Here is a 144179-nt window from a genome sequence, read left to right as displayed (position 1 = left end):
TTTCTATGTCTTCAAGTTCATTGATCTTTTCTCCTTAAGTATTTATTATGATGTTAAGCTAATCCAGAGAAATTTTCATTTCAGATACTTTATTTTTTAGTTTTAAACATGCTTTCTTATATCTTCCATATTTCTTACTATTATCTTAATTTTCTTTAATTCTTTGAACATATTCATGGTTACTGTGTTAAAGATCTTGCTGCTAATTCAGTTGTCTTTGTGATTTCTGAGTCTGTTTCTCTTAAATAAATTGTTTTCTAGTAATAAGTCACATTTATTCTGCTTCTCCACATGTCTACTAATTTTCATTTGATGCTAGACATTTTGAATATCCCATTGTTGATTGTCTGCATTTTGTTTTCCTTTAGAGTACATTGATATTTTTTCTGGATGCAGTTACTTGTAGATGAGCTCGATCCTTCTGAGACTTGTTTTTAATATCTTTAGAGCAAGTATAGAGTAGCCTTTAACCTAGGGCTTATTTAGCTCTATTAATAAGATCCTCTGGGGTCTTCCTTGAGTGTCATGGGTATTCAACAGTCTTTTCACTCTGGCAGACCGGAACTTGAAAGTCTCCCATCTCTGTGTGAATTCTAGGAATTTTTCATTTGCCCACCCCCTGGTAGTTACACGCTAGGCCTTATGGAGTTTCACCTTATGCATTTTCTTCTTTGTATTTAACAACAGACTCCTGAGGACCTCATTGCGGATTTCTGTAGTTCTTTTTTTAACATGGCTCCCTCCTCTCCTGTACTGAACAAGACTAATTACATCCTCCCTCCACTCCTGTACTGAACAAGACTAATTACAACTTACAACAAGTCTCCCCAAGCGCCAATCTCTCTTTTCTTGACTTAGTGGGACTGCAAAGCTTTGTTTGTTTGTATTCCCCCTCCTTGCACCACCATATGGAAAGTACCTCCAGGCAGAAAGCAGGTGCAATCTCAGGGTTCACTTCATTTGTCATCCTTCTCTCAGAGATCACAGTCCTGCACTGCTGGTTGTTCAATGTTTCATATATTTTGTCCAGTTTTCTAGCTGTTTATGATGAAAGTACAAGTCTGGTATCAGTTCCTCTGGCATGATGGAAGCAGAGATCTACCTTGCTGATGACTTTTGAGTGAGTAAATCCAGCCAGTTTTCACTCAAAGTCTGGCCCCTCATCTCTAATTACCTAGATGACATTTCCTGCCCTGCCATTATCTCTGAGTTACCATATTCCAAAGAGACTTTCTTACCTTTCCCTCCCCATCAGCAATCTCTCCCAGCTCCCCATGTCTTTCAAACTCAGAATCTTGGTCATCTTTAAACATTAACTTAATTGTCCATCTCTTATTTATAATCAATTCTAGTTCTAAAGCATACCAATTATTTCTTGCAGGTCTTTTTAATCTACTCCCTTCTTTCTATTTCTACTGCAATCTTCCTGCGACAAGCCCTAATCAAACCAATAATAGCTTTCTAAATGGGAGATCGTGGAGGGAGGCTGAGTGATATTAAATATACAAAGGTTCAGGAAAACCCCTTAATGATCGACAGGGCTCTTCTGAGCTTGTCTCTGAGCATTCCCTGTCCTGTGTGCTGGAACTTAAAGGAGAGATATTAATCCTCTCTACCAGTCTCTGTCTCACCTCTGAATCTTCCTATATCCTATTCCTACTTCTTGGGTCACTCTTCTTTCCATCCCTTCTCTACATGCATTTTGTCTCCAAATTTCTATTCACCCTTCAGATATCAACTTAAATATACCTTCTTTCAGGAAATCTTCCCTTTCCTCCTCTTCCACAGATGGGGTTAGATAATCTTCCTCTGGGTTTTTCTCCCATCAGAGCATCACTATTATCACGCAGTTTTATAATTTTCTACACCCTCTGTTGTATTCTAAGGTAAGGGTCAGATATCCCATATATTCGTGTTGCTGCTTCAATCACTACCCTATTCCCAATGCATAGCAGAGGATCTGGCACATTCAGGATGATCAATAAATATTTGTTAAATAAATGGATGACTGGATGAAGATATAGGGGCGTTGTATGTATTGTATATTATTGATTGCATCAGCAGATTCAAAATAGAATCAGAGACTTACAGGGAGTTGAAGTTAGAAAGAACTTAGGAGGAATTTATTCTAATCTTTGGCCAAATGCACACATCCTCTTGCCACTCTCTCGTCCATGATCAGTGAGAACGCACTCCTTGACATGGAAGCCTGTTCCATTTCTGAACTATTTGATTGTTAGAAATTGCACCAGAATTTTCAACATAACTCCAATCCACTGGCTTCAGTCTTTCTTCTGAAGCTGTGTAGACAAGTGTTGCTCTTTATCCCAGTGATAGCTCTTAATATCTGAAAACTTCCTGCTGCTCCCAAGTCTTCTTAATAATGATCGCAATTGTTGTTACATCAGCTAACATTTATCAGGTGTTTATCTGCTCATTTGGATCTTACAACAATCCTGTGAGATCACTAATATCACCATTATCATTTTAGAGAAGAGGAAATGGATCAGGTAGAGATAGAGAGAGATCCCTGAAGAGCTCTCGCTGTTTGAGTCTCCCTGTCTCAGGCTCTAGAAACATGAATGAGTGAGCCTTTAGCAGATTCCAGCCCCACCTGACTGCAACCACATGAAGGATTTCAAAGGAGAATTGCCCAGCTGAGTTCAGTCAACCCCAAGAAGAGTTAGAGATGAAAATAAAATGGTTGTTTTTGTTTGGGATAGTTTCTTATGAAGCAATGAAGAGCCAGACCACTAACCTCACTTCACACTGCCCATTCAGCCTAGAGTCAGGGAAGACTGCACCAGGTATGCACAGGTAAATGATCAATGAGTGTTACATGTTGCCACTGCTACCACTGCTCCCATTACTGCTATTATAGTGATGGGCACTGTCCTACAGACACAACCAAACCTTGTGGGTCAGGGGGCAGGGCTTGACTAACCCTGAAGGTCAGAGCATGTATTAGAATAATAGGAGTTAGTGATAAGAGTATTATGAATGGAGGAGAAATGAGAATTGAGCTGTACCTTGAAGGGTGTTTTAGTCATCTACTGCTGCTATAATAGAAATACCACAAGTTGATAGCTTTAACAAACAAAAATTTATTCTTTCACAATCCAGGAGACTAGAAGTCCAAATTCAGGGCATCAGTTCCAGGGGAAGGCTTTCTCTCTCTGTCGGCTCTGGAGAAAGATCCTTGTCATCAATCTTCCCCTGGTCTGGGAGCTTCTCAGCTCGGGGACCCTGGGCCCAAAGGATGCACTCTTATTTCTTGATGGCAGGACATTCCCCTCCCCTCTGCTCCCTTCTCCCTTTTGTATCTCAAACTAGATTGACTCAAGATACAACCTGATCTTTTAGACTGAGTCCTGCCTCATTAACATCATAAAGGTAGGATTTACAACACATGGGAAATTCACAGGATGATAAAATGGTGGACAATCACACAATACGGGAAATTGTAGCCTAACCAAGTTGACACACATTTTGGGGGGATACAATTAAATCCATAACAAAGGATATGACATACTTTTCATGGAAGAGGACAATTTACGCTGAGCAAATACCTTAAGCATGGGTCTTCAAGTATAAATCATATATCCTATTTGGGGACCAGTGTTTTGGTGCCTGGGGTTGAAACATGGGATGAGTGGGAAACAGGGAAGAAAAGGCTGAGAAGGTGGATGAAGGAGTCCAATCAATCTAGTGCCTTTTGAAGGACGAGTGCAGCCTCCCATTGGTAGGAAATTTCCGGGTTCTGGAGACTTATGTTTTGATTCTCCTCCACTGTCCCAGTCTGTACAGGTTATCTTACCCAGGTATCAAAAAGAAAAGTAATGGCTCTTACTACCTTATCTCAAGAGAAAAAAAGGAGATTTATTAGATGGTAATAGAAGAGCTACAGCAGTAAAAGATATGATCCTGATTTGGCCATCGCCCCACCATATTTCAAAAAGTCAAGGTTGTAAGGTCTTGAGCAGATGCTCCTTCTGGCCCCTTTCATACACAGCCCAGCATCCCTGACTGCAGGCAGAGAGCTGCAGAATTCATGCCTGTACTTCCAGAACGCAGCAAAGAAAGGGTAGAGCAAAAGGCGGGCTACCTCATCCAGGGGGACTTAGGCCTCTAGGACCAAGCAAAAGGGCTTCCAAATGCGTCAGGTGGTTCAATCTGTACACTTTCTATGATGTTTCATATTCTTAAGCCCATCACAAGCCAGAATCTGAACTTTCGTAAAAGGAAAAGAGCCCCTTTTTGTTGTGGGTTTCACCTTGGTCACCTCTCAAAGGAGCATAAATGACAGAAGACACCTAAAGTATAGCTGTAAGAGAAAACAACTGGACTACCCATAACTAAGGTAAGTCAGAAAGCTAGGAGGCAACAGCAAAGTGAGATTAAGCCATTAGGAGGAAAACAGAAAACACCCTGGGCTTTACTTTTCAATGAGTAATATAAACCTTTCTCTGGCTGTCAGTTTCTAGGGAACTGCTCTTTTCTACTGGAAAAGTCAAGCGAATTCAAGGGTGTCCACTCCGCAGGTGAGCAAATGAAATGAAATCCCAGCCTTTTCTCAAAAAAACTAAAAACAAAACAAGCAAAAAACCCAAAGGAGGCCCTCAGTGGTGCAAGTGGTTAAAGGCTCTGCTGCTAACCTAAAGGTTGGAGGTTTGAATCCACTCAAAAGTACCTCAGAAGAAAGGCCTTGTGATCTACTTTCAAAAACTCAGCCATTGAAAACTCTGTGGATCACAGCTCTACTCTGACACATGTGGGGTCACCACGAGTTGGAATCAACTCAATGGAAACTGGTTTGGGTGTTATTGTTTTGTTTTGTTAAGGCATCTGGGTCAATGGGAGCCATTGTTGGTTTTTGTGCAAAATGTGTTTAAGGTCAGATCTGTGATGGGCAGTGCAAAGAGTAGGCAAGAAGGCAGAGCAATAAGAAAGTGATGGTATGGACCAAATAAAAGGCAGAGAGACTTGCTCAGAACACTGCAGTGGGATGAAGAGAGGGAAAGGGACAAGAGCTATTTCTGAAGAAGAAACTTACCACCCCAGTATTGATAGCTTGACTCCTGATGGGTCAACCTTGCCTCCCTCAGTACTGGGCAGCCCCTGCTCCTCTGCTGTGGTCCCCTATCTCCATTAACTGGGCCAAAAACCCTTCTTAATCCATTAGCATGCATGCCCACACTTCCTCTCTGGCTACCTTCTTTCTAGGCCAAGGCAGGAGGAACTGTTGGCTGGCTTCCCAGTGGGCAATGGGGCTGATGGGCCATCTGGGAGCAAGCCCGGGAAACAGCGTTCTCTCTTGGCTGGGTTACTCTTTGCTCAGTCTGTCTTCTCCCTAGAGTACACTGGAAGATCACCCAGTCCCACTCAGCCCACCATCTTGGAGCCTCATGCATGTCACTGCCAGACCACAGTCATGTGTGTGGCCATTTTCCAGCACAGACATCTGGCCTCCTGGCCAGCTCTCCAGATGGCCGTGGAAGCAGCTCCACATTCTGCTCCTCCTGCCACCCTCCCCTGGTTGCATGACTGCCTTGGGCGGCCTCCTCCTTGGGCTGGCTGTTCTCATGTATCCTCTCCTGACTGTTAGTCCTGGTCAGGCTTTCCCTCCAACTCAGTATGAGCATCCTCTTCCTCAGACTCTTCTTATGTCAACCCTCTGCTCAAAAGCATCTATGGCTCCTCATTGCCTGCAGAAGTGAGACTACACCAGCAGGTGTATCCAATTCACCTGGGATGTACTTTAAAACCAGATCCACTTAATCTAAGCTTGAGCCCCTTGTCCAGGTGCCCCAGTGTGTGATGAATGAATGTGTTCCTGCTAGTCTGCACACCTAAGTCTGAATGTCTGAACCCATTCACTCATGGCCTCAACCTATCTCTACCTCCTTATGGAAATCATTAACCAGTAACCAACTGCTGTCTAGTCAACTCTGACTCATGGCAACCCCCTGTGTGTCAGAGTAGAACAGTGCTCCATGGGGTTTTCAATGGTTGATTTCTCAAAAGTAGTTCTCCAGACCTTTCCTCTGAGGCACCCCTGGATAGGCTCAAACCTCCAATCTCTCAGTTAGCAGCTGAGCACATTAAATGTTTGTACTACCCAGGGACTCCATAGAGATTATGTCCTGGTTGAAGACTTTGTATCCGGACCCATCTCCTCCAAGGTATTCAACATTTCTGCCATACTATCATTTCCTGGGATATTTTTCCTCCAAGTCCACAAACAAAAGTCATGGTTTCCCAACAAGACCCAGCTCTGGCTTAGTTTGGGTTTCTACGACCCAGAACCTGAGGCAAAACATCTGTGTTAATGATTTATTGAAGGAGTGCAACATTGGGAAAACAAATTTAGGAGAAAAGGAAAGTGAGTGGGGAAGGAGGTGAGTCAGGATGTTGGCCACAGCCTTACCTGAGCACACAGTGGGTGCTTGGCCACAAGGAGTTTTCCAAGGAAGCTGCACAGAAATGCTCTCCTGGGAGTGGTCCATGCAGGCGGGGGGTGGGGAGAGGGGGGAATGAGAAGAATTTACCCACTGGCTCCTTCTTTTCCTCTTCTGTCCAAATTTACCCCACGGGTTGTTAACTCCTTCATATGCCCAGGTTTTGTTACCTGGTCTATGGTGGTAACCTCAGAAGAAGCAGATTACACATGATCAGTAGGAGCACCTGTGGCTTGGTGAGCAAGATGAGCCAGGGACATGGCTGTGAGAAAAGGGCACCTAACTGGGTCTTGTGGCATCACACACCTCTATAGGGACAAGATAAGAGTTGTGCAGTGCCCTGAATTACATGGGGTGTGAGCACAGCTGTTACGGTAGATGGACTAATTGCCCAGGTGGACAACTTGTTCAATGGCCTGGATTATACCCTGGGGACATTGATGGTGCCCACAGAAAATCTATGCAACCAAGAGCCATACTTCTCTCTGGTCTACAAGGACATGTCTGGTACCAGGTGATCTTCCTGGAGGGTCACTGATGGCAGTGGGCACAGAGCCTTGGCCATCTTGGCTAACACAACCTATAGAGGACCATAGACTGAGTACGGAGCATACTCACTCCCATGGAGCCCCAGCATGTTAATTACCATTCTTGCTCCCTCTTGGGTCTCCTGGGCTCTTTCATCTCTAACTATTACGTGTATGAAGCCTACACCAACTTGGACTCTATATTTTTTTACATCTGACTCAGTCCCACCCCCACCTCCCCACCACGACTCTTCTTCCTGGAACTTACAAGTCATCAGGAAGTGTAGGTTGAAGACACCCCTTTCTCCAGAGGGCTGTGCCAGGATGGACTCAGCCATCCCCAGCATGTGGCATTTCACCACGGCCATTCTGGCAGGTCATGTAGCCAAGGGGTGAAGCCTGTTGGCTCTGGAGTGAGACTGCTAGGATTGAAGTCAGGCTGTGTGATCTTGGGCAAGTTACTCCACCTGTTCCTTCCTCCAGTTCCATGTCTGCAAAGCTGGGATGATATGTAACACTTACCTTATAATGTCAAAATAACCCATTGCCGTTGAGTCAATTGTGACTCATAGCAACCTTACAGGACAGAGTAGAAGTGCCCCATAGGGTTTCCAAGCAGCAGCTGGTGGATATAAACTGCTGACCTTTTGGTTAGCAGCCAAGATCTTAACCACTGTGCCACTGTGGGTGTGAGGAATAATGAGGCAGTGCTGGTTGGTTATGTGCTTGGCATCTGGTCTGTGGTCAAGAAGGGCTAAGGCTCTGAGGTCATGGTACAATGGGGAAGAAGAGGAGGCTCATGTCTCCCTGGAAGGCTGCAGGCTCTTTGGCTTCAAGGCATTCTTTCTTCCCTCATCACCTCCAGCAAGTTGCCCTGCTGGGTACATTTTGACATCTAGGCAAATCCCAGCAGGGAAGGAAGGAGCTTAAGCCCAATGAGGGATTAGGAATCCTCCTTCTTAAGCTCGAAAAGGCAAACTCCAGACACACCAGGGAGGTAGTGGCAGCTGAGTGGTAGAATTTTCACCTTCCATGTGAGAGACCCAGGTTCGATTCCCAGCCAATGCACCTCAAGCACAGCCACTACCCATCTACCAGTGGAGACTTGCATGTTGCTGTGATGCTGAACAGGTTTCAGCAGAGCTTCCAGACTAAGTTGGACTAGGAAGAAAGAGCTGGTGATCTACTTCCAAAAATCAGCCAATGAAAACCAGATGGATCACAGCAGGCCAATCGTGTCATGCACGGGGTCACTAATCATCAGCAGTTAACAGATAAACCAGAGAAGGTGATGCTCTGGTGGGTGGGGGCAGTGGGGGAAAGGGGGAGAGGGAATAGAGAAAGGGTGTCCAGGAAGAGGGGTGTGTGGAAGAACTCCAGCTCCTGGGTTTGAGATGTAAATGGTGTATGGAAGGGTACACCCCTCTGTCCTCCCTTGTGTTCCAGCCGAATAGCGCTGAATGGAGCGTGCACCTGCACCGCCAGCCCTTCCGATCTGCGGTTTCTGCTGCACAACAGGAGCTCAACTATTAGCTCCCGTCATGTGCCAATTCAACCCAGCTATGTTGCTAATCAATATTTATGTCCAGAGAAGTTAAAAATAATCATGGAAACTGGGTTAGAACAAACCTCTCTTAGCCACCTCTCCAAAAAGTTCTATGCTGAAGCCCCTGGGACAGACTATGAAACATGGGCAAAGGATGGGTGGGGTGTAAGTAAGCTTTTATATATGATGACATCATGCTGAAATCTAACAAGAACCATTGAAAGAAGCTGTTCACATTGGGATCAATGCTCTTGGGAGTGTTGGTGGAAACCTGACTGTCCACAAAGAATCTCTGATAGAGAGGACTAAAACAACATAATCTTTGACCTCTTCTGCAGGAGAACAAGGGGAAGATTCTGTTTTGGAGAGTGAAGAACCAAACAGACAGGAAGAGGAGAGCTGGGATGTCAACAGTACTAGGATACTCTGGGGGTCAATGGGACCCACCTGGAAAGTTGAGGCCTCAGTTGGGCTGGTCTCACTCACATCTCCCTGCCTGGTTCATCTCTGCCCCTCTGTCCCTGGCCATGTGCCTCCTTCTACAAGATCAGTGGAGACCAGTGAGTCTTCAATGCTGCCTCAGCCTCCTAATGCTGTCGTAGCAGAAATACCACAAGTAGGTGGCTTTAATAAGCAGAAATTTATTTCCTCACAGTTCAGAAGGCTAGAAGTCCAAATTCAGGGCTCTGGCTCTAGGGGAAGTCTCTCTCTCTGGCAGCTCTGGGGGAAGATCTGGGGTCTCTTTCCCTCCTCCCATCTCTCCAGTCTGCCTTGAACTGGGGTTTAAGCATAGAAGAAAGCAAAACTCTGTGTCTCTTCCTGCACTCTTATCCAGTGCCAGCTCCTTCCAAGTCAGCTTCCTGTATTGTTGATTCCAGAATGAGATGTTCATTTGCTCTTTGAAAATAACACTCAGAACCATCCCAAACAAGCCTCTACCACTCAGTTAAGTCACAGGGGATGGACTGGGGAGCTCTGGGTTCTATTTCACTTAGAGGAGCCCTGCTCCTGGAGAGCACCCAGGAGGCCCCATTGAAATATAGCTTCCTCCTTAATTTCATTCCACTAGCCCCTGCCCACTGTCAGTTTGATTTAAGTGGTAATCCAATACTAAAGTAAGCAGCATCTTTCAATGGTTCTCATTATTTTTCTGCATAATGTTATCATATATACAGGCTTGGCTGAGATATGCTCACAACCCAACGGTACTTCACCTACACTGTTGTATTCTCTCACCCCAGTGAAGGTCTCCTTTAGGGAATTGGGCATCTACCATATTCTTGGAGCAATTGTGGAGCAATGGTTCTTTTCTCAAGGGAAGAACAAAATCCAGCATGATGCCCACATGGATGCTTCATTATTATTTGTCCTCCATGATTCAAAGCAATCTAGCCTAACGGAGGGTTCCTTGCCTGACCCAAGCAATGGTGTTTTCAATAGCTTTGTATGTATGTGAAAGCTGGACAGTGAAAAAGGAAAGCTGAAGAAGAATTGACACATTTGAATTATAGTGTTGGTGAAGAATATTGAATATACCATGGACTGCCAGAAGAATGAACAAATCTGTCTTGGAGAAAGTATAGCCAAAATGCTTCTTAGAAGCCAAGGATGTCTTGCTTACTTTAGACATATCAGGAGGGACCAATCCCTGGAGAGAGACTTCATGCTTGGTAAAGTAGGTCAGCAAAAAAGAGGAAGACACTCAATGAGATGACTTGACAGAGTGGCTATAACAGTGGGCTCTAACATACCTACTATTGTGAGGAGGGTGAGGGAATGGGCAATGTTTAATTCTGTTATACATAAGGTTACAATGGGTTGGAGCTGTCTCACTGGCAGCTAACAACAACCTTGTTGACTTGGAGAGGATACGCAATGACCCAGGTCATAGACTGCCTTGATGAATGACTTTAACAAAATTAACAGGAAGGGTCCTCTTAACCATGGTGTACTCTCTGACTCAGCTGCCTTTGGTGATGACAAGCCCCAGGAAGCCTGTTGGTATTACTGGGAACAGTCAGTCAGAGGTGGTTTGGGATCTGAGGAAGTTCTACCCAGTGTCCATAGTGACATTATCAAAACTCATTTTTCTGCAGTTTTCCAGAAGCTTTTTCTTGTGTAGAACTGTTCTCAGAGACCACACTCTGTGTGATAGTCTATAAAACTATCAACTGATATCCACAAGTTGTTCTTTTCAAAATGTGCTTTCAAAGCAAAGGGAGTAGAGGGCTGACGCTACCTTCTTCAGCACCAGGAAGGGCTCTGGGAATCTACAGACTTTTGGATACTTCTTTGGGCAGAGCTCCAAGTGGCCAGGGAGTCCCTGGGTAGTGCAGTTAATGCTCTATGCTGCTAACCAAAAGGGTGGCAGTTCGAGTCCACCCATAGGTGCCTTGGAAGAAAAGTTGGTGATCGACTTCTGGAAATTCAGCCATTGAAGACCCAATGGAACACGGTTGTCCTTTGGCATACATGAGGTTGCCAAGAGTCAGTTGACTTGATGGCAACTGGTGGTGTTGGTACAAGCAGCCAGAATAGAACAAGTGCAGGCTCACTCTGCATCACCGTGAAGGCCTGGCTACCTCTGCACTGATCTCACCTTGCCTCCTGCTTCAGTGCCTTCAGCTTCACCCCAGAGATGTTGCAAGTCTGGAGAACCATGGCCTTGAAGGCCAAAAGTTTGGCTGTATCACTTCTCCCAAGTCCAAAGCCTAATAGTTAAGAAATGCAGAGAGACTTGTGGAGAAAAGGAAGGGTAAGGAACTGGGTCTGGACAGATAAGAGGATTACTTTCAAGCCTAGATTCTCTTGTCAAAGCTGAGTGAGTGGAGAAATGCTGGGAGGAGCCTAGCAGAGCACCAGACAAAGTTGCCAAAAGAAACTTGTCTCTGGCCAGTAACAGCAGCCTCAATCCGTTTAGCAATGCAGCAGATCCTAAGTGGGGGAGTCTCCATGATGCTGCAGCACAAAGTGTGCAAATGCTAGATAGGATGCTTGAAAATTCAGAAAAAAATGAAACAGAAATGTGGAACCACAGATGCAAATAAGGGAAAAAAATGAGGCAAATCTTTGCATTTGCAGCTGCTGTCTGTGCAAGGAATTATGTATTCAGTTTCACCCTTTTATTCTGAGTTTTATTACAGAATATAACCATGCCAGCTGCTTCACCTTTATCTGGCAACCTGAGACCAAAGCAAAAAATACCATTCTGGGTACAAGCATTTAAAAAGGAAACTGCTCCCCCTTTGGCAACCCAGCTGGGCGTCCAACAAGAAACCCAGTTGCCTTTGAACGCAAAGGCAGTGCCTCCAAGGACCCTGTCTGCTCCTGGAGGAGCCTTCTGCCTTCAATGGGAGGAGGAGAAGAAACGTGAATCTCACTTCTGGATATTCTAGCTCTGCCCTGCCCCTCACTTTTTCTTAGGATAGATACAGAATGAAGCAAAGTGGGGCAGGTTTCATCCTAGTAATGATGGTATTTCACTTTGGTTCTCCAGGTTAAAACAAGCCAACAAAACAGGGAAACGAGAGCTTTTCCTCTGCTTCCTGGGACAGTGCTACTATCTCCCCCCGTGGAGTTGCTGTTTTCTGGAGGGCTGGATGCTCATTCCAGGGAGCCAACCAGTGGCAGACCTGAATATCCTTGAGAATAAGCATCCAACCAGCCCATGAACAATTACCCTCTGCAGAAAGAAGGCAAAATGTAACTCCCCCCCTAAAGAAGGATTTCTCAGTGTCTGCATTGTCAACACTTGGGGCAGGATAACTGTTATGGGGACTGTCCTGTGCATTGTAGGATGTTCAGAAGCATGCCCAGCTTGACCTGCTAGATGTCAGTAGTACTCCTCTCTCTTCAGTTGTGGCCACCGACAATGTCTCCGGCCATTGCAAAGTGTCTCCTGGAAGCAGGGGTGCAGAACTCACCCCTGGTTAAGAACCACTGTCCTAAAGGAACCTATCGTCCTTTCTTCGAACCCATGCTCCTGGCTCCAAAGCTCATACCCAGCAGGAAAGCACAGAAGACGCGTCTATCTGAAAAAGTGTTTATTACAAAACAAATGGCTACCATACAGAGAGCATCTGTAGTCTAGTAGGATCTAGAATCGTTTATAGTCTCACCCAGCTTGGCACCAGCCTAGGGTTGTTTCCATTGGTTTTTGTACCAGACCCAGCGTGCACCTTTGACTGCCAGCCTATTGAATTGACTTTGTCTTGAGGGGAGGGATGTTGGGACTTCCTAGCTCCCTGCCTCCTTTGCCCTCCCTGTAGTTGGTGGGGACATTTGCTAAAGAGATCCTGTGTCATTGTGTAATATGCCAATCCCTCTGAATGCTCATCCCATCTATACTGCGGCTGGAAAGGAGCCTCCACAGCCATTGTCCTGTGCCAAAAGGCTTCTGCTGCGTCTGCGTGTTTGGAAACCTATCCCGGTCCATGTTGCCAAATTTCTTTAGCCATATTGGGACCCCATACTTATTTTCTTGGCTTCCTTTCAAAGACAAGAGCTCTATACACTTGCAAATGGATACTAGAATTCCAATTTCCCCCTCTCACTGGTGAGCAATTGAGTTTATTTTAATGGTATCCAGGCTGTTGATTTGTGTAAATCAGTTAAATGGCCAAAGAAGGATTGTTTTTTTCTGCTTGTTAAAGACAGTTATGTATCCCATTCATCAATATGCCTCAGGGCATTAAGCCCCTCACTGATTCAGGAGAGGTTTTCCCCAGGGAGTGAGTGGTCACTTCAGCCATCTGCCAGCCTACGGCTTCTGAAATAAATGGAGGCTTCTGGAGAGCCTGTAAGAAGTAAAGACAATAGCTCCACTCAAGGCTAGAGACAACCGGAATGGAGGCTTGTACATCCCAGTGTGCCTGATGCTGAACAAGGCAACGTGTGAATCGCTTATTGATTCTACTGGGGGTGCGGAGCAAAGTTTCACCTGCTTTTTGAGCTAATTAGGGGGAAATAATGTTTGATCAAGAGGGCAGTGGTGATTCAGTGGTAGAATTCTCACCTTCCATGAGGAGACCCAGGCTCAATTCCCAACCAACACACCTCATTCACTGCCACCACTTGTCTGTCAAGTGAAGGCTTCAATGTTGCTGAACAGGTTTCATTGGAGCTTTCACACTCAGACTAGGAAGAAGGTTCTGAAAATCAGCCAAAAATCAGACAATGAATGAAAACGCTATGGATTAGAACAATCCAATCTGCAACTGATCATGGGGATGGCGTGGGACTGGGCAGTGCTTTGTTCCATTGTGCATGGGGTCACCATGAGTTGGGGGCCAACTCGAGGGCACCTAACAACAATGACGATCATTCCAAGTTTGGAAAGAATACTCTACACCCTGCTTCCAAGAAAGGTGATGAAATTTCACTTGAAAGATGGCTTAGATTCCACTTCTCTAACTACACAGACACTTGGTTTGGGGTCCTTATGTGTAGATTGGCTTATCTGGGTTGGCTGATACCTATGACTGTGGCCTCTCTTCCCTATCTGTCTGCTGCTCGTCCATGGCAGTGACTTCCCTTAAGGAAGTGTGGCCAGAGGACTTAGCAGCAGTTGAATCGTGTGATGGAGACATTTCTTGAGGTGTATAAGGCTGTCTCCCACAAGCTCTGTGGTCAGAGCCGCGTGGATTACAAGTCCTGGATGGCACAAATGGTTAAGTGCTTGACTTAGCTAAAAGGTGGGTGGTTTGAATCCATCCAGAGGAGTCTCACAAGACAGGTCTGGTGATCTGCTTCTGAAAGGTGACAGGCTTGAAAATCCTATGGAGCAGTTCCACTCTGTACACATGGGGTTGCCCTAGTCAAAATGGCCTTGACAACAACTAATTACAACATCTGGGCCTAGGTGGGCCCCTCCACTCCTTGGTAAGAGGCATTGGACAATACTTGTGTCCTCTTGTGTCTGGGTCCACCATAGGAGACAATAATGCATATGGCTTCAATAGTATGCTCAATTCTGTTAAATATGGGTTTTGTGAAGAGGAAACTTTATACTCATTTCTGTAAAGGAGTGTGCTGAATACTCTGGAAAGTATCAATCTCTTAGTAGGGAAGTTTTAAAATAATTCATTAAATAGTGGTTTTTGTTATAGTATGAAGCTTTACAAACTTATCCCTGTAAAAAAAGTGTGCTTAATAGATGTGAAATGTATCAGGTAAGTTAAAAGGTATTTTGCAGAGGTCAAATTGCTCCTGGGGGTCTGGCCACACAGTTTATCGAAAATAAGACTGCTCTATCATCCTTGCTTTCTTAGACTAAGCCTTAGATCAGCTGGCCTATGGAGGCACAGCCTCAACAGCGGATGCCAAGGCTTTACCTTTGAATACACATTAAGGAGTCCTCGTGGCCCAACGGTTAAGTACTCAGCTGCTAACTGAAAGGTTCGTGGTTTCAACCTACCCAGCGGCTCCTCAAGAGAAAAACCTGGCAATCTGCTCTTGTAAAGATTACAGCCTAGAACATCCTATGGGAAAGTTCTCTCTGTCATGCGAAGTAGCTATGAGCTGGAATTGACTCAATGGTACCTAACAACCACACACACGAAGCTGAGTAAAACCCTGGCTTCTCTCCCTCTTGCTGGAAGTGGAGTTGATCCCATCATCACCTATGGTAGGCCAGAATTTCTCAGCTTCGGCACTATTGATATTCGGGACCAGACAACTCTTTGTTGTGGGGTCTATTCTGTGTGTTGTAGAATGTGTAGCAACATTCCTGGCCTTTCCCCATTAGGCGCCAGTAGCACAGCCCTTCTCAGTCGTGACAACCAAATAGGACTCCAGATGTTGCCAGATGTCCCCTGCAGAACAAAATTGCCCTGGTTGAGAAGCATTGGTCTAGATGAGTGAGTGTCTTGTTTATAACATAATTTGCCTGATCTGAGCCTATTTGGAGGAGTCCCTAGATGGCAAAGATGGTTAACATGCTGCACTACTAACTGAAGGGTTGAAGGTTCAAATCCACCCAGAGGTGTGTTAGAAAAAGGCCTGGAAACCTACTTCTGCAGAATCGGCCATTGAAAACTGGAGAACAGTTCTACTTTGACATACATGAGGTCTCCATGAGTCAGAGTCAACTCAACAGCAACTGGGTTGGTTTTCGTTTTGGAGCCTGTCTGGAAGAAGTAAGATCTCTGTCTTTTCCTCTCTGTAAATACAGTGCATGTTTAGTGCTCCCCTGGCGCTAGGAATGGAGGCCTTTTGGAATTTCCTACCTTGGACTTGGCTGGCCAAGGCTGATCCATTTCCTTAGGAGGCAGTTTCCTCTGCATGAATCTCTGCAGACATTAGCTGGACTCAGATGGCCCATCAAAGAACAAGGAGACTTTCTAGCCCTGCTCTCTGAGTACTTACCATGTCAGGTATCAGGGGTACAGCGTTATGGCACTTTCCCAGTTAACTCAAGTTCTGTTATAAACAACCCCAGGGCCCAAACACGGAGACTTGGAAATGTTATCTTCGTTGTTCAACTAGGCAAAGCACTAGCTTGGGAATAAGAAAGATCCAGGGAGGAAATAACTTAGAACCTGTGAACCGTGGTGTAGAAACATGAATGCCCATATCTATAGGTTATGTCTCGGATAATATTGTTTAAAAAAAAAAAAAACTAAACATTAAAAAAAAAAGTCCTTTGATGTCATGGCCTGAACTCAGTAATACTTTTCTTTCTTATTTCATATTATGTTTTCTTTTTTTTTTTTAATAGCAACATCAGAGTACTAAATATACACAGGAAAGTTGATATAGGTGTTGCATTTACAACGTTTTCCAAATACATAGCTTTGAAATACAGAAACAACTTAAAAAAAAAAATCTGGAATAAAAGTTCACCTGTACGGAAATCACATCCAGCCACCTGCCCCCTCCCGCCACCCAAATATATCGTGTCATTTCTGTTTTTATTAACATGGTTATGTTATGCATTTATGGAAAAACACAGCATTAAACTACAATCATTTAACTCTTTCAAAAAGATGATATAAAGAAGTGTATGGAGACAACCATGGCATAGAAATACCTGTAACATAGAAACAGGGAGGCTTTCATTTTTCTTTTGAAAAATAACAAGGGCTCCATGTAAAAGTATAAATAAACAGTTAACAGTTTTATTGTATCAGAAAATAATTTAGGAAAATCAAAATAAACCCGGTTTTGCTATACATGAGAAGGGGAAAAAAATAAAGTTCTAAAACAGTCAACAGAAAACCTTTGAAAAATAGGCCATTGTGGCCATCACTCTTTCTTTTCTTGTCCCGTGGTTTGGGTTTACCTCGTGTGAGTTTCTAGTTCCATTGGTGAGCTGGGGAGGAGCCAAAGAAGAATTGGGCTCCATCTTGAAATTTATGTCAAGGGACCTGGTAAATTCAAGTGTTACTTTACTAGGCTAGAACTTTCCAAACGGAAATGGGTCCTTGGCACCAAACATATCTTTTGTTCCTTAGATCTGTGACTTTCGTATAAACACCACTCATGAAAAATTCAGTCTGTAATTTGGATGCTTCTCTTAGAGTTTGGTTTATCCCACCCAATGTCCAGATGGGCCCACTGGTAGACACTTAATGATGTGAAGGCAAAACATTCAAATGGTCTATTTCCTTTTCCACCTAATCACAGAGCAACTCCTTAATGACCAATGATGAGTTTAATCAATGACAAGTTAAACTGACAGAGATGTATTCAAAAGTTAATTGGCCTTCCTTTTTCTAAAGCATACATTGGAGCCAGATTTGTCAAGCACACGAACTGTGGATAGATCTCTGAGACTTGTCCCCACTTGTTCAGCATGTAATGATCAGTTTCCACCAAATTAAACAATAATTGAAGGGTTTCAGATATTTCCCTTCTGTTTGGTTGTTGATATTTTCTAAATGATTTGCAGTCAACACTCATTCCTTTTGGAAAAAAAATGGCATTAAATGTATTCTCAACGAAATGGCTGGAAATAAGGAAGAGGTAATTCAGTGTCCTCCAAATTCAGTTTAACGCTTTCTGGGTGTAGCTCACATAAGATGAGACCCCTGCTCAATTGCCCGCGTTCAATTGCCCGCGTGTAACGTGATTGAATACTGATTTTAAGAAACATAATTCTTTTGTTGATCTATGTATCAATGGTAAATTAAGTAAACGTAATCAGCAAGGTCATTAGAATTCATGTGAGGTTTTGTTGTTATGTTGCTTTTCATTTAAATATTTTAACTGAATGGTAACCCACCCTGGACTCCAGCACTTGCCATCTTATATTTCTCCAGGGAGCTTAAGTGGAAAGAAGAACCCAAATAAAATGGGGCTGCCAGAAGAAGAGGAAACCATAAGCAAAAACCAAAACCTTTAGTCCTTAAGGAAACAATGATCTGGATTCCCAAGCTGGCCATAGGCTTTTCAAAAATGTCACTGTTTCATTCAGAAACTTGAAAATTCCCAAGTCTGCCTTTCACCATAGCTGAAGAGGTCAGGTGGAAGGGAACTTCCTGGATGGTTTTCTCCTCTCCTCACACTGATTAGTGTGACACAAGGTGGTTCGTGAAATGTTGGCTGAACCTCATGTCACTCCATGCCATCTCAGCTCGGGAATCGATTCTTAAGGATCAAATGTGTGGCCCACTGGCTGAGAATCAACTTCCCCAGGTCCTTTCTGACTTCAGAAGAAGCAACCCAAATGCAAGTGAAAAACAAAAAAATCAACCATTCTGTCAGCATGACGGTCCAAGAGTGTGGGGACCCAAATGCCCAATGTGTAGTGCCAGCTCACTTTTCAAAGTTAGCTGCCCCCTCCCTGTCTTCAAGGCCCTTTAACTATGAGAAAAATTGTGCTTGTATGTGGAAACGATGCAGCACCTTAGGGAATCTTCAACACATCGTAGGTGCACATTTACCTGCTGCAAACTCATCAAGAAAAAACACTCACGTTGCTTGGTAGACCTTGAGTTGTAGACGGTACCATACCTTGATATTCAAAATCCACATGCATAAGAGAGGAATCATACTGAGTAGAGTTCCCCACCCAGAAGAGACTTTGGAGGTAGAGGGAGAATGTTCCTTCAGGTGGCAGCGGCTGCAAACCTTATCAAGAACCTTATCAAGAGCAATGCTGTTGTCTTGCTAGGATACCCTTAAGTGATTTTTAGCAGCCTAAGACTTCAGCAGGGTGATTTTGGGAGAACATACCTCCTCTTACTCCAAATTTGTCCTCCAAAGGTTAGAAATTAGAGTTGGGGGTGTCACAGTAAGTTTGAAATTGTCCCTTTGACTTGGGGTGTGCAAACAGTGGAGAAGGACGGGAAGGGTCTATTGAGGAATGAGACTGTGGCCAGGGGTTGGTACCATGGTGTTTGCCTGCAGTTCCCTGCACGATGACATGAAACAATTATATAGGGTCTTCTAGCGTTTGAATGGCTGCATGTCTTCATGGTTCATGATAGTGCCAAAAATCAGAACTTAGAACCGAATAGTGTTCTTACTTCTCTTTTGGCCTACTATCTCTCATTCCCTAAAAGCAATAACTTGCTCAGTGCAGTAGGCTAGCATTATCTGAGAGTCTGCCAACCCAACAGTTACAACATCAACATTAAAGGGTTTTACTGGAGAATTTCAGAATCTAATAATGACAAAAGCTAACCAGAATGATCAGCTTGGTTATGTCCACGCAAGAATCAAGTTTCTAGATACTTGTTATTTTCTGTTGCTAATATTTTGGGGTTAAAATAACAAAGGAGCTCCATCACAGCCAGTACTGATTGACTCATGTAAATCCAGGTTTCCAGAGGATTCTATTTTAGAAGAAAGACCACCTAGGGCAAAGCTAATTAAATTTTGTAAAGGAGAATTTCATGTAATCGGATTTGCTCTGCCTCCATTCTTGCCATACGTCACTCAGCAGATATTTTACCATGGAATTCAAGATATTGCTAAGAGTTAATTAGCCCCATGAGGCTATCTTAGCAACTCCCTGAGTTTATTATAGTGATCAACTTAATACTATCCATAGTACATGTGAAGGTCCTTGGGTGGCATAAACATTTTGCTCTCCACTAAGGTTGGTGGTTTGAGCCCACCCAGCGGCACCATGAAAGAAAGACCTGGTGATCTACTTCCATGAAGATTACAGCCAAGAAAACTCTATGGAACAGTTCTTCCACCTTGTAACACATGGAGTTGCCATGAGTCGGAATCGACTTGATGGCAACAAGTTTGTTTGTTTTTGTTTATGGTACATCTGCGGTCTGTTCCACCCTACACCAGAAGAGAGAACACAGCCTCCCTTACACACATGGGCATTTATATATTCACTGTGCCCTTCCCTCATGACTCACTGGTGGTTTAAACTATCCCCATCCCAAGTGCTTATAAACTTCTGTGTCTCAGATGGGCAAGAACGGCCCAGTTTATATCATGCCTCTTATGCTGAGCCTTTCCATATATGACTTAGATTTATGAGTTCATTCAAAACTACTCTCTCGATTCTATGCACAGTAACTCTTAGAACATTTAGCAGGGAATCCATCAAGTGAGAAATGCAACAGAGCTGCTGAAGGATTTATTTTAGAACCTCAACTCCAAAGCAGACACAGACAATACGTTATAACCAAGTTCGCCGCTCTCTTCTGTTCTCTTTACTCTTGGATTTGGACTATGCATTTATAGGTGTGGAGTGCAGACTGATGGTTGGAGAAGGCTGCCACCCCCGCCCTGTTGCTGTCCATGCACTATGGCCTTAAAGAACCCATGATAAGCACCTTGATCCTATCCCATTCTATATTCTGGGTGCTATTGTGCTCATAGCTTTCTCAGTCACCAGCAGCCTATGTGTTTAATCTCCCAGACCCAAGTGAAATAGAATCAAAGGGGGCAAGTAAGTACATGTCTGGCTGTCTCTCCTCTGGTGGTCAAGGACGGTGAGGTCACTCTTCTGATGAAGTTCAAGTGCTACTATCGACCCTTCGGCATAATGGGAAGTTGTGCATAGAGATAAATTCCCTAGCTAGGGATTGCATGGTAACTTGCTGACTCATTTAAACTTTGGAGATGGGCTATGGTGTTCTTACTAGCTGAGATCTTTCTCAAACCATCTTAAGTCAGAAAAAGTTCATTCTTTCTGCTTGTTTGATGGTTGGTGGGACCTGTAAGATGCCAATTCTCTTCCTAGACATCCTTTTAGACAAAAAGTCCGAAAGTCCATTGCTTACATCCCTCAAATGCAAGCTCTAAACCCAGAAATGTGAAAGTAGGCATAAACCACACTTGACACTTTCTGGAAGGAAGACCGGTATACATTTCAAAATGTCAAATAATCATTTAAGAATTGGCTGGAAACCCCACCAAGAATGGTCAGAGTAACTAACACTCAATGCTTGGCTTCGCTTTCATAGTACACCTGCATAGGACACATGTCAGTGTAAAATAAGGAAACAATGATCAAAGACTCACAGATGGTGAGAGTTTGACTCCTTTATGCGAGCTGTGTTATTTCCACTGGTTGAAAACAAACAAACAAACCAGTATGGCATAGCAAATGGACAAACCGCACCAAAGAAACCGCTCCAGAATTACAGGCATCGCGGCATATTTTCGAATAACTGCTCTGCTAAAAACAGATGTTGTTTAGGAAGTGCACTGCCAAGTGAGATCTGTGTTGAGAGAGAACTTTTGAAGAGGCAGCTGCTTTCCTCATCAGAAGGGAGGACACTCCTTGGGGGCCCCAGTGCCCTGTGGGTTACATCCCTGTCATTGAACCCTCGTGTCCTCCTTGAGACCTTGGTGACCTAATGTTGACTTAACTACATAGGTATGGCACAGGGAGGGCCCCAGGAGCACAGACAGAACTCAGGGGTAGGGAAGGGGGCAAGTTCGTCATCAGGAATAATATCCCTCATTTTGGCTTCACTTCTCTACTTCCCTGAGGGATTGCCCCCATTGGAATGACAGGGGTGTTTGGTGGAGAGCCAGGTAGAGCAGTTGGTAATGATTGCAGAATCTTGTGACTGGGAGTGCAATGCATTTTTACCCAGGAACTAGGAGTAAGGCTTTCTCGTGTGCTACTACCTAAGAGCAACCCTTGGTTAGCAAGTGACAATTTGATTTCCTAGTTGGAAATAATGGCAGGACTAAGAGACACAGACAACTCCCACGTCTCTTCCATCACTCTGCTCCCTTGTCTTCCCACCACTCATCCCTCTCTCTGGATATTATTTTGTTTGCCTCTGTGTTAATTATCTGCCTCCTCCCCCAGTAGAATGTCAAGCTCACTAAGGCAGGACTATGCCCATCTTGCTCCCTGCGGCATTGCCAACATGGTAGAAGCTCAACAAGTATTTGTTGAATAAGTGGATGACTGGATGATCCTAAGCTAATTACAGTGAGCTAGGAAGAGTTGTTTCTATTCTTACTGTGTATTTGGATAATGCCTTCTTCAAGAACTCACATGGTGAAGCAAGAATGACTCTGGCATCTGGCAGAAATTAGGAGTTTCAGAATCTTTTTCCATTCGCTGACTTGAGGGGTGACTCTGTGGAGGACAGCTAGAGAGCGAGCCCAGTGGAATACAGCGACTGCCTCTGGGACACACTTGTGCTCAGATCTCTCTGATAAAAGAGGGTAGCAGTGTCAAAATGTGATAAGAACAAAGAAAACGTGTGCTGATGCCATTTCAAAATGAGAGCCTTGGGGAGACCCAGCATGAATGTAGAAGGGCTGTAGGTCCTGACCCTGAGCTTCAGCCCTGGTTCCTTGCCTTGTCTTTCAAGATATCGGGGTCAACCCAGCTTCATGAGCTAAGATGATATTCGATGTGGGTAAAGAAGAGACCCTCCAAAATAAAAATAGCGAATTCTCTGATGTATTCATTTTATAATATGACCACCGTGATTGGACACCTGTGTATAAAATTCCTCAAAACCAAAACCCATAAGGAAAGTTCTGCCTGATATTGAAATGTGGTGGTTCAAGAGTAATGCATTTTTTAGAAGACTGAGTGTAAGACTGCAAGATCACTGTAGTAATTACTGATCTGCTGGTCAAATTTCATAAGTCCAAGTTTCTAAGTAAGCTTAAAACGCTCCATAGAGGACTAGGATGAATACCTGGGAGTTGAAAGCAGCGTAAGGAGTCCACACAAAGTCAGGACTGGGAAGGATCAGAAATACTCGGGAGGAAACCTGGCTTTGTAAGTGGCCTCTCCATTCAGTAGAAGAAGGCCACTAGATCTGACTACTAGCAGCCTTCTAGCACACCTCAGGGTGTTGCTACACTTTCACAGTGCATGAGAAGACAGGAACTAAGAAAGAAGACTCAGTGGGCATGAGGCCTGGCCTTGTCTTGGACAATTACTGAAATCTGAGCCCAGTGGGAAATGATCAGGAGGATTTCCTGGTCATGAGTGGAGTAAGTTCCCCAAAGCAATTACATACATTATTTCAACCAGATAAAAGTGACATCAAACACATGAGGATTAAAAAAAAGATTGGAAGGGACTAAATCAGAAATAGAGCATTCGAACGAGGATGGAGAAACTGTCTTGCTTACTTTGGACATGTCATCGGGAAAGATCAATCACTAGAAAAGGACTTTATATTTGGTAAAGTAGAAAGTCAACAAAAAACAAGGAAAACTCTCCATGAGATGAACTGACACAATAGTCAAAACAATGGGTTCAAACATACAAACCATCACGAAGATGGTACAGGACCAGACAACGTTTCATTCTGTTATAAGGTCACCAAGAGTTGGACCTGACTTGACAACAAAAAACAACAACAAAGCCTCAAAATGGACTTGACCCCACAACAAGGAACAGATCGTTCCCTCAAGCCACTTGTTTCAGTAGCTTCAAAGTCTACAGGTGGGCAACAGACCATGGTGAGTATGAATGAGGCCCATGATTGTGGGATTTCAGAAAGTCGCTGATGGGAAAAGATGAGGGGGACAAAAATTGGGGACCTTATCAAACCATATCACCCCTCTTTCGAGTACCTTCTCTGAGGAAAAAAAAAAATGCTTAAACAAATGTAAGGGCCGGACTCTGGGCTGTTCTGCAGCAGAACATGGGGGGTGTCACTGATTAACTCAGAAATCCAGAGGTCAAGCTGAGAACAGCTGACCTTCAGCACATCTCAGGCTGCAGAAGGGGAGTCCAGCAAGACTCATCTGACACTGTTAGGAAAAATATCTGGGAATGTGGCCATATGGAAGGACCCAGAACAATCCCACACATTCCACAGCTGTGGTGCTGAATTCTCTAGGCTGCTCACTTTCATTTATTATCTCCTTTCACACAGATGGTGTTTCCCACGGAGGTGTCTGGGAAACAAGGTAACCCTTTTTAAAACCTAAGAGATTTCTACACACACTCCCTCAGCCCTCATGAAATGGCAGCCATTCTCTATGCCGGTTGAATTTGCAGACATTCAGCACAGAACTAGACTTACTGATGCAGATTCGCACGCACACGGCTTGCCTGGTGGTTGGTGCACGTGGGGTTCTTCTGGCCCTGCCCCAGACGGGTGTCCAAAGGGTTGTGTGGGGGACTTTTGTCAATGTACACTCCCTTAGAAGGTTCAACATCTGATGGCATTCCAGAGAGTTCAAGGCATCCAGGGGACAGCCTCTGGTCTGGGAAAGAGGCTGAGCTGCCATTGCAAGTGACACCAAGTCGCGCCCTGTTGGGAAGCATGGGTGCCCTGCCAGCCAATGAACAGCATGTCTCTGCCATCACCTCCTTCCCAGCTGGGTTCGCTCTGGAGCTGAGAATGTCATGGATCACAGCAGCAGCCCCCACGGCCCTGACTGATGACGAAGACCCTCTGTGCCCATCTTAAGTCAGGAAGGCACAATGCCCGCAGGGATTTGAGGGTGATGGGATGGAGGTGGCTGGATGAAGGACAAGAGAGAGAAGCACAGTCGAGATGATGCAGGTGAGTCCCAGGAACCTGGAGGTGATCAAATGCCAGCAGTGATGTTTGCAGTGTCTCAATGGGTAGCAAAGCTTTGGGAGAAAACGACAAAAAAAGAAAAACAAAAACCGACTTTTCTACTTCAGGAGCAATACTAGAACACTGATCTCAATGTTATTGTGTTATGAAAACAATGTTTTCCTCCTCTGCTGGTATCTCTTTACTTTCACACATTCCAAGAGGTACAAACATTTGTTTTAGAGGGAGACTGAGCCCAACTGAAGAATCAAGTTCAACAGCCCAACCTGAAAGTGGGGAGGAAGGGCAGTGTCTGCTGGACCTTTCATCTGGTCTCAGACTGAACATTCCATTTGTTCATGGACCCTACTGGTGAAAACAGTCACGCATGGGCCATTCCTAAAAGAAATCTTGGGAAACAGCCCACTCATCCCTGATCTGGAGTTACCCCACAAGCAGGGCTCATCTTCTGTCTAACTGGGATCTTAGATTACTTACGGTGCCCCCCTACTGGCAGCAATTCTGGAGTACTGGGTGCCATTAAGGACCCTTGGTGGCCTAATGGTTAAAGGATTCCACTGCTAACATAAAAGTCAGTGGTTCGAACCCACCAGCTGATCCACAGGAGAAAGGTGTGGCAGTCGGCTTCCTTAAAGATTATAGTGTTGGAAACCCTATAGGGCAGTTCTACTCTGTCTTATAGGGTCACTGTGCGTCAGAATCTACTCAAAGGCAATGGGTTTGGTTTGGTTTTAGGTGCCTTTACTTGGAGTCCCCCGGTGGTACAAACGGTTAATGCACTTGGCTGCTAAGGGAAAGGTTGGCAGTTCGAATCCACCTAGAGGAGCCTGGGAGTAAAGGCCTGGCAGTCTACTTTCAAAAAATCACTCACTGAAAACCCTGTGGAGCATAGTTCTACTCTGACGCTTATGACAACAGCTGTTCTTTTTTGGGGGGGGGGAGGGACGCCTTTACTAAGATGTGGGTTGGGAGGGAGTGGTCCCGCCCCTTGGGGATGGCAGTATTTTTGAAAATAGTGTGTGCGGTCAGGGCTCTATATAACAAGGCTTTTACCTGGGCCCCTATTTCCACTGGGAAGCTATATACTAGGGTTCTTGGGCAAAACACAAAAGTTGGCCGATAGGAGCTGACAAGAGAGTAGCATCTTTGCCACAGTCTCCACCAAGATCTAAAGTCACCCTTGTGACCACGACAGAGCAGGTGACATCTGTCCACCTATCTGTGGGAAAGACATGTAGAACATTCAAGGGAGAATTGGCTGGGGAGTATACACATAGAATCCCTTCTCATTTTCAAACAACCTAGAGCCCTCATATATTTCTGAGTTCTGCCCTGACATACGCAAACACATGGATAAGGATATATTCCTTTAATTTTTGGAACTGGAAAAAAAAAAAAAAAAAAGGCTTCAATTCAGTCTATGCTTGTATAACACAAAGATGTCCAGTAATCCACCACCCACCCAACCTCACGCTCAGGCCCATGTACAAGCAGCCAGCGACATCGACGTACACACGGCTGTTAGGTAGCATCTTCAAATAAATGAACAAAAGGTAATATTTATATATGTATATATATATATATAAAACCATGACATTCTTAACTCTGGCCCAAGATGAAATCCCATGTCCGGTGCCATTCACCAAATGTCACTTAAGGGCCCCGTAGTCTGGGTTGAGGCTGTCCTCTGGGGTGAATGGTGATGGGATACCAGGTCACCAGAAAGAATATGCTCACCCGTGGAATTGCATTTCCAATATATGCGATTATATGCGTGTGTGTGTGCGTGTGTATGTGCATGTGTGCGATACGTGTGTGCAGCGAGTTGCCAAAGTAGAAAACACCAATTTATTCTGTTCATACTAAGCATGTTAAATACATCAGTTTTTGTAACCGAGAACATTTTTTTTTTAAAAAGGAACATTTAAGATCTCCAAAAATTGCTACAATACAAAAAAAAGTGTGTGTGTGTCTGTGTGTATTTATATATTTATATACGTATATTAACCAGAAATAGTGACTCTCGGTCTCGATTCCACCCCTGTTTTTTTTTTTCAGTAAGATTTCTATGTGTGATTTGCTTGGCTTCCTACTTTGTAACCGAGTCTTCCAGGTCAGTACATGGCACATAATGGTATTATTGGCACAGGTTCAGAATCAGAGTACAAATCCCAGACTCCAGGTGCTTCCTCCTCTCCTTGTCTCTCAGTCTCCAGCTCCTTCCTTGTATCGCTTCTGTCTGTCCTCCAAAGAAAACTCTGGGAGATGGCAGTCCCCCATAGGCATCTTTATAAAAATATATTTGGCCTATAGTGTCCTGCTCTGCGAGGTCCCCACTGGCAAACAGGAGTGGTAGGTGTGGGGACCCTCTCCCTTATAGATTTTAGTTTTAGGATTTGTATTTTTTTTTTTTTTTTTAACAGTTTCACCAACGGGATCCTGTGTGGAGAGAAAACAAGAAGAGGTTAAATGGCAGCAGGTCAAGGGCAGGGCAAGGGCGTAATGAGTTGCTGGTGGTGCAGCGTTTCTCCCTGTTTGAGCCTCTGCACCACGAAGCCCCAATCTTTCTCCTTCTCGGCTAACAGACACCAGCCCCTCTGCAGGACATCTTCTAGAAAATGTCTTCTAGAACTAGTCACTGGGACTTGGTATAAACGCTAGGGATGCCAAGGACATGAGGCTGGACCATGTGCTAATAGTAGGCACCCCAGCTGTGGAGGGGGCATTTCCACTGGGACGCCCCCTCCATGGACACAAGCATGCATGGCAGTCTGCCCACCACCCCCACCGCAATGCTCCTTCCCTTTCCAGCCTCCGGACCATGTCCCGTGAAGGGCAGACCTGCCACCTGCTCCAGCGCCTGCACTGCAGGAAGAAATGGAGTCCATTTCAATCTACTGCTCAGCTGGAGGCTTCCTGAAGCTCCTCAAGGGGTGATCTTGCTGAAGACAGCAAAAACGGGAATCACCGATGCGTGCGGCCAGGCAGTGGCAGAAATCACTAGGTTCAGTAGGCTGGCCAGAAAGCTGGCAGCTCTTGCCTTGTCTGGGTGCATCTCGGAAAATGGGAGACCCAGGCTTCCTAGCTCAGGGAAGAACTCCCTCCAGCACTCCCATAGCTACAGAGAACTTCTTGTTGTTTTCTGCTGTGGGGTTTGCCCCGTGTGACAGTGACCCCATGCACAAGGAAAGGAAATGCTGCCTGGTTCTGCACCATCCCCGTGATCAGTTGTAGACTGGACCACTGTGACCCATAGGGTTTACACTGGCTGATTTTTGGGAGATCACCAGGTCTTTCTTCCTTGTCTTAGTCCAGAAGCTCTGCTGAAACCTGTTCAGCATCATAGCAACATGCAAGCTTCCACTGACAGACAGGTGGGGGCTATGCATGAGGTGCATTGGCCAGGAATCAACCCGGGCCTCCCTCTCAAAAAATAAAAAGGTGGGTGCCATTGCACCCTTTTTGATGTACAAGGCACAGATTAGGAAGCAGGGGAAGGAAAACTCCATGATCCCAAAATGAATTTGGACAAACTCCTCGGCTGGAGGGCAGGCATGTCCACAGTGGTTCCAGGATGCAGGGGCCAGACTGGTGCCACCAGGATCCCCTCAGAGCATATTGAAAACACAGATTCCTGGCCCTGGGAATCTGGATTGTTAAAGCTCCCCAGGTATCCTGATGATTTGCCGGGCCAGGGGCCGGGGGCAGCAGTCCTCAACAAGCTAAGGGGGGACATCCTTTCTCCTGAATCTCAAAAGCCAGCCACAGCGATGCTCAGACAGACCTCAGCCGAAGGGCTGCCCAGGCTCACAACTGCAAGAAGAACAGTGTCTTGAGTCGGGGGCAAAGCTGGCCCCAGGATTACCCCTCCTGCTCAGCACTGTCTTCTTAATCTTTGCCAAGCATCTTAGCATGTAAATGTCTATTCAATCTGGGGTTAGGGTGTGGACACTAATCCCCGCCCCAGGACGTTTCCTAGTCTGGAAAATGCAGGCCTGGTGCCTCACCTTACCTTCTACCTCCAAGACACCAGCCTGGGGACTCTATGGGGCCTAAATTGAGGGTCCACTCACCCCTGATGCAAATGCCCCCTTGCGCAGGGGTGTCACCATGGGTAAGCAAAAGGGATATGGCCTCTCTTCACAGCGTTATTCCAACTGGGCTTCCCAAAACCAAACAAGCTGCTAAGGAGTTGACTGATTCATGGTGATCCCCTGTGTGTCAGAGGAGAACTGTGCTCCATAGGGTTTTCAATGGCTGATTTTCCGGAAGTAGGTCACCAGGCCTCTCTTCAAAGGCTCCACTTGGTAAACTCAAGCCACCAAGGTTTTTGGGTTAGTAGCCAGTGTGTTAATCTCTTGCACCACCCAGAGGTCCCACTGGGCACCCCACCTCCTCGATACTGCTAGGATCTTAAGGGAAGTAGGAGGCAATTAAAAAAAAAATTAAAACTGAGAGAAATGGCCCTCTTGGATGTCTATCTTTATCCTAATATTCTGAAAGTTAAAAACTATGGGGGCATTAAGTCTGGGTCCAGTGGCCTGGCATGGTCTCCATTTTATGCTGCTGTTTCTGCTGCCCCACGTCATTATTGAGAGGGCCCCCCTTTCACTCCTGGTGGGTGCATCCAGGGTTGGGTCATAAGACCTCCGCCTTGCTAAGAGGGTTTCCTTTGCTAACCTGCTGCCCAGGTGCTGCTTTCCAGCCCCGGTCTGACTTTAGATGGAGACACTCGGGATAGGCAGTGGAAACAGAGGCCAGGGCACGGGGATGGTGTCCCGGTGTCCCAGCATCCCATCAACACAGCATCATGCCTTCCCTCCGGGCAGCTGCTCTCCTGGAGATGGTACCAAATAGACGCTACCATGTGCTTTTCTTTTAAAAGTCTTCCAGTTCATTGGATCCTTCCAGACTTGGGGTGCCTCCTCTCCACCTCATCCTTCACCCTTCCTCTTCCTCTCTGCTTTCTAGGTGGCCACCTGTCCTCAAACAGCAAGTGCATTCTGTCTTGAGATTTTGCCTCGTAGAGCAGTGGTTAACTGCAGCCACTGACAGAAAGGTCAGCGGTTGGAACCCACCAGCCGCTCTGCGGGAGAAGGATGTGGCAATCTGTTTCTATAAAAATTACAGCCTTGAAAGCCCAAAGGGGCAGTTCTTCTCTGTCCTACAGGCTCAGTATGAGTTGGAATCGACTTGACGGCAATGGGTTTGGGAGCTCCCTACCCTGACCCCCCGGCTGCTCCTTCCGACCTTCAGGTTTCAGCTGCAGAGGTTGCCGCTCTGGGTACCCCCTCCCTTTTTAAATATGTTCTTCATTTTATTTCTATCAGCATGTCCTGTCCTATTACTTCTTAAGGTACAAGACGAGCTGCACTTATTCCATCTGTACATGTGCGTATTACTCCTCATCCATTTATCAGCTCTCTAAGAGCAGGGTTGGTTGGTGTCTGTCTGCCTCCCCTTGGCAGCTGGGGTCCCAGCTCTGTGCCCAAAAACACCACAGTGGGTCACTGGTTTAATGATCCATGTCTGCTTTGGCAAAACAAAATCAAAAGTGAATGAAGCTAAGTGAAGAGGGGTTTGTGTGGAAGCAGCCTTGTCTTCCATCCCGCAACTCGTCCTTAACAGCCCTGAGATGGCCTTTATGGGGTGCTTCACATGCGAGTGGCAGGGAGAGCCACCTCGGGACCAGCGTCTGGGGCTGCGCTCCTGCCCTGGAATGCCAGGCAGTCTCCTGCCTCTCAAGAGGGACACCTTTTCCTGACCTCCGGGCATCTGTTGTGGGATATGAGAGAGAGAGTCGGACCCAGCCCTGAACTTCATGTGGCCATTTGAAGAGCAGAGCTACCTTCTGGCAGAGGGCAGCCAGGGTCCCCACAAAGGTTTCCCCCAAGGGCAGTCTCTCCATCAGGCACAGGAGTAGGGATCTGAGGTTAACTGTGGTCACCTTCCAGACAGACCCTGATCAGTTGCCGTCAAGTCAATTCTGACTCATGGTGACCCCTTGTGTTGTCAGAGTGGAACTATTGAGCTCTATAAGGCTTTTCATGGCTGATTTTTGAGAAGTTGATTGCCAGGTCTTTCTTCCAAGGCACCTCTGGGTGGACTGAAATCGCCAACCTTTACGTTAGCAGCCGAGTGTGTTAACCATTTGCACTACCCGGTGATGCCTGGCTGACCCTAAGTTCTTGCCAAAACTCTCCTGCTTCAATTTCAGCTGATGGGGAAGTGTTCATATTTTTCTCTGCTGGACACTGACCACGAGCGCACCCAAAGAGCCCAGCACAGTTGGGAAAGTCAGAACAGTCAGCCTTGATGCCTTGGCTGCAAAACAACTCAGGCGAAGGCATTCACGTGTGGTTCCTGATGAAGGGTGATGTCTAGCCAGAAGGGAAGCTAGCTGTCTGCTGCGAAGTAATTGGTGAGATTGGAACCTGGATAACTCCGACTTTGAGCAAACTGGTGCCCTCTGGTGCCCGGAACACAGTCGAAGTACCAGAAGCCCAAGAGGGGATTCTCAGCTTGCAAACACCAACCAGTGTCTACTTTTGCCAAACAAAGAAAACAAACAGACTACAGAAACTTGACCTGGAGCACAGCAGCTACTAGGTTGTTTTTCTACACCCTGAAGCTGGTGCTTCTCACAATGGTTTGGTCGGGCTGTTTTCCAGCTTGGGGAGCACAGCTTCCAAAAAAGTCTGGATGGTGCTTTGAAAAAAGCGTTCCTTTGAGTGACAAAAGCTTGATAATCCATTAATGTATTTTTTTTTAGAACAAAGTGGGAAGGCTCAGCTGCGTTTCTTACTTTTTTATTAGCTATGTCCTCAATGCGGTTTTGAAAATAATAATAATGGATGATTTATTTCTCACTGGCTTCAAATTCAAGAGCTTTTATTATTTTCCCAAGCTCTGTTCGGAATGAAGTGGCCTCGGCAAATGGAGAGATCTGAGCACTAATGAGGTTTTCTGAAGTTTACCTGTTTTATGAAAAATGACAGGAAATTTGCCCAAGAACCAATGGCAGGAGGGCGCCTGAGGTCTCCTTCTTCCAGAAACTTCTGTGTTATGTTGTCATTGTCCAGAGCAATCAAATTCCACAATGGAGGGGGTTGGAGGCAAGAATTTGCTGGAATCTATTGTACAGGCTGAACCTCAGGAAGCAGGGTGAGGTCAGCCACTCCGGGGACTGCAGGCTCCCGTGGCCCATAGGTATTGTGGGAGGGGGAACCCTCCTGGTGGGATCATCTCACTGTACTTCCCAAGAGTTTGGGCCCCAAATGTGCATACAGGTTAGACCAATACGACAAGACGGTGTGATAACAAACTGCTTTATCATCATTAAAAAGGCATTCGGAGAGGCTTAACAGCTATGCAAGAGATAAATATCTCTGTTGGCTCTTAAACCCTAATTAAATGTTTTAGTATTAATTCCTATTTATTTAAGGGACAATAAGTACCCTGGTAAATCTGAAAGATCTTTCTGGCTATTCTCCGCTCTATGTTCATGTCCAGGCATTAATTGCCAGAATCAGGGGATACTTAGAATCCAAACGCTTTAGCCCAGTGAGTGATAAATGGTCCATGTGATGCACCAAGACCAAATCTTTAAGCATTTATCAAGGGCTAACGAGGCCGTCTGTGTAGCCCTCCTGCTCTGTGTCCATAGAAGAAAGGAGATGGCTGGAGTGGGTCACCGCTCTGTGTCAATAATATATGGAGACTGGGTTGGGTGCAGGTGTGGCGTGGGCCTGGGTATGGAAAAAGCCATGTGGATTCTCCCTCCTCCACCGGCAGGGAGCCCAGAGCTCTTTGCAAACACAGTGGTCCCCTTCTGTGAGCAGGGCGGTCCTGAAATAGCACCTCAAGCAGAGTGGGGAAATCATCATGGGGAGAGCACGTTACCTTAAGAAGAACACGGGCCCATGTGGGAGCACCCACATCACCCCGGCCTCACCCAGGGGCAGCGCATGGGGAAAGCCAACCAACAAGTTTGGAGGGGAGTCCTCATTGCCCCGTGTTGCTAGAAAGAACTGGGTGGGTGAGACAGGAAAGTTGTTTTTTTTTTTTTTTTTTCTGGAGTAGAAAACCAACAGTTGCCATTGAGTCAATGCTGACTCGTGGTGACCTCATGTGTGTCAGAGTAGAGCTATGTTCCACAGGGTTTTCAAGGCTAATTTTTCAAAAGCAGATCACCAGGCCTTTCCTCTGAGGAGTTTCTGGGTGGACTCAACCTTCCGAACTTTTGGTTAGCAGCCAAGTGTGTTAACCCTTTGCACCACACTGGGACCCCCATTCTGGTCCAAGTTTCTTTAATCTGGCCCCAGAGAAGTAGAGGCACTTCCTTCCCCCTAACAATAGCACATTAGAAAAGAATATTCCAAAAGAATACTGCATCGGACATATCAGACAGGAAAGTTTCTCTGGAGCAGAGAAGTAAATAAAAGCATTCTTCTTGCAATTTTATTTCATTTTTTTAAAGTTGATGCTGTGGGTCCCCATCCCAACAGAATGAGCAGTCCCAGTCTTAGCCTTTGGAGGCTTTGGAGCTGGCCTTGCTCCTTCCTGCAGAGTCTGGCCAAATGTCCTTGAGAAGCAAATTGGGTTGGCTTGCCTGGTACCCTCATCTCCTCTCACCCAACTCTGCTCCCACTTGGAGCTGGGAATTTCTGGTGCTGAGCTGGTGACTGGAATGAGAAACTGAGGCACTACGGAGGAAGGTGCAGTCTAGGGCATTGCGAGGGGACTTCTGGGAGAGGCTTCTTACTCATGGGCAAAAGAGCAGCCCTGGAGTCAGGCTGCCTGGAGGTAGTCATCTGGCCTCATTGTTAGATGACAGACCTTGGAAAGTCACTCAGCCTCCTTGAGCCTCAGTTTCCTCATCTGTAAGATGGGAGTGCTGGGAGGACTGAATGAGTTTCTAGATGTAAAGGAGACTTTGAGCAGTACTAGGAAAGGAGTGAGGGGTGCTCTGATGAGCCTTTGTTGAATGCACTCATTGGGGAACTGTCCCCCCTTGGTGGAGGTCACCTGCAGCAGGTGTATTTGACTGCAGGCTCTTGGAGGAAGGGAATGGAGGTCTTTGTATGTAGGTCACTTATTATATTTTCATGCATTTTTTATGTTAAACTGTAACAGAGACGCTGGAGACCACTTGGCCCTGGCCTGAACAACTCCCCAGGAAAGCTGCAGATTCCACTGCTAAGAAGCAAGGTCCCTGGAGTTGGCTTGGCTGAAGCTCCAAAGCAAACTCAGACTGTAGCCTGGATGAGTGCCCTTGGGGCAGATAAGGGTGTGGTTCTAAGGAGTGGGCCATGCCTGGCACCTGGGCCGCAGAGCGGTTTGGGAAGAATGTGACCCCACCTGTCTGGCCCACATGGATTCCGTGGGGACCTTTATAGGGAGCCTCATTTCCATTCAATCTAATTACATCCTCTGCCTATTGGCTGAACATGATGTTCAGCGGGTCATGCTGGCTTCAAGACTGGGAGTGAGGGCTGAAAACCTGAGGTGGGGAAAACATTAGCGCTGGGATTAGGGGCTGACAACTGACCCCCACTTCTCATGCAGCTGGCGACTCCGGCCCTAGCTAAGTGCCTCAAGCTGGATCCTCGGAGGATCACTTGTGCTTCTAAAGGAAACATGCTTCTACCTCCAGGCACTTTACCTCCTCTGGCAGGAATATAGAGGAGCCCTGGTGGCGCAGCTGTTAAATGCTCAGCTGCTAACCTTAAGGTCAGTGGTTCAAACCCACCAGCTGCTCCACGTGAGAAAGATGTGGCAGTCTGCTTCTGTTAAGATTTACAGCCTTGGAAACCCTATGGAGCAGCTCTACCCTGTCCTACAGGGTCACTTAGAATTGGAATCAACTCGACAGCAGTGGGTGTGTGTATGACATGAACATATTCCGTTTAATTGCCCACATCAGAAGGTAAGTGAAATGTAAGACATAGTTTTCAAATGGGGGCACTGGTGGTTCAGTGGTAGAATTCTGGCCTACCATGCAGGAGACCTGGGTTTGATTTCCAGCCATAGAACCTCAAGCGCAGCTACCACCCGCCATGTTTCCGTGAAGCTTCCAGACTAAGAAGGACTAGGAAGAAAGGCCTGGTAATCAATGTCCAAAAACCAGACAATGAAACCCCTACAGATCACAAAGGTCTGATCCACAACTGATCGTGGGGATGGTGCAAGACCGGACAGTGTCTCATTCCATTGTGCACGGGGTCGCCGTGAGTTAGGGGCAGACTGGATGGCAGCTAACAACAACGGTTTTCAAATATTGATATCCCATCCTAGAAACTGGGTTCCCTACTCAAGAAAGAGATCCCATGTCATGTTTGGAAGGAATATTTTGGGGGAAAACAAAAAGACCATCTCTGTGGGTGAATGAGATAAGCAAACTGTGACTCTTCAGAAAACCTCCCATTGAAAGAAAAAAAAAAACAAATAACAAACAAAAGACAAATTCCACCCTTGGGTGGGGCTACGTCTATAGACTGTGCACATAGAATTGTAGTCACCAAGGCAAAATGTACTTTCCAGCCAGCAGCCGGAACGTTCAGAAGATTCGGCACAGAAGAAAGCAATTTAACGTTAGCATTAAAGTTAATATCACTGAAAGCAAACCAAATGTTCTTATCCAGCAGAGCGTGGAAAATTCATCCTGTTTGGGTACCGGTCCCCGGCTTCAAATTAGTAGATGTCTCAACTCTTCACTTTCTTTATCATTTTCTTTCTTATCTCTTATTTTTCTATTTCAGAATTGTATTTTAATTCTGCTTGGCACCCTCCTCCCAGTGTCAGACATGTGATGGAGACGTGATTCCTGCCCACTTAGCTGCTGCTCTAATCTCTTCCTGTTGAGGGAAATGAGAACTGTAACTGTAGCTTGTTTCAAGGAATGATTTTCCCTGCCATCCAGGCCAAGCTCATAGTAGCCTGCCTTAGGGATTGGAAAGACATTGTCAGTAACAGTTGCGAGGCTGAAATCGAGGCTCATGGGCATCTGCAATTGCCCTCAACTGGGAAGTGGGGACACTCCTAACAAATGCAACATAAAGACCCAAAGCCCTTCTCCCTGGTTTGCATTCCAAAAGAGAATACTATCAGAAATCCTCCCGCTGTGCCAAGACGGGCTCCCAGTTATCCCAAAGTGGAGGCAAGGGTAGGGAAGTTGAGGAAAAGGAAAAAAAAAAAAATCAATGAACAAAGAGAAGTACGTACCATGATATAGACACATGGCGTCTGCCCTGCCCCCAGGAGGTAAAAAAGACTTCGGCCAGTCAGCAGGAGATTTCAAACCATTTCTCAGACACAAAGGCCACAGGAATAAGATGTCGATCAGAAGAAGAGGGTCTGCAGCGAGCAGAAAAATTGGCTTGCGCGTGCTGGTACATAACACACAACAAGCAAGCCAGTCAGGCCTGCCGCAGGGAACTGGATTTTGAGAAGAAAAGGCTTGCAGGAAGGTAATGCTCTCTGGTGGCCTGCTGGCCTCCCGAAGGAAGGGACTGCCCTGTGCATAGAGGCCTTCTCTCCTCAATGCCTCCCTTCCACCCTCAAAGGCTTTGAGTGCCCAGAACCAGCTGGGTCCATGCATCCATGGGGTCTGGCATGAAGGTCAGAAGGCTGGCTTTCCAGCATGGTTGTGCAATCCCTGGATTTTTGTTTTAGAATCTGTAGGACACGCCCAGAGCCCAGGGTCTCTGCATCTAAGGGCATATGTACAAAGCACTTTATTTCACAAGAAGGGGAGGACAAGAGCCTGGCTCACATAATGGCTGCCCTATGTTTGGTCAACACGGACACCGAGCCACCATTTTCCCAAGGCCATTGGGACCCAAGAGAGCACTACCTTAGGACAAAAAGCAAGAACCCTTTCCAACCAATGCTTCCTCGCCCGGGCATAAGGTCTCCCGCTGGGTCCGCCCATGACATGGACAGGGCACTCCACACAACACAAGGGAAAGAGAGTGTGGCAAAGTGAGACAGAAACACCAACTGACAACCCACCCCTTCCCTCCCCTCAAAGGCCCAGCACTGGTTGGCCAGGATTCATATCCAAACCAACATACACACATATTCAGTGAAATGGTTTGAAAATCCTTTTGCCAATTCTTTGTGAACTCAGCCTTCTGGAAGGCTGGGATGCAACAAACAAGCTTTCCAAACATGGAGTGTGAAACCAAAGTTGTTTGGAATAACAACAGTTCTGAGGCTTCTCCTCTTTATTTTCTTCCGCTGAAGAGATTATTCTAGAATCCAACATGGAGGTACAAGAAGAGGTTTGCAGGAAGGCATTTAAGGACCATCCATTCATTCTAACTGACAGAACAAGGACACATTAACTATGAGACACTAGAGCAGGCCCCAGCATCCCCCGCCTCTGAACAAATTAACCAACACAACAGAAGCAAGCAGGCAGCTTGCTTCCTTTCTAGAAGTTATTCCCCATTGTCCTTTCACCCTTAGTTCCAGAAGGAACCCTTTTTCAGAAACCTTGGGCAGTAATGCTCAGCACTAATTCTGCAGCTAACAGGGGCCCTTCAGACTGACATCTTACTCATTTCTTCCTAAGATTTCTAAGTTGTTGGAGATTTTTTTTTTTTTTAATTTACAAAATGATGCATGAGGGCTTGCTCACTTTAAAAAAGAGCTTATTGATATTTTAATTTAATTCTGGATAAACCTCCGGAAGCTGACTCAAGAGTTTCTTAAATATTCTGGGGGATAGTTCTAGGTACATGTCTTCTTTGAGGGATTACGCATGAATAATGAAAAAGAACATTTAATAACAAAATGTCTGGTCAAGGAGTCTGCTTGGTATTTGATATTTCTGCTAGATTTGCTGTTGACATTTTATTGATGGCAGTCCAGAGATACTGGCTCAGGAAGGGACCAACCATTATTTGTTGACATTTGGAAGGCCAACAGCTGCAAAGCTGGCGTTTATGCTCTGGGGGAGGATGGCAGCTCTGCCTGCAGCCATGGAGTTGGACTGAGGGCGGGTGGATGCATTTCCATCAGCTATCCATTAGGGCTCTGGAAGTAGATTTTGGCTGGTGCCTTCTCTCTGGGGAGCAAAGCACCTGTTTGCATCAGCCCTACCCCTCTTGTTCCGCCATATGGGCTGTTGGCATTTGTTAAAGGATAGCTTCAACAGATCACTGGCCCCTACCCCACTGCACCCCAGCTCCAGGGCCTGTGATGGGCTGCACTGCTTCGCAGCTTCCAGGGCTGCCCGAGCCTGAGCTTACCGGTTTCCATTAAATGTGGATTTGTACTCGCCCGCCGGGAGCAGCGTCTCGTCGGTGTAGACAGGCACAGACGCCCTGACACACTCGTGCGAACACTGCAGGGTCTCATTATAGGCCGTGAAGATGTCCAGGTTGCTGGGCACCCGGGCGGGCGTGAAGTCTGTCAGGTTTTGGCAGCTCTCCTCCTGCTGGTTCATCTTCCGCTGGTGGCTGTTTCGACGCGTGTTCCCACTTTGGGCACAGCTAGAAGAGAGAGGAGTTGGGGTTGGGGGTGGGGCATGGGGAGAGTGGGAGACATCGAAACCCACAAACACAACCTCAGCACTTAAATGCACAACCTTCATTTTCAAGCATTAATTATACCTCATTTAATATTAAATGGTAATTCCCAGCCTTTTTGGAAAGATCAACCACAATCAAGCAATCAGCTCTTTTTCAAGAAAATTTGAATTCTAAATGTAGGTCATTATTGCAGGGAGAATTGTGAGATAAGCCATTGAGCTGTGTTATTGGGGAGTCAGGCCTCGTTTGCTCAAAGAATGTCAGCCAAATGAAGGTGCTGACTTGGTTCCCCCGCAGGTGCACCAACTGGGTGAAAACCTGTGACAGGTACCAGCCACAGAAGTGGAATAGGTTGGTGCGGGGGCCTTCGTTGCAGGGTCATTAATTCTTTCCAGACTGTAATTATCTTTGGGGGACAATTGGTAAGCTGGGAACCACTTATCTTCAGCCCTTCCCTGGCCAATGCTGACAGGTTGGCAATGAGACTGGTTGGGCCTTCATCTTGATGTCCCATGGATGTTGTTGTTGGAAGGTGTCATTGACTTGATTACAACTCATAGCAATCCCATGTGACACAGTGGAACTGCTTCAGAGGATTTTCTAGGCTGTAGTCTTTACAGAAGCAGATGGCCAGGTCTTTCTCCTGTGGAGCCACAAGGATCGAATCCTTGACCTTTCAGTTAGCAGCTGAGAGCCATCAGGGCTCCTTGCTCCATGGATACCTGTCTATTTTCTCAGTCCTCTGGACTGTGGGGGCTACAATTTAGGACAGGTATGGGACTCCCATCCCCCTCACTCAAGAGGTAAAGGAAGGCAACCTGTGACCCCACGGACTTGACTTCTGATGACAAGGTCCCCGAGAACAATGAGGGGCCAGCCCTCCTCTCACACCTACCCAGGACAAGGCATGCAGGGGGTGGCTGGGAGGAACACGCCCCTGTGCCTCGGAGATCTAATGACACCTTGTCCCCCTCATGGGTCACTGCTTCCCTCACCCTTTATCCTCAGAGTCTATATGGAATGAGGGGCTGTGAGGTGGGGGGCTCATGACACCCATCTCCCTCTGGGTCCTGATTATTCCCTGCCTTCATCTTCCCAATGGAAGAATCACAATTCCTGGAGTAGGAGCCTTGCCCCATTCATAAAGGTGAGAAGGTAAATGCCACACCCACCTGGAAAGCTTTCTGCAGAGGGAGCTCATACCTCCATGGCCCCTACACCATGACCCTCCCCTGGGCTGTGCTCCCCGTGAGGCTCTTTGAGGGTTTGCTGCAAATCCCAGTGTACTGAGAAACCTAGAAGAAGGCCTGCCCACCCATCACTCAATGGGTGACAAAGTCAGCCATCTCCTTTGGGGATAGTGGTTTTCCTTCATCAAGATGAGCACAGTCCTTCTGTCCATGGGATTTACTGCTATACAGCCATACCACTGAGGGGTCCAAAGGCCCTTCTCTGGCCAGCCCCTGGCCAAGAAGCCCCACTGTGACCTGCTGCGCTGTCCTCATTACATGCACCCAGAAAACACTCTGGCCCTGAGTCCATTAGCCATCAGGGGGTGGCTTCCAGGCCTCGGGATGCGGTGCATGTGAGGTTTGCCCTGCAGTAGGGCCACCCTAGCCCCTGCCCTGGGCTCTTGTGGCCTCCTCCCATCCCATAGACCTGCCTTGCCCTCCCTGAGCTCCCTTGCCTTTTGAAGGCTCAGGTGCTGTTTCTAACCTTAGCCCTCCCTGAATCCCTATTGCTGTCTGTAGCCAGCTGGGGGACCCTGGGTCCCTCACTCCACACAGGAGTGTAAGCTTCGCAGTTCAAAGGAGACATGCGTTCTGGAGGAGTCTCTTCGGGCAGACAAGGGCCTCTGGGGCGCCTGGTGAGCAGCAGGTCTGCCCAGCATCCCCAACTTTCCCAGGGGAGCAGCAGGTGTGCACACCCGCAAGGCCAGCCTCAAAGTAGGCCAGCTTTCAGGAGGAAGTAGGCGAGGGTGGCTGCCTGCAGCAAGCCATAACCTATTTCCATGAACACAGAGCGGCTGCCAGAGGAAGGCAGGCTTGGAGTGAGGGAAGCAGGCAGCAGGCAGCCCAGTGGCAATGATGGGCGGGCACACTCCTGCCTGGGCGCTGGGAGAGAGGGCACTGTCACAGCCTTTCCAGGGAAGGCCAAGAGAGAAACAAACAAAGGCTTGTGCCTCAGTGGGCTCCATCCAGGAGGTAGACTTGGATCAAAGGAAACGGATTTAGGGGCAGGCGTAGCTTGCTGTCTGAGAAACTATTTCAAGGAGGCTGGGATAATCCCACTCTACTGAGAAAACCAGGGGACAAGGCCACACCCAAAGAGCAGGGTCAGGGAGTGCCCCTGGCTTGGCCAAATTGCCTAAGTCTGCAGGCAGCAGAGCTCAGCACAGCAAATGGAGCTGCACAGGCTTCCTGGACCAAAACAGGGACACCAACACCCTCTTCATGCAGCTTGGGGCCAGATGGGAAAAGCAGGGACCTTCGTGTGCCCACTGTCCAGGAACTCCCATTGTTGTTGATTTTGACTCCTAGTGACCCTATAGGACCGGGTGGAACTGCCCCATAGCATTTTCCAGGCTGTAATGTTTACAAGAGTAGATTACAAGAGTAGATCACTAGGTCTCCTCTGAAGCAGCTAGTGGTTTTGAACAGCCGGCCTTTCAGTTAGCAGCCATGTGCTTAACTGCTGTGCCACCAGGGCTCCTTAGGACCCCCATAGCTACCCCTCCCCCATTTTCAGGCCAGAGGTGTCAAGGATCCTTACCAATTTTTTAAGACAAGAGTTGTAATCAGGGCAGCTATGACCATGATGAGGGAGACGGTGATGGTGATGATCTGATGGACAGCCAAACCTGTAAGGGAGAAAGGGACAGAGTGGAGACAAAGTGAGCCAGGAGCCGTAAGGCCGGTGTGTACAAGGACAGGAGTCCTACAGACCCCCTGCAAGGCTCGTGGCACTGCATGAGGCACGGGGAAGTGACAGACACCAGCCCCTCCCTTTCCATCTGCGTGGAGGCTCTGGTCTGAGGTTCCACCGGTGCAGAGGCCAGGAAGGGAGGCTCTGGCCCCAGCCTCTCTCCTTACCACTGCCCTTGCAGGCCCAGAGCTATACCCTTCCTACTAGGCTGTGTCTTTTCTTCCCATGCCACCTTTACCCAGCTGCTGTGCGCTCCAAGATATTCCCTGGGAGCTGCCACCCCCGCCTTCCTCTCCTCATGCCCTGGGTATGTCTGCTCCTCATTTCCAGAACCACGAGCACCAGGGTTCTGGCCTGCATGTGGAAGCAGGGTCTGAACTGGCCTAGAACTCACCAGGGAGGTGGGGAAAGAAGGTCACATCGGCCCACACCCTTGGGGCACTAGATGGATCATGCCCCAAGGGGAGCCTTTCCCCCAAGCTCCCTCCGAGAAGTTCATTGTCTGATGAACTTCCCAGAATAAACAGTCCCAGTCCAGCAGCTGATGGTTCACAAAGTCCCAGAATAAGGTCCGAGGACTGGCCTCATGGCTCAGTACTCCCTCCACAAGGAGGGGATGCAATTAAATCGGCATGACAGGAACAGCAGAACTGGCCACCGCAAAAGGGGGCTGGCCAGGTGCCACTAAGATGTTCTCCCAGCCCCTGTCTCCCCCAGCCCTCCAGCAGCGGTGCTGCCAACCTCAGGAGTGAGGGGAGGATAGGTGTGCAGGGCCTCTGGGCCCTGCACGATCCTTCGGGTACAAGCCTTCCCAGTGACACATCTATTGCATCCTTCCTGGGACCTGTACTCTGGGACATCCCCTGCCAACTCCACTGGTCAGTCAGGACCACCAGGGAAGGTCCAAGCTCTGGCCTGGTTCTTCTGCTCCTCGCCAGAACTGTGCCCAAGGGACAATAAAGGCAAGGCAGGAATTAGAGGAGCCCTGCGGGGGGCAGTCCCTTACCCACAAAGAGATAGTTCCCCCACATTCTTTCATCCAAGATGTTTGAACACCTATCCTTTCACCAGCCCTGGGGCCCCAATATCAGTGTCCACTTTGCCAAATCCCCTCCTCACACCTGACACAACTGGACGATGGCTGAGCCTGGGGAGGCCAATGCACACCCACTGCAGTGTGGTCAGTCCCATAGGATAAAGATTCTTCTGGCCACCTTCCAAGGACACAGTTTCACAGACAGATGTTACCTCTTCGCTGACTATTATCCTCATGGGGGAAATTGGAAATAAATGATTAGAAGTTGGCGTGACCAGAAAACAATCTTCCCTATTTCCCCCTCTTGCAGGGCTATTGCTGTCTGTCAGGAGGGATAAGCTCCACACGAAAAACAGTGGAGCAAGTACATGAACGGCGTGGGCTTCCCTTCATGCCTTTACTGAGTACCAGCTGTGTGCTGGGCAGTACCAGTGAGGACCAGCTCAGTGGCAATGCCCATTCTTCCAGTTTCCAAAGTTGCAGCACTGACTGTTGGTTCAGACAAGGGCATCCCATATTGTTGTTGTTAGTTGCTGTTGAGTCGGCTCCGACTTACGACCACCTTATGTATAATAGACAAAACAATGCCCTGTCCTGCACCATCTTCATAATTGTTGGTATGGTTGAGTCCATTATTGAAACTACTGTGTCAATCCATCTCACTGAGGGTTTCCCTTTTTTTTGATGACCCCATGTCTTTTTCTAGCAATTGGTTTTTCCTAATGACCTGTACAAAGTAACCAAGCCAAAGTACCATATCTCCCCCCAAAAACCCAAACCCGTTCCCATCAAGTTGATTCTGACTCACAGCGACCCCATAGGACAGGGTAGAACTGCCTCAAAGGGCTTCCAAGGCTGTAAATCTTTACAGAAGCAGACGGCCACGTCTTTCTCCTGCAGACTGGTTGCTGGGTTCAAACCGCCGGCCTTTCAGTTAACAGTCAAGCGTTTTAACCACTGTACCACCAGGTCTCCACAGTCCCATATTCCTGGCCCAATTTCTGGACATCTGCTGAAAACCATTGGGACAGTTTGCCTTCTCCTTGAGGACCACCAAATCGGCTTGCCTAAGGGCTGAAAGCTGAGCTATGCTTTAGGGCCATCCTCAATCTCGCCAGCAATGGGATGCCCACCAGCCTCAGTAAGCTCTGTATTCACCAAGGTCCTGAGACCCAACGGAGACCTTGACGGCAGAGAAGAGTTGGAAAGGATGCCCAGTGTAGAGGACAGCTGTGCAGGACAGCTGCTTGCATCGGCTCCCTTGCCCTCCCACTGCGTGCTCCCCCGGTCTGATCCAGAGGCCACCATGTTGTCAGAAGTGGATGTGTTCCTGCCTGTGCTTGGGCTTTCTGTGGTGATGACGAGGCCAACTGTGCTAGTGATGAACACACTCAGTAGGGGTAGCAAGCATTAGATGTCATACTGCGTGCTTGGCACGCATCATCTCACGTATTCTTGGCAACACCTCTGAAAGGTAGATACTGTCCTCACCAATTACTGAAGTGAAAACTGCATCTGGAGGACTTGTGTAAATTTCTGGGGTTACAGAGGGTCTGCTGGCTCCCCAGCCCACACCAATAGCATTTGTACCACATGACTTCGCTCCTAACCTCAAACCTAGGTCATCTCAGTGCTGGCTTAGACTTGACCGCCTCATCCTTCCAGGGGCAGAGGCTAGGCCCTTCCCTCTCTGTGTTACTGGGAAAGAAACTAACCAAAAACAAATCCATTGCTGTTGAGTCGATTCTGACTCATAGTGACCCTACAGGATAGAGTAGAACTACCCCATAGAGTTTCCAAGGCTGTAATCTTTACAGAATCAGGCTGCTACATTCTTCTCCTGCAGAGTGGCTGGTGGGTTTGAACTGCTGACCTTATAGTTAGCAGCTGAGTGCTTAAGCACTGAGCCATCAGGGCTCCTCACTGGGAAAGAATAGGTTCTAAAATCTCTTCCTCCATGGACAAGCCCCACAGGAAGTGTTCTGGGCCCACACCAAGATCTTCTCAGCCCTTCCTTGGCACGTCCTTCCAGGCATGTCCTAAACCCCATGGCAAGAACGGACTCTGTTTCTTTGCTAAACCTGCCACGTCCTAGGCCAAGGCACGTGAACACAAGGCCTATGGAGATGGGGTGGATGCCATAAAAGAGAGCAAAAGGAGCCACAGTAAGACAACGGGGAGTGGTGAGGACTGGATCAGCCTGTGGTCAGGCCCAGCTGCGGACCCTGAAAACATCCTGACATAAGAAAAGCACTCCGTTGTCCATTCTCAAACTGTAGTGTGACCAGGGGAGGCCCAGGAAGCTGCCAGATTTGACCTCTCGTTCTGCTTTGAAAAGGTCACAGCTTTGTAAACCCTGTGGAGCTATTCTACTCGGCACATGTGGGGTCACCATGAGTCAGACTCAACTCAACAGTAACCAAAAGCAACAAAATCCCATACAAAGGGAGTACTTTTGGACTGAATACTTGCAATGACCAAAGTCCTTGGAAAGGAAAAGTCCTGTGACCAACTATCTTCTCCATGTTTAATTTCCTCCTAATTTAATTTCCTGCAAATAAGGAAAAGAATGATTTTCCTCTTTCAACAGGTGGATACTACTGTGGTCTAGAGAGGAGACAGTTGGCTCAGGGGACCCACCTCTCTGATGACACTGAGAAGCCCAGACCTTGACCTGAGGACCTCGTAAGAAAGGGACCCCATCTTCATTACCTGTATACCCCACCTGACATACACACATAGCTTCTTGAAGTGCTAGCTCTGTGATATAGAGTTTGACTCATAACTGAGAAGAAGAAAATAAACCAGGGGAAGACGAAGAAAGGCAGAGACATATTTCCAATGTTTGTCTTGTTCCAAAGGCCCTTCTCCCACCTGCGTGAACTTTCTTCATAGGACTTCCCAAATTAAAATTTGGAGGAAGTAATATGCGACTGAGCCAGAATCAACTCGATGCCACTGGGTTAATATGCGATTAATTATCAGCTAAGGTCATGTGGGGAGAAATACAATAATATAAGGACTACCCTTTCTCCAGACATTTCTCTATGCCAGGCATCTTGCTAAGTCTTCACACACATGATAGGATTTAACCTGTCACCAATCCTGTGAGGGGGCATCTTGATGCACCTGTTGGTCCAACCAGGAGTCTGATACTCTAAGAAGTTAAAACGCTTTTCCCCTGGACTCTTGGCAGAGCCGGGACAGGAAGCCAATACTCTGCTTGGGAGCCCCAGAGAACATCAAACATGCTAACTCCCAACTGTAGCCATATTCTAGTCATAAACTTGGTTAGAGGTCAACATCCTACTAATATTTTTGCCTGCAAAGCAGAGAGCTTGTGTACGAACACCTGACCCAGGAGTTTCAGATGGACTATTGGGCTCAGGAATGAGGAAGATCCAGTTGCCATTGAGTCGACTCCAACTCATAGTGACCTCATGTGTGTCAGAGTAAAACAGTGCTCCATGGGGTTTTCAATGGCTGATTTTTTTAAAGTAGATCTCCAGGCCTTTCTTCCAAGGCATCTCTGGGTGAACTTGAACCCCTAACCTTTTTGTTAGCAGTCAAGCATATTTACCATGTGCACCATCCAGCCCAGGCTAAAAGAAGACAACAAAATCATGATGGTTGACCAAGGACCAGATCTTCTTGCATGTGGTCAAAAATGATACTTGTTGGAAACAGGTTGTAGGATAGAAAATTCATGAGATGCCTCATCATGTTACCTCTTTCAGAGGTCTGCTATTAAGGAAGGGGAAAGAACAACCAGCGAGAAGTTGTATTGTGCAGAGTTCTAAAGCCTCCCGTCATATCACTTAGTTCTCCCCAAACACCAGGAACTGTTTCCTCATCTGCATAAGTCAATAAGTCTTGGAGTAGTTCCAGGGTCGGCAAACCTCTTCATATAGGTTTGCAGCCATATAGTCTGTATGGCAGCTACTTAACTCTGGCTATAGTGCCAAAGCAGCCACGGGTAATAGGCAAACAAATGAGTATGGCTGTGTTCCAATAAAACTTTATTTATAAAAATAGGTGGTGGGTGGGATTTGGCCCATGGCCCATTATTTGCAGACCCCCGATTTAGGGGAAGAGCCTAAGGTGGCTCAGTTTATAAATTAAATAGAAACATCTATTTTGAATGGTTTGTTAAAGCGAGCCCCAAACTGCAATCTTTTGGGTCTAACAACAAGAACCTTCATACTCCATCACCAAAGGTTTACTGTCTTTTGGAATTATCACTGGTCAGTGTCAAGGCTATTCCAAAGACAGCCACAGACTCTAGCTTATCATCAGGCTGCAACAATCTATAACATTGCAGCATTGCCCTATTGGGTTCCTCCATCAAAAACCAGCTTGAGAAGAGGTCATTTGGTGTTAGATTCCCTTGGGAACTCAATTAGATAGCATCCTTGATTTCTGGACATTGAAACTCAGGGGGAATTTCAGCATTTTAACCCCTCCAATGACACTCACCACCACCCGTCTGTCAGTTCGCAGTCCTGTGGTTGCTGCATGTGGCTGGAAGCCATGCTACTGGTATTTCGAATACTAGCTGGGTCACCCATGGTGGACAGGTTTCAGTGGTGCTTCCAGACTAAGACAGACTAGGAAGAAAGGCCTGGCAATCTATTTTGAAAATTTAGTCAATGAAAACCCCATGGATCGCAACAGAATATTGTCTGATACAGTGCTGGAAGATGAGCCCCCTAGGTTTGAAGGCACTCAAAATACACAGTGGCTGCAAGAGTGAACTCAAGCATACCAGTGATGAAGATGGCATGGAACCAGCCAATGTTCCATTCTACTGTGTATGCAGTGGTCATGAGTTGGAGCTGGCTCAACAGCAACTGACAACAACAATAAATTGCACTCAAACATTTCAACCATCTGTCTGTCTCAATTTGCTCCATTGATGTTGAAAGAAAAGTGCGTCTTGCACAAGACAAGAGTGTTCAGTTCATAGAACCCTTGTGTCGAGAGAGACCTCACCTCATTGGTCTCTGGACTGGACTACATCTGCCCCACCCAAATGGTGACGTTCTTAGGAGGACATCTTCCCACCTTCTCTCCTTGCTAAATCCCCACAGCACTCACACCTTAAATGATGTTTCCCCAGGCAAGTCTCTAGTGGCCATTAAATAAAGCGAGCAGGAACATCTGCAGCATAAACCCTACGGACCCTGGACAAGGCCATCCTTGGAGCAGCTTCTACACTAGCTGTTGTGTGGGCTGTGATTGGGTTGGCAATGATGTCACCTTAAGGGAATATACACTCCAGGCCCCAAAGAAAGCTAAAAACAAAACAGCTTTCTTCTCTCCACTTCCAAGGTCAATATTGAATCCCATCTTCAAATTCTTTGCAATTCAGACATGGTCCCAGAGCTTGGATGCATGCTGCATGGGGATTCTTGCTTCCTTTTCCTGACAGGTGTTATTGTTCCTGCTAATTTAGGGGCTCTTTCTGCTCCTCATAATTGCCACTGTATACTAATGTGCTAGGAATCAGCAGCTGCCCAGATAATGAAAAATTATACCTGGATGGAGACAGATGGATTACCAAGCTCTGCATCAATCAATAGGGCTTTTATGGTTGTATTTGTGGTGGTTTGTAATAAGATCAGGCCCTGAAGATGGATGTGGAAATTGGTAATCCATCTTTTACCATTTCCATGTCTGGATTGAGCCTTGTTAAACGAAGCCAAATCAAACAAGGGGCATTGTCCACCGTGAAAGCAAACACTTGGGGACCTTCTTTTCTAGCACAAGACACGGTGCTGGCACATTTGGCTGGCACATTTGGATGAAGGCAGGAGCAACGGCCCTGGAATTTGCAGAGGCAAATGGATGACATTTCTGTGTTTACAGCAGCTCATTGTGTAATGCATTATAAATATAATGCCTGCATTTATGCAGACAAAGATCCACTGACCACAGGTTATGAAGATATCTGTCTTGAAGGGGTGAGTTTGATAAGCGAGGGGTAACAGTGGGTTCCCAAAGTGCCAATTCCATTGCAAACAGGCCATTCCTTTTCCACAAAGACCTGCAAAATGTTGACTCCCTTCTAGTTGGTCCTTGAAAAGATAGTGTCTGGGAGCACACAGGCCTGAACACAGCAAAGCTCACAGCATCCATGGGAAGCTGGCGAGGGGCCAAGGCCAGCCTGACTTCATGAGGGGTGGGACCTCAAGGTCTAGAGCTCATTCAGAGGCAGTTGGCCATCTCCTGTGAACAGGCTAGTGAGGGAAAATGCACTTTCTAAAATCGGAATGTGCACAGAAAAAGAAGTCTGCCGGCTTTGGAGCAGGGACTCAAAGGAGCGAGCTGTTTTCTGAGTAACCCAGCAGAGCCTTCCAAGGAATGAGTGACAGTGAGTTTAGAGAGGTGCTTCCCACACCTGACAGGTTACGCTAATGAGGTGGCTAAGGTGACAGCAGACCATGCCAGAAAGACCCATCTCATGATATTGTAACCTGAGCTTACTAATGCCAGTAAATTTCCATTAGTCCTTAAACTAGCCCAAATCAGATTTGGCCTGACCCGCATGCGCAGAAGGGCCAGCTGGGACCTCTAATTGACCGCAACAGAAGACACAGAAGCAGGAGGAATGAATCAGAAGGCAAATCATCACCCAGACCCTATTTCAAAGCAAGAGGTCTGACAAGAACTACGTCACCTCCTGTTTCCTGGCTGCCTTCTTGGGTTTTCCCTCCCCAGAACACCTGTGTGGCTGTCATCTTGCTGCCCAAATCACATATAAGCCCTGCTTCCTATGCCTTGGGGAGCTGGATCTGGGGAACTTCCTCCCCGCTTCTTGCTTTGTGCATTGCCATAAAGTTACTTTCTCTTTCTCAAAGACTGAGGTCCAGTTAATTGGCAAATCTGAGCTCGCCGGGCAAGGACCCATCTTTTCAGGTTAAGTAAAAGTATCAGCCAACCTCAGGCGAGAGGCCTATGTAATAAGGACCCAGTAAAGGTTCTGGACACAGAAGCTACATGGGATTCCTGGTTGAATGAAGATATCAATGCATGTGGGAGGGTGGCACGTCCCTTCTGGGGACATGGAAGCTCTGTGTTGGGAACCTTCTCAGACCTTCCCTCAACCAGGGTAAAGTCTCTTCTCATCAGAAGGGAAAGTGGAAGGCCCTCTAGCTTAGAGCACAAGCATGGACTGAAGAGAACAGTGACACCTCGCTCCAAAGAGATGGCTGCCCCTGACATTTCACAGGACTTACTTCATCACAACCACACAGTGGGAGTGAGTCCTCCAGGAATCATCCCCACAAGAACCTGTAGGGGTAGGCAGGTTTGAGTAGTGGTTCTCCATCAGGGACATGGGCAATGTCTGGAGACGGTTCTGGCTATCACAACAGGGAGGGGCATTGCTCCTGGTATCTAGTAGACAGAAACAAGAGATGCTGCTCAATACCCTACAACACTCAAGGCAGCCCCATAAAAAAACACCCTGGCCCAAAATGTCAACGGTGCTGAGGCTGAGAAGCCCTGGGCTAGAAAGTCAGAAATGTCTACCACCCACCTCAAAGGGTGGGATGTGAGCCTTGCTCTGGTTCCTTTTGCCTTCACATCCCCTCTTCTCCCTCCAGACCCTTCCTTATTAATAACACAGGCGGTGCTGGGGGAGGATGCAGAACTGACTTCCACAGCCTCTGGAGTGTCAATCCACCTAATGAACAAGCCTAGTTTTATTGGCCGTGTGTGCCAAGCATTGCTGAAAGTACACTATGTGTATTAGCTTATGCAGCACCTACTATGACACTGTGAGCTGGGCACAAAGATTGTCCCCATTTATGCAGGGAGGGTGAGAAATTTTCTCAACGTCACTCAGTGCAATTCAGGAGGTCCCCAAGACCACCCTCAGGTTCAACAATTCACCAGAAGGTCTCAGAGAAATTAGCAAAGCTGTTATGCTGGTGGATTTGAAACACTGACCTTTCGGTTAGCAGCCAAGTGCTTAACCACTGTGCACACACAGCCAGGGCATGGCAAACAGGTTTCAAATCCAAGCAGGCTTGCTCCAGGGCCCATGCCCCACCCAGTCCCCAGAACTTCTTTTAGAATGAGAGTCCTTTCTCCACACAGGTGGCCAATGGCCAAGGTGTCATGGACTAAAAAGGACCCTGCCAGCCATGGTTTCCAGACCCCCAGCAAGCATCTGAGGCTGCACGGTACCCCTAACACTACTAGACCCATGAAATAAATGCTGCTTCCCTTGGTTGGCCATATCAAGGAGCAAGTTATACCCGGGCCAGGAGGACTCTCTTTTCATTTGGAGATTCCTCTGAACTTGAGACAGCACAGCACACAAATGGGAAGGCAGAGAACCTGGGGGAAAGCAACAAGTCTTGGCTGAAAGGTTGCACATCAGTCAATTCCAAGCCTGAATGGAAGCATGGATCCGCCTTCACTCCTCAACACCATTTTCTCGGCTAACCCTGGCATGCTCTGCTACTTAGCCTGAGGGGCGAGCAAGCACCGCCCTTTCAAACCCGGGGTCTGCAGGGAGAGTGGGGCGTGGTGGTGGAGAGGTTGGGGGCTGTCATTCGCTCAGCCCACCCTCACTAGCAGCAGGTTTGCCCTCTGAGTTTAGGTGGTACTTGAAGGGTCAGGCACCTTGGGGAATTAAGAATTGGGGAAGCCCAGGCCTCTCACCCTAAGTTTGGAAAATTATGACCCACCCAACAGCAGACTTCAGAGCCATGTCCCCTGAGACAGCACATACCAAGACCTGGGCATCGAGCCCCTGGACAAGTGACTCAGCCTTGTTCTAGTGGGTTGAATAGTATCCCCCCAAAATCCATGTCCACCCAGAACCCCAGAACATGGCCTCGTTGGAAGTAGTGTCTTTGGAGATGTAATCAGTTAATATGGGGTCGTACTGGAGTAGGGAGGATCCTAATCTTTTTATGACTGGTGTCATTATAAAAGAGGAGAAGACACACAGAGACAGAGGAGAGGCCATGCAATGATGGAGAGACTAGAGTGATGTGGCCACAAGCCAAGGAATGCCTGGAGCCATCAGGAGCTGGAAGAGGCAAGGAAGGGTCCTCCCCTATAGGCCTCAGAGGGAGCATGGCTCTGCTGATACCTTGATTTCAGACTTCTGGCCTCCGGAACTATGAGAGAATAAAGTTCAGTTGGTTTAAGTCACAAAGCTTGTGGTACTTTGTTACAACAGCTCTTGCAAAATGATGTGGGAAGGATGTGTTCAGAGGATAGAGGAAAGTCATCGGCAGCACACCTGGCATGTAGGAGGGCCTCAGTAAACACAGTCCATGACTGTGTTCCTCCACATGCTGCTATGATGTGGTAACACTAGACCAGGGCTTCGCAAACCACAATGTGCACACAGATCCTCTGGGGATGTCATGGATTGAACTGTGTTCCTCAAAAATAAGTGTGTCAACTTGGCTAGTCTGTGATTCCCAGTATTGCATGACATCCCATTTTGTCATCTGATGCGATTTTCCTGTGTGTTGTGAATCCTACCTCTACGATGTTAATGAGGTGGGATTAGTGGCAGTTATGTTAATGAGGTAGGACTCAATATACAAGATCAGGTTGTATCTTAAACCAATCTCTTTGGGAATATAAAAAAGAGAATCGAGCACAGAGACATGGGGACCTCATGCCACCAAGAAAGAAGCACAGGGAGCATACAGCATCCTTTGGACCCAGAGTCACTGTGCTGAGAAGCTCCTCAACCAGGGAGAGAAAGTCTCCCCTGGGAGGTGGAGCCCTGAATTTGGACTTCTAGCCTACTAGACTGTGAGACAATAAATTTCTCTTTGTTAAGGCCATCCACTTGTGGTATTTCTGTTATAGCAGCCCTAGATGACTAAGACAGGGAAGCTTATTAAGATGCAGACGCTGATTCATTCTGCAGGCCTTAAGTGGGCCTGGGACTCTGAATTTCTAATCTGCTCTGGAGACACTGACTGTGTTGGTCCCTGGACCATACTTTGAGGAATGAGGCCTTAAAGTAGAGGTCATCAAACTACAGCCCCAGGGCCAAATCCCTATTCTGCCTGACTTTGTCGCTATGAGTTGGAATCGACTCGATGGCACTGGGTTTTTTGGGTTTGGGCCTGACTTTATAAATAAAGTTTTATTGGCACGCAGCCATGCCCATTCATTGTGTACTGTCCAAGGCTGCCCTTTTGCTTCAATGGCAGAGTTGAGTGGTTGCCATAGAGACCTCGCAGTTCACAAACCCAGAACACTTACTATCTGGTTCTTTAGAAGTGTGTTGACCCCTGCCCCAGAGGGGTAACTGGAGGCAGGGCAGTGATGATCCTGTGATCCTCTCTGGCCCCTCCCTACTGGACGGCCACATGATTGGAGGAGGTTTCACCTGCACGTCAGCTCTGTGGAAACAGCAAAGCTCAACAAGCTTTTCTGAACTGAATTCAATGGCTACAAAAATGGGTTACAAGCGGGAACCAGGCCTCGTCCACCTGGTCCCTCTGACTCGCAGTCAGAGGACGGGCCCTTGGACAGCAGTGACCAGATGCTGCTGTGTCAGGGCTGAGGAAACGGGATTCTGGCTCCCCAGCTGGGGGGACCTGGATCTGCTCATTCTCAGGAAATTTCTTTCCTAAGAAGAAAGACTAGCCTTGAGGGAAACACAAGCCCAACCACAAAAAAAAAAAAAAAAATTTTTTTTTTTTTACACAAGCCCAATCACAGCAAAGGTTAATTCCAAACTTCCAGAGCGGTCCGCAAGGCATGAGCATCGGGGCATCTTAAGTTGTCACTGTCTCACCTCTGCCCTGTGTGGTTTCCTCCAAGAATGCACACACACACACACACACACACACACACGCAGACACCACACGCACAAGCAGATGTACACAGAGACACACCCACATGCACGTGCAGACACACACAAGCTCACACGTGCACATGCATGTGCATATATATATACACGCACGTGTACACACGTGCATAAACTTCAACTCACACACGTACAATATAGCGGTGCATATGCATGCACACACAGACACACATGCACACACACACACACACACACATGCAAACTGAATTTATTTCTCATCTCATTTAAAAATAGAAGCAGCTGATACTCTGCTTTGAGCTCAGTAGCTGGTATGGAAATGACCCACTTCTCTCACTAAACTCCCGATAGTATTTTAGTATTTCAACAAAAGGATGAAGAGACTTGGCTGGACCGTGCTGGGGGAAGTCAGCAACGTTTGGTGCTAAGGAGAGATCAGGGGTCTGGAACGGAACCTGCTTGACAAGGTGGCTTTTTAGGGAGCAGAGGGTTCTCGGCTGTCCACACAGCACGTGGCCAGGCTGAGCCTGGCCGAGGCGCACCGAAAGCCACACGTCAGCTAGAAAGTTGGTTACCAGATGACTCCTCAGCAACACCAGCCCCCACCTTGGGACAAGGTCTATATTTAGCCAACAAAACAGTGCACAGATCAAAGCGTGGAGCAAACAGGGTCCAACCCTTCACAAAGCCGGCCCTCCTGCTCTTGCCTAGACCTGCCTGTTCCCCTGTTCCAGAATACAAATCAGCCTTGCTTCGATGTGACATTAGAGACGATGACTGGAAAGCGCCCACACCAGGACCTGGCTCCCAGCAGATGCTCAGAAGATGGCAGCTCTTGTCGTAGCTGTCATGACAGTGGAGTCTGCACAGAAGTCCTGGATCCTTCCTGGACCAGGAGCACTGGGCCGGGTGGGCCTGCTGAGTGGCTTGGTTGCTTCGTGACTTGCAGCAAACGCTCCAGAAACTCAGGAAACAAGTGAAGAGACATGTGCCTCACTGATTCCAGAAAGCTCAGGGTGCTTAGATCTAACCACTCACTTGCTTCCCACCCAGTTTCCACCCCAGGGGTTTTAATCCTGCTCATCTCTTTATTTAGGGATCTTTTTAAAAATACATGGAGTCCCTGGGTGGCATAAACGGCTAACGCACTCAGCTGCTAACTGAAAGGTTGTCAATTCAAGTCCACCCAGAGAAGCCTTGGAAGAAAGGCTTGGCGATCTACTTCTGAAAGATCGGCCACTGAAAACCCTATGGAGCCCAGTTGGACACACATGGGGGCGCCATGAGTCAGCATCAACTCTAGGGCAACTGGTCATCACCATACCCCAAGGAGGAGGGAGATGACATAAGGCTAACCCCTGGCTGCTAACTGAAAGGGTGGAGGTTCAAGTCTACCCAGAAATGCCTTGGGAGAGAGGCCTACTGATCTAATTGGAAACTCTGTGGAGCACAGTTCTACTCTGACACACATGGGGTCACCATGACTCGGAGTCAACTTAACAGCAACCGGTGTTTTTTTGTTTTTCTTTTGGTTTTTAAAGATAGATGTCCTGCCCTCTATTCAGATATTAATACACATTAAAAAAAAAAAACTCAAACCCATTGCCATCAAGTCAATTCCAACTCATAGCAACCTTATGGGCCAGAATGGAAGTGTCCCATAGAGTTTCCAAGGAGCGCCTGGTGAATTTGAACTGCTGACTTTTTGGTTAGCAGCCGTAGCACTTAATCACTACGCCACCAGAGTTTCCCCCAATGCACATTAAGTATCTGGGAAGCCAAACAACAGGCCCTTTGCTTACTGGGGTTCAAGTCCTCATCACCTACTTACTTTCAAAACCATTGACATCGAGTCAATTCTGACTCACAGCAACCCTATAGGACACAGTAGAACTGCCCCATAGAGTTTCCAAGGACCACCTGGTATATTTGAACTGCTGACCTTTTGGTTAGCAGCCGTAGCTCTTAACCACTACACCACCAGAGTTATGTTTAAACAAGCCGCTTCCAGGCCCAGGGCAGAAACAAGAGAAGAGGACCAAGCAGGACCCTTGGAGTTAACAAGCAAAGAGATGGCCTGAAGGAAGGAGGAAGTGGTTCTAGGAAGGTTGGCAGCACCCTGGAGAGGGACCCTGAGCAATTCCAATGAGAAGAACTCTTCTGTTGGTCTATTATGTAACCAGAGAGTCAGAGGGGATGAGGAATGGAAACACGAACTTGGCGCATTGGGGGTCAGCTCCACCTGTGCTCTGCCCCAGCTCTGTCCTTCTGAGCTCCTGGGCTTTGAGATTGTAGGGAAGACTGCAGACAACGCATGCATGGCCTTGAGCCCAGTACAAAGTGGATGCTCAGTCACCACCATTGTCCTGGTATCTCAGGGAGAGGAAGGAACGGTGTGTGGGACTTGGCCCTGGCAACCTGACTTTCCTGACAGGAACTGCCCCTGACCCCATATCTGCAAGGGTCACTTCTGGAAACACTGCTCTTCCCCGAGGCCTTCCCGGGACAGCCTCACCATCAGAGAGAGAACACTATGTGTGCAACACACCCCTCACTGAGCGTCAGGCTGAGTGGGAGCTCTCCCCGTGCTGGGCTGCAGGGCCTCGGGGAGCCCTCCAATTCCTCTCCCCACCTCTGTGCAGGCTGACAGTCTACAGTGAGAGAGGGCTTAGAGTGACACACTTGTCCCAGAGGGTGCTGTGTGTTCACTCAACAGTTATTTTTGAGGGCCTGCTTACTTTGGACATGTCATCAGAAAAAACCAATCCCTAAACAAGGACATCGCTGCTGGTAATGTAGACGGCCCAAGGAAACAGGGGAAACCCTCCATGGGATGGATTAATACAGTGACTGCAATGATGGGCTCAAACATGCCAACAATGATGAAGATGGCACAAGACAGGGCAACATTTCATTCTGTTATACGCTGAGTTGCCATGAGTCAGAGTCAACTCGATGGCAACTAACAGCACTGATACTAACAACAACTATGTGCAGGCACAGGACTCCAAACGAAGGCTACAGAAGGCAGCCCCTGCCTGGAGCTGCTGTAGTCTAGGGTATGAAGAGGCACACGTGAACCCATCTTAGAAACGCACACAGTACCATGTCTGGGACAAGAGGTACTGTGAGCAGCTGTAATGGGGACCCATCTAGGAGATCCAGGAGGCGGGGCCTCCCTGAGGGATGGAGCCTGGACCCTGGGTGAGATGTGCTGCCTGAAGGACCCAGTCTTCACACCTCCTGCACCATACTTTGTGCTGTGTCACTTTGCAGTGCCTCCCCCAGGTATGGGACCTGCCCCAACCCTTGTCTCTGGGCTGGGTCCGCTGCGTGGAGCATAGGCCTTGGGTGAGTGTATGCATGGCACAGATATGTGCATGGGCTGACACTTGTGCACCTCCACCATTGCCAGAAGAACCTGCCCTGGTGGACTGTGCTGGGGAATGAGATGCACGTGGAGCTGGGCTGGTGGCTTCAGTTCCCTCAAGGGCACTGGTCTGGATCAGCTAGAGACAGCAGCCCCATACATGTGAGAGAACCTGCCAAGATCAACAGAGCCGATGACCTACTCCCACACAGCCCCAGATGAGGGGGCAATATACCCTCACTGCTGTGTGCCCTGAGGCTTGGGGCTTGTTTGTTACATGGCATTCTTGTGGCCACAGTGAACTGCCACCTGAGGTGAAGAGGGAGTCCCTGGGTAGTGTAAGCAGTTAACAGCTCAGCTGCTAACTGAAAGATTAGGGGTTCAAGTCCATCCAAAAGTGCCTTGGAAGAAAGGCCTGGTGAGCTATTTTGGGAAAATCAGCCACTGAATACCCTGTGGGGCACAGTTCTACTTAGACACACATGGGGTCACCATGAATTTGAGTCAACTCAATGACAACTGGTTTGATTTAGATGAGGAAGGGAAGGAACAGAATTCAAGGCAAAGGGAAGGAAGTCATGAAGCAAGGCCCAGAGGCAGGGCTGCCTGGGTGGCCTCTCTGCAGGAGGTGACACCCACACAGCCCTCCAGGTGAGCTTTTCCTCCCAGAGGGACTACCCACTTATCTGGAGAGCTCACAGGGTCAGACACCTGGGACTCCTCTCTGGACTCTCAGCCCCATCTGGCTCTCTGTATCACACTCCCAAATTAACTACTCATACCTACGCCTTTGTCCCAGGATCCCCCTCCAGGGACCCCAAGTTAGGGCTCATGGCATGAGCGACTGCACATGGGATAGATGGGTTTTGCTTTCCAGAAGAGAGAAGGGGCAGTCCAAAGTGGGCATGGCTCAAGGGACTAAGAGGGGATGCAGAACCTGGCTTCCCAAAAGACTGCTCCTTCTCAATGCTCTAGAAAAGCAGGAGCTGCATGCTCCAATCAGAACAGAGGGTCTTGTGATGAAGCTGAGTTTCCGCCTGGAGATTCGTGAAGCACAATGGCAAATGGGCAGGTCTGAGAGCCCCCAGAAAAGATACCCATTTCAGAACGTTGGTGTAACCCAGCATCCCCAAACAGTTTGATGCCTGCATCTTTCTCCTTCAGAGCACGTGTGTCTAGACCCCAGGCAAAAGCAAACCCCCATGGACACCCAGAACGTTAGCTCTTGAGAGGGTGGGGGCTCTCTGTCTTTCAGTCCTTCTCAGGGCTGGTCCTCCACATCCAGCAAGGTTTCTGTGGCACCCCAGACCCTCAGTACAAACCCATGGGCTAGACAGAAAGAACGAAGCACTGGTGGCAACATGGTTAAGTGCTCAGCTGCTAAAAGAAAGGTCAGTGGTTCAAACCCATCAGCTGCTCACTGGGAGAAAGCCCCTGGTGACCTGCTTTGGTAAAGATTACAGACTAGGAAACTATAGGGCAGTTCTACTTTGTCACATGGCATCATTATGAATCAGAATCAACTCGATGGCATCCAGCAACAACAACAGGTGGGAAGAACTCAACTTGGGAAATGCTGATCCAGGAGGAATATTGTTTATTGCCCAGTCTTCGTGCATTAGGGGCTGCTGCTTCCTGTAACAAAGTTCCACAAACTGAGTGGCTATAACAACAGAACTTTATTCTCTCAGAGTTTTGGAGGCCAGAAGTCCAAAATCAAAGTGTTGGCAGGACTGTGCTCCCTCTGAAAGCTCTAGGGGTGGATTCTTTCTTATCTCCCCAGGTTCTGGTGGCCCATGGTCTTCCTTGGCTTGTGGCAGCATCACTCCAGTCTCTGCCTCTGTCTTCACATGGCCTTCTTCCCTTGTGTCTTTTCTGTGTCCTTCTCTTTAAGTATGCCAGTCATTGGATTGTTGTTGTTGTTAGCTGCCACTGAGTAGACTGACTCATGGAAACAGCACGTACAACAGAATGAAATGCTGTCTGGTCCTGTATCATCCTCACAACCGCCAGCAAGTTCGAGTCCATCTTTGTGGCTACTGTGCCAATCCAGCTCACCGAGGATCTCCCGCTCCATTGCTGGCCCTCTCCTTCATCAAATATGATGTCCTCCTCCAACGATTGATCCCTCCTGCTGACATATCCAAAGCAAGTGAGTCTAAGAACACTTTGCTATGAGCCATAAGGTTGTCGCTGGCTGTTTTTCAAAGGTAGACAGCCAGGCCTTTCTTCTTTGTCTGTCCTAGTTTGGAAGCTCTGCTGAAAACTCTCACTGCGGGTTGCCCCGCTAGTTTGTGAAATACCAGTGGCATAGCGTCCAGCATCACAGTAACATGCAAGCCACTACAGTACAACAAATCAACACATGAGTGATGGAGTCATCGGGTTAGGGCCCAGCCTAATCCAGTATGACCTTATCTTAACTAATTACACCTGTAAGATTACATTCTGAGGTTCCAGGTGGATGTGAATTTGGAGGGACACAATTCAACACTACACTTGGCTTGAACAAGCTCCTGCTTTGGGGTTTAGAAGGTCAGGGCTACCCACGACGACATCACCACAGTTTCCCAACTGCCAGTCCTGGCTCCACACCAATGACCCAACAGTGCCAAGACTCTTGCCTCCAGACCTTTGAGCTGCTCTCTGCAGGCTGAATCCATTGCCTCCACTAGCTTCTGGTTTGGGGCCCATAGTGGCTGCCCCTCTCCTTCAGGGGTGACAGACACTTGCTCACTGATGTAGCTACTGAAATCGAGAGCAAGCATCCGCAACATACCTTCCAGTGCATTCTGAGTCAAACTTCTGGGGTTAAACACAGTCAGAGAGGCAGGGGGAGAGTCCAGCTCCATCTCCTGGAGCAAAGCCCAAAGTTTGCAGAGGTTGGTGTCCCCTTGGCGGTTGACTCTACCTTCAAAATCCACTGATGGTGTCAACTGAGCCAGTAGGAGGGAGGTGCTACACCTGAGCTTCATGAAAATCTCTGTGCAACCAGAAATTTGGGGGAAATTGCAACACAATTCTGTTTGGGAGGCAGGGAGGGAAAGAAAGGGGAAGGCAGGAGCTGCCAGCACTGGCCTCCCACAGGGGCCCACTGAGCACTTTCTAGACTTCCTGGCAGGAATGTCATTAAATACAATAACAGCCGCTGTCATAATGCTGCCAACTGCCATTTTATTAAAAACAATAAACAGATATATATAATTGTCTTGGAGGCGGGGCCAAGATGGCGGACTAGGTAGACGCTACCTCGGATCCCTCTTGCAACAAAGACTTGGAAAAACAAGTGAATCGATCACATACATAACAATCTACGAACCCTGAACAACAAACACAGATTTAGAGATGGAAAACGAACAAATACGGGGAAGCAGCGACTGTTTTCGGAGCCTGGAGCCAGTGTCCCAGTCAGCGGATTTTCTGGAAAAACAAGTTTCCCAGTGATGGCTCGGAGACAGCAGTCCATATCAAACCACATAAAGAAGCAGACCATGACGGCTTCTCCAACCCCGCCAAACAAAAGAATCAAAATCTTTCCCAAATGAATATACAATCCTGGAATTATCAGATACAGAATATAAAAAACTAATTTACAGAATGCTTCAAGACATCAGAAACGAAATAAGGCAAACTGCAGAAAAATCCAAGGAACACACTGATAAAACAGTTGAAGAACTCAAAAAAGATTATTCAAGAACATAGTGGAAAAATTAATAAGTTGTAAGAATCCATAGAGAGACAGCATGTAGAAATCCAAAACATAATAAAATCACAGAATTAGACAACGCAATAGGAAGACAGAGGAGCAGACTCGAGCAATTAGAATGCAGACTGGGAAATCTGGAGGACCAGGGAATTAACACCAACACAGCTGAAAAAAAATCAGATAAAAGAATTAAAAAAAATGAAGAAACCCTAAGAATCATGTGGGACTCTATCAAGAAGGATAACTTGCATGTGATTGGAGTCCCAGAACAGGGAGGGAGGACAGAAAACACAGAGAAAATAGTTGAAGATCTGCTGACAGAAAACTTCCCTGACATCATGAAAGACGAAAGGATATCTATCCAAGATGCTCATCGAACCCCATCTAAGATTGATCCAAAAAGAAAAACACCAAGACATATTATCATCAAACTTGCCAAAACCAAAGATAAAGAGAAAATTTTAAAAGCAGCCAGGGAGAAAAGAAAGGTCTCCTTCAAGGGAGAATCAATAAGAATAAGTTCAGACTACTCAGCAGAAACCATGCAGGCAAGAAGGGAATGGGACGACATATACAGAGCACTGAAGGAGAAAAACTGCCAGCCAAAGATCATATATCCAGCAAAACTCTCTCTGAAATATGAAGGGGAAATTAAGATATTTGCAGACAAACACAAGTTTAGAGAATTTGCAAAAACCAAACCAAAGCTACAAGAAATACTAAAGGATATTGTTTGGTCAGAAAACCAATAATATCAGATACCAGCACAACACAAGGTCACAAAACAGATCATCCTGATATCAACTCAAATAGGGAAATCACAAAAACAAATTAAGATTAATTAAAAATAAATGCTCAAAACAGGGAATCACTGAAGTCAATATGTAAAAGATCACAATAATCAAAAAGAGGGACTAAATACAGGTGGCATAGAACTGTCATATGGAGAGTGATACAAGGCAATATAGAACAATACAAGTTAGGTTTTTACTTAGAAAAATAGGGGTAAATATTAAGGTAACCACAAAGAGGTATAACAATTCTATAACTCAAGATAAAAGCCAAGAAAAATGTAACGACTCAACAAACATAAAGTCAAACACTACGAAAATGAGGATCTCACAATTTACTAAGAAAAACGTCTCAGCACAAAAAAGTATGTGGAAAAATGAAATTGTCAACAACACACATAAAAAGGCATCAAAATGACAACACTAAACAGTTATTTATCTATAATTACGATGAATGTAAATGGACTAAATGCACCAATAAAGAGACAGAGAGTCTCAGACTGGATAAAGAAACAGGATCCGTCTATATGCTGCCTACAAGAGACACACCTTAGACTTAGAGACACAAAGAAACTAAAACTCAAAGGATGGAAAAAAATATATTAAGCAAACAATAAGCAAAAAAGAAGAGGAGTAGCAATATTAATTTCTGACAAAATAGACTTTAGACTTAAATCCACCACAAAGGATAAAGAAGGACACTACAAAATGATAAAAGGGACAATTGATCAGGAAGACATAATCATATTAAATATTTATGCACCCAATGACAGGGCTGCAAGATACATAAATCAAATTTTAACAGAACTGAAAAGTGAGATAGACACCTCCACAATTATAGTAGGAGACTTCAACACACCACTTTCGGAGAAGGACAGGACATCCAGTAAGAAGCTCAATAGAGACACGGAAGATCTAATTACAACAATCAACCAACTTGACCTCCTTGACTTATATAGAACTCTCCACCCAACTGCTGCAAAGTATACTTTTTTTTCTAGCGCATATGGAACATTCTCTAGAATAGACCACATATTAGGTCATAAAACAAACCTTTGCAGAATCCAAAACATCGAAATATTACAAAGCATCTTCTCAGACCACAAGGCAATAAAACTAGAAATCAATAACAGAAAAACTAGGGAAAAGAAATCAAATACTTGGAAAATGAACAATACCCTCCTGAAAAAAGACTGGGTTATAGAAGACATCAAGGAGGGAATAAGGAAATTCATAGAATGCAACGAGAATGAAAATACTTCCTATCAAAAACTCTGGGACACAGCAAAAGCAGTGCTCAGAGGCCAATTTATATCGATAAATGCACACATACAAAAAGAAGAAAGAGCCAAAATCAGAGAACTGTCCCTACAACTTGAACAAATAGAAAGTGAGCAACAAAAGAATCCATCAGGCACCAGAAGAAAACAAATAATAAAAATTAGAGCTGAACTAAATGAAGTAGAGAACAGAAAAACAATTGAAAGAATTAACAAAGCCAAAAGCTGGTTCTTTGAAAAATTAACAAAATCGATAAACCATTGGCTAGACTGACTAAAGAAATACAGGAAAGGAAACAAATAACCCGAATAAGAAACGAGATGGGCCATATCACAACAGACCCAACTGAAATTAAAAGAATCATATCAGATTATTACAAAAAATTGTACTCCATGAAATTTGCAAACCTAGAAGAAATGGATGAATTCCTGGAAAAACACTACCTACCTAAACTAACACATTCAGAAGTAGAACTACTAAATAGACCCATAACAAAAAAAGAGATTGAAACGGTAATCAAAAAACTCCCAACAAAAAAAAGCCCTGGCCCCGACGGCTTCACTGCAGAGTTCTACCAAACTTTCAGAGAAGAGTTAACCCCACTACTACTGAAGGTATTTCAAAGCATAGAAAATGACGGAATACTACCCAACTCATTCTATGAAGCCACCATCTCCCTGATACCAAAACCAGGTAAAGACATTACAAAAAAAGAAAATTACAGACCTATATCCCTGATGAACATAGATGCAAAAATCCTCAACAAAATTCTAGCCAATAGAATTCAACAACATGTCAAAAAAATAATTCACCACGATCAAGTGGGATTTATACCAGGTATGCAAGGTTGGTTTAATATCAGAAAAACCATTAATGTAATCTACCGCATAAATAAAACAAAAGACAAAAACCACATGATCTTATCAATTGATGCAGAAAAGGCATTTCACAAAGTCCAACACCCTTTTATGATAAAAACTCTCACCAAAATAGGAGTTGAAGGAAAATTCCTCAACATAATAAAGGGCATCTATGCAAAGCCAACAGCCAATATCACTCTAAATGGAGAGAACCTGAAAGCACTTCCCTTGAGAACGGGAACCAGACAAGGATGCCCTTTATCACCGCTCTTATTCAACATCGTGCTAGAAGTCCTAGCCAGGGCAATTAGGCTAGACAAAAAAATAAAGGGCATCCGGATTGGCAAGGAGGAAGTAAAATTATCTCTATTTGCAGATGACATGATCTTATACACAGAAAACCCTAAGGAATCCTCCAGAAAACTACTGAAACTAATAGAAGAGTTTGGCAGAGTCTCAGGTTATAAGATAAACATACAAAAATCACTTGGATTCCTCTACATCAATAAAAAGAACATCGAAGAGGAAATAACCAAATCAATACCATTCACAGTAGCCCCCAAGAAGATAAAATACTTAGGAATAAATCTTACCAAGGATGTAAAAGACCTATACAAAGAAAACTACAAAGCTCTACTACAAGAAATTCAAAAGGACATACTTAAGTGGAAAAACATACCTTGCTCATGGATAGGAAGACTTAACATAGTAAAAATGTCTATTCTACCAAAAGCCATCTATACATACAATGCACTTCCGATCCAAATTCCAATGTCATTTTTTAAGGGGATAGAGAAACAAATCACCAACTTCATATGGAAGGGAAAGAAGCCTTGGATAAGCAAAGCATTACTGAAAAAGAAGGAGAAAGTGGGAGGCCTCACTCTACCCAATTTCAGAAGCAATTATACAGACACAGTAGTCAAAACAGCCTGGTATTGGTACAACAACAGGCACATAGACCAGTGGAACAGAATTGAGAACCCAGATATAAATCCATCCACATATCAGCAGCTGATATTTGACAAAGGCCCAGTGTCAGTTAATTGGGGAAAAGATAGTCTTTTTAACAAATGGTGCTGGCATAACTGGATATCCATTTGCAAAAAAATGAAACAGGACCCATACCTCACACCAAGCACAAAAACTAACTCCAAGTGGATCAAAGACCTAAACATAAAGACTAAAACGATAAAGATCATGGAAGAAAAAATAGGGACAACCCTAGGAGCCCTAATACAAGGCATAAACAGAATACAAAACATTACCAAAAATGATGAAAAGAAACCAGGTAACTGGGAGCTCCTAAAAATCAAACACCTATGCTCATCTAAAGACTTCACCAAAAGAGTAAAAAGACCACCTACAGACTGGGAAAGAATTTTCAGCTACGACATCTCCAACCAGCGCCTGATTGCTAAAATCTACATGATTCTGTCAAAACTCAACCACAAAAAGACAAACAACCCAATCAAGAAGTGGGCAAAGGATATGAACACACATTTCACTAAAGAAGATATTCAGGCAGCTAACAGATACATGAGAAAATGCTCTTGATCATTAGCCATTAGAGAAATGCAAATTAAAACTACGATGAGATTCCATCTCACTCCAACAAGGCTGGCATTAATCCAAAAAACACAAAATAATAAATGTTGGAGAGGCTGCGGAGAGATTGGAACTCTTATACACTGCTGGTGGGAACGTAAAATGGTACAACCACTTTGGAAATCTATCTGGCGTTATCTTAAACAGTTAGAAATAGAACTACCATACAACCCAGAAATCCCACTCCTCGGAATATACCCTAGAGAAACAAGAGCCTTCACACAAACAGATATATGCACACCCATGTTTATTGCAGCTCTGTTTACGATAGCAAAAAGCTGGAAGCAACCAAGGTGTCCATCAACGGATGAATGGGTAAATAAATTGTGGTATATTCACACAATGGAATACTACACATCGATAAAGAACAGTGACGAATCTGTGAAACATTTCATAACATGGAGGAACCTGGAAGGCATTATGCTGAGCGAAATGAGTCAGAAGCAAAAGGACAAATATTGTATAAGACCACTATTATAAGATCTTGAGAAATAGTAAAAACTGAGAAGAACACATACTTTTGTGGTTATGAGGGGGGGAGGGAGGGAGGGAGGGAGAGGGTTTTTTACTGATTAATTAGTAGAGAAGAACTGCTTTAGATGAAGGGAAAGACAACACTCAATACATGGAAGGTCAGCTCAACTGGACTGGACCAAAAGCAAAGAAGTTTCCAGGATAAAATGAATGCTTCAAAGGTCAGCGGAGCAAGGGCGGGGGTTTGGGAACCATGGTTTAAGGGGACTTCTAAGTCAATTGGCAAAATGATTCTATTATGAAAACATTCTGCATCCCACTTTGAAATGTGGCATCTGGGGTCTTAAATGCTAACAAGCGGCCATCTAAGATGCATCAATTGGTCTCAACCCACCTGGAGCAAAGGAGAATGACGAACACCAAGGTCACACGACAACGAAGAGCCCAAGAGACAGAGAGGGCCGCATGAACCAGAGACCTACATCATCCTGAGACCAGAAGAACTAGTTGGTGCCCGCCCACAATCGATGACTGCCCTGATAGGGAGCACAATACAGAACCCATGAGGGAGCAGGAGATCAGTGGGATGCAGACCCCAAATTCTCATAAAAAGGCCATACTTAATGGTCTGACTGTGACTAGAGGAATCCCGGCGGTCATGGTCCCCAAACCTTCTGTTGGCACAGGACAGGAACCATCTCCGAAGACAACTCATCAGACATGAAAGGGACTGGACAGTGGGTAGGAGAGAGATGCTGATGAAGAGTGAGCTAATTATATCAGGTGGACACTTGAGACTGTGTTGGCAACTCCTGTCCGGAGGGGGGATGGGAGGATAGAGAGAATTGGAAGCTGGCAAAATTGTCACGAAAGGAGAGACTGGAAGGGCTGACTCATTAGGGGGAGAGCAAGTGGGAGTATGGAGTAAGATGTATATAAACTCATATGTAACAGACTGACTTGATTTGTAAACGTTCACTTGAAGCTTAATAAAAGTTAATAAAAAAAAAAAACAATAAACAGAAAAATAGATGCATTTCAAAAGCACCAGGTACCCCCGCCCCCGCAGCCGGCATCCCTGACATGGCCTTGGCTACCCAGGCAGTCATATCCCAATCACCCTTCTCCTATCAGGATGGGAGGAGGTGTGGCATTCCATGGTTCCTACCCTGCAAGGAGGGACCAGGGTGAGGATCACAGCTGCCCCACCAAGCCCACCAGCCCCAGCTCCAGGCAAAGCCACCTGCCAGGCCAGTTTGGGAAGTCCCTGCCCAGGTAGGGCAGTGCCTCTCCCTGGGCATCTTTTCACCTGGGACACTCCATGATCAAGACTCAAGAGGCCCAGGCAGAGGTGGCGTTGGGCACTGCCCCAGGATGCCAGGCCCCAAGCTGAGATGGGAGAGCAGGAAGCGGGGTCTGTGTGGTGGGAGGCACAAGGGGTCTGTGGTTGTGCCACCTAGGGTCCAGCAACCCCACTCTCTGTTCATAGGGTGTTGTCTCTGCCTTAGCTCCCTAGTGCTACTGTTAACAGAAATACCACACTAGGCGGGGCGGGGGGGTGCTTTAAAGAACAGGCTTGTATTTTCTCATAGTGCTGGAGACCAGAAGTCTGAGTTCAGGGTGCCAGCTCTAGGGGAAGGGTCTCTCTGCTGGCTCAGGGGGAAAATTTTTATCTCTTTCAGTTTCTGTTTCTCAACTCTTTGGTGATCTCCATGTGGCATCTCTCTTTCCCCATTGGTGCTTGCTTCTGTGCCTAATCTGCTCTTTTTATATATCTCCAAAGAGATTGATTTAAGACACAACCTACACAGATATAGGGTCGCTACAAGGTCGCTTTGAGTCGGTATCCATTTGAGGGCAACAGGTTTGGCTTTTTGGTTTTACACTGATACGGTCTCATGAACGTAACAAAGAAAACTCTATTCCCAAATGGGATCACATCCACCAGGATAGGCGTTAGGATTTACATATTCTAGGGGGACACAATTCAATCCATAACACATCCTTTTACCCTATTTTGCATCCTGGGGATGAAAGTTAGATTTAGCTGAAAAGATCTCTGAAAAACTTTGGACTGATGAGTATACATGGACCCTTCCAGTAACAACTACATAAGCAGGTGACTCAAGTTGGCAGGAGGAAGCAGACAGGAGAACAGCTGCCCTATCCTGTGCTGCGGGGTCCCTGCCACATTCTAACACGTTTCCATGAAGGCCTTTCACGGAACAAGACTGAGACTCTGGCAACAAAAACAAATGGAAACAAACAAGAAATGTTCAAGTTCAGGCTGGGAGTTCAGAACCCTGAATTCCCTGTGAATTTGGAGGAGAGAAAATGTATTGTTCCCCATCCCCAAATGGATGCTACTCAGAGCCACGATGCCCCGTGAGCTACATGGGATGGATGACCACCAAGGAGGAAAGGCCTCCAGAAAGATTGAAATCCAGCTTCTAACCAACATAATCCCAGCCTAGCTGCCTCCAGAAGAAATTTCTCCGTGGAGGAAGGTATCATCATTTAGAGCAGGAGTTGGCAAACTTTTCCTTCAAAGGGCTGGATAATAAAGCGTTTAGGCTTTATGGGTTATATGGTTTGTATTGAAACTACTCAACCTTGCCTTTTTAGCTCATTAGCAGCCATAAAAACCATTGCCATTAAGTCCATTTCCACTCACGTTGACTCCGCGTGTCTCAGAGTAAACTGTGCTCCACAGGGTTTTCAATGGCTAATTTTTCAGAAGTAGATCTCCAGGTCTTTCTTCCAAGGTACCTCTGGGTAGAATCAAACCTTCCACTTTTCAGTTAGCCGCTGAGGGCATTAACTGTTCACATCATCCAGGGACTCCAAAAGCAGCCACAAACAAAAGTACGTAAATGAGCATGCTGTTTCAATAAAACTTTGTTTATGGACACTGACATTTAATTTTTAAATAATTTCTTGTGTCATGAAATATTATCCTCTTGTCTTTTCCAACCATCCTTAGCTCACAGAACATACAAAAACAGGAGGAAGCTGGACTTTGTCTGTGGGCCATAGTTTGTCAGCCTCTGATTCAGAGCCTCCAGTTACATCTATTATTTCTCCTATACAATGTCCAGCAGTCAATACAAGATTATCAGGCATACCAGGGGACAGGACCAAATGACCAAATACTAGCAGAGGGGAGGAAAAAAAAAAAAAAAAAGCAGACAAAAGAAATAGTCTAACAGAATAGATATTGGTGTTATCAGACACAAACTAATCACAAAATAATGGTGATTACTATATTCAAGAAAATAGATTATATGATAGAGAACTTCAAGAGAGAACTAAGACATATATAAAGACTAAGATATAAGGAGCCCTGGCAGTGCAATGGTTAAGCATTCAGCTGCTAATCAAAAGGTTGGCGGTTTGAACCCACCCAGCAGCTCCACAAGACAAAGACTTGGTTGGCAATCTCCTTCTGTAAAGATTAAAAAAAATAAATAAATTTTATTTTATTTTTTTAGAAAATCCCATGAGACAGTTCTATTCTGTCACATTGCTATGAGTTGGAATTGACTCAGCAGCAACCAACAACAACATCTTGTATATAAATAATGTATAGGAATAATTTATATATAAAATGAAGGAACCCTGGTGGTACAATAGTTAAGCACTCAGCTGCTAATCAAAAGGTTGGAGGTTCGAATCCACCTAGCAGCTCTGCAGGAGAAAGACCTAATGATCTGCTTCCGTAAAGATTACCACCTAGCAAATCCTACAGAGCAGTTCTACTCTATCATGTGGGGTGACAAGTTATTTCTATGAATCGAAATCAACTCAATGGCACCTAACAACAACAATATATAAGATATGTTGTTGTTCTTAGTTGTTGTCAAGTCAGCTCCAACTCATGCAACCCCACGGACAACAGAACCAAACATTGCCAGGTCCTGCGTCATCTTCATGATCATTGGTACGTTTCAGTCCATTGTGACAATCCATTTTATTGAAGGTTTCATGTAAGTTTTTTTTTTACACACACACACACCCACACCCACATATGAATATTTTTGAAGGGAACAGAATCCCTCTCTGCTAATTCCTATGTGGCTGGCCCAGGGCAATCCTTGCTTTCCTTTTATGGCCTGGTTCCCCATCTGTATAGTAGGGACTGAGCCTAGACCATTGTTCCTCAAACTGTCTGCCTGAGCCTTAGGTTCTATGGTTATACCTTCTAGGTTCCAGGAGCACCACTGTCTCTCCATATTGTGTCATCCCCCTTCAATTTATTTTGCATACTGGAGATGCAAATAAGATTTAGCTAAATGGAACTTTGAAAACCTTTGGACTGATTAGTGTACAAAGCACTTCCAACAGCCTCTATGTAAGATTCTGTAAAAGGAGACAGACATCCAATACAGGCTCTAGACAGCATCTTCCAAGGCAGGGGTAGACTGATCAGAAGAGGCCCATGGAAGGAGATCTGCTGGATGGTCCACTGCAAAGGCCCTGTGGCCAAGTGTTCCCCAGGCCATGGTTGGCAGGAAGTCTGTGAAGAGGAGGCCTGAGCAGAACAGGGTTACACCACAGCTTCTGTACCAGGAGACAACCTTGTGGGCTCAGCAAGGTCTCCCTTTACCCAGAGGACCCAGTCTTTATTTCATGTCTTAAGCTCTACCAACATAGCTGTCTTTGTAGAAGCAAATTTTCCTTGGAAGAATAAATCATTCATGTGACTGTGTAATTGGGGGTGTAGGGGTGCAAGAGTTGACCCTTTCAATTTATTTTGCACAAATCATGCTCTTGGTGACAGAAGGAATTCAGGGAAGCAAGAAAACCCCAGATCCTGATGCAAATGGTGGTACCGAGAAGCAAGGGAAGGATGATGGCTGACTTTCATTGAGAACTTCATGCCAGAAACTGCTGGGCTTCTCCTACTTATCTAACTTAAACTCTACAATATAATGCTGCTATTTTTCCAGCCCCTATGATGTGCCAGGTGGACCGTCCAGGGAAGATGGGACTTGAAGAAATCGCATGTGCTCACTCCCTGGGCAATCTGATTATATCACTACTGACCAGACTGGTATTCTCTCTTGCCCAGATCTCTGTCTATGTTCTTCTGTCCACCAGATATCTCCTCTGTGGCAATTCTGAGCCCCTCAGCACAAAAACTAACCTGCTTCCTTCCTGGCCCCTCTTTCTCAGTGGACACCAGTAGTATCTTCCCAGTTGCCCAAGATGGAATCTGGAGGACACAAGGATGTTCTACCTCCAATGTCACGTTTAAATCTGAATACTTTTCTCTACCTCCATGGCCATTATCCTAGTTCAGAGGAGAAAGTCTCACTCCTAGTTGAGCTTCTTCTCTGGAATTTTAAGCCTTCTCATCCTTTCCCAGCATGGCAGCCAGAGAAGCCCACCTAAAAGGCTTCTCTAATCAAGAAGTTCTCCTGCTTAAAGCTATTTACTGGCCCTGAACTGAGCTTAAGGTCAAGTCCAACTCCCAAAGCATGACCTACAGGCCCCTTTACCTGCCCACCTACTACTCCTATTTTATGTTCCAACTTGACATGTCATTAGCTGCCACTGAGTCACCCCCTGCCTCATGGCAACTCCATGCACAAAGGAACGAAATGTTGCCCCGGCCTTCGCCTTCCCACGATCAATTGGGGATTGAGCCATTGTGATCCATAGGGTTTTCACTGGCTAATTTTTGGAAGCAGATCACCAGGCCTCTCTTCCTAGTCCATCTTAGTCCGGAAACTCCACTGAAACCTGTTCAGCATCATAGCAACACGAAAGCCCCTAGTGACGGATGGGTGGTGGCTGTGTGTGAGGTGCAATAACTGGGGATCGAACCCAGGTCTCCTGCATGAGGCTGGAAGTCTACCACTAAACCATCAATGTCCCCTGTCTCAGCCACTGAAATTATCAGAGCAGGGTTCTACTCTAACACACATGGGGTTGCCACGAGTCGGAATCAACTTGACGGCAACTGGTTTAGTCCCTAAGTGGTGCAAACAGTGAGTTCACTCGACTGCTAATTGAAATGTTCCAGTTACCCTGAGGCATCTCAGAAGAAAGGCCTGGTGAAAAATTAGTTGAAAACTCTATGGAGTACAGTTTTACTTTGACGTACATGAGGTCGCCATGAGTCGAAATTGACTCAACGGCAACTGATGTCTCAACTTAGTCGTTGTTTATTTTAGTATACCCATATTTATTAAAAATCTGTCATTTGCCAGGTTCTCCTCCTGCTTATGGGGATTGTATGCTGAGAAAGACAGATTCTCTAACCTTGTGGAGCGTGTGTGTGTCACAAAGAGACAGATAATTAACAGATCAAACCAGTAAGCGAGATGATTTCAGGTATGACTATGACTAATAAGGAAAGAGCAGTCATGGACATTTCTGAGAAGAAGACACTTGAGCTGAAACCTGAAGGAAGATTAAGTGTCGGTGATGCCAGAAGCCCAGGGCACGATCATCGCCATGCAGAGGGACTAGAAAAGCAAGAGTCCTGAAACTGAGCAGGGCCCATGGGGATGGGGGCATAATGGCCCCTGAGGACAGTGGTAGAAGAAGACCTTGGGAAGAGAAGGGAGCTGGTTAAAGATTTGAGTCAGTAGGGATCCACTGTAGGGTTTCACACAGGGCAGCAAGAAGAGCCAAACTTTGCTTTAAACAGGTTTCTCTGGCTCCTCTGAGGGCAACTTCTGAAAGGAGGTAATGGGAGAAAATATTGACGTTGTCAAGGCTTTCACTTTACTTGGGTCTGCAATCAATGTCCGGGAAAGAGCAGTGCATTGGACAAATCTGCTGCAAAAGGCCTCTTTAAAGTGTTAAAGAGCAAAGATGTCACTTTGAGTACTAAGGTGAGCCTGACCCAAGCCATGGTATTTTCAGCCGCCTCATATGCATGTGAAAGCTGGACAGTGAATAAGGAAGACTGAAGAAGAGTTGATGCCTTTGAATTATGGTGTTGGTGAAGAATACTGAACGTACCATGAACTTCCAGAAGAATGAACAAATCTGTCTTGGAAGAATACTCCTTAGATGCAAGGATGGCGAGACTTCATCTCACATATTATCAGGAGGGACCTGTCCCTGGAGAAGGACACCGTGCTTGGTAAAGTAGAGAGCCAGTGAAAAAGAGGAAGACCCTCAATGAGACGAACTGATACAGTGGCTGCAATAATGAGTTCAAAGGGCTCAAACATCACAACGATTGTGAGGATGGTGCAGGGCTGGGTATGTTTTGTTCTGTTGTACACTGGGGTTGTTATGAGTCGGAACTGACTCGAAGGCACCGAACAACAACAATAGCAACAAGCAGAGATGAAAAGGATGTCGTGTCTGGTAAAACAGAGGGCCAGCAAGACGAGGGAAACCTTCAATGAGATGTTTTGATTCAGCAGCTGCAATAATGGACTCAAACGTACCAATATCTAATTATGGAGATGGCACAGGATTGGGCAGCAGTTTTGTTGTTATAAAGATGCAGGCACCACAAGTTGGAGCTGACTTGGTTGCAACTAACAACAATAAGAAGAAATGCAAGGAGGTTAGAGTGTATGCAAACTACTGAAGTGGCCCAGGTGCGAGGGAGTGGGGCTGGACAGGTGGATGCAAGTGGATACATTCAGAATATGTTTTGGAGCTAGAGTTGATGAGGCCAGCTGGTGACCAGCATGCTGGGAGAAAGGAAAAAAGATTTTGGCACAAGCCTCTAGCCGTATGAAAGATAACAAGGGTGGAAAGCTGGCATTGATGAGCAGTCACCGAATGCCCTGCATCCTCAGTTCTTAATAAGGAAATACGTTAAACCCCTTAGGTAGGTACTAATGTCACCCCAATTTACAGGGGAGGAAATTGAGAGACTCCAAGGCTTTCAGTCACTCAGTCAAGGCCATGGCTAGGGAGTAGCAGTGGTGGACTACAATCCCACCCTCTGTACTCAGCCCCTCATTGCTCTTCCTAGTACTCCATGTGAGGGTGGGGTCTTTGAGGGTAGTGGGGAAGCCAGAGGAGGATCAGGCGGAGGGGGGAGTATGGGAAATCAAGAGTGGGCCTATCGAGTTAGAAAATGAGGGAGATGTCAAGTGGGCACTTGGAAATAGAGTCTGGGGCTTGGAGCAGGTGAAGGCAACAGGGGCCAGACTGGGGTCATAGGCAGATGGAGGACATTTAAAGGTCTGGACTTTGGCATCTTACCTGGAGAGACTGTAAGTAGAGAAAAGTGAGACCCTGGAACACTCCAAAGTGTGAAGGTAGGACAAAAGGAGAAACACCTCCGAAGGAGACAGAGCAAATGGCCAGAACACACAGCGAGAGAGACAAGGAAGTAAGTCATCACCAGAGTGACCTGAAAAAAGTGTTTCAAAAAGAAGTGGCCAACAGGTGCAACTTTCTGAGGTTGGGCAAAAAGAGGACGAAGAGGCGTTCACCGGCTTTGCCTGGTACTGGCCTTAAGCTCTAGGAGTTTAGCTTCTGGGAGCCCACCCAGGTTCCCCCTGGGCTAGCCTGGGTGATCTTCCTTTATGCATTCAGCATTTATTATAACTGCTTCAAATTCTGTCTCCCCTGGTCCGCGAGTCCCTGGAGGGCAGGAGCTCATCCCTGGAGCTCTCCCTTTATCTCCATGCTCCACACATACTGAGCATCCAAGAGGTGCTCGGTACGTCCTTGTCAGTTAAATTGTTGAATAAATTAATAATAACAGCTCTACTAATGACAATAATTACAACAGCACCAGTTAATGACTCCCACCTTTGGATGTCTTCTAACTCCAGGTACCATGCTAGGTGCACGCCACATCTCCTATCCCCACAAAGACCCTGATTAAGTAGATGCACGGAGGGGTGAAGAAGCTCCTGGACGCGCCCAGAAAGGGCCTGAAGCCCATCCTATTTGCATCCCAACCCCTGCCCTGCTGCTCAGAAAGAAAGAGGGAGACAAATGTGGCCTCTTCATGGTCCTGCCAAGAGCAGATGGGAGACAAGGTGGGTGGGAAGAGCCGTGGGCAGGGCTCATGGAGACTTCACGACTTTGCAAATCTCAGACAAGATTTCACAGCCACATCTCTGCAAACTAGCTGCCATGCAATCTGAGGGAACTGTTGGGCCATCGTGGACTAGTACTTGTAGAAATGTCCCTTCCCCATTTCTCCTTTCTGGGGTTTATTAACAGTGACATTGTGTAGATATCATTGCTAGAGCTTACGTGTTTTAGCATTTTAAAAATCATCTAAATGAGATGAGTCTAGTTGGACATGGAGTCCTTCCAACGTCCCAGCCGGACCACTCAGAGTCACAACTTCCACCAGCCATCCGGTGCCTCGGGCAGTGAGGATGTGAGGATGGTGAGGCCTCTGGCCAACCCCGATTGACCAAAGGGGAGTATCACTGGCTTGGCAGGTACCACTGGTATGAGAAGCTCCCAGGAGGTAATGAAGGCCCATCAGCCTTGGAGCCTCCGAACTGGGTCCAGAGAAGGCTCTGTCACCACTGGAAGGTGACCCTGTGCAAGAAGACTGTCTAACCGTTTGGGGTCTTAGTGTCTATACAACCGGGGTAAACAAAAGCCAGGCCCAACCTCTCCACTTCACACCCTAGCCCAGCCCAGGGCAGTGGGGTAGGCTGTCCCTGCCTCTGCGTAGCCCCACCCAATATCACCCCACTGCCTGGGACAATAGGCAGTGTTGCTGGAGACTAGGATGACCATGCCACTCCACCCCGATTTCTCTGTCTCTGTGTTTTTCTGCCAGTCTATTTGTCTCACAGAAGATCGATCTCTTCTTTTTGGGGCTATGTCCTCTTTCCCCATGGTGACAGTACAGTCTTTTCATGGATGGGGAAGGAGAGGGCTTCCCAGATTTTTTGCAGCTGGAAATCCCCTACACATACACATCACCATGGTGGCATGTACCCCATTCACCTCCACTCCACTCCCTGGAAATGGCTCTTCCTAGCATGGAGGACAGCCTGTCCACCAGGGCACGAGCTGCCCCATGCATCCTCCACTCTGAGCTCTTACAAAGAGTTTGAGGATAACGGGGTCGATAGTGGGTCCCTTCAGTCTCCTTGTCTCACTCTTGTTTTAGCAAAAGGTCTCAAGGGCAGGGAGGCAGGCAAGTTTTTCCTTCTAGACGGCATGAAGTGTCTTCATGTCACCTCCTCCTTAGAGCATGCATGGACACACACTCACACACATGCACACACTCACACACACACATACATACACGAAGAAGACACACTAGATACTTTTTCTTCTATCTTCACTTGGTCCTCCTCTTACTCCCAGCCTTGTGTTGAGCATGTCTTCTTCCCACGTCTGTGGAAGGGTGACTCTGTTGCCTGGGGCTCACAGTTAAAAAGGACTGATACCAGTGCATAGAAGCCACCGCAGGCCATGCCTGGTACTTGCGTGTCTGGGATTTGGACTCCACCTTTTAATGTCTTATTTCTTTGCTCTCTGCAGAAACCTCGTGTGGTGATGGTGAGTCAGATATTATCCCAACTTTCCAATAAGACGACGAAGATTCCAGGATCAAGGTGAACTTCTCCAAGGCGACACAGTCGGCACAGAGGAAGCACCACTTGAAGCTGGTACCTGACTCCACGCCCACGTGTCCTGTCATGATGTGTGTCCTCAGTGTGTTCTGACAGGCATCTGCGAGGTCCCATGAAACTTGGGAGGGGCAGAGGGGAGAGAGGGGCCTGCCAACTGTGTAAGCTCCCTGAGGGTCCTCTATAACCCAGCAGGGAATACAGAGCTAATGAATGGAAATGATGGGAGTCAATCAGTGCTGAGCTGCAGGGGCAGACACCTGGGGTAGATGGGAGTCTAGAAGAAATGGCAAGACTGGATTCCTGGGATGCCTTCATGGATGGCGTCTTCTGTTGAAGAGTCATGGGATGGAAAAGCAGCTCTGGAAGAGGAAGATTGGCCCTACCATGTGCTAGCCTAATTTATAATCACCCCCAAGCTACCGGACCTCAGTTTTCCCATGTGTACCCAGGACCACTTATACTATGACAACTACTATGGTGGGTTTGTATGCAGTACTTGTTCTGTACAAACTAACAAAACCAAACCTGTTGCCATTGAGTAGCCATGTCAACCCCATATGTGCAAGTAGAAGTGCTCCATAGGGTTTTCAAATCTGTGACCATTTGGAAGCAGATCTCCAGGCCTTTCTTCCAAGGTGCCTCTGGGTAGACTCAAACCTCCAACCTTTCAGTTAGTAGTGGAGCTCTTAACCATTTGTACCACCCAGGGAGCCAATGAACAATAATAATAAAATGCAGGTTTTATGTTTATATAAATACATAAGCCACATGTTTAAATGAGATCATGCATATCATGTGTCTGGAACAGCCAGGGTCAGCTAAAAGGGGACCAAGGTCAAGGAGGTGTCTTGAGGGCGAGTGTCTCTACACTGTCTGGAATAACACTGGAGAGGGATTGATTGACAAGGAGGTGAGGGGAGCTGTAGGAACAACCATGCATTCAGGGCTCTGAGCTTTTGGTAAGGGGACAATAGGGAGAAACCACCTAGGTATGTATTTCTCAATAAAGTCTGAGGTGAGCGTTAGGAAGGCAGGGAAGTTCTATGGGGAGAGGTTTTGAGCAGAAAAGATGTGGGAGTGAGAAAGTGAGCTCATTAACAAAATACACAGAGCGGGTTGAGTGCCCATGGGAGACCAGAGGACGAGGACTCCGAGCCAGCTTGGCCGTGGGTGTTTTGCCCCACTCACGTGCAGACGTGTGATGGCTGATGGCTGTACTCATTCGAGATTGGGTTTTGCAATCTGAGTAAAATGTCAGGGAAGGAGAGGAGGCAAGGTGATGGTGCTTGGAACAATGTGATTAGGATAATGGACCATGGCTCTGGTCCAGGCAAGGGAGAAAATGAATGGTAGGTATGCATTGAGTCATTAGGAAGTTCCAGAATGGGCACATTGAAAGTCATGTTGTGGCTGAAGAGAGAGAGCCAGAGAGCTGGAAAGGAAGAGGGTGTGGTCTACCAGCTATCTGTCAGTCTGTTGTACCATGGTGGTTTGCTGTTGCTGTGATGCTGGAAGCTATGCCACTGGTATTTCAAATACCAGCAGGGTCATCCGTGGTGGACAGGTTTCAGCAGAACTTCCAGACTATGACAGACTAGGAAGAAAGGCCTGGTGATCTACTTCCTAAAATCAACTAATGAAAATTCTATGGTTTACAACAGAATATTATCTGATACAGTGATAGAAGATGAGCCTTCTAGCTTGGAAGGCACTCGAAATACACAGTGACCACAACAACGGACTCGAGCATACCAACAATCGTGTAGATGGCACAGGACCAGGCAACATTCTGATCTGCTGTACATGGATGGGGTCACCATGAGCAGATTCCATGGCAGCTAACAACGAACACATGGTCAGAAAGGAGAATGGAGGACTGGAGATGATGGGATTGGTGGCCAAGACAGGCTGGAGGAAAAGTCCACAGAAAACGAAGCAGTTAAACAACTGAGAGGCCAAGGGGTCAATGAGCCATGTGGGTGACATTGAAGGTGACAGCGGTGGGGATAGGAGCAAGATTCAGCCAGGAGTGAAAGTGTTCAATGAAGGTAGAAATGTGACTGGGCAGTCAGTGCCCATGAGGGGAGGGGTGGTACAGCCAGGTGACACAAGCATTGGAGGGCTGGATGTTCTGCAAGAAGAGTGATTATCTTTAAGCCCAAGGAAGACATGTCCTCCCTGGCCACCGCGGCCCTGAAGAATGCAGGGAAGAGAAAGAACCACCACAACATGAGAGCATCAAGGGAGGGACAACCAGGGCCCAGGTGAGGTGAGGAAGTAGAGGGTGCATTCTGGGAGGGAGGATAAGAGCCTAGGATTTCCAGAGGACATAGTGGAGGGGTGGCAGGATGAGAAGGGGTGGGGCTCAGGTCCCACTGGGAAATACATGGAGCCACTGCTGGTGGTGACAGCCAAGCCGATGATGGGCCCAAGGACAGCTCTGGAGTCCTCTTGAGATTGTACTGCAATGGCCACTCTTACCTCAAGGATGTGGTGTCCTTTTCTCCCCTCACATCTCCATGGACACCTGAATACTTCACATCTGTCCCCTTATGTCTCTGGCTGATATGCAGCTTTGGCTCAACTTGGAAGGCTCAATTACTTGACCACCTCTGTGACTGGTTAAACTGTGTCTCCCAAAAAAGACACATCGAAGTTTTCAACCCATACCTGTGAATGTGACCTTGTTTGGAAATAAAGTCTTTACAGATGTTATCAGTTAACATAAGGTCATACTGCAGTAGGTTGTGCCCTAATCCAATATGACTGGGGTCCTTATAAAAAGAGAAGAGACAAAGAGGCAGAGGAAGACACAGAGAAGACAGTCATGTGAACACAGAAGCAGAGACTGGAGTGATGCATCTTCAAGCCAACGAATGCCCGAGACCACCAGAAGCTAGGGAGAGGCAAGAAAGGATCTTCTTGCAGAGCCTTCAGAGGAAGCACGTCCCTGCCAACACCCTGAATTCAGGCTTCTGGCCTCTACAACTGAGAGAACAACCTTCTGTGGTTTTAAGCCACCCAGTGTGTGGCACTTTGTTATGGCAGACCTAGGGTATGAATACAACCTCATTTCCTCTGAAATCTCTAAAAGTTGACATGAACGTGATCTTGGACTGCCAGCCAAGGTCTCTTCTTTGGAGACTTACTGGGCGCTCTTCCCCTTGGCCCCACACCCAGACCCACCAACCCCAGAGTGCAGGGGCCACAGGGATGAAGCATCTTCCCAACGCCATAGCGGCTGAGCAGATCCTGTGACACATTTTCCATCTGGGACTTGAAGGGTCCACCAGCTGCCTTGTCACATAAAATCATGATGATTGGGAGGCCAGCTCTCTGACTTGGTGGCCAATCTGTGAGCACCCAAAGGAACAGGCAAAACACAAAGCCTAAAGATAGGCTCCACTCCTCCACCACCCAAGCTGCTACCTGCTGAGCAGTAGAAGGATGGAACTCAATGGAAACAGTTTTTACTAAGTATGACTTTCTCAATCTAAGACATAGAATATATTTTCAGTCTTGGTGTGATATTACCCTTAGAATAAATATGGAAGGTCAACAGTGGGACAGTTTGTGTCCTTCTACAGATGAAAATGAGTTTCCGTTAGTTGGGGCATCGCTACTACGCCAGGCGCTGTGCTAAGCCCATTACATGCATGATTGTTTGCCCTTAGAGTAAGGAGAGCTTTGCTCCTTCCATTTTACAAAGAGGAAAGTGAGGCTCAGAAAGGCTGAGAAACTTGTCCAGGCTACCTGTGGTCTGGTAAGTGGCAGAGGCCAGCATCCAGGTTACCTGCAGTCAGGTAAGCGGCAGAACCCAGCATTCAGACTCAGTTCAGCGTGACTCTAAAACCCACACTCTCTCCACCTGAGGCAGAGATTGGAGTGATTCCCAAGGAACGCTTGGGTCCCAGCCCTGGTCAAACACCAGTGCAGCAGGCTCGCCCTGCAATGGAGGCATGTGAAGGTGAGGACGCTGGAGAAGGCATGTCCCAGGACCTGGTAGCCTTCACTGCCTGACTCCACCCACAATTCTCGAACTATCCACCTTCTCTGGACTTAGAGCCAAAAGTATATTTCACAAAGTTCTTTCATCTCCCATCCTCTGTGCTCCATCAGTGTTCTTCAGGGGCTCCAAGACATGCATAAACCATTCCTGAGGCCCAGTCACTCTGAGCAGCACCTGTTGGATGGGGCAGAGCATAGAGCAAGGGACATGCAGGCCCGGAGGACACTATCCCCAGACCTTGATTCTCAAGGCTGGTTGAGTTTTTTTAAATCATAGCATCCCAGAAGTCTAAGTACATCAAAGTTGGAAGGGGCGCACTGCCACCAAGGGGTGTGGAGAGGCAGACTCTGAAACCAAAGACTCATATCAAGAGAAGGCACATGGAGCCACCTGGACACCTGTTCCTTCCGTCAGCGGAAAGAGCAGCATGTCTCTGCTCCTGGCATACCTCACTCAGCTCACCTGAGCCTGCATGGCCCATGATTGCAGCATCTCAGAGCAAGCTGAGGCAGGAGGGCCCCAGAACAATTAATTTAGGAAATTGTTATCCAACACTGTCCAACAAATTCCAAGCCTTTGAGGGTGTCTCCAACGACCATTTGTTATCATTACACTTTGTTATTTAGCATGATTGCATATGATTATTTTGATTATTCCAATTCTAGCTGTGGAAGGGAAAGGCAGCTGGAAATTCCACGGTGATTGGCTCATTCATTACTTCCAAGGAGTCTTTGTCTAACATGCTCTCTCTCCCAGGTACGGGGACACAAACACCAGCTTGTGAGTGGAGGTGAAGTGGGAAGGGTCCCCCAAGTGCTGCCCAGCCTAGGATTCAAATGCTGCTAAGCCTACCTCTCTCTGGAACCTCCAGAACCCAAGTGAATCCTGCTTACTCTGCTTTCTTCAGTCTTACAGATTGAACTGTGTCCCTCCAAAATATGTTGGAACCCTGACCCCCTGTACCTGCGAATGTCATCTAATCTAATGTAATGTACTCATCTTCTATAATGCAACCAATCAATCAGTTGAGGTCATACCAGTATAGGGCGGGTCTTAAACCTAATCACTTCGGAGTTAAATAAAGAGTAGTACAGATACAGAGACTAGCATGCACAAATGGGGAGTGGGGAGCAGATGACAGTCAAGGATCGTCTACAAGCCAGGCCAAGGAACCAAAAAACGCTGGCCTACTGACAAGGAGGGAATCGACCCTGGTATGGACTTCTAGCCTCCAGAAGTGTGAAAAAATGAATTTCTGTTCTTTAAAGCTGCCTACTTGTGATATTTCTGTTACAGCAGCACAAGAAACTAAGACAGCACCATACTTAATGGTGGTATTGCTTGACCTTGACTGCAAGCCATCATGATTGACCTTTCCCTGTCATTTGTCCTTTGTGTGCACATGGAGTAAGGAGCATGGTGGCACAAACACTTAAGTTCTCAGTTGCTAACCCAAAGGTTGGTGGTTCAAACCCACCCAGCATCTCCTCAGGAGAAAGACCTGGTGATCTGCTTCCATAAAGATTAAAGCCTAGGAAACCCCATGGGGTTGTTCTACTCTGTCACACGGGGTCACTATGAGTGGAAATCGACTGAAAAACACCCAACAATAGTAACAACAAGCACATGGTGTGTGTGCATATTCCTGGGTATGTGTGCATCCACCTGCATGTGTTCTGTATGCAGATGTGGGTGTGTGCAAGGCTGTGTGTGCCTGTGTGTTTGTGGACATATGGGTGGGCATAGGGTATGCATGCATGGGTGTGCACAAGCACCTGTATGTGTGTGTACGAGTACCTTCGTCTGCATCGAGGTCAACACCTTCCCGCTCGGGCTCTGATTTCCTCCATGGCCTCTTCCCGAGGTACACAGGACAAGACTCTATAATAGAGCTCAATAATTGCTCGTTGATTGATTCACTGACCTTGGACAAATCACTTGAATCCTCAGCCTACTCATCCACCAGAGTTAAAAATACGTGAGAGTGCTTTAAAAGTTATGAAGCACTATATAAATGTAAGGATTATGTTTCAGCTTCCTGAGCAGGGGGAAGGAACCAAGTAGGTCCAAAGAGGAACACGTGACATCAACTAGGAGCAAAGGCTCCTTCTGGGGCTACACCCTACATCAGTGGCTGCTGTGGTCCACTTCTCCATCCTTGACAAAATAACACAGGCCCTCAAAGGCTGATTAGAACAGCACACTCAGATGCCCCTGGAAGACTCTGTGGCAGTGACCCTTTTCTTCCTATAATCCCTTTCACTCCCCCACCCCTCCACACAGATTCCAGCTCTTCCCAAATAAAAAAACCTGATCACTTCATCTTGCCATCCTGAAGTGCAATTGAAGTCTCGAGAGTTCCTGCTTTAAGAGTCCAGGGCAGGCAGCTGCCGCACCTCCTCCCATAATTATGTCATCAGGGCTGAATCAGCATGCGAGCATTATCCAAGTTGGGAGGCCAATTATCTCCCAATCAATGGTGAGTAGGTAAGTCAGTCAGGACTTGCACTTGGCAAGACCTCCTGTGGATGGGGTTGAGCCAGTCTGACCTTCACTTTGCAAATGCACCTCAACACACAGAGGACTTAAGAGTTCGGGTCAAAATGGAAGAGGCAAGCTTTACGGGGTGGGGGTGGGGGGATGAGAAACCATTCTTGTCCACCTGGTGGTAAGCTCTGAGCAAAGTCCCAGTATTTATTTGCTGGCCTGTGTGAAATGAATGACGGAATCAGTCTATCAATGCATACCTGACTGGATGAGTACCTGGATGAGAATGCATGAGGAACAGGCAGAGATAATATCTCGGCATCCCTGGGCACAAATGGTTATGCACTCAACTACTAAACAAAAGCTTGGCATACTTAAGCACATACCCAGAGGTGCCTCAGAAAAAAGGCCTGGAAATCTGCTTCCAAAAAACCAGCTTCTGAAAACCCTATGGGGCACAGTTTTACTCTAACACATGTGAGATCTCCACAAGTTGTTGTTGACTTGACAGCCATTGGTTTTTGGGCCAGTTATCAGTGATCAATCTCCTCATTTTTCTTCTATCAAGTTGCAGCTGCTAAAGAAAACAAAATATATCCTATCTCTGTGGCACTGACTTTTGAAAACCAGAGCTTCTGGAAAACAGTAACAAGTAAAAGTATTATCCCTGAACTATTTTTTAATTGGGAGAGGAAAGCATGGGAGGGGACAATGTCCACATCATGGTTTATATTGCTTCCCAAAGACCGTGTGCTTTCCTCTTGTGTATTTAAGTGTGTATGTGTGTGGGGAGGTACTTACAGAGGAAATAAACAATGTGATTGTTGTTGTTAGTTGCCATCCTGTGGGCTCTCACTCATGGCAACCCCATGTACAACAGGATACAATGTTACCCGGTCCTGGGCCGTCTTCATGATTGTTGATATGCATAAGTCCGTTGTTGTGGTTATTGAGCATTTTGGGTGCCTTCCAACCTAGGGGGCTCATCTTCCAACACTATATTAGACAATATTTTGTGTGATCCACGAGGTTGTTATTGGTTTATTGTCAAGAAAAATAGATTGTCAGGTCTTTCTTTCTAGTTTTAATCTGGGAGCTCTGCTGAAACCTGTCTACCACGGGTGACCATGCTGGTATTTGAAATACCAGTGGCATAATTTTCAGCATCAGAGCAACACACAAGCCACCACAGTACAACAAATTGACAGACAGGTGGTAAAAACAATGTGATAGGCTTTTACATTTATTTATTTTACGTTCTATCTGAAAATGATTTCAGACTTAAAGTTGCAAGGATGGGACAGAGATCCCTGTGGCCCATTCCTCAGAGCCCACTATGGTTCTGCCAATGGTCTCCAACTTATCCCTTGTAGCCAAAGGGTCTGATCCCAGATCGCATGTTGCACTTAGTTGTCATTGTTGTTGTCACTTACCTTTTTCAATTGGGAATAATTTTTCAGTTCTCCTGGACTCCCATGACCTTGACATTTTTGAATATTATAGACCAGTCATTTTGTAGAATGTCCCTCAATTTTGGTTTGTCCAATGTCTCCTTATAAGTAGACCAGGTTATGAGTTTTGGGCAGGAAAATCACAGACTGATGCTGTGCTCTCAGGGCCTTAGGTCAGGGGACATGAGGTCAATGTGTCCCCATGAATGGGGGTGGCAACATCATCAGGTTAGGATGGTGCCCGCCAAGCATCTTCACTGTAAAGTTACTTCTCTCTCTGTGTGATTAATAAGTATTTGGTGGGAGAAAATTTGAGCAGCTAAAAATTAGAGTAACTAAAGTAAATGGAACAAATGATGAAGTAAGAGCTGAACAAAAGATTTCAAAGGGTGGCTCAAGAAGACAAAGTATTATAATGAAATTGCAAAGACCTGGAGTTAGAAAACCAAAAATGAAGAACATACTCAGCTTTCTCAAGTTGAAAGAAGAAAAAATTCAAGCTTTGAGTTGCAATACTGAAGGATTCTATGAGAAAAATATCGAATGACACAAGAAATACCAAAAGAAGATGGAAAGGAGGTGGGACCAAGATGGTCCCTCTTACAACAAAGACCCCCCCCCAAAAAAAAAAAAAAACAAGTGAATCGATTATATATGACAATCTAGGAACGCCGATCATCAAAGGCAAAGTTGAGGAATTGGACTGAGTGGCAGGGGGAGGGAGAGGCGGTTCAGAAGCAGCGAGGAGTTGCCAGACCTGACCTGGCAAGAACTGGCAATCTGCAGGCCGTGAGACAAGCAGTGGCTTTCGGGATGCGTTTTCCACATCAAGAGATGCCACACAGTGGAGAATCCACTCACACCTCCAGAATTAGCGAAAAGTGGTGCTCTTGGCAAAAGATAAGTACATGCATCTAATCTACTGCATGAACCAAAAACACCCCTTTGGGAAAAAAAACTCTCTCCCATTTACCTGACCCCTCTGCACTCTGCACTGAGCTCCAAGCTGGCTTCAGTGATGGCCTCTTTCCCTAGGCTAGAAGTAGGACCTGTCACACGCTCTGAGCTATTCACCCGACCTTGGAAAAGGAACGAATTCAACAAACAGGGAAAAAAATAATCTGCCAGCTCCCCTTGGCCAGGAACTCAGGGCAGAAACAGCCCCTTTGCCTAGGCACAGGCATAAGCGGTTCACAGACTTTGAATGACTTTCACCCCTGCATAGACCCGTGTGAGCCCATTTCAACAGCGCAGGCCCTAATGAGCACAGTACAAGAGGGTATGTACCTGAAATCTAACCTCAACTCTTTCAGCTATACAGTGGACAGGTAGGTTTGTGATCTCTGACACCACTCTACCTGTTAAGCAAGGTCCTCACCTATCCACATCAGGGGCCTGAGGACTGGTGGCTCCACCCATGTCGCCAAGCCACACGCACCAGGGGTCCAAGGATAAGTGCTGCCTCCCAGTCCTTACAGCCAACAGCACTGGGTGCCCATAGTCCAGCAGCAAAACACACCCACCTATGTGCTCTAGGGAACAGGGACATACTTTTCTCACACTCAGGAACAATTGTCAGCCCCTTGCCTTGCCCAGCATGTGACCACCTACTGCAGCCAGATACATGTGCCGACACCAATCACCCCTGCTTGTATAAGACTGTAGGTGTGAGCCTGCAGCACACATTGGTTACCAACTATCTGGACACCTAAGCTGAATCCATACAAGAAAAGTAAATGGACTCTTGGGCTCATATACCTAGTAAAAGCTTTAACCACCTGGTGAGAGGACGTTACAGCTTCAAAGGCACCAATAATCAAACTAGGTCACACGAGCAGCCTATTTGGGCATATCAAAACAAAATAAAACAAGAAGCTAGGACACAGTAAGCAAACATAAACCAAATAAATACAATAAGTGATTGATGCCTTGGATACAATAGTCAATATCAAATTACCTAAAGAGGCAGACCATGATGGCTTCAACAAGCCCCCAAAACAAGGAATCAAGAAATCTTCCAGATGAAGAGGAATTCCTGGAATTACCAGAGGTAGAATACAAAAGATTAGTACACGAAACTCTTCAAGAGATCAGGAAAGAATCAGACAAAACCCAGAAGAAGCCAAGCTGCACACAGACAAAGCATTCGAGGAGCTTAAGAAGATTAGAGAAGAGCATAATAACAAATTTAATAAAAACCCATTAATAGGCTGCAAGAATCCACAGGGAGACAGCAAACAGAAACCCAGAAGATTATCAATAAAATTTCAGAATTAAACAACTCAATAGAAAGTCTTAGGAGCAGAATTGAGGAAATGGAAGTCAGAATTAGTGAGATTGAAGACAAAGCACTTGACACCAGCACTTGACACCAACATATTTGAGGAAAAATCAGATAAAAGAATTAAAAAAAAATGAAGAAACCCTAAAAATTATGTGGGACTCTATTAAGAGGAACAACCTACAAGTGATTGGAGTATCAGAACGGGGGGGATAACAAGAAATACAGAGAGAATTGTTGAAGATTTGTTGGTAGAAAAATTTCCCTGATATCGTGAAAGATGAGAAGATATCTATCCAAGATGCTCACTGAACTCACACAAGGTAGATCCCAAAAGACAGTCACCAAGACATATTATAATCGAACGTGCCAAAACCAAAGATAAAGAGAGAATTTTAAGAGTGCTAAGGATAAATGAAAAGTCACCTACGAAGAAGAGTCAGTAAGACTAAACTTGGACTACTCAGCAGAAGCCATGCAGGCAAGAAGTCAATGGGATGACATACATAAAGCCTTGAAGGAAAAAAACTGCCAGCCAAGAGTTATATATCCAGCAAAACTGTCTCTCATATATGAAGGCAAAATTAGGACATGTCCAGATAAGCAAAGGTTTACAGAATTTGCAAAAACAAAACCAAAATTACAAGAAATACTAAAGAGAGTCCTCCAGTTAGAAAATCAGTAACATCAGACAACAATCCAAGACTAGAACACAGGACAGAGCAACCAGATACCCACCCAGATAGGGAAATCGCAAAAACAAATAAAAGCCAAAATGCTCAAAACAGAAACAGAGACTTCATTATATAAAAGATGACAACATTAAATTAAAAAAAGGGACAATAAAATGTAGTCATAGAACTTCCACATGGAGAGGAAGTCAAGGCGATACAAAGAAATAAAAGATTGGTTTAAACTCAGAAAAATAGGAGTAAATATTAAGGTAACCACAAAGGAAACTCACGATCCTACATAACAAAATAAAAAACAAGAAAAACATAAAGACTCAGCAAATACAAAAACAACAACAATGAAAAAGAGGAAAAGACAATATATAAAGAAAAACAACTCAGCACAGATAAAAGAAAATAAACAACGCAAAAAAAAAAAAAGAGATAAAAATGACACCACTAAAGTCATACCTATCCATAATTACGCTGAATGTAAATGGACTAAATGCACCAATAAAGAGACAGAGAGTGGCAGAATGGATTAAAAACCATGATCCATCTATATGCTGCCTACAAGAGACACACTTTAGACATAAAGACACAAACAAACTAAAACACAAAGGATGGAAAAAAAATATATCAAGCAAACAACAATCAAAAAAGAGCAGGAGTGGCAATACTAATTTCAGACAAAATAGGCTTTAAAGTAAAATCCACCACAAAGGATGAGGAAGGACACTATATAATGATTAAAGGGTCAATACACCAGGAGGACATAACCATAATAAATATTTATGCACCCAATGACAGGGCTCCAAAATACATAAAACAAACTCTAATAGCATTGAAAAGAGAGATAGACAACGCCACAATAATAGTAGGAGATTTGAACACACCACTTTTGGCGAAGGACAGAACATCCAGGAAGAAGCTTAGTAAAGACACGGGAGATCTAAATGCCACAATCAACCAACTTGACCTCACAGACATTTTATAGAACACTCTACTCAATGGCAGCCAAATATACTTTCTTTTCCAACACACATGGAACATTCTCCAGAATAGACCATATATATTAGGCCACAAAGCAAGCCTTAACAGAATCCAAAATGTTGAAATATTATGAAACACCTTTTCTGACCATAAAGCCATAAAAGTAGAAATCAATAACAGAAAAAGCAAGGAAAAAAAGGAAACAGATGGAAAATGAACAAAAACTACTGGGTTATAGAAGAAACTAAGAATGGAATAATGAAATTCATAGAATCAAATGAGAATGAAAACACTGCTTACCAGGAACTTTGGGACACAGCAAAAGCAGTGCTCAGAGGTCAATTTATAGCAATAAGTGGACACATCCAAAGAGAAGAAAGGGCCAAAATCAAAGAATTATCCCTACAACTTGAACAAACAGAAAAAGAGCAACAAAAGAAGCCCTCAGGCATTGGAAGAAAGTAAATATTAAAAATTAGAGGAGAATTAATTGAAATAGAGAACAGAAAAACAATTGAAAGTGTTAACAAGACCAAAAGCTGATTCTTTGAAAAGATCAACAAAATCAATAAACCACAGGCCAAAATGACAAAAGAAAAACAGGACAGGAAGCAAATAAACCAAATAAGAAATGAGATGGGTGATATCACAACAGACCCAACTGAAATTAAAAGAATCAGAATACTATGAAAAATTGTACTCTAACAAATTGAAAACCAAGCGGAAATGAACAAATTTCTAGAAACACACTACTCACCTAAACGAACACAGAAGTAGAACTAAATAAACGTATAACAAAAGAAGAGATTGAAAAGGTAATTTAAAAACAAAACAAACAAAAAACTCCCAACAACAACAACAAAAAAGCCCTGGCCCTGAAAGCTTCAGTACAGGGTTCTACTAAACTTTCAGGAAAGAGTTAACACCACTACTACTAAAGGTATTTCAGAGCATAGAAAAGGATGGAATACTCCCAAACTCATTCTATGAAGCCAGCATATCCCTGATACCAAAACCAGGTAAAGACACCACAAGAAAAGAAAATTACAGACTGATACCCCTCCTGAACTTAGATGCAAAAGTCCTCAACAAAATTCTAGCCAATAGAATTCAACAACATATCAAAAAAATAATTCACCACAATCAAGTGGGATTCATACCAGGTATGCAGGGATGCTTTAACATTAGAAAAACAATCAATGTAATCCATCACATAAATAAAACAAAAGACAAGAACCATGTGATCTTATCAATTATACAGAAAAGGCATTTGACAAAGTCCAACACCCATTCATGATAAAAACTCTCAGCAAAATAGGAATAGAAGGGAAATTTCTCAGCATAAAAAAGGGCATTTATACAAAGCCAACAGCCAACAGCATCCTAAATGGACAGAGTCTGAAAACATTACCCTTGAGAATGGGAACCAGACAAGGATGCCCTTTATCACCACTCTTATTCAACATTGTGCTAGAGGTCCTAGCCAGAGCAATCAGGCTAGACAAAGACATAAAGAGCATCCAAATTGGTAAGAAAGAAGTAAAAGTATCTCCATTTGCAGATGTTATGATCTTATACACAGAAAACCCCAAAGAGTTCACAAGAAAACTACTGGAATAGAAGATTTCGGCAAAGTTCAGGATACAAGATAAACATACAAAAATCAGTTGGATTCCTCTACACCACCAAAGAGGACATCGAAGAGGAAATCACCAAATTGATACCATTTACAACAGACCCCAAGAAGATAAATTACATAGGAATAAATCTAACCAGAGATGTAGAAGACCCATACAAAGAAAACTACAAGACACTATTGCAAGAAACCAAAAGAGACCTACGTAAGTGGAAAAACATACCTTGCTCATAGATAGGAAGACTCAACATTGTGAAAATGTCTATTCTACCAAAAGTGATCTATAGATACAATTTCAATCCAAATTCCAATGGCATTTTTTAATGAGAGGGAGAAACAAATTACCAACTTCATATGGAAAGGGAAGAGTCCCCAAATAAGTAAAGCATTACTGAAAAGAACAAAGTGGGAGGCCTCACACTACCTGATTTTAGAACCTATTATACCACCACAGTAGTCAAAACAGATTGGTACTGGTACAACAATAAATAGATAGACCAATGGAACAGAATTGAGAATCCAGACTTCAATTCATCCACCTATGAGCAGCTGATATTTGACAAAGGCCCAAAGTATGTTAAATGAGGAAATGACAGTCTCTTTAGCAAATGGTGCTGGCATAACTGGATATCCACCTGCAAAAAAATGAAACAAGACCCATACCTCACACCATGCACAAAAACTAACTCAAAACGGATCAAGGGCCTAAATATAAAATATAAAACGATAAAGATCATGGAAGAAAAACAGGGACAATGCTAGGAGCCTTAATACTTGGCATAAATAGTATACGAAACATTACCAACAATGCACAAACACCAGAAGAGAAACTAGATAACTGGGAGCTCCTAAAAATCAAATATTCATGCTCATCCAAAGACTTCACCAAAAGAGTAAAAAGATTACCTACAGACTGGGAAAAAAATTTTGGCTATGACAAATCTGATCAGCTTCTAATTTCTAAAATCTACAAGATACTGCAAAAACTCAACAACAAAAAGACAACTCAATTAAAAAATGGGCAAAGGATATGAACAGACACTTCACCAAAGAAGACGTTCAGGCTGGTAACAGATGCATGAGGAAATGCTCATGATCATTAGCCATCAGAGAAATGCAAATCAAAATTACAATGAGATACCATCTCACTCCAACAAGGTTAGCATTAATCCAAAAAACACAAAATATTAAATGTTAGAAAGGCTGTGGAGAGACTGGAACACTTATACGCTGCTGGTGGGAATGTAAAACGGTCCAACGACTTTGGAAATCTATTTGGCACTTCCTTAAAAATGTAGAAATAGAACTGCCACACGATCCATCAATCTCACTCCTCGGAATATATCCTAGAGAAATAAGAGCCTGCACACGAATAGATATATGTACACCCATGTTCACTGCATCACTGTTTACAACTGCAAAAAAAGATGGAAACAATCAAGGTGCCCATCAATGGATGAATGGGTAAATGAATTATGGCATATTCACGCAATGGAATACTACACAATGATAAAGAATGACAATGAATCCGTGAAACATCTCATAACTTGGATGAATCTGGAAGGCATTATGCTGAGTGAAGTTAGTCAGTTACAAAAGGGCACATATTGTATGAGACCACTATTATAAGAAGTCAAGAAAAGGTTTAAACACTGAAGAAAACATTCTTTGATGGTTACGAGGTTGAGGAGGAAGGGAGAGGGGTATTTACTAATTAGATAGACAAGAATTATTTTAGGTGAATGAAAGGACAACACACAATATAGGGGAAGCCAGCACAACTGGACTAAACTGAAAGCTAAGGAGTTTCCTGAATACAACCAAACACATTGAGGAACAGAGTAGCAGGGGCAGAGGTCCAGGGACCATGGTTTCAGGGTACATCTAGGTCAAATGGCATAGCAAAGTGTATTAAGAAAACATGCATCACACTTTGATGAGTTGCGTCTGGGGTCTTGAAAGCTAGCAAGCAGCCATCTAAGATGCATCAATTGGTCTCAACCCACCTGGGGCACAGGAGAATGAAAAACAGCAAAGACACAATGATAATATGAGCCCAAGAGACAGAAACGGCCACATAAACCAGAGGCTCCACTAGCCTGAGACTGGAAGAACTAGATGGTGCCCGGCTACCACCAGTGACTGCCCTGACAGGGAACACAACAGAGAATCCCTGATGGAGCAGGAGAAAGGTGGGATGCAGATCTAAAATTCTAGTAATAAGAGTAGACTTAATGGTCTGACTGAGACTGGAGGGACCCCAAGGGACATGGCCCCCAGACTCTCTGTTAGCCCAAAACTAAAACCATTCTTGAACCCAACTCTTCAGACAAAGATTAGACTGGACTATAAGACATAAAATCATACTGGTGAGGAATGTGATTCTTAGCTCAAGTAGACACATGAGACTTTATGGGCAGTTCCTGTCCAGAGCCAAGATGAGAAGGCAGAGGGGGGACAGGGCTGGTTGAACGGACACGGGAAATTCAGGGTGAAGAGGAGGAGTGTTCTGTCACATTATAGGGAGAGCAACAAGGTTCACATAACAATGTGGTATTGAAGGAAGAAGTCCAAGCTGCACTGATGGAACTGGCAAAAAACAAGGCTCCAGGAATTGATGGAATACCAACTGAGATATTTCAACAAATGGATGCAACACTGGATGTGCTCACTCAATTATACCAAGAAATTTTGAAGACAGCTACCTTGCCAACTGGCTGGAAGAGATCCATATCTGTACCCATTTCGAAAAAAGATGATCCAATAGAATGCGAAAATTATTAAGCAATATCATTAATGTAACACACAAGTAAAATTTTGCTGAAGATAATTAAAAACTGGTTGCAAAAGTAGATCAAGAGGAAACTGTCAGAAATCCAAACTGGATTCAGAAGAGGACGTGGAATGAGGGATATCATTGCTGATGTCAGATGGATCTTAGCGGAAAGCAGTGAATACCAGAAAGATGTTTACCTGTTTATTACTGACTATGCAAAGGAATTCAACTGCATGGACCATAACAAATTATGGATAACACTGAGAAGAAGGGGGATTCCAGGACACTTTATTGTGCTCATGAGGAACTTCTACATAGACCAAGAGGCAGTCATTCAAATAGAACAAGGGGAGAGTGTGTGATTTAGAATCAGGTAAGTCTTTTGTCAGGGTTGTATCCTTTCACCATACTTACTTAATCTGTGTGCTGAGCAAATAATCCAAGAAGCTGGATTATATGAAGACTGTGGCATTGGGATTGAAGGAAGACTCACTAACAACCTGCAATATGCAGATGACACAACCTTGCTTGCTGAAAGTGAAGAGGACTTGAAGCACTTCCTGATGAAGATTAAAGACTACAGCCTTCAGTATGGATTACACCTCAAAATAAAGAAAAAAAAAATCCACACAACTGGACCAATAAGCAGCATCATGATAAATGGAAAAAATATTGAAGTTGTCAAGGATTTCACTTTACTTGGATCTACAATCAATGCCCACGGAAGAAGTAGTCAAGACATCAAATAACATAATGCATTGGACAGATCTGCAAAAGACCTCTTTCAAGTGTTAAAAAGCAAAGATATCACTTTGAGGACTAACGTGTGACTAACCCAAGCCACGGTGTATTCAATCACCTCATATTCATGGGAAAGCTGAACAAAGGAAGACTGAGGAAGAATTAATGCGTTTCAATTACGGTGTTGGCGAAGAATACTGAATATACCATGGGATGTCAGAAGAACGAACAAACCTGTCTTGCAAGAAGTACAGCCAGAATGCTCCTTGGAGGCAAGCATGGCAAGACGTCATCTCATGTATATTGGACATGTTATCTGGAGAGACCAGTCCCTAGAGAAAGACATTACGCTTGGTAAAGTAGAGGTCAGCAAAAAGGAGGAAGACCCTCAACAAGATGGATTACCACAGTGCCTGCAACAATGGGCTCAAGCATAACAACGATCATGAGGATGGTACAGGACTGGGCAGTGTTTTGTTCTGTTGTACTTAGGTTCCCAGTGAGTTGGAACCGACTCAACAGCAACTAACAACAACAGCAAAGACCCTGAACCCCTTTCACCCACTGTTTTTTATCATCCATTGATGTTTCTTGCCTAAATTAATTATCACTGTGAGGGCTGCAGAGTTCCTGGATGGTGAACAGGATCGACTGCTAACTGAAAGGCTGGAGGTTCACGTTCACCCAGAGGCACCTCAGAAGAAAGGCCTGGTGATCTACTTCCCCAAAACTGGCAGTGGAAACCTTATGAAGCAGTTCTACACTGACACACACGGGTTGCTATGAGCTGGGGTAGACTCAATGGCAACTGGTGAGGAAAAGTAACGATGGTTGCAATTTTTCTAATTCCGTCTTCTTTCTATATCTCCTGGTTGGCCGCCTACAAGAAGAAGAGATATCTCTTTTCATTTGTGTATTCACTTATTTACTTGTATCAGCGTGGACTTAGTGATTTCTATTTTATTCAACGAGCTGTACCATCATTAACTATTTTATAGCTGAAATTGTCTTAGCTTTGGCCAGCTGGAATCCCTTCAAGCCAGCTTCTGGCTCCTTTTGACACGTCTCCATCTTTCTTTAATTCCTTACTTTCTGGAACGAGATGTTGCAGGCTTAACTTGTCCTTTCCCTTCCTCTTCCCCGGAATCAGCCATTTCGCCAAAGAGTCATGGTTCCTTTAATGGGGAATTCTAGAAACCAAGACCTGGGTGCTAAGTGTACTCATTGCTACTAAGATGTTGCTGCTCCTACATCATCTCAGTTGGAGAGCTAGAAAATGTCTTTATGAACACTCATATTTAAAACCATAAGCTTGCACCAGTACCTCCAACTCCAGCCCAAGGCCATTGGGTTCATTCTTCCCAAAATCAAAGCTGTTGCTGTTGAGCTGACTCTGAATCATGGTGGCTCCATATGTTCAGAGCAGACCTGCACTCCTTAAGGTTTCCAAGGCTGTGGCTTTTCTAAAACAGGCTGCCAGGCCTTCCTTTCGAGGCATCTCCGGGTAGGTTCGAATAGACAACCTGTCGGTTAATAGCCAAGTGCTTAATTGTTTGTATCACCCAGGGACTCCCAGGCTTACTCTAGCTCTCCCTTTATAGAGCAGTTCCTCCCTTGTCCCATAGTAAGGAACCTGGCTCCCAATCTATGTTTGCCAGCCACTGCCCTCCTCGACGAGACATCAGCTGCCATGCTTTCCGTTGAGAGATGACCCTTGTACTTGCCGTAACACAGAGTCTGACAACTCTTCTGCTATTAGAACTTCCAGAAAATCCTCTGCTGCAGATGTTTCCTGAGGATGAAGGCCTGAACTGGGAAGCAAGACCACCAGTCCACACTCTGTGAAGATGCTCTCTGTTGGATCCATGTGACCCTCTGAGATGTGAAGATTTGGAGACTGCATGGGGGTACCCAGTGAGGGCAGAGAACTTAGGGGACAGTGGGTAAAGGCCTAGGTGGAGAGTGTGGGCAGGTGGCTCCCTGACCCTTTGCAGAGACTCAGATGCTAGAACACAAGAACAAACCATGGACCTCACAGGAAAGCAGAAAAATCAGATGTCTGACCACATACATAGTTCCATGTCAGAGATGGGGGCCACTGTAACTATGGGCAGGGACAGAAATCACAAGTACAAAAGAGAAAGGGAAAAAAAAATCCAGAATCTGCTGCCTCTTCCCCCTCTTCAGATGGCTTCCTTGTTTTAAAATATGCTCTGAGGGTCACTTCTGTGCAGGGAGAGAACATGAAAAATACCAACAACTCCTGTGAAATACCAGCCAAGATGACTAAGTAAGGAAAGATGAAATGCAAATTGATCTCTGCCTCTTGAGAGCTGATTTAAGAATCTGTTCAAAATCAAATTAACTTTTTGACTTATTTCCCCAGAAAGCTCCGAAGGCAGCAACAAGACCTCAAGTTAACACTCGGCAGGGACATGAGGGACCCGGGGGGGATTGAATCGAAAATGCGTTTCCGTCCAAAGCCTGGCTTCCTAGGGGCCCATCTTTTAGCCATTGTTTTCGACAGTGAGGAGCTATTTGTGCTTGTATGTGCCGGCCCTGCCAGCCTGCTGAGCCGGCAGACCACAGAGACCTGTGGTAAAAGAACTATCTGCTTGACAGGCACCTCAGCTCCTTCTCTGGGTCATGTAGCCCCGGCATCAGCAGGCTCATGAGGGCATGGGTAGTTCAGCGGTAGAATTCTCGCCTTCCATGTGGGAGACCCCAGTTCGATTCTCAGCCAATGCATCTCACTCACAGCCACCACCTGTCTGTCTGTGGAAGCTTGTGTGTTGCTATGATGCTGAGGAGGTTTTGGCAGAGCTTCCAGACTAAGAGGGACTAGGAAAAAGGGCCTGGTGATCTGTTTTCAAATATCAGCCAATGAAAACCCTATAGATCACAACTGTCTGATCCACAACCAATCACAGGGATGGCACAGGACGGGGCAGCATTTCGTTCTGCTGTGTGCGGGGTCTCCACGAGTTGGGGGCCAAATCCACAGCAGCTAACAGCAACAATCCAGAAGGCTCGGGTCATCCCACTGCACCGCTGATGGCAAATCCAGCCTTCTGGAGGAGGGAGAATACATTTCTGCTTTCTCCACAGTCCCACTTACGTGTCTAATAGGCCTCTGTAAAAGACTGAATTGTGCTCCCCCAAAATATGTGTTCAAATCCTAACCCCTATACCTGTGGCTGGAGGCCTGGTGGCATAGTGGTTAAGAGCTATGGCTGCTAAGCAAAGGGCGAGCAGTTTGAAACCACCAGCCCCTCACTGGAAACCCTATGGGACAGTTCTACTCTATCCTATAGGCTCTCTGTGAGTTGGAATCGACTTGATGGCAACAGGTTTTTATACCTGTGGACACAATCTAATATAATGTAATCAATTAACCAGTTGAAGTCAAATTGGTATAGAGTAGATCCTAAATTGAATCATTCCTGAGTTACATAAAAAGCTGATCAGATGCAGAGACAAGCCTGCACCAAAGGGAAAGGCTGACACCATGTGAGGGTCTTCTACAATCCAAGGAACCAAGAAGTGCCCGAGGCTACTGACGAGAAAGGAATTCACACAGCTGAGATCCTGATTTGGACCTTGAGTCCCTGGAAGTCTGAGAACATAGATGTCTGTTCTTTAAAGCCACCCACTTGTGGTATTTCTGTTATAGCAGCTCTAGGATACTGGGGCAGCCAAAAGCAGAGCTGAGCCCTACCCCTTCCGCCCTACTCCACTATCCTCCTTCTTTGTCTTGGCAAATGACCACCATCTCTCCAACTGTGTAGACCCCAGATCTTGGGGTCACCCTTTATGTTTTTCCTTCTTCTCCCAGGCCTCCTTCATCATCGGTCCAAGTCCAACCCCAGCCCCCACTTCCTCCACATGGGCCTGGCCACCTTCATCTCCCTCCTGGAGGGATCTGCAGGACACGCTTCCTGACAGGTCTCCTTGCTTCCCTAAGTCTCTTCTAACTACGGCAACCTGAGCAAACCTTTGAGCACGCAGACAGGATCTGTCCTGCTCCAAATCCAAACATTCCAATGGCGACTCTCAGTCGCAGAGTGTCCCATACAGACTCCCTGTATCCAGAAAGGCTCCACCTGATCCAGTGCAGGACTGTCCCTCAGTGCCTTTCCCAATCTGCCCCCACCCACACTGCCTGGGGCTGCTCCTCCGGTCCTGCGCATACTCCTGCCCCAGAGTGTCTCCCTGCTTCTGGAAGGCTCCTCCCTTCAGCTGCTGATCAGCCAGCTCCTGGTCACTCTTCCCTGTCTTCTGAGAGCCTCCGTCTAGTCCCCCAGTCAAATGGCGCCCCCTTATGTAAAGTTGTACGGTGTCCTGTATGTTCATTCCTGCTGGCTCACCGTGGTTTGCACATCTGCATTTGTCTGAGTGACTTTCTGGACGACCCCCTTGGTGGGCCAGAACCTCCCTGAGAAGAGGGCGGCCAGGGCCACGCGCTGGGCCAACACGGGCCTGAGCTAGAGCTCCAAGTTCTTGATTTTTTTTCCTTTTCATTTACTTATTAAATAAACACTTCTTGAGCATCTAATGTGTGCAACACATTGTAGGAGAATTAAAAAAGGGGGCATCAAGGCTCTTCCTGGAAAGAGTGTGTGGATTAACCAAGGAGTGAGGGCTTCCTTTTTATCTTATTTGGCACTTATTTATCTATATAAATACAACCAGGAAGGTGGCACGAGCATTTAAGGAAGGAAGTAATGATTTTGGCCACAGGGGATTAGAGAAGGATTTGAGTCAGGGTAAGTACTGGTGGCTGTTGGCTTTGGAGTCAGCAGGTGAAGAACACGGGTGGGTTGGAAGATGGGGGCAGGTGGAAGGATGGGGGGCAGGTCAAAGGATGGAAGGTTGGTCAAAGGATGAGAGCGAGATGAAAAGATGGGGGCAGGTTGGAGGATGGAGAGAGATGGATAGGAGGCAGGTGGAAGGATGGGGGGCAGGTGGAAGGGTGGGAGGCAGGTGGAAGAGCAGGGAGCAGGTGGAAGGTTGGATGCAGGTGTAAGGGTGGGGGCAGGTTGAAGGGTGGGGAACAAGTGTAAGGGTGGGGGCAGGTGTAAGGGTGGGGGGCAGGTAGAATGGTGGGGGCAGGTGAAAGGTGAGGAACAGGTGGAAAGATAGGGGCAGGCAGAACAGTGGGGGACAGGTGGAAGCGTAGCAGGCAGGTAGAAGGGTGAAAGGCAGGGTGAAGGGTGGGGGCAGGTGGAAGGTTGAGGAGCAGGTAGGATGGGTGCAGGTGGAAAGGTAGGGGCAGGTGGAGGGTGGGGGCAGGTGGAAGGGTGGGGGCAGGTGGAAGAATAGTGGCAGGTAGAAGCATGGGAAGCAGGTGGAAGGATGGGTGCAGGTGGATGGATGGGTGCAAGTGGAAGGGTGGGTAGAGGTGGGAGAATGGGTACAGGTGGAAGGGTGAGGGCAGGTGGAAGGATGGGTGCAGGTGGAAGGATGGGTACAAGTGGGAGAATGGATGCAGGTGGAAGGATGGGTGCAGGTAGGAGAATGTGTGCCGGTGGAAGGATGGAGGCAGCTGTAAGCATGGGGTGCAGGTGGGAAGATGGGGGGCAGGTGGGAGGATGGGGGCAGGTGGAAGAATAGCGGCAGGTGGAAGCATGGGGAGCAGGTGTAAGGATGGGGCACCATGGGCAAAGGGAAGTTGCAGGAATGAGGGCTGACCAGGGAGAAGTGGGCATTAGCAGGGTCCTGGGAGACCTTGAGTGAAGGCCATGGGCAACCTTGAACCCAGGTTAAGGAGCTTGGATTTTTTATGACAAGCAGCAGGGAGCCATTGACAATTCTAGAGCAGAGGAGAAGCAACATCAAAGCTGCCATTTAGGGACATTTATCTGGTAGCTCTGTACAATTCTTTAGAATGTATCTAGTGATAGCTCTTACTATGTGCCTGATACTATTTTAAACACTTTACAAATATCAACTCCTTTCATCCTAACAATCCTAAGAGTTAGGCACTTCTTTTTTAACTCCCATTTCAGACAAGGAAACTCAGGCACAGAGAGGTAAAGTAAATTGCCCTTATGGCAAGTAAGTGGTGGAGCAGGTGTTAGGACTCAGGAGCGTGGGGACTCAGCCCCTGCTCTTCAGCACATTGTTCTGACCCTTGGACATCATGGCTGGTGGTGGACAAGTGGACAGTCATTAAGAGACAGACATTCGGGCTGAGTGGGCAGCTGCAGTGAGGATGGGAAGGAGAGTGACCTTAGATGCTAGAGGCCTGGTGATGGGGACCCACCAGGAAGTAGCTGTTGCCCTCGGACAGAGGGGCCTGAGGATGCACAGGCTTGGGAAGAGCAGGCTGAGTCTGGGGTGAGAGCTACATGGTGTGAGGAAGAGGGGTCAGTGCTTTAGGAGAAGGCAGCGATGGATCCGTGGCCAACGGGCCTCATGTGCAGCCACCACCTGGCTGTCCGTGGAGGCTTGCTTGTTACCATGATGCTGAACAGGTTTCAGCGGAGCTTCCATACTAAGATGGGCTAGAAAGAAAGGCCTAGAGATCTCTTTCCGAAAATCAGCCAGTGAAAGCCTTATGGGGTCACAACAGTCTGATCTGCAACCAATCATGGGATGACGTAGGACCAGGCAGCATTTGGTTCTCTTGTTTATGGGGTTGCCATGAGCCAGGGGCCGACTTGGCAGAAGCTAACAACAGCATCAATGCTTTAGGACTGTAGAAAAAAGGAGCAGGGAGACGCTGGGAGACAGAAGGCAGGCAGAGAGCCTGGTGTGTGGCAAGAGGAGACCCTTGAATGAGCACAGTCCTGAACATACCGTGCAAATCAAGGACTTCTTAGACCTTCCCCCAGAACAAGGTGAGCAAATTGGCCCCAGCACTGCCAACATCTTCAGCTCCTCTTAGAGACCATGACTCCTCTTCCTTCCAAGAACACCCCAAAGCCAGTTGCTTACTGCATAAGGACCACCAGGGAAAGGCCACTCCATACACGTCACCCTGAAGGTCATCTGGCTATGATCCCATGATTTGTTCCCTGGGTGATGGCGGGCTGGGCCCCCAGGCTGCCAGGTAAAGAAGAGGCATTTTTTGGAAAGCCAGGTATAGGGCTGGCCATGCTGGGAGTGATGTCAGTGTGGGCAGCTTCCCTGCCCCTCGGCCACCATTTCCCGTCCCCTGTCCACAGATGCTCGAAGCTCTCATTCGCTGGGGCCCTCAGGCCATTGCCTCCTGGGAAAGAAGCCGGTATACACTGCAGGGTGGAACAGGTCTAAATGGAGGGTCTTCATGGGGGGGCACTCCAGGCTTTAGCCAAGGGAAGTTCCCTCCGACATAGCATGTACATCCTCGCCAAGCTGAGGCCCAGGGTGGTGGGTGTAACAGACCTCTAGGCAGCACTGTGCCCAGACTCTCCTTCAGCCGTGTACTGGCTCTGCAGCCAAAGGGTAAGGTCCCTAGGTGCTGTAAAGAGTTTGAGCTCAAATACTAACCTAAAGGTTGTAGGTTCGAACCCACCCAGCAGTGCCATGGAAGGAAGACCTGCTAATCTGTTCCAGCTAAGATTACCACCAAGAAAACCCTATGGAGCAGTTCTACTCTGTAACACACGGGTCCCCACAAGTCAGAACTGACTTGACGGCAACCAACAACAAAAACCCCTAAGGGTTGTTGAGAGGATCAAATGGGTTAAGAACAATACATCACAGCAACGTCCCTAAGGAGTGCCTGAGTGGTGCAAACAGTTAAGCGCTCGGCTGCTCACCAAAAGGTTGGAGGTTCTGAGTCCACCCAGAGGTGCCTTGGAAGAAAGACCTGGCAATCTACCTCCAAAAAATTGGCCATTGAAAACTCTATGGAGCACATTTTACTCTGACACACGTGGAATGTCCCTTGATCCTAGATTTAAATCCTGACTCCACCTCTAGTCACCTGTGACATCCTTGGCATGTTATTTAACCTCTCTGTGCTGAATAAGAATCGGGAGGGAGACAACTTCCAGAACTGCCAAGCACCTTACATGATTGAATTCAAGTCAAGTGATTAGAACCTGGCTCGTGGCAAGTACGTGGTAAATTTCAGCTAATTGTTATTATTAAGGCAGGAGTTACAACCACGACTGCCTCTTCTCTTCCCTCTCCCGGCACGGCTGAAGCACGGCTTGCTTCTGGAAACATGCTGTATCTCAGCTTGCTTCTCTCTCGCCCCACCCAGAACAAGGGCACGGGTGCGGGACATTTGCAGGTCTGCATCTGGATTTTAATTGTCATGATTGAAGGGGCATTTTGCAAACCTCTCTTATTTTTTGCCAGGCTGAGCCGAGTCAATATTCGGTATGTGATCTCTTATAAATGAAGCTAATTGGAGCTTTGGCGAGGGCCAGCTCGTGATGCACAGACCTTGAGTGAACCACTCCGCTCGCCGCTCCCTCTCCATCTCCTTTGATCCACATTTCATAAGGGCATCTTGCCCTAGAATTATGAGCACAGAAATCAGAGCAGGAATCTTCAGAGTTCTATTTCTGGCACTGACACAGACGATGGAGTGCGGGCGGATCGCAGCTCCAGAATTTTCTCTGGTCTCTGGGAAATAGTACAAGTCACAGTGACCTTTTCTTTCCCCTGCTACTCCATGCAGGAGCCAGTGGACTCACCCAGGACCACTGCAGGCACAGGCTAGGACGCACTGGACCTCCGCCACAAGCCATGCCCACTGGGAGCTTCCTGGGCTTGGCAGCAGGGTCTGATCTACTTGCCCATTCTTCCAGAACAAAGAAAACAGCCTCTCAGAACAGAATCCATCGCACTGGGTGCAAAATAGGTGTTCAATCTTGGTTGACTGGTAGAATGAATGAATGAATGAACAAATTTTGTCAGTAAAACCAACTGCCATCAAGTCAGTTTTGACTCATGGTGACCCCTATGTGTCAGAGTAGAAGTGCATCCCATAAGGTTTTCAATGGGTGATTTTTTGGGGTGTACGTTGCCAGGCCTTTCTTCCAAGGTGCTTCTGGGTAGACTCAAACTGCCGACCTTTTGTATTACCCAGGGACTCCGAATGAACTTTCGGGTTCCTAAAGGAGACCCCTCTTCGTTGGAATCTGCCTACAGACAGCCACATCAGTACTAGAACGAACGAAGGAAAGACTGAATGAACAGCAAGCAGACAGGATGCTCTCAGGCAGCTTCTCTCTGCCGTGTAAGTGCCCAGCTGCTCAGCTCCAGATCCAGGGTTAGGGAATGATGATTCTCAGGGCACTTAGGGCCTTGGGCAAGTACAGACCCACACTTCCCTCATGAAATACAAGCCTCTTGAAACACAGGCCGCCTGAAAAGAGCCTTGCATTTCTAAAAAAAATCAAGTGCAAACTCTGAGCCCAGCCCAGAGGGCTCTGCCACACATTCAGCCCCCTAATCAGTAAGAGCTGAAAGGAAGAGACTGGGGGGCTCAACCTACCCCAGGAGGCCAGAAAATCCCACGAAGATTCCCAAAGAGGTGAAAATAAGTGTTTTAGCAGCTTTTTAATTTGTCTCAATGATAACACCTTCCGAGACGCCCTGTAGGGCAGAGAAGGGTCCAAAAGTCCTATTTCAGCTCCTCTGGGGAGGAGTTCGGTCCCAAAGAGGCTGCAATGAGGAGTCTGGGCTGAGACCTGTACTTGGAAAAGGCAGTTCTCAGAAACTCCCTGGAGAGGGTCAGAGGGAGGGATGTTAAGGGCTCCAATTTGCAGAGCATATTCAATGCGCCTGAGTTCTGACACCCAGGGTCCCATTTGCCAAGTTGGGTCTGATATGGAGGGTCACATCCGTTTTACAGATAAGAACAATGTTCAAGATTACGTGACTTTCCGGAGGTCTCCCAGGAGGGCTAGACACTCAGACCCATACCTGCGCTCCTCACAACTGTGTTCCTTCTGTTAAGCTTCTCTGCACTTGGCTGTTACCTCCCCAGTGGAGCACTGCAACGTGAGAGGGTTTCCTTTAGAAACCCAAGCTGCAGCAGCATCTCCCAAGCCACAAGCCTCAAGTGGAAGCCTGGGGAGGAGGCCCAGCCAGGGGCACACCTGCGGGCAGGTAAACTCATCTCTAGCTCCTGCTTGCTGTTTTTAACTCCTCCCCCACTGGAGGTTGCCCCTGTGACACCCAGCAATGCCACATCCTAGGAGGATGCTAGCATGGACTTCCCTTGATCCTTCCCGGCTACCCAGTGTATACATCTCGAAGTGGTCCCCCACCTCGCTGCCTTCTCAGGATCTTCAGGGAAGTGGGTAAGGCAGCCATCTCTACAGGTTACACGGGGGTCCTCTGAGCAGGGGGAGGCACCCCCATCCACACTGCCAGAGACTGACCAATGGAAATGTGCTCCCTCTTCCTGGGAGGCTTCTCTTTCCAATGGCCATTCCATTACCATTCAGAGAGAAGGGCCAGAGAGACACCTGGGAACAGGCACATGCCCAGTGGCAATGGTAGGCCTGCCTCCTTCCCTCAGTCTCACCAGTAGGGGGCGTCACAGTCCCCTGGGGAGGGTGTCCTGGGGGGATAGGCAACCTCAGGAGGAGAGCTGCTGGGATAGCTCCCCAGCTCCTCACTCTGCACAGAGTTCCCCATATCAAAGGGGTGATCTGAGCTGGAGGAAGGTTGTGTTGTTAGTTGCCATCAAGTTGATTCCAACTCATGGCGACCCCATGTGTTACAGACTAGAACTGCCCCATAGGGAAGTTTCTTGGCTGTAATCTTAACAGAAGCAGAATACCAGACCGTTCTTTCTCGGTACCACTGGGTAGGTTTGAACCTCTAACCTTTAGATTAACAGTCAAGCACAAACTGTTTGCGCCAGCCAGGGGTCTTAGGAAGGTAGGAGGAAGCAGTTCTTTTGGGAGCCTCATTAGACTTTGGCCTTTCCTCTACAAATTTCCAGGTGAAAGGATCCACTCTATTATGTGTCTACAGCCTTTATTTGCGGCAGGCTGGGAGCCTTAGTGCTGGTCTTTCTCCAAGCTCCATGGTCAGCCCTCTGGGGCTCTATCCAAAGGGCCTCCATTCCAGAACGAGCTTGTTCCACAGGGGGCACCATATGCTGCCAGTTAAGCTTTCAGACCACAACCCTTCAACCTCTAGTCTCCTCCTCCTCCTCAAGCCGGCCCTGGACCTCTGAGCCACCCAACAACTAGACAGGCATCCTCCATGCAGGCAGACAGTACCCCAAGGCCCCTCGGTCTACTTTCCAGCTCCATACTTTTCTTAACGATTTGGGGCACTTAAGAGTTGAGCTGTCGATCTACCCAGAGATGAAAGCGTCTCGAAGGAGTCTGAGCAAGCAACAGCTCTCCAATGACTTAAAAAAAAAAAGTGTCATTATCTAAAGAAAGCCAACAAACAACAACAATAAAATATTGTCCTTGTGAAACCCCAGCAGTCTTCTTTCATTTAGGGAGTTGAGTCTGCGAGGGGGACTAAAAACAAGGAGCCCAGAAGGGTGACATACTTTCTGCTGAAGGAATGTTGCAGACAGAAGGCAGAATCTGATCCTGCCAGGCTGGTGGGAGGGTCTCTCAGGGGCTGAGAGCTCCCCCAAGTGTCTGCCCTCCCTTGCACCCCCTCCAGCATCCAGCCCCATTCTGCATATCACAGGTGTTGGAGAAACACTTGTCTGTATAGGAAACTATAGGAAACCAGGCAGCATGGGTTCGAAGGCTGGGTTCCAGGCTGGAGGATGCAATCGCTCACGATTTGCTCCTGGGGGACATGTGTCTTCTCCTTGGGCTTCTGACCAGAAAGGCAGACTTTGGGGCCAATGGCGCCAGCTGCAGGCGGGGGACCAGCAGTGGTTTCCGATATCTGGGTTAACACGAGACGCTGAACACCTCCCAAGAATCGATTAGCGAGAACAAAACGTTCTGCATCAGTAGAAGATGCTGGCGCTCTGGCTTTTTTTAAAAATGTGTAAAAGGAGAAGAGATCCCCAGGTGCCAGGCTGCAACGCTGTGGATTCATCCTGGCTTCTGCAACAGCTGTGCTGAGCTGCTCTGCCCAGGGTCTTGCTTGTGTCCCCCACAACCCCCACAAGCAAAAGGTAACATTAAAATAAAACCTGACAAGCAACCTCTGCTACGAAGGCAACAGTGAGCAGGTTTCTCTTCCTCCTTCTTTAATAGGACGTTAAATAATCCACCTGCAGTCAAGGAAAACTTCCAGAAACTTCCTTTGCCGAGGATGGTGAAACTGCCATGGGCACAGGCAACATCATCTTGCCCAGTGGAGGAAACCTCTCTCTACAGGTCCCCCCTCTTGCCAAATGCCTTCCTCCCTCTCCAAAGCTTCTCTCTCCTGGGACCCCATGTGGTCACAGTGTGGATGCACTTTCTTTCCCCAGAGACAAGGGAGAAGAGTGATCCTGTTGTTAGACTGGGGTGCAGAAAGAAGGGGCGCACCCCTGAAGAAGGACCTTCTCACCCCTCCTCCTCCTTTCACCGTGCTTTTATTTGGCTCCTCCAGCTGCCATTCTGAAGAGTCCCTGGGTGGCGAAACGGTTAAGCACTTGACTACCAGTTGAAAGACGGGCAGTTCGAACCCACCCAGAAATGCCTTGGAAGACAGGCCTAGCAATCTGCTTCTGAAAGGTCACAGCTTTGAAAACCCTATGGGGCAGTTTTACTCTGCACGCATGGGATTGCCATGAGTCAGAATGAACTTGATGGCAACTAACAACAGCAACGAACTGCTGTTCTGGGTCATTAACGGCAGCAAGTCAGAACTGCAGGTGCTCCAACAGACACACAAGCAGGTCATCCCAACAGCACAACCCAGAACCAGGAAGGGCTGGAGCACAGAGCAGGCTAGCTAGTGGCCATCAGCCTGCAGTCACCACCTTGGCTCTGTCCACTGAGCCAGCAAGAGTGTCCAGTTAGTGTGTGGTACAGTGATACCAAGCAGGGGCACAGACCCTGCCATGTGTTCTCCTTGCTCTGACCTGCTCCCTCAGCACAGGCAAAGGCAAAACATGTCTTCCTCTGGCCCGTGAAGCAGAGCCCACTTACTCATTCGCTGTGGGTGCAATTTCAGTGAGGGAAGTCGAGATGGCGAGTTTATTAATTAAAGATCCATCTCTGGGTGTTGATCTATAATTCATTTTAATGATTTTTCCCAGGACATATAGAACAACCAGCTTGGTGGGAGCCAGGGCTTGGAAGGAGCTGCCCTCAGGGTCTCCAGGCCTGACTGCGCATCAGGGCCAATGTGAAAACATGGGGTCTGAAGGCCAGGGCTGAGGGGTTGGTGACCACCTCCAAAAGCCCACGTGTCCAGGGCAATAGGCCCAGGGATGCCAATCCCAACAAGATGCTGAGGACACAGGGTGCCTCCTGCCAACATGGGGCTGGAGGAGGTGGATGCCCCAGCCCCAAAGTGGAGAGGTCAGCTCAATGACCAGGGAAAGCAAATGCCACTCTTGTCAGAGGAGCTGAGGCCTGGCTGCCTGGGGCTCAAGATGGAAGGTTGCAGCGACACACTCATGAACTTCATGAATTTTCACAGCACAGGGACCAAGGGTCTGGCCTACCTCCTTCCACCTTTTTCATAGGAGCCTGCGGGATAAAGAATTGGTTATTCCTGTTCCCCAGACTAGCCTGCTAAAAGGCCAGGTCCCAACAAGTGGCAGAGATGGAAAGTGACAGATAGATAGAGTGGGCTGTGGCAGCTGCTCCCTGCCTCCACAGAGTAGGGCCAAGTTCATTTCCTATGACTGTAAGGCTGAGGTCCCTACTTCTTGCTGGATGTCAGCTGGAGGCCAATCACTGATCCTCGCCACGGGGCCCCCTCACAAGGTGGTGGCTTGCCCCTTCAAAGGCAACAAGGAGAGTCTCCCTAGCTAGAAAGACAGTCTTATACAAGATAAAATAATCAAGGGTGCCACCACTTGTCTGTCATTTTGTCATACTGCGGTGGCTTGCATCTTGCTATGATGCTGGAAGCCATGCCACTGGTATTTCAAATACCAGCAGGGTCACCCATGGTGGATCTACTTCCGAAAACCAGCCAATGGAAACCCTATGGATGACAATGGTCTGATCCACAACTAATCATGGGGATGGTGCAGGACCAGGCAGTGTTTTGTTCTGTTGTGCATCAGTCGGGAGCCAACTCCACAGCAACTAACAACAACAACAACAACAACGTTTCTGGTTTTGGTGAGGGCAGGGAGGCCAGACATCTCAGTAAGGCCTATACTAAGAGAAATCATGACAGGTGGCATGAGATAGAGACAAATGATCCAGGGGGTCCTAGGGGCGTGGACATCAAAGGGAAGATGGCTGTAGAGGTGGGGGAGCACTCCAGCCAGAAGGAGGAGGCCTGGCCAAGGAGAAGTCCCAGGATGCTCTGAGAGACCACAAAAACCCCAGCCCCGCCTTGCCAGCTGTCGGGTTCTTACTATGTGGCTCTGCACCTCAGGGCACCAAGGGTGATTATAAATGTCCCTGACAATGATGAGTGCCATGGGAGGCCCCCGGGTTAAACAGCTGGATGGAAGAATGGATTGCAGCTGGAGGGCATGGTAGAGATGGAGGTCCAGGGGCTGTTGAGGAATGTAACACCTCCATCACCCTCCCTGGGCCCCATAGCTCCACATCTCTCCCACCTGTGGAGGTGAGTGTTTAAGCAGGGCAGACAAGGGGGTCTGCCCTCCAGTAAGGGGCAGCCACGTGGCCAAGGCTGGTTGATTAGTCTCCCTAATAATGTCTTGGAGGTACCGGGGGTCCCGAACACCTGCTAAGATATCAGAGGAAGACAGAATTGCTGTCACCTAGTCTCTAGTAAGCATCGCTCAATGTCACATAGCCTTTGAAAATAGGGAGTTCTGAGTAATCTATGTCCTTATCTCAACTCCCACTGACCAGGGATACAAGAACAGGAAACTGAATACTGACTGCTGTTTTGTGGATTATATTCCTTGCAGGTATAGCACCAATCCTGGGTCTGGGCCCCACATCCCCTACTGACCCCTCCTTATGTTCCCATGGAGGCAGGTGTAATGTGAATCCCAATAAAGCTTGGGCCTCCGAGGAAAAGAGATTAGAGACTTCGTTTCTAGACTGCATCTGATTTTCCCAACAGCAAGTCCGGTCTAGGTGTAAATTAGAGAAGGCTGTTAAAGGGTATGCTCCAGAAGGTCATTTCAGGCAGCCTGGCAATCCCTCGAACCTTGGGGCAAAGGCTTTGAGAGAAGGGAGAGCCCTCTCCCACACCCAGAAAGAAAGGGAGATGGGACTCAGCTTGGAGATGCCGTGCAGTGACTTAAGTTCACACAGACAGCATCTGTGATACTGGGAGCATTTGGTGTTCTCCCAAGAACTGGCTTTGGCCAGGCAAGTGGAGTTGCAGGACCCTGGCAAAGGGGATGCACATTCTGATGCAAAGTGGTGCCCTGGGTACAAGTCTAATTCTGCTGACTAGGTGAGGATGCTGAGCTCCTTATCCTGATGCAGGGCCAAGAGTGACACCAAGGACATTGCCAAAGCCAGTGGGGATAGAAGCCAGCTTACCCATTTGGGGATGCTTAATGGCCCGATCCACCACCCCCCTGTCAGTTTGTTGTAATGTAGTGACTTGTGTGTTGCTATGATGCTGAAATACATGCCACCGATATTTCAAATACCAGCAGGGTAACCCATGGTTGACAGGCTTCAGCTAAGCTTCCAGACTAAGACAAACTACTAAGAAAGCCCTGGTGATCTACTTCTGAAAATTAGCCAATGCAAACCTTATAGATCACAACAGAACATTGTCTGACTAGCTTGCTTTGACTATGTCATCAGTAGAGATCAATTGCTAGAGGAGGACATCATGTTTGATGGGGTACAGGGCCAGCGAGGGTGAGGGAGACCCTCGGTGAAATGGATTGGCACAACAGCTGCAACAATGGACTGGAACATGCTGGTGATCGTGAGGTTGACACGGGACCAGGCAGCTTTCATTCTATTGTACTTAACATCGCCAGTAGTCAGGGTCCACCTGAGGACAGCTAACAGCAATGGTCCTCCAACAACTCCTCTCTGAACTTAGGAAAAACCCAGACTCCTGCTCCTGGCCAGGTCCTCTGCGGTCTCCTTTGCCCTCCCTAACTCCAGCCACACCCACCTCCTTTCTGCTTGTCCGACTATTCCACCTCATTCCTGCCATGGTACCTGCACATGCCATGTCATCTTCTTGCAAGGCTCCTGTTCCTCATCCTCCCCTGACCATTCCTTCTTACCAGTCAGGCCTTGCTCAAATGCCCCCACCTCCATGGGGACTTCCTTGACCCCTGACCTACATCAGCCCCACCAACCCCATCATTCTGTCTCATTCTCCACGGGTACCATGGCCTGTAACGATCTTCCTGTGTTCCTATTTGTTATACGTAAAAAAAAAAAAAAACCTATTGTTAATGATTTCATACTACTTAGAGCAATGATCAACATCCATGGAAGCATTAGTCAGGAAATCAAATGACATATTGCACTGTGCAAATCTGCTGCATAAGACCTCTAAAGATGTCACTTTGATGACTAAGATGCGCCTGACCCAAGCCATGGTCTTTTCAATCACCTCATATGCATGCAGAAGGTGGGCAGTGAAATTGTAAGACAGAAGAACCGATGCATTCAAATAGTGATGTTGGAGAAGAATATACTGGGACTGTCAAAAGAATGAACAACTCAGTCTCAGAAGAAAAACAACCAGAAAGCTCCTTAGAAGCGAGAATGGAGAGACTTTGGCTCACCTACTTTGAATGTGTCATCAGGAAAGGCCAATCGCTGGAAAAAGACATCATGGTTGGTAAAGGATCAGCAAAAACAAGGGCAACCCTCAATGAGATGGATTGACACAATAGCCACAATAATGGACCCAAACATACCAATCATCATGAAGATGGTGCAGGAACAGGCAACATTTCGTTTCGTTATGCACAAGGTTGTGGTGAGTCGGAGCCTACTCCACAGTAACTAACAACAACTATTTCAACAACTATTTATTGTCTATCCACCTACTGAGAGGACACAGATCAACACAGGGGGGAACCAAGCCTGGACTGTTCATTCAACATAGGCTTTTACTACTTGGACTCTTCTATACACTTACAAGTTGTTGTTGTTGTTAGGTGCCGTCAAGTCAGTTTCAACTCATTGGGACCCTATGTACAACAGAAAGAAACACTGCCCAGTCCTATGCCACCCTCACAATTTTTGTCATGCTTGAGCCCACTGGTGCAGCCACCATGTCAATCCATCTTATTGAGGGTCTTCCTCTTTTTCACTGACCCTCTACTAAGCATGATGTCTTTCTCCAGGGACTGTTCCCTCCTGATGACATGTCCAACGTACGTGAGACGAAGTCTCGCCCTCCTTGCTTCTAAGGATCCTTACAAGTAAAAGGGCCAAATATCTTCTGTTGAAGGTAAAGCACAGAATTTTCCAGAGCAGTCATCTCATTAATGCCTCATGCCCTCTTGACAACCAGCTCAACTGGTCCTCTCCTGACTGTGCAAGAGCATCGGCCTTAAGGACAAGCATCAGGGCTGATTCTTCTTCTTGCTAAGGATTTTGCTTCTACGATATCCCCGTTTTCCCTGCATCATCAATTTTCCTTCTCTACTGGATCCTTCACCTAGCAGACCAACATGCCTCCATATCCCCACATTAGAAAATAACAAGACAATAAAAAAACTCTCTTTAACCCCTCTAGTCCTATCATCTCCTCTCCCTTTTCCCCTTCACAGCAAGACTCCTTGGATGTCAGACCCCTCTCACTATCTCCACTTGCTCCTGTTTTCTATTTGGCCCACTCAGCAAGGCTGGCATCCCAGCCTCGAGTGACCTGACCCTTGACAAAGGCCACGGTCACCTCTGTTCTCATCTCATCTTGGATTTGGACTTGTCTTCATGACGTCCTGATGCTTCAGGTAGCATGGGTGGTCAGGGAAGGCAATGATGGGGTGGAGGCCCACCATGACCCGAAGTGCACCTGAAATCATAGACATGCCCTGGTCCAGGAGGCAGGAGGCCTGGTCCTAGTCCCCACTCCACTCACCACTAGTCCCCACTCCACTCACCACTTTGGACTAGTGTCTTAGACTTTTTCAGCTCTGGAAGTTCCCTGTCCCCTTCCTAGTGTGGCTTTGAGGACAACTAGAAGTCAAGCACATGTTCAGCAAACCGGAAAGTACAGGCCACTGAGAAACAGGACAGTGTGCGCAGGGGGCAGTTTGGAGGGAGGCAAGTCTTCCTCTTGCAGTGGACATGTGGTCTGACTTCTCCAACCCACATCCGCCTCTCCCAGTCTAAATGGTCAGGACAGCGTTCCCACACACCATGCGTAGGGGACTGTCAATCTTACACGTCATCAAGGGTTTCTGATTGTCTTCCAGGTGAGCCTGGTGAGAACTGAAGTTCTCCAGGATAGAGAGAGACCTGGTGCAGCTAGAATTGCATTGACCGGGCGTCCTGATCGACCTGAGTAGAGGATATTGAAGGAGACAGACCACAAGTGGCTCTTCTGAACACAAGTACTGTTCAATCTCTCAAATGCACCTGTGTGGTTAGGTGGAGGGAATGTGTATTTTAGAGGTCTTTGGGTTCAATTGTTGCTGTTGTTGTTAGTGGCCATTGGGTCAGCCACCAACTCACAGCAACTCTGTGCTCAATGCAACCAAACGCTGTCTGGTCCTGTACCATCCCCATGATTAGTTGCAGATTAGCCTATTGCGATCCACAGGGTTGTCATTGGCTGATTTTTGGAAGTAGTTTGCCAGGCCTTTCTTCCTAGTCTAGAAGCTCTGCTGAACCTTTCCACCTTAGGTGACACCACTGATATTTGAAACAGCAGTGGTATAGCTTCTAGCAGCACAGCGATATGCAAGCCATGACAGAATGACAAACTGACAGACAAGTGATGGATGCATTTTCAGACTCAACTAACATTGTCTAAAAACTCACTATGTTGCTCAGTCAATACTGTGCTCAGGGCTTTCCATGTGAGTGACACATTCAAGTCTCAGAACAGCCTTCTGAAGTAGAAATTATCTCTCAATTTTGCAGGCAAAGAAGATGAGACTCCATGAGGTCACATGGTACAACCAAGGAAGGACAAACAGTGGGTGAGCAATGGTGGCCAGGTCCTGAGTTCAAGTCTCGGCCAAGGTAAGCGCTCTTTCCACTGGCCCCAGCTGTCCCAGGCTTGATCCCCACATGTCCATCAGCACTTGGACATTCTCCCCAGTGAGTGAGCATCCACTCCGTGACAAACTTGGCATCTGCACTGCTGAAGGAAACTTCTGGAAAGGGAAATTTGACTCTTCCATTATTGCTGATCATTGCACTCTCATATCAGACCGCAAGATGGAGGTCTGTAATAGTCACTGAACCACATCGAAAACAAAGACCCAAGGCCCTGTCTTCATTTTCACCCAGACGGTACATCTCCATCACGTATCTGCTTGTGATTTTGGCTACGTCTCTGGAATTGGAGCACAACCAACTGGGGAGCTCTGGAGCTTTGCCTGGAACTCACCTGCTGAAAAAGGTGAGGCCAATGCTTCTTCCACAGGAGATATTCACATGGGACCATTTGATATTAGACATCTATAAGACAGGGACCCATTGCTCATCTGTCAATCTGTTGGACTGTGGTGGTTTGCTGCGATGCTGGAAGCTATGCCACCAGTATTTCAAAGAGTAGCAGAGTTGCCCATGGTGGACAGGTTTCAGTGGCGCTTCCAGATGAAGACAGCCTGGAAAGAAAGGCCTGGCAATCTCTTCTGTAAATTGGCCAACGAAAACCTTATAGATCACAACAGATGACTGTCTGACTCATCGTCAGACACGTCATCAGTGGGATCAATGACTGGAGGAGGATGAGATGGATTGGCATAACAACTGCAAGGATGGACTCAAACACGGCAGCAATGGTGAGGATGGTACAGGACAGGGTAATGTTTTGTTTTGCTGTATGTAAGGTCACCATGAATCAGAACCAACTCAAAGGCAGCTACCATCATCATCATCATCATCATCACCATCATCACCATGAAGGCAAGCATGGTGGAGGGGCTTTTCTTAGCACAGGAGAAAGGACAACATCTTACCCCAACATGGTGGCCCTTGGGTTGATTCTGTTTAGGTCAAATACCAAGGCCCACTGCCATCTCCCCTGCCTGATCCCAGAACCTCCCTGTGCACAAAAACCACTGTGCACACTGCCCCACACCCTGAGAACCACAGACTACTCTGGAAGGAAGATAAGACGCCAGCCTCTCTGGTGTTCTCCATATGCTGATGGACAAATGGGGAGGGGAAGGCTACCATGGCCCTTTTTCTAGCTCTTGGCGAATAAGCACTGAGTTCACACATTCTAAGGACTGTTAGAGCTGAAAGAGGGGCTGCAAATGTTTTTTTTTTTTTCTTATTCAGCATCTAGTTCCAGAAAGGAATCTCTGGGGGTAACATGCTCATCTGTTAACTAAAAGGTCAGAGGTTTGAGTTTACCATGAGGCACCTCGGAAGAAAGCTCTGGTGGTCTGCTTCCAAAAAATCGACCACTGAAAACTCCATGGAGCGGTTCTATTCTGACACACATGTGGTCACTCTGAGTTGGAATCAACTCGAAAGCAACCATTTTTTTTTTTGGTAGTTGTTGTTGTTTTTGTTCTAGAGGCGAAGAGACTGACTCTCCAGCAGCTGTGAACTGTCTCCTCCAAGGCTGCTTCCTGCCCTGGCTCGCTCTGGAATCCAGGTCTCCTGGCATGTGGCAGCACTGCCCTCCCCACCTCTGTATTCTGCTCACCCTACCCACCCACTCACTGACTCCCTATGCCCTCCTCTGGCCAGGCACATCCTCCCCACACCTAGGGCTTCATTCACCACTCCTAGCACCACTCCTTCCTGCCTGAAATGGCCCCACCTCCTCGGACTATCCATTGTCTGTATAATCAATGAGTGATTGACTATGCTGCACTTTGGGACAATTCCTCTCCTGCCCTGAACTGCCATTTCTCTCTTATGCAATGCTGTGTCTTTGTTTGTCTTGCTTTCCCAAATAGATTTTCCAAGAGGGCAAGGGGCCATGTTCTCCACGTCCTTACCCCCCACCCCACCTCAATGACGTCTGACAGAAACTAAATGTAGAACTGATGGTTCATTGAGCAAATTGATCAAGAGTCCAGAAACTCTAAAAGTGGTCCTCTTAATAGAGTTAAATCAAAATTCTAAAAGCGGTTTTCTATCTGATAGTTAATCTCGATGCTCAGAATCCTTCCCCGTGAGTGGATGAAAGCCATAAATTCAGTTCACCGGATATAAAACTGGATCTGCCATCAATCCAGTACTTAGTGAAATGCTCAATGTAAGGGAAGACAAGTTCTACAGAACCGTGTTTCGCACGGTTGTTTGGTTAAAAGGCCCCTGATGGTCTCAACTCCCTGGTAACCTGGGCAGCCGGCAACCCCACCAATCACTGATAAAGGAGAGAGCCTTCAAGGTAGAGCGGAGGTGTCCATTATGACCTCTTCCTGCTGCAAACTTCCAAAAAGTACAACAAGCCCAGGCGGCCCTTGAAGGCCTGGTGAGGAAGAGAGCGCAAGAGAGTCGAGCTCAGCAGCATCCAGGTAGAAAGTGGCTTAGACAGGCACCGAGGTTGTAAGGGAATTAAAGAACCTTCCCTGATCCCAAATGTGCTCTCAGAAGGAGAAAGAGGCCCTGGGGGACGTAAAGCTGCTTCAGAAGCACTCAATGCAATAAGTTGGAGCAAGGAGCATGAGAAAAGGAAATAAAAAGAAGCTTGCGGTCATGTCCTCTCCAGGAGAATCAGAGGCTGGCTTTAATGAGTTGGAGCTTAGTTATCCATTCGATGTGAACATAGCTTTGCTCAGCAAAAACCAGGGGGATGCTCTATAAGCCACCTACCAAACCACAGGTCACCTCCTGAGATCACAGATCAGAGGAATCACCATGCAACATCCATTCGAAAGTCCCAGTTAAGACCCTACAGATTTGCTTTGCGATCTACTAAGTTGAGGATGGTTAGCAGAGCTTCAAATGCTCATTTGTTCTTTGATGACTTTATCCCAATTAAGCCACTCAAAACTTTTGAAGTTCATGAGTCATTTGCTTCCAGTATCTTTAAATTAAGGACAGATTCAGTTCCCTAGTAGCAAATACCCAGCAACTTAATTAAAAGGGGCTCAACATTTAGACTGCCACAGTGGCTTCCAACAGAAAGGAAAGGAGCATGTCTCCCCGTTACATCTGCTTCTAATTTCCTTTCACTCTGATTCCGGTCTTTAGAAAATATTTCACCATAATGAGACTTGCTCCAGAGGTTGGCTGGCCTGTATCTTTGTTCAGGTCAGCTGACAATCAGGGTGAAGATGACACCAGCCTGTCCCTTGTGCTTACAAAGGGTCACACCTAAAGGACACTGCTGTCCTCCTTGTGACAAGGACAAAGCAACTTGAGAAGCATCCTTGGAAATGGATGAGTGAATTCCAATGTAAAAATTACCAGGCAGGACTGGGGGGCAACTCAGCCATCACATCCTTGAGTTGCTGTGTGTCACCAATACATGACTGATCTGAATGAGAACAAATCTGGAAGAGTTATGAGGACCTAAAGGGCTTCAATGGCCCCTTGCTGGGGCACCTTCTGGAGCACATGAAAATTAACAGCTAGAGAAGGCACCAATGCGTCTCGGCAGTGTCACAGGGCCTGGGGCAGGGTCCAAGTAGGTGGAGCCCTGAGAACGGAGAATATCAGGCCCAGGCAACCTTTATTGAGCACCAACTATATACCAAACCCCAGGTGTCCCCACAGTAGACATATTCAGTAACCGAAATCACTCGGCTTGAATTTCCCAAAGCTTACTTCACAAGTTTTCAGATAAAAGCCCAGGAAACTACTTTCTCTTTTTTCTCGGAGATTCTGTGATTGCAAATTCAGAGCATGATCAGCCAGAGGGGCTGTCAGAGATGCCCTGCGCCATGGGATGCCCTCTTCCCTGGGCCTCAAGTGAACTCTCAACCTGGCTGACATTCACCCTCTGCCAGCACCCGTGGGAGGCTGGAGCACAGCACCTCTGTGAACCTGAGCTAGGTGATTTTCCATCACAAGCGGCTCCTGGCCAGCACCATTCACACCTCTGTATGGAGCACCAAGGTCAGGGGACTTCATCAGTGACCTCATGGAATGACCTCATAACAGAAGAGCCAAGCAGGGGCAGCAAACTGTCACAGTGATATCACCGTCATCATCACCATCATTGTCATCTTCATCATAATCATCATCATGGTCATCATCCTCATTCTCACAACTTCATCATCATCAGTATCGACGTCATCATCATAACCATCATCATCATCACCTTCATCATCATCATCATCATCACCTTAAGAGCAGCTAACACATATGGAGCAGTTGTTATGTGCCAGGCACAGTATTTTCTCATTTAATCTTTATGGCAATGTTATGAGATGGCTATATCTATTATTCCCATTGAGCCGGAGAGAGGAGAAGTTCACACAGCTAAGAAGAGGTTAAGCCAGGAATCTAAAGGCAGGCAGTGGGACTCTCAACCACTATACTAACTGAGTGTAGATTTTCAAGTTATTTCACCTGCAGGGCCATTTCTGAAAGACAGACCCTTTAGTGATTCCAGCAGGCATTCCATGTAACATTCTGACGGATTTCAGTCTCCAAATCATCAGCAACCTGCCTCTCCAATGCCCAGCAATGCCTGTGCTACAGACATGCAGGAAAATGTGGCAAGCCCCTTCTAAATATTTCTCTACAGAAGCAAAAATAAACTCACAGATCCCAAAATCTGATTCCAGTAATCCTTCCTTCTTTTGACAGCATGTCTGACTTAATGAATTCTTCATGTCACTTCCTAAAACCCACTTCTAGATTTGAGGTCCTTCCAGTAGTAAGTGGGCAAAGCTGAATGTCTGAAATGACAAGAACCCTGACTCCCTGTAGGCAAGTTCTCTCCTTGAGATCAGCAACTCTTTCCTCTGGGGCCACTTTTGCTGGGTATAAAAATAACTAACATGTATGAAGATTCCTAGGTGCCAGGCACCATATTTTATGCTCTGTGTTGATTCACTGAATTCTGACAGCAACCATTTAGGAGGGATATTACTTTTTCATCTTTCTGATGAAGAAAGTGAAGCTAGGAGAGAAAATAACTGTTCAAGGACCTTACAATTACATACGGCAGTCCAGATTCACACACTGATCTGCAGCCTCAAAGCATCTGCTCCTAACCAGAGCACATACAGCCACCCAGACCACAGCTGTGTGACGGCCCAAGACAAGTCTTACCTTCCTAAGTTCTGTCTGGCATGAGTAATGGTGCTTACTTTCCACAAAAATCCAGGGACTAAAATCTACATCTAATGGCTACCAAGGTAAAGAGGATTCACAGGAGGTCAGCCCTCTGCTCCCACCACTCTTTCATCCAGGTAGGCTTTAACAGTTGAGTTCCCCAGGCAGGCTCCCACCTGAGAGTTCAGATAAGGTAATCAAGAAGCCTGTAGCCCAAGCAAAGAGGTCACTTTCCCCATCACCTGCCAGTTCTTCCCCGTGTCTGACTTGAATAGCTCCAGCTTTAGCTCTAATTTCCCCAGTGCTTGGGTCTAACTCACTTATGTTGTAACAGCTGGGCTGTGATGAAACCTCTTAGGGGAATCATCTTAGTATTTCTGTCTTCCTTCTGCTTGGCCCAGATACTGAGACCATGGCCGGCCCTTAATGAGGGCTACTGTAAGCTGCCATCCTCCCTTCTCTGCAGACTGGCATCACTTCCCAGAATTAGCATTTCTCTGCATTCGAAGCAAATGTACATATTTTCCCCCTTTTAAATTCGTTTTGCTAAACAAATTAATCTCGCACCAGATTATATTATGAAGAGACATAAATCTTTTCCAAGATAAGCATCTGTCAAGTTGGATTAGTAGCATCCAATGTACTGTGAATTAATTTGCTAAGCCTTATAATGCTGTCCCGGGCATTTAGCTTTAGTAACAACAAGTGTAATTTGGAATAAATGGGAACCTGTTTTCTCATCCATGTCTATATAGTAAGTGACGTATGCAGAGGAGATGACAGTAAATGACTGTAGCAGTACATTCCATTACAATGATGGCTTGGGAGTTTATTGAGGGAAAAAGGAAAGCTTTGTGAGCTGCACAAAGGTGCTTATTGTAGAGAAGATGAATTGCAGGGCGCGTCTGTACGTAGATTGCTGGAGGAGGCTACACCGGTGACAACATACCGTGGTCTCCGCATCCTCTCCTGGGATGCCCCCGAGTGCACAACCTCCATCCCAGGGTCCTTGACGTTGAATGGAGCTAGGTCTGCTTTCATAGATATGGTGCTCTCTAGAGAAGAGGAACTCAGAATAACAACTGTAGATCCTCCTGCCAGGGTGGAGGAAGGAAGTTGCTCATGAGCTTAATGGCAAGAGTCGCCCACACCATGCGTTATGGATTGAATTTTGTCTTCAAAAAATGGGTGTTGGAATTCTAACCCTATATGGATTAGGATGTAATCCCCTTTGGGGATAGGGCTTTCTTTGTTATGTTACGGAGGCCATATCAGAGTAGGGTATGTTCTAAAACTACTCCCTTCTGAGTTATAAGGAGCAATGTAGACAGAGACCAGCAAGCCCAAATGGGGAAGACAGATGCTCTCAGAGGATGGAGGCAGATGAATCTACAAGGCCAGGAACTCCAAAAACTGCCACGTACTAAAAGCTGAAAAGGAGCCCTGGTGGCACAATGGTTAACTGCTTGACTGCTAAACAAAAGATTGGTGGTTTGGATTCACCCAGCGGATCCATGAGGAGAAAAGACCTTGCAGTCTGCCCCTGCCAAGATTACATCCTAGTAAACCTTATGGGGCAGTTACTATGAATCAAAATCTACTTGATGACACACAACAACAACAGAAACTGAAATAAACAAGGAAGGATCTCCACATAGAACTGGTACCCTGAATTTAGACTTCCAGCCTCCTGAACTGTGAGACAGTAAATTCCTGTTATTGAAAGCCATCTACTTGTGATACTTATGTTACAGCAGCACTAGAAGACTAAGATGCCGTGGAACCTACCCAACCATTGACCATGGCCTGCTGCCCGAGGATGAGAAGGGCCCACGACCAGGACTCTGCATCTAAGAATATGGTGCAGAGTTTGCACTTTGAATATAACGAGAACTTGTAAGCTACACAAATGAGCTGTGAGAACCAATTCTCTTCCTTCCCTTGATTCTGAAGATGACGGTGGGACCTGTGAAGCCCCAGCCCTTGAAGGGGCAGAGGAGTGGCCTGTGTGGGAGGGATGTGGTGCTCCAGCCCTTTCATGCTGAGGATCTGAAGCATGCATCTGATTTTACTAAGTTAGCCAACTTACTGCTTGTCTGGAATGTACATGCATGGATGCCAGTGGAGAACCTCTGAGTCATTCCGGTGTGTGGGACCACCGCCCGTTAACACTCCTCTGTGTGCCCCAGCCTATCACAGGGCCCTTCACATGTTGACAGATACTGGTTTAGTGACACACTCTGGCCTAGGAGATTTCAAGGCTACTCCCTTTAGAACATACTATGGACTGCCAGAAGAATGAACAAATCTGTCTCAGAAGAAGTACAGCCAGAATACTCATTAGGAGTGAGGATGGCGAGATTTCGTCTCACATACTTTGGACACGTTGTCAGGAGGGACCAGTCCCTGGAGAAGGACATCATGCTTGGTAGAGTAGAGGGTTAGCAAAAAAGAGGAGACCCTCAATTAGATGGACTGACACAGTGGCTGCAACAATGGGCTCACGCATAGCAATGATTGTGAGGATGGCGCAGGACCAGGCAGTGTTTCATTCTATTGTATGTACTTAGGGTCGCTGAGTCGGAACCAACTCGATGCCAGCTAACAACAGCATTTCCTTTAGAAGCAACTGGAGAACAGGGCCCAGGAGGAGAAAAGAAAAAGAAAACTGCATGAAAGTAGGCATTTAAAGCCCAGGGATCATAATTGGTCTCATGTATCTAGAATAACAGTGACAGAAGGACAGGAGCCATTTGTTCTGCTCTGTGTCCTCCAAACACCCTCGTAACCCATCTCCAGGGAAAAGATACTCCACAGCCTGAGTCACTGTCGCAAAGTACCAGTTAACCCCCTCAAAGTCTTCCTCTACCTGGCCTCTCCTCTCCTGCTCTTTAAGGCAATGCCTTCTGGGCTGTTGTGGATTGAATTGGGTCCCCCTCAAAAAGACATGTTTAAGTCCTAATCCTGCACTTGTGAAAATAACTGTTTGGAAACAGGGTCTTTGAGGATGTTCTCAGGTTTAAATGAGGTCATACTGCAGTAGGGTGGCATCTAATCCAATATAAGTGACATTCTTATAAAAGAGAAGAACAAACACAGAGTGACAGACAGAGGAAGGAAGGCCCTGTGAAGATGCACCTAAGCCAAGGAACGCTTATGGCCACCAGAAGCTGGGAGAGACAAGGAAGGATCTTGCTCTAAAGCCTTCAGAGGACATGGCCTTGCAGACATCATGAATACTAGCCTCTTTCACATTTCTGGCCCCAGAACTGTAAGACAATACATCTATGTTCTTATAAACCACCTAGTGAACTAATACATGGGCCAAGGTCAAGCTGGTGGCTACCCCCAGTAGGGCCCACACTCTTGAAGATTTCAGAAGAATCCACACGGTCCCTTCAATTCCCTCATGAGATGTGCCCACAACCTGCCCCTACGGAGGAAGTCCTACAGTTCTGGAAAACGTGGCTCTGTGCCCATCAGGGTTCAGTCAGTTCCTTACACAATATCATGGGGGGCACAGAGCTCACTAGAAAGGGGAGAACCCCATCTCTACAGCATCAAAGGGGCATAGTCCTTACTGGGAAGGGGAGCACCCCATTCCTACAGCATCAGAGGGGGCACAGTGCTCCCTAGGAAGGGGAACACCCCACCCCTACAGCATCAGAGGGGGCACAGTGCTCACTAGGAAGGGGAGCATCCCATCCCTACAGCATCAGGGGAGGGTACAATGCTTACCAGGAAAGGAAGCACCCCATCCTTACAGCATCATGGGGGACACAGTACTCACTCGGAAGGGGAGCACCCCGCCCCTACAGCATCATGGGGGACACAATACTCACTTGGAAGGGAAGCACCCCATTCCTAATAGCATCAGAGGGGGCAAAATGCTCACTAGGAAGGGGAGCATCCCATCCCTATGGCATCAGAGAGGGCACAACGCTCACTAGGAAGGGGGGCATTCCATCCCTATAGCATCAGAGGGGGCACAACACTACCTAGGAAAGACAGCACCCCATCCCGACAGCATCATGGGGGACACAGCACTCACTCGGAAGGGGAGCACCCCATCCCTACAGCACCGTGGGGGACAGTACTCACCAGGAAGGGGAACATCCCATCCTTACAGCATCAGAGGAGCACAGTTCTCACTAGGAAGGGGCACACCTTATCCTCACATCCACCAGCCACAAGAGCCTGCTACTCCTTTCCAGAGCACAGGCATAATCCCAGGGCACATAAATAAGTGTGCAAGTTCATGAACAAGTACCATCTCCATCTCCCCCAAGGTCCCACGCCCCAACTCCTGGCCCTCTGTTTTTGCTCTTAGCTCTCCCACTGGGAAATGTACTCACACGAAGCAGTGCCAAGCTAGGCACATCTTAGCATCCCCTGATACACACCCACACAGTACCCTACCCCCAACCAAGCCCGACTCAGACAGAGGCAGCCATACCTGAGGTCTCCCCCAGGATCCTCGGGGGCTGGATGTCTTTCCCGTTGTTGCTGGGACTGGTAGAAGGCGCCATTGTGCTGATCCCCACAGGGATCCTATTCCTGGGGTCCAGGGACTCTGTGAGCCCCTTAGTCTGCAGGGTCACGGAGGTGGCCCTGGTGGCCGTGGTAGTGGTGGTGGTGGTAGTGGTGGTGCCCACCGTTGTCTTCCGGGTTTGTAAGATGGAAACTGTGGTGGGGCCATACATCCCCGGAAATGTGTTGGACTCCAGGGCATCCTCCTCGCCCGTGGGCCCCCAGGCAATGAACTCTGTCTCTGTGGTGGGCCTGCTGCCTCTGAAGTCAAAGTTGCTGAAGCCGCCCCCCTGCAGGTGCCGCCTCCCCCTCCTCAGGAGGCTCTGCTGGTCCGTGGCCCCCCCGCCTGCTGTGGAGGACGAGGACGAGGACGAGGAGGCCAGGGAGGGGCTGGACCTGGCAGTGGCCGGGGGTTTGGCGAGCCCCCCTCTGGGCAGGAAGGCGGCCACCTGGTCTCTGGGTCTGTGCGCCCGTTTGGCACGGGGGGTCTGGAGCTGCCCGTGGGTCCGCTCCAGGCGGGGCGGCCGGGGGCTCCACAGAGGGGCGGGCATCCGTGCGGGTTGTCCACTCTTAAAACTCCACAGGCGCGGGGTCCGGTGCGGCGGGCGCGGCAGGAGCCGGAACTCGGGGCCCGGGCCCAGGGACTCACACACGGGGAGCTCCATGGCGAGCTGAAACATGGCTATCAGTATCCAAGCATGGCTTCCAGCGGAGCAGCCCGGCCAGCGGATGGACATGGAACTGCGTGGAGAGAGAGAGAACGTCAGTGTGGGCCCCGGCAGTGGGGGTCCGCCACAGGGGCCACCTTTGGCCACCACTACTATGACAAAGAAATACTTTTCTTGTAAGGAAAGCTAATCCTAACTTCAAAAGGGAAAGTGAAACCCCTCATTATTTTACTTCAAAGGCCCACTCAAGACAGCCCGCTGATCAGCATTTTAAAAGAAGAGGGCTAACGGCCTCTGTTTATAAAGAATGGCTGTCTCCTGCCACTCTGTATCTATGCTTCATTTTTTTCTTACAACATGCTTCCAGGGCACAGGGCTGGGTGATCAATGGATAGTCCATCTCACGGGAAGGAAAACTGAGCCCTGCAAATTCCCCTCACAAAAAATAACTAGTTGCCATGGAGTCGACTCTGACTCACAGCCACCCCACGCATGTCAGAGTAGAACTGTGCTCCACAGAGTTTTGGGTGGCTGATTTTTTTTTTTTTTTTTGGTAAGTAGATCACCAGGCCTTTCTTCCATGGTAACTCTGAGTGGATTTGAACCACCGAACTATTGGCTAGTAGTCCAGGGCTTAACTGTTTGTATCACCTAGGGGCTCCTATTAGCCTGGATAAGCCGATCCTAAGTATCTTCCAGCCCCCCACCCGGCTTTCTTGTACTCATAATGACACTGAGGTTCCATGAGGATATGTGGTAAGTGATGGGCAGGACTGGGAACACAGCCTCAACCTCCAAACCCCAGACCAGGGTCTTTTCTCTACATAATGGAAGCTCCCTGCCTTGAGATGGTAAAAATAATAATAATAACAATAACCAGTTGTTGTCAAGTTGACCTCAATTCCTGGTGACCCCATGTGTGTCAGAGTAGAACTGTGCTCCATAGGGTTTCTTGGCTGTGATCTTGTATCACCAGGCCTTTCATCTGAGGTGCCTCCAAGTGGACTCAAACCCCCAACCCTTTGATTAGCAGTTGAGCACATTAGCCCTCTGCACTGCCCAGGGACTCCAAGGTGGTGGGGATAGAAGCCCACTAACTGCTTTTCCTGAGGCAGGGAGTCTGGAAGACACAGGAGGTCTCCACTCTCTGTAGGACCAAATCTCTGGGATAACACAGCAGCATCCAGGACAGGCATCCCTGAGCACTGACCATCTGCTTGGCGCTTTGCAACACTTCCGTCTCCTGCTCCCCCAGGCATCTGAGTCCAACAGGCATGTTTTAAACCAGGCATATTGCACTAAATGCCGCGCACAGGGAAAGCTCCTTATCCTTGGCCTTTTCCAGGTTTTACTCGGGGAGAAGAGATTTGCTCTGGATAACCTGAACATTTATCAATGTGCCGACTCTGCTAAAGTGTTTGTTCTGTTGACATTTCTCTTCGGTGATGATGCTCTTTGAAGCCCCATTATCCACCTCCTCAGCAACAAGGAAGGCTGGAGAAAGGGCAAACCCCCAACCTGGCTGGCGAGGCAGCAGCTGCTCCCTGGCCCAGCTAAGCTGCAGGGGAGGTGTGGAGCCGGGTGCAGCAGTGTCCTGAGGCCCCCTGGACCTTCCACCAAGTGCAGCTCAGTCCACAGCCCGGGGTGCACTTCCGACTGGCAGAAGCCATGAGAGGCACGTGGAAGCCATGGCACAGCAGAGAGCCAAGTGCAAGGGTGTGGAAGCTCGGGCCCACGCGCCTCTCCCACTGGCACAGATAATTCAGCACTGATTCTATGTGTCACTCAAAGCCAGCTCTTGTCACCGACCTCCCATCTGAAAGTTAAAAGGAATCCAGAAACTTTAATGACAGCTGTGGTGGGGGTGGGGGTAGGGGTGGGGGTAGGAACCGGTGGGGATAGGAACGGGGCGGGGCGTTCAGGTGTGCTGAGCTGCCGGTCCTGTCACTGCACCTGTGAGAAACCGCTGAAAACCAGGCCCGTAAAAACAACAGACTCGGCGGTTTTTCTTTATGAGGCACTTCATGGTTTTAAAAATGAATAAATCGCTCTGTGTGGGTGGGTGCGAGCGTGGGTGAGCAAGTGTGCGTTTGTGTCAGTGTGAGCGTGTGATTATGTGTGTATCAATGTATTAGGCAATGTGTGAGACTGTTAGTGTGTGGGTATGTGTGTATCTGTGTGAATTTGTGCGAGTTGTGTGAGAGTGTGTGAACGAGTGCATGCCAATGTTTCTTTGTGTGCAAGTGCATGTGTGTAGGTGTGTGAACATGTGTATGTGTGTGTGGCTCAATGTGTTGGAGTACATGTCCATGTGTGGATGTGTGTGAGTGTGCATCTGTGTGAGTGCATGTCAAGGTTTCTCAATTTGTGAGTATTTTTATGTGAGCATGTGGGTGTTTGTGTGAATGTGTGTCTCTGTGAGTATGTGCATGTTCGAGTATGTGTGTCCATATGCATCTGAGTGTGTCAAGATTTTTCAGTATGTGTGTGACTGTGCGTGTGTCTCAGCGTGTGTGTCAGTGTTTTGCAGCTTGTGGGAGAATGTGCGTGAGTGGTGTGTGTGGGTGCCCTTTCATGTTAACACCAGCCTGGCCAGGGCTGACACTCCTTTCATTGATATACCCGGGACTGCTGGCCCCTGCATGCTTGTATTAATGAGTGTTAATTACCAAAACCAACTAGCCCCGAATAACCAGGCCCCGTTTTCAATCAGAAAGAAAGGGCTTCGATGCAGAAACCAGGAGGGCCTCATTACACTAACGTCTGTTTCTGCTGGTGCACGCTTTCTCTGCACAGGCAGCCAAGCTCGACACAGAGACCAGCCCAGGTGCTGCATGGCAGTATTTAGGTCAACGTGAAGTCCCCATCCACACGCTGGCAATACACAGGGCAGTACTTGGTGGCTGGAGGGTGACCTAGTCAGATCAGAGTTGAGTTTAGAGCCGGCAGTTTTGGGTAGGCGGGGAGTTGGATAACCACCACTCTGCAAATCTGGGTGGGGGTCCAGCTGCCAGTGTGACAGGACCTGCCCTGGCAGGTGGGATCCACAGCCCAGAGGGCACAGGCAGGCAGAAGGAAGAGCAGCCTCATGGAAACCCACCTGCCATGGGTCCTTCAGAAACATCGCCCCAGGAAATGAACTGCACCGCACCTCCGCCTGCGCCGGCCTGCCTGCCCAGCATAACTTCACACGCAGGGTTATCTCTGCGATTTTTCACCAATCATGGGCTGTAATTGGATACCATGGAAACCCCCTCATCACCAAGTCACCCAGCTGTTACGTAGAAAAAACAACTGATGGCAACTGCAGGGAGAATTTGATTTGTTTTTCCTTTCCCGGCCCAGGTCTTCCTTTGTAATCTGATGGATATGCTCAGAGAGGGAAAGTAAAGTGGGTGGATGGACGAGGAGGACAGAGAGAGGCCTACTTACTCCCAGTAGCCAGGAAATGTGAGGTCAGAGGGGACTGAAGAAACCCCTTATGGGGAGGTAAAGGGCTGATCTCATGGCCTCCGGGGACCCCACTGTGGATCTCCTTGCAGAGGTCGAAGACCCCAGGCCCTTTGCTTCCCCAGCAGGTGAGAGGCTGCATTTCAGAGCAAGGAGAATCCAGCCCATCTCCAAGGGCCACGTGAGTAGTGCAAACACCTCTGTCCTCACCTCCACGATAACTCTGAAACAAGGCAGGGCCCCCGGGCACTCTTTTCTCTGAAGGCTCAGCCACAGGGTGGGGGACCACCAGTGCTTCCCCCATTTCCACGGTTACATGGTTCTGGGAGAGCCACTCACAGGCCCTTCATCCTAGGCGGGCATGTGTGGTACACCAGGCACTGCCCAGGATGGTAGCAGATTCCGCCCATCTACAAAAGGTAGGCCCACGGCTGCCAAAGGGCCCAATACCATCAGGGCCAGTAGGAACATGACTGCCAGGTCCACAGAGCAGGCAGGGGCCGCACGGGCTCCCCAACATTCCGGGGCATCCACAGGTCTTTGAAGAACACGCCACCCACTCCACACCCACAGATGGCTAGACGAAAAAAGATAGACTACACCAAGTGTTGGTGACGATGTGGAGAAACTGGAACCCTCAGCATTGCTGGTGGGAATGTAAAATGGTGCAGCTGCTGTGGAAAACAGTGTGGCAGGTCCTCAAAAAGTCAAACATAGAGTTACCATAGGACCCAGCAATTCCATTCTTAGGTATAAACATGCCCACACAAAAACTTGTACTTGAATAGATTGCAGCAGCATTATTCACAATAGCCAAAAGAGGAAACGACCAGAATTTCCATCAACAGATGAATGGATAAACAAAATGTGGTCCATCCATATGGTGGAATATTACTAAGAGATAAAAAGCAATGAAGCTCTGATACATGCTACAACATGGATAAAGGTCAAAAACATCATGTTAAGTGAAAGAAGCCAGTCCCAAGGGACAACATATTGTGTGATTCCATTTATATATGAAATGCTGGAAACAGGCAAATACACAGAAACAGAAAGCAGATTAGTGGCTGCCAGGGAATGGGGAAAGGGGAGGAATGGAGACTGACTGCTGATGGGTAATGTGTTTCTTTTTGGGGTGATGAAAATGTTCTAGAATTAATAGGGTGACGGCTGCACAATCTTGTGAATGTACTACAAGCCACTGCACGGTGTACTTTAAAAGGGAAAGTTTCATGGTATGCAACTGTCTTCCTTATCTAGTGCTACTATAACAGAAATACCACAAGCCGACTGTTTTAACTAAGAGAAGTTTATTGCCTCACAGTAAAGTAGGCTAAAAGTCCAAATTCAGGGCATCAGCACAAGGGGAACGCTTTTGCTCTCTAATGGCCTTCTCATCAGTCTCCCCCCGTGGACTAGGAGCCTCTCAGTGGAGGGACCCCGGGTCCGAAGGACATGCTCTGCTCCAGGCACTGCTTTCTTGGTGGTAGGAGGTCCCCCTGTCTCTCTGCTGGCTTCCCCCTTTTATATCTCAAAAGAGATTGCCTCAAGACACAATTCAACCTTGTAGCTTGAGCCCTGCCTCACTAACACAACTGCCATCCATCCCCCCTCACTAACATCATAGAGGCAGGATTTACAACATAGAGGAAAATCACATCAGATGTGACAAAATGGTGGACAATCACCCAATACTAGGAATCATGGCCAAGTCAAATTGATACACACATTTTCAGGGGAACATAATTCAATCCATGACAGCAATTCATATCTCAATAAAAATGAGAACATGCCGGAAAAGTGGGTGTGTGCAAGGATAGTGGGGGACCGGTGTGGGGTGCATTGCATCACACATCCTCATCATGGACCTCAGTGCTGGTGGGTGGGATGAGAAAGGACTCCAGAGGACAGCACTGGCCTCTCTGAGCTGCAGGGACGTTTCAGGGAACATGTAATTGCCAACTGTCCCCATCTGTCCACTCGGCCCTTGCTGGGATTCAGAGGGAGTAGGCCTGCTCCTGGCTTCTGCTCCAGTAAACCCCTCCCCACGCCCTGTGGAGGGCAGGCCTGGGGTGAGGGGGAGGAGTTGCTCTATGTTGGGTGGCCATCTAGTCCCTACTTTCCAAATGAAGACCCAACTCCCTCAGCCACCTCCCAACCCCCACCTAAGTGCTTCTGAATTGGGAACAGTTGCTCCATCTCCCTTTATTTTCAAGTTTTCAGCTTTCGTGCTATTTTCTCACTTAAATTCTTATTGAAATCTTTTCCCAAGAAGAGTTTAATAAGATTCAGTGAACTGAGATTCAATTCACCACCTTCTGTGTATTTTCTTCACAGCAGAAAATCACCGTTAACTAAGGAAGACACAGACATCTCTGCTACTTAAGGGTGCACCTTTCCCCGAGCGAGAGTCCTGCAGGATTTGCTCCTTTGAGCTGCTGGCATCTGACCTGCTAGCCATCCAGGGAGGTGAGGCTCAGGGCTGGGATGGGAATGCATGAGTGGGTCCTGGGTTTCACAACCCAGTGGCATCCTACAGTCCTGAGAGCTGGGGAGACCTCACGGGTGTCCGCCAGGGGGCAGTGACAGCACTCCCCAGAGTAGAACTCAGGGCTGGATGCTGGGGGCAGACCCCCCAGGTGTCTACTCAGTGGACAAGGTACAGTGGGAGCAATTCCACGCCTGATGACAAAATTAGCCTGCACTGGGGCTCCTTGCTTCCATTCCTGAAGCCACAGGTTTTCCATTGGTCACATGAGACGGTTGGAGCAGGTGCAGTCTGAGAGTTGTTCTGACTGAATCGTGTCCTTTCAAAACATGCACTGGAATCCTAACACCTATACCTGTGGATGGGATCCCATTTGGACACAGGGTTTTCTTTGCTATGTTGATGAGGCCATATCAGTGTAGGGTGTGTTCTAAACCTAGTCACTTCTGAGTGACATAAAAAGCAGGACAAACAGAGAAGAGCAAGCACAAATGGAGGAAGAGAGATGCCATGTAGAGATTGCCAAGCAACCTAGGAAGGCTGGGGCTACGAAAGCGGAGAAAAGGACCATCCCCTAGAACCAACAGAGAGCCTTCCCCTAGAGCCAGCACCAGGAAAGTGGGCTTCCAGCCTCCTAAACTGCAAAAAAAATCAATTTCTGTTCTTTAAAGCCACCCTCTTATGGTATTTCTGTTACAGCAGCACCAGGGCACCAAGCCAAGGATTTCCTCCACACCTTCTAAGGAGACCCTGGCTTCTATCATAAGTGATTGACATTACTTATTACTATGTTGCTGATACGGGCTCATCAATATTGCAAAGAAAACCCTATGTCCAAACTGGATCCCACCCACAGGTATAGGGGTGAGGATTCCAGTACATGTTTTGGAAGGGCATGATTCAACCATAACAACTCTCAAACTCCACCTGCTCCAACCCTTTTGTATGACCAATGGAAAACCTGGAGGTTCAGAAATGGAAGCAATGAGCCCCAGTGCAGGCTAATTTTGTCATCAGGTGTAGAATTGCTCCCACTGTGCCTTGTCCACTGAGCAGACACCTGGGGGGTCTGCCTTCAGCATCCAGCTCTGGGTTCTACCCTGTCAAACAGGATGCAGCCAGAAATGATTCAGAGGAAAAGGTGGAAGATATAGAGATATACTTGCTCCAGGGTAAAGTTGGCTTCTTGTGAGTCCATCTTCCATTGTGGATCAGCCCCCTCCTGGTTCCCTACCCCTGAGAGGGACATCCATTTACCTGCTACCCAGGGGCTCTCAGAAGCCCCTGCTGTGTCTACCTCCCCCTTCTGGCAGGACCCCATGTCCAGACACTTCCTGACTCCCACACCACTCCTGTCAGTTTGTTTAAATAAACTTATTTTAGAAGAATTTTAGGTTTATAGGAGCATTGTACACTTCACCCCAGCATTAGCATCCCACATCACCATAGGCTAGTCATCATAAGTAAGGAACCAACACTGGGGTCTTAATATTAACTAAACTCCAGGGTTTATTCGGATTTCACTTATTGCTGTTGTTAATTACAAGTGAGTTGATTCCGACTCATGGCAACCCCATGTGTGCACAGGTAGAGCTGCTCCACAGGATTTTCAAGGCTGTGACCTTTCCGTTAGCGCCCAAGAGTGTTAACTGTTTGCACCACCCAGGGACTCCTGGTAGACTGAACACAGCTTTTAAAAAAAGGGAAAACTTTGCCCCATTATCCACTATCAAAAGTGTTTGCACAGTTTATTCCTTAGATCTGCCACATTCTGTTCCATCAGGCCTGCCTGGCTGCCAAGCAGCCAATTTTCAAAGGGCTAGATAAAATGTTAGTGCCACCCAAGAATGTGGGCTGCATTTAGTGACTACATGGAAAAACGGGAGCAACTTTACAGTGGAGAAAGGTGACAAACAACCTCATTCAGGAGATCAAGGTCAACATCAACAGTGATAAGCTGCATGGACAGAAAGCACCCTTGATATGCTGTGATGAGAATGGCATTATAACCTTCCAGGCTTCCTCCCCAAAACTTATTGTTGCTGTTGCTAGGAACCACTAAGTTGGTTCCAGTTCATAGCAACCCCATGCACAAAAGAACTAAACACTACCCGGTCCTGCACCATCCTCACAATTGTTGCTGTGTTTGAGCTCAGTGTTGCGACCACTGTGTCAATCTATCTCATTCAAGATCTTTCTCTTTTTTGCTGACCCTCTACTTTAGCAAGCATGATATCCTTCTCCAGAGACTGGTCCCTCCTGACAACATGTCCAAAGTCTGTGAGACAAAGTCTTGTCATCCTCGCTTCTAAGGAGCATTATGGCTGTATTTCTCCTAAGACAGATTTGTTTGTTCTTCTGGCAGTCCACGGTATATTCAACATTCTTTGCGAACATCATAATTCAAAGGTATCAATTCTTCTTCGGTCTTCCTTATTTATTGTCTAGCTTTCACATGCATATGAGGTAATTGAAAACACCATGGCTTGGGTCAGGTGCACCTTAGTCCTCAAGGTGACAACTTTCCTTTTTATCACTTTAAAGAGGTATTTTGCAGCAGATTTGCCCAATGCAATACGGTGTTCAATTTCTTGACAACTGCTTCCATGGGCCTTGATTGTGGATTCAAGTGAAATGAAATCCTTGACAACTTCAATCTTTTCTGTTTATCATGATGTTGCTCATTGGTCCAGTTGTGAGGATTTTTGTTTTCTTTATGCTGAGGTGCAATCCATACTGAAGGCTGTGGTCTTTGATCTTCATCAGTAAGTGCTTCAAGTCCTCTTCACTTTCAGCAAGCAAGGTTGTGTCATCTGCATATCTCAGGTTATTACCAAGTCTTCCTCCAATCCTGATGCTACATTCTTCTTCATATAGTCCAGTTCTTGGATTCTTTGCTTAGCATACGGATTGAATAAGTATGGTGAAAGGATACAGCCCTGATGCACACCTTTCCTGACTTCAAACCACACAGCCCCTTGTTCTGTTTGAAGGACTGCTTCTTGATGTATGCACAAGTTCCTCAAGAGCACAATTAAGTGTTCTGGAATTCCCATTCTTCTCAATGTTATCCATAGTTTGTTATGATCCATACAGTTGACTGCCTTTGCATAGTCAATAAAACACAGGTAAACATCTTTCTGGTATTCTCTGCTTTCAGCCAGGATCCATCTGACATCAGCAATGATATCCCTGGTTCCACGTCCTCTTCTGAAACCGGCCTGAATTTCTGGCAGTTCCCCGTCGATATACTGCTGCCGCCATTTTTGAATGATCTTCAGCAAAATTTTGCTTGCGTGTGATATTAATAATATATCATTTGATAATTTCCACATTCAGTTGGCTCACCTTTCTTTGGAATAGGCATAAATATGGATCTCTTGCTGTTGGCTGACCAGGTAGCTGTCTTCCAAATTTCTTGGCATAGATGAGTGAGCACTTCTACTGCTGCATCCATTTGTTGAAGCATCTCTATTGGTATTCCATCAATTCTCAGAGCCTTGATTTTTGCCAATGCCTTCAGTGCAGCTTGGAATTCTTCCTTCAGTACCATTGGTTCTTGATCATATACTACTTCTTAAAATGGTTGAGTGTCACCCAATTCAATTCTTTTTAGTACAGTGGCTCTGTGTATTCCTTCCATCTTTTTTTGATGCCTCCTGTGTCATTCGATTTTTTGCTCATAGAATCGTTCAATATTGCAACTCATGGCTTGAATTTTTTCTTTCATTTCTTTCAGCTTGAGAAATGCTGAGCATGTTTTTCCCTTTTAGTTTTCTAACTCCAGATCTTTGCAAATTTCATTATATACTTTATTTTGTCTTCTTGAGCCACCCTTTGAAATCCTCTGTTTAGCTCTTTCACTTCATCATTTCTTCCATTTGCTTTAGCTACTCTCCATTCCAGAGCAAGTTTCAGTCTCTTCTGACATCCATTTTGGTCTTTCTTTTCTGTCTTTTTAATGGCCTTTTGCTTTCTTCACGTATGATGCCCTTGATGTCATTCCACAACTCCTCTGGTCTTCAGTCATTAGCCTCAGTCTAACCATAAGGAAATCATCAGACAAATCCAAAATGAAGGACAGTCTACAAAAAACTTGGCCAGGACTCCTCAAACTGTCAAGATCATCAGAAACAAGGAATGTCTGAGAAATTGTTACAGCCCAGAGTATTCTAAGGAGAAATGAGGAATAAATGCCATGTGGTATATTTTGGTCATCTCATGCTGCTATAACAGAAATACCACAGGTGAATGGCTTTAACAAAGAGAAATTTATTTTCTCACAGTCTAGTAGGCTAGAAGTCCAAATTCAGATCATCAGCTCCAGGGGAAAGCTTTCTCTGTCGGCTCTGGAGGAAAGTCCTTGTCATCAATCTTTCCCTGGACAAGGAGCTTTTTCCACATAGGAACCCCACGTTCAAAGGACACATTCTGCTCCTGGGACTGCTTTATTGGTGGTATGAGGTCCCCATCTCTCTGCTCACTTTTCTCTTGTATATCTCAAAAGAGATGGGCTTAAGATGCTACCTAATTTTGTAGATCTCATCAATATAAATGCCGCTAATCCATCTCATTACATCATAGTGATAGGATTTACAACACACAGGGAAACCACATCAGATGACAAAATGGTAGACAATCATACAATACTAGAAATCATGACCTAGCCAAGTTGACAGATATTTGGAGGGGAGGGGACACTATTCAATACATGACATGGTGTCAAGGAAGGAATCCTGGAACAGAAAAAGGGAAATTAGTCCCTGGGTAGTCCAAATGGTTAAGTGCTCAACTACTACCTGAAAGGTTGAAGGTATCTTGGAAGACAAGCCTCACTATTTATTTCCAAAAATATCAGCCACTGAAAACCCTATGGAGCATAGTACTACTATGACACACATGGGATCACCATGAATTGGGGTAGACTCAATGGCAACTGGTTGGCTGGTTCAACTTACCAGGGACTTTGGGCTTTGGGAAATATATGGGAGTTTGTGGGGGGAAGCCTGAGCTCCCCTCCTCCCAAGAAGGGACCAAGGAGACTCTTTTGTTCTTCCCATGCAGGTGGAGAAGAACTGGCCACTAACATGTGGTTTCTCCCCAGGGAGCCAAGGGAAGAATGGGAGGGAAGAAGTAATGAAGTTATATTCTCAGAACATTTTCAGATCTACCTTCTCATAAAACACAGCAGTTTATTCTGCTCTTTGCAAAGATGAAGAGAGCAACGGTGGCAGGCTTGGGGCCAGGCAAGCTGACTGCTCTTCTGAGAACAAGCCCCAGTCCAAGAGGCCATCACTGGAGGACACTGCTGACAACATTCAACCCCCGACCTTTGGAGGGGGTAGAACTTCAAGAGTGGGCTCTTCCTCACCATCCTGTCCTCCTCCTAATAAAACAGGAATTCCATCATGAAGAGAAATTTAATTTTAGGTGGGACATGAGATCTTGGTGGTCAATGTGGAAATGGATCAATTATCTCAAGCTGTCATCTGACTCCATAAGCCCCAAAGCCAAACCCACTGCAGTTGAGTTGATTCCGACTCATAGCGACCCTATAGAACAGAGTAGAACTGCCTCACAGAGTTTCCAAGGAGTGCCTAGAGGATTTGAACTGCAAACCTTTTGGTTAACAGCCGTAGCTCTTAACAACTACGCCACCAGGGTTTCCTCTGACTCCTTAGTCTTTCCAATTCTCTGATACCACTGCGTTTGACTCATGGAGACCTCATGTGTGCAGAGTAGAACTGTGCTCCATAGGGTTTTTAAGGCTCTGATATTTCAGAAGCAGATTGCCAGGCCTGTCTCCCAAGGCACCTCTGATGGGTTAGAACCACCAACCTTTTGGCTAGTAGTCAAACACGTACCTGTTTTGCACCACACACAGTCATTATGAGTTGAAATCAACTTGACTCAATGGAAACTGACAACAATTATCGCCTTTGAGAGAGAAGGATACCATCATCTAAAACCAACACCCTTCCATTTCTTTTCCCTACCAACAAAAAGTTTGACTCCTCAGGAAGAATAAGTTCACGACGTCACCAACGAGATGGTGCAGGGTGTCTTCCTGCTAGGTGGGGTTCATGAGCAGAGATCACCCTCCCTGCTCAGGAACACAACTATGTCCCAATCTCAATCCTTTAGTCTTGGCTCTGAAAGGAATATCCACTTTCTTCTGGAAAGCAGTCACTAGTTCAATTTTCCTAATGAAAAAAAATTAAGCCGTGCTTTGCTTTAATGGTATTCCCAGCCTGATGTCGTCGTAATGGCCTGACAGAGTTGCTCCTCATTCTACCTCATGATTTAATATGATTAAAAACATCCTTCTCTTTCAGGAAGGGAGTGCTGGGTTGCCTCGAAGGTTTTCATCTTCAGTTGCCCCTGTGCGTGTCAGGAGCGCTTATAATATTTGACTCAAGAAAAAGGAGCAGCTTATGAATGATTCATTTACTTTGGATAGAAAGCTCCAGTGTGATAGGACGCATTCTTAAGCCCTACCTCAGAGTCTCCGGCTACTATCCTTCCCTGGCGTATGTGGGTCAGTCTCAGGGCTTGGGGATCCCCCTTAGCACTCTGCCTCTCCTTGCTGTTGTTGTTAACTGCCATAGAGTCAGCCCCCAACTCATGGGACCCTGTGCACAACAGAACAATCCAGTCCTGCACCATCCCCATGATCAGCCACAGACTGAACCACTGTGCTCCACAGGGTTTCCACTGGCTGGCTTTCAGAAGGAGATTGCCAGGCTTTTCTTCCTAGACCACCTTAGTCTGGAAGCTCCACTGAAGCTGTTCAGCATCATAGCAGCACACATGCCTCCACAGGCAAATGGGTGGTGGCTGCGCATAGTTGCACTGGCTGAGAATCAAACCCAGGTCCCCAGGTCTATACCCCTGAACCATCACTGTCTTCTCCCAGAGAGCAGGTATAACTCTGCCCCTCAGCCAAGGCCCAGATAGCTTCCTCCCAGCTCTGGGAGGCGGTTCAGAGCCTGATGGTATCCCGGGGCAGTGTGGACAGGAGCACCCAGGCGATCCCTTCTCTCACTAGCCCAACTGCATCCTTCCTGTCCAGGGGCCAGGTGAGGGACCAGGTGAGGGCCCAGGTGAGAGGCCAGGTGAGGAGCTAGCACCTGTGAGAAGGATGTGCTTGCATACATGTTAGCGACACTGTCACCAGAATATAAGCACATCTAAATGTCTGTCCACTTGGTGCTCACGGACCTCACCATGTCCAGACCGGAAGGCACAGTGATGGTCATCTGGCCCGGCCCAGGCCAACATGCGTTCCTCAAACCCTTGGGGCTTGGGGCCCTGTGGAGTTCCAGACATCAACGAAAGGGGGCTTGGGGCCCTGTGGAGTTCCAGACATCAACAAAAGGGTTCTGTGGTCAAGTCCCTGTGGGAAACAACTGGCCAAGCTGAGTCAGGCAGCATTTCAACTGTAGTCTCCTGCCAGCTTTGGCCAGGAAGCTCCTTTTCTCAGGAGCATCTGCAGGTCAGTGTTTGCAGGCTGCTTTTTAGGAAACACCAGCCTTATCCCAAATTCTCATCACCCAGGTGATGACACCGTGAGGCCCGGAAATGCAGCAGCCTCAGACCTGGGCCTGGGTCTAGGATGAAGGGAACCTAAGAGCTCCATGGTCAGAAACAAGGTCCCACAACCTTAGACCAGCATGAGAAAAACTAGAATGAAAACAAAAAACCTTGGTAACCGCCGTGACACCACTGCCTAGGACACCTGCACCTGGCCCAGCACTGGGGATACCCTCATGTGGGGTGCTGCCCCAGCAGGTGTTGCGTCTACCTCCCACCCAACTCCTCTACCTTATCCAGTCACCCAGCAGCTCAGGGCAATTGTCTATTTTATTGTCTCCTGCAGAAAATAAAGCCTGGCAACCCAAAGATGCCTTAAGACCTACATGTTTTTGTTGGGTGCCATCAACTTGATTCCAACTCACAGCAACCCCATGTGACAGAGTAGAACTGCTCCATAGGGTTTTCTAGGCTGTATCTGGACCAGATCACCAAGTCTTTTTCCTGCAGAACTGCTGGGTAGGTTTAAACCACCAACCTTTTGCTTAGCAGATGAGTTCTTAACAGCTGCACCATCAGAGTTCCTTAAGGCCTACACAGAGCAGTCCATGGTTCTCACCTGGGGGCCATATTGACCCCTAGGGAACCTTTGGCAATGTCTGGATTTGGTAACGTTTTGGATTGTCAACATGAGGGAAGGGCGAAGCCAGGGACTCTGCTCAACATCCAACAGTGCATAGGATGCTCCAAAGCAAAGAATGAGCTAGCCCCCAATGTGCACAGTCAAAATTAAGAAACTCTGTTCTGCATTTACAGGAGGAACCTTGTTCCACATATATCAACTGCTCGTCACAGGGCCTGGTGACGCAGGTAGGGGCATCTTTATCCCTGAGAAAACAACATAGCACCTCGTGACGGGCCCACACCTGCTCCAGAAGCAACACACAGCCCACGGGGGCCTCTGGGCCAGCTTCAAACCTGAGCACTGCAGCTCACTAACTGGGTGACCTTTGGCAGTTTGCAGGACCGCTCTGTGTCTCATTTTTCTGCTCTCTGAAATGAGGGGAAGGTGCGTATATCACAGGGGTGTCGTGAGATTGTGTGGGTTACGAAGGCTCAGTCAGCTCTCTACAGGTGCTCACAGGACGAGCTGTGGTCACTCCCCCTCCTTCCCTGGCATCAATCAGGCCTGGGTACCCCATCTCCTTCCCCTGGGTGCTCTGGACCAGGGCATTGGCAGCCACTCTGGGCCTGGGAGTGCTGCTAACAGTCTCTCTACAGGTGCTTGAAGGAGATGGAATGGTGGCAGCAGCGCTGGCGTGCAGGTTGCCCAGGCAACGCGCCCGCAAGCATTCCGGAGGAGTGAAGTGGTGACAAGGGGTGGGGGGGACTGTGGGTGGGAACGTTCTCAGTCCTGGGCGTGGGGAGCCAGGCTTCTGTGTCTGGGTAGCTGTGGTCCTGCCAGTGTTTCTGTGGCTGGGCTTGTGCTCTCCTGCAGGCATTCCACAGTGGGATAAGAGCAGCCATCCAGGGCCAGCTGCCAGCGCGACATGCCCCTCAGCTCAGTGGGTCCCTTGGCTCCACCATGGTTCCTCCATACCTGTGCAGCACTCAGGACTTGATCAGCAGAGGTCTCAGTGCCAGGCGGCCCCCACAGCTTATCTTCCAGCCTGCCTAGCCAGGCCCCCTGTGGCACACCCCCAGCACTTCCCCTCAGATGTGGCCAAAGGTCTGAGACTGGGCACCTAGCACCAGCTGGCCCATCCCCAAGTCCAACTAAGACCACCCTGCCCCTTCTCCATGTCCTCTGGGTAAAGGGAGAGACTTGGCCAAGCCAGAAATTAGTGGGAGCTGGAGATCTCTGGGTGGTGCAAACGGTTAAGCTCTCAACTACTAACCTAAAGGTTGGCAGCTCAAACCCACTCCATGATGACCTGGGAGAAAGGCTTGGCAATCTGCTTCCGTAAAGATGATAGCCAACAAAATCCTATGGGACACAGCTGTCTTCTATAACATATGGGGTCACTGTGAGTCAGAATCAACTTGATGGCAGTGGGTTTGGTTTTTTTGGTTGGACTAGATGGAAATCTGTTGTATGTTGCCTCAGGCTGTGGGCAGGCAGTGATCCTGCAAGTTCCCTGATGCTGGTTCTCAACCCTGGGGAGTTGAAGCAATACTGAGACCAAGGCCCGCCATGGACCAACAGAATCTGGGGGGAATCAGTATTTTTTGGAAACTCCCAGGGATAGCCAGGGCTGAGAGACCCCCAATCCTCAGCACTACTTGGCTTAATTCTATTTTATGTCCATTTCTAACGAGAGATATTGGGTGGGGTGGTTAGGAGAGAATGGAGGCCACAGGCAGGCCTAAAGACGGTAAATGAGTAATTCCTTTTATAAGGATCAGGACAAAGCTGGTTCCTGTGAGGTGGAAGTTAAAGATTTCTGAAATGTCCAACTTTTCCAAACTGCTGTGCAATCCATCATCTCCAACATCAACTACTCCTCCCCTTGGCACTCTCCCTCCTGTCTTCGGGTTCAATAGTACATCGCAACATCTCACAGAACTCACGAACCTTACAGTTAAGTGGCTTATTAGGGAAGTAACAGGGCACAATTAAGGATCAGGATCAGAAATGACTCAGGATGCAGTTCTTCAATCAGGACAGCTTCTCACCCACTGCCACTGGGCCCTACTGGGGGCTTCCTGCTGCTGGTCCCTGCTGGGGGCCTTCTTGGGCAAGTGTTACAGCTCTTAGTTCCATGGGTAGGTCAGAAAGTCCCACCATAGCCGTCTCTCCCGGTCTTCAGGCTCCTGCCGTCTTTCGCCACCGTCTCTCACTGTCTTCTGTGTTACAGCTCCTCTCTCTGTGTCTCCCTTTAAGGCTAGTGGGATGGCAGAACTGACCAATCCCCACGTTAGGGTTTCATACACTTTATTTGTGTGGTCCCACCCTCACAAGGATGCCATGCATCTCATTTGCATTATTAGCAAGCTATCCAATCCTCTTAGTGGTCCACAAGCATCTGATTTGCCTAGTCCCACCCAGTCATGTGGCAGGAACTACAAAGTCTATAGCTAAACCCAAACGAAATCAAACCCACTGCCAACAAGTCGATTCCAACTCATAGTGGCCCTATAGGACAGAGTACAACTGCCCCATAGAATTTCCAAGAAGCAGCTGGTAGATTTGAACTGCCGACCTTTTGGTTAGCAGATGTAGCACTTAACCGCTACACCATCAGGGTTTCCAAGACTAGAAGGGCCATACTAATTCACTGGTTCCAGGTACCACATGATGCAGACCTTTCCAACTCCATGGCCTCCCAGAGCACGACTGCTCCTTCTCCAAGTGTCAGGCTGGAATATGGTCACCAGAGAGCTCCTACGCAAGGATGTGTAGAGACATGAGTCACTGTACAAGTGCACGGTAACTTTGGAAAACCAAACAGAAGGGTGCTGTGCACTGAGAGAAACCACACTTACTTATGTGCATCTGTGCACATAAGTGCCCTGGGTGGTACAAACAGTTAACATGCTTGGCTGCTAACCAAAGTGTGCCTCGGAAGAAAGGCCTGGCAATCTACTTCCAAACACTCAGGCATTGTAAACCATATAGAGCACAGTTGTACGCTGACACACATGGAAGCGCCATGAGTCAGAGTCGACTCAACAACTGGTTTGTTTTTTGTTGTTGTTGTTTTCATTTTTTGGGTAGCGTTGAACCCAGCTATGAACTGAGCAAAAGCTACGTGCCAGGCACTGGGCTGGGTAACACGCATTATGCCCTGTTGTTCTCATGGCAACCCTCAGAGAAGAACTGCTGTTACGCTCATTTTGCAGAAGAAAGGAAAACACAAAAATAGTAACTGCGTTTCTCCCTGGAAAGAAGTGTCTTAAAAACAGCTAAAAGAAGGCGACGTTTAAGGAGGTAAATGTTCAACCACAGGGAGAGCCTGGTTCTAGGGAAGACGTGTTCGTTCCTCCAAGGTGTCGGGCTTTGAAGACGGTTCTGTCACTTCTTATGTTAGGAAATGTGCTTTCCTCCCAGACGCTGTGGTGTGGATCACAGATGTGGCTCCTGGTAATAGCCTTAGAGCTCGTTATTGACAGTTTTGTCCCAGGAAACCCTGGTGGCATAGTGGTTAAGTGCTACGGCTGCTAACCAAAAAAGGGCAGCAGTTCAAATCCAACACGCGCTCCTTGGAAACTCTATGGGGCAGTTCTACTCTGACCTCTAGGGTTGCTATGAGTCGGAATCAACTCGACAGCAATGGGTTTAGTTTTTGGTTTGTCCCTGGAAAGCAGGCTGAGGAGAATCAATGTCAGGTTATTGCCGGCTTCCAGAGCGCTGATTTAAGTCCCTCTATCTTCACTTTTTTTTTTATCTTCACAGGAAACATCTGTTTTGGTTCTGTTGCAATTGTTATGTTGGTATTTACAGAACCCAGTACACATGCCAGGCCCTTTTTAAGCCAGACAAAAAGGATGGGGAGAGAAGAGCTAGGGAGAAACTGCCTTAAAACAAAAGCACGTTACACAGGTTTCTAGGATTTGCAGAAACAGAAGAATGACATTGATGGGGTGGGGAGACCAGAGCATGATGTTAAGGTCAAAGGCCAAGGAATCAGGTGGCTTTGGTTTGAACCACAGCTCTCCAACTTCTAACTCACCCCCAGGCCCAGGTCCCCCTTCTCTCCTCCTGCCACCATCTTCTGAGAGTCAGTGACACCTGGGCCAAACTGGGGTGACAATGACGAGAGGCTGGCAGAGTGCTTAGCAAGGGCCTGGCTCTGCTTGTGAGGAAAGGAGGTTCTGGACTCTAGTCCTAGGCGGTTAAAGGCCACCAAAGTGGCTGTGTGCCCAGAGATGGGGAAGAAGGGTAACTGCAGAAAGCACCACCAGAGTAGAGGGCGCTGGGGGCCAGCCAGGGCTTGGGACTCTTGTCCTAGGCTCCTAGTGGCCCTGTAACAGAAATACCACACGTAGGCAGCTCTAAAGAATTGAAATTTATTTTCTCACAGTTCTAGAGGCTAAAAGTCCCAATCAAGGTCTCAGCCATGTCAATTCCTTCCTTACAGGTAACTAGTGTGTTCCTTGGTACCTTGGCTTGTAAGCAGACCCCACACGGCATCAATCCTCCCCATGTGTGTGCCTCTGTGTCTGATCAGCTCTTTGTATAACTCAGAAGTGATTGGATTTAGAACCCATCCTACGCAGGCATGACCTAATTAACGTTACAAAGAAAACCCTACTTCCAAACAGAATTACGTTCACAAGTATACGCTTTAGGATTACAACACATTTTGGGGGACACAATTCAATCCATAACAGACCCCTTAGTTTCTTCTCCAATGATCTTCACTGTCCAAGCTGCTGTCTCTGGCTGCCCCAGACCTCCAGGGACCATCCCTTGGGGAAAGCAGGAGGAGTGAGCTTCCTTTACAGGGGGAATTGCTGGGAGGGGCTCCTTGACTAAAACATCATGAGTTCTCACATATCAGAAGGCAGACTGTGAAGAAGACAAAACCCTCAGCTGAAGAGCCCAGAGCCAGGGCCATGGTGGGCAACAAAAAGGAGGCGGAATTGAAGGAGAACCTGGAGAGGTGACTGGAGAGGCTCACACTTGGTAGGAAGCCCAGAGGTTTGAGCAGCAGCATCATGCTGGGCAAGGACAAAGTTCATCCGGGTTCTGGGGAGTGGGGTCCTGCTGTCAATGGTGCAGGAGGGGCCAGATGACCTTGGAGATGCCTCTTATTCTGTAACCTCTGGATTTCTAGTAGCACCAGGAAGGAGCCTCGGCCCTAGAGACCCAAAGTAAACACAGCGACCTCAGTTTTTTGGGGGCCCCAGAAGTGCTCAAACAGCCTCCCTGTACCAGTCCCCACGGGGGTCCAAGGAGGCAAACGGGGGTGCCACAGCCCATCAGGATGGCATGTCCTCTCACTTCAGGCTCCTGACTGGCCCATCTGATACCCCAACACCCGAGGGTGAGGAGGAAAGAAAATGGCAGCTGTTGGAAACCAGCTGGAATTGCCAGAGTATATTAAACGGCTCTATATGGACTCCAACTACAATACTCCAACACCCCATGTCCTGGAAGAGGAAGTGAAAACAAAGGAAGATCTGCTGCCCATGGAAGACGCCTGCAGCTCCCCCACCCATGGAATCCTCCCCACCTGGTTGGCCTGTCTGGGGCTGAGTGAGCCACAAAACAGGAGAGAACAAGGGGGCAAGCCCCCGACTCCAATCCAGGGCCAGCCTCTGCTCCTGCCTCTCTTCTGGTTGTCTACACGGCTGCCAGGACAAGTACCTCAGTGTCACAAGGACAGTGTCCTCCTGACTAAGTGATCACCCGGGGCCATCTCATGTTCCCCACTTCAGCCACCCCACTCTCCATGCCCATGACCTATGAGAAATACAATGTTCCCCATTTGTCCGGATGGGGGAGTGGGCATTCTGGAGACACAGGCATACTTGCCCAAGGTCTCCAGGCAGTGGATGGCGCTGCCAGGACTCACCCTGGAGGCTGGCCAGCTCCACCTCTTGCCAGGAGGAAGCAGGCTTCTCAGCTCTGTGAGAGGAGCCTAGGAGAAGGCGTGTCTGAGGCCAAAATCTCCACTCTAGCAACCACCATAGATGGTGTCCCAGCCTGCCTGAACACAAACAGTGATGGGGAACTCACTATCTTCAAAGAACACCGAACAAATGTTGGACAGGCTCTCTCTCAGTCAGTGGTTTTACTGCTGTCCTGGGGGGCAGCTCAAGATGATTACACACACACACACACACACACACACACACCTACACACACACCTCATCAAAACCTCTGAGTGGAGCGTTCCAGATGCATGGGCAGGACACAATGTGACATCATGCTGTTGTGACAGAGCCCACTGGCATTGGGACAAGATGCTATACGTCAGGGAAGCTCTTCCCAAAAGAATCCACGGAGCCAGGGCCCATTGGGAGCCCCGGATCAGGAGTTCCCAGGAGAATGGGCTGACCTGGCTATGATCTGGGCCGGAACTTCTGGCTCTCCCCCATGAGCTTATGGAACCCTAACGATGTTCCTGTGAAGTAGGTCTTACAAGAATCCAGGCTAGAATGTCTGGGATACTTAATAGCATTTCCAGGAAGCCACGTAGCTTCTGGGCAGCAGCTGTGACTTGAAGGGGGAAGAAATATTCTGTTTTCTGGGAAAGGGTAAGTTTCCAACCTGCCGGGCTCTGAAGTCCTTCAGACAGTGCTGAGTGGGCCAGGAACTCCACCTGCCTCCATCTGCCTCAGGGTGTGGGACGCCTGAGGCTCCTCACTATTGTGAACCAGAGGAGGCAGCTCTCCACGCCCTGTAGGACACCAGGGTGGAGCAGGGTCCCCCCTGCTGAGGCCAGGGTGCCCACCGCTCTACCCAGAAATGCTGCAAGCTCCATTGGTTTTATGTGGAAGCCACTCCCTAACCCGCTGGTTACTTCCAAGACAGCAGGGTTTCAGACACACCGAGTTCCATTCCGAAGAGGATTTATATGATTATGTGGAAAGTTTTCCCGCCTCGTCCCACAGGCATGGCAGCAATGGGTGATGAGCTCTCTGGAGTTAGCAACATTACCTTGCAGCATCTGTCACAAGTGAGGTCAGACTTGGGATCTTATCTCCAGCTCAGGACTTCCAGCTCTGAAAGATTTTCCAATAGCAAGCTGAGCAGAAACTCTTAGATACAGATGGGGAAGCTGACGCCCAGAGATGAATGGAGCCCACTTTCATCTGTCACTGACACCACTCCACTACCATGCTTGCACCAGCCCATGTAACCATCCTCACCCGATGGCTGGCATAGTCATGCTCCTCTGGAAGAAGTCGTGGCTTTCAATTGTATCATTAAACATCTAAACTAGGAGCTATGAAACACTGTCAGACAAGGAAGGCTTGGCCCTTGAAAGCTGGCCCCTAGGAGGAGGGGGACAGAGTCTCCTAGGACCAAGGCCTATCTGACTTCCAAGGGGAAGGACAGAAACAGCTGTCCATATCTGCCGCGCATGGTGTGGACAGCATTTTTGTGAGAACACCACTGGTGTATGAGGCAAAGACCCTCTACGCTGGTGTGTACAGAGGCAGTGCCATTGGCTATCATGGGACCCTGGGCGATTCCCCATGAGACCTGGGGCAGTCCTCACCTCTAGTTCCCACCTCAGCCCTTCTGATTAGCCTCCAGTACCCACTCTCCTGAAACTTGTCAAAGTCACCCCCAAGAACCCACAGCCTCCCATGGAGCCATGTCTCCTCTAGGCCCCCCGTCCCGGTCGGCCTCCTATCCCTAACGCCCCAGCTTCCTCCATTGTTCCCACCTCAGCCCCTCCTGGAGGTTCTGGAGCTCAGTTTTCAGGCTCTCTAATCCCACCTCCATTCTCCCCAGGGGACCCAGTGCCCAGGCTGTGGACACTATCCACACAGGGCCACTCACAAACATGGCTGCACCCCTAGGTGTGGACAAGCTGTGGCCTAGAACCTTGCCGCCTGGCCTGCCTGTTCACATAGCACCGCCACACACTCAGGCAGCCTGCCAGAACCCCCAAACCACCTGACCCTACCCTGGCCTTCCCACACCCCAAATACATGGTCAGCAGGACTTGTCCACGTTTCCCTCCTACACAGTGTTTCTCAAACTCTGTACTACAGACATTTGGGGTGCATCATTCTCTGTTGTGGGGGCTATCCTGTGCATTT

General features: G+C 47.2%; 1 protein-coding gene across 1 annotated transcript; it reads right to left on the bottom strand.

The window, feature by feature from the left end:
• Positions 1-35748: 35748 nt before the first annotated feature.
• Positions 35749-136085, bottom strand: AJAP1 (adherens junctions associated protein 1). Its single transcript, XM_010593152.3, has 5 exons — positions 136075-136085; positions 121243-122057; positions 40777-40864; positions 37723-37965; positions 35749-35821 (listed from the first exon to the last, which is right to left on the bottom strand). The coding sequence occupies exons 1-5, from the start codon at positions 136083-136085 to the stop codon at positions 35749-35751; spliced, it is 1230 nt and encodes a 409-aa protein (XP_010591454.2).
• Between the last annotated feature and the right edge of the window lie 8094 nt (positions 136086-144179).

The sequence above is a fragment of the Loxodonta africana genome, chromosome 3 (assembly GCF_030014295.1).
Source record: "Loxodonta africana isolate mLoxAfr1 chromosome 3, mLoxAfr1.hap2, whole genome shotgun sequence".
Classification (NCBI taxonomy): domain Eukaryota; kingdom Metazoa; phylum Chordata; class Mammalia; order Proboscidea; family Elephantidae; genus Loxodonta; species Loxodonta africana.
The sequence above is the reverse complement of the archived record's forward strand: the minus strand, read 5'-3'. Positions and strand labels throughout refer to the sequence as shown.

Coding starts and splice junctions, on each gene's coding strand:
- AJAP1 (XM_010593152.3), bottom strand. Junction 37,966..40,776: donor ACTCTTGTCTTAAAAAATTG/GTAAGGATCCTT, acceptor TCTCTCTTCTAG/CTGTGCCCAAAGTGGGAACA. Junction 35,822..37,722: donor TCCACATTTAATGGAAACCG/GTAAGCTCAGGC, acceptor TGCTCGCTGCAG/ACCCTCTTCTTCTGATCGAC.